At 41.7% G+C, this 135,861-nt stretch overlaps 2 protein-coding genes and 1 pseudogene across 3 annotated transcripts; all 3 read right to left on the bottom strand.

Moving 5' to 3' along the window:
- Positions 1-10,079: 10,079 nt before the first annotated feature.
- On the bottom strand, positions 10,080-18,825 carry POLR2M (RNA polymerase II subunit M). Its single transcript, XM_005559644.4, has 4 exons — positions 18,584-18,825; positions 16,177-16,824; positions 13,368-13,572; positions 10,080-11,355 (listed from the first exon to the last, which is right to left on the bottom strand). Exons 1-4 carry the CDS (start codon positions 18,694-18,696, stop codon positions 11,212-11,214), a joined length of 1,110 nt encoding a protein of 369 aa, XP_005559701.2. The 5' UTR covers positions 18,697-18,825; the 3' UTR covers positions 10,080-11,211.
- Positions 18,826-38,775: 19,950 nt separating this feature from the next.
- On the bottom strand, positions 38,776-132,834 carry MYZAP (myocardial zonula adherens protein). Of its 2 annotated transcripts, XM_005559641.4 has the most exons (13): positions 132,734-132,834; positions 120,295-120,381; positions 106,571-106,726; positions 103,390-103,482; positions 99,054-99,167; positions 95,149-95,301; positions 92,470-92,595; positions 91,224-91,352; positions 86,743-86,822; positions 84,982-85,087; positions 62,556-62,639; positions 49,020-49,120; positions 38,776-39,736 (listed from the first exon to the last, which is right to left on the bottom strand). In XM_005559641.4, the coding sequence occupies exons 1-13, from the start codon at positions 132,806-132,808 to the stop codon at positions 39,640-39,642; spliced, it is 1,401 nt and encodes a 466-aa protein (XP_005559698.2). In that variant the 5' UTR covers positions 132,809-132,834; the 3' UTR covers positions 38,776-39,639. The 2 variants fall into 2 exon arrangements, with proteins under 2 accessions (XP_005559698.2, XP_005559700.2); XM_005559643.5 differs by lacking the exons at positions 38,776-39,736; positions 49,020-49,120; positions 62,556-62,639 and adding an exon at positions 75,926-78,474.
- On the bottom strand, positions 55,535-55,591 carry LOC123574811 (U7 small nuclear RNA; annotated as a pseudogene).
- Positions 132,835-135,861: the final 3,027 nt, after the last annotated feature.

Genomic DNA, 135,861 nt, shown 5'->3' with positions numbered 1-135,861 from the left:
TCCAACTCTCCTCAGAGCACTTTTGTTGCAGTTGAGTTCAGAGACAAGGTCTGAACTAGAGATAAAAGTTTGGGAGTCATTAAATATAAATGGTATTTAAAACCAAGAGGCCAGATGAGGTCACCCAAGGAGTGAGCATGGTAGAGAAGGGCGAGAATCCTGAGGATTTCAATGTTTAGTGATTGTGAAGATGAGAAGGAATCTGCAAAGGTGACTAAGAGGAAGTGGCCATTGAGTACAGGCATGTCTTGGAGATAACATGGATTCAATTCCCGATATAAAGCAAATATCACAATAAGGCAAGTCACACAATTTGTTTCCCAGTGCATATAAAAGTTATCTTTACACTACACTGTAGTCTATTAACTCTGTAATCACATTATGTCTAAAAATGTATATACCTTAATTTTTAAATACTTTATTGCTAAAAAGAACTAGCAAGTATAATTTAGCCTTCAGTGAATTACAATCTTTTTGCTGGTGGAGGGTCTTGCCTCAATGTTGATGGCTGCTGACTCATCAGGGTTATGATCACTGAAGGGTGGGGTGACGGTGACAACTTCTTAAAACAACACAACAATGAAGATCACTACATCAATTGACTCTTCCTTTCACCAAAGATTTCCCTGTAGCATGTGACATTGTTTGACAGTATTTTACCCACAGAACTTCTTTCCAAATTGGGATCAATCTTCTAAAACCCTGCCACCTCTTAATCAACTAAGTTTATGAAATAGTCTAAATCCTGCTGGGCATGGTGGCTCATACCTGTAAACCCAATACTATGAGAGGCCAAGGCCGGTGGATCACTTGAGTCCAGGAGTTCAAGACCAGACTGGGCAACATGGCAAAACCCCATCTCTACTAAATACAAGAAAATTAGCCAGGCATGGTGATGTGCACCTGTAATCCAAGCTACTCAGGGGGTGCTGAGGTGGGAGGATTGCCTGAGCCTGGGAGGTCAAGGCTTCAGTGAGCTATGATCCTGTCACTGCACTCCAGCCTGTGTGACAGAGCGAGACCCCCCCTAAAAAAAATTTCTAAATCCTTTGCTGTCATTTCAACAATATTCACAGCATATGCACCAGGAGTAGATTCTATCTCAAAAAATCACTTTCTTTGTTCTGCCACAGGAAGCAACTCTTCATCATTTCAAGTTCTGAAATAATAGCAAATGAAAACAATTGCTTCATGGTAATTCAGTACCATCTTCAGGCTCCACTTCTAATTCTAGAACTAGAATTACTTCTAATAGAATTAGTTCTTGCAATTTCCATCACATCTGCAGTTTATTCCTCCACTAAAGTCTTGAACCCCTCAAAGTCATGCATGAGAGTTGGAATCAACTTCTTCCAAACTCCCATTATTGTTGATTTTTGACCTCTTCCCATGAATCACAAATATTTTTAATGGCATCTACAATGGTGAGTCCTTTCCAGAAGATTTTCTATTTACTTTGCCTAAATTCATCAGAGGAATTACTACATGTGGCACTATCTATATAGCCTTATGACATGTATTTCTTAAATTGTAAGACTTGAAAGCAGAAATTACACCTTGATCCATGAGCTGCTGAATGAATGTTGTGTTAGCAGGCATGAAAACATTAATCTCTTTATACATCTCCATCAGAGCTCTTGAGTGACTAGGTGCATTGTCACTGAGCAGTAATAGTTTGAAAACAATCTTTTATTCTGAGTAGTGGGTCTTAACAGTATGATTAAAATATTCAGTAAACTATGTTGTAAACAGGTGTGCTATCATCTAGGCTTTTTCCATTTATAGAACACAGGCAAAGTACAATTAGCATAATCCTTCAGAACCCTAGGATTTTCAGAATGGTAAATGAGCAATGGTTTCAACTTAAAGTCACCCTGCATTAACTCCTAGGGGGAACAAAGTCAGCCTGTCCTTTAAAGCTTGGAAGCCAGGCATTGACTTCACCTCTCTTGCTGTGGAAGTCCTAGATGGCATCTTCTTCCAATAGAAGGCTGTTTTGTCTACACTGAAAATCTGTTTAGTGTAGCCACCTTCATCAAAGACCTTAGCTAGATCTTGTGGATAACTAGCTACATCTTCTACACTGGCACTTGCTGCTTCACCTTGCACTTTTATATTAATGGAGATGGCTTCTTTCCTTAAACCTCATGAAGCAACCTCTCCTAGCTTCAAACTTTTCTTCTGCAGCTTCCTCACCTCTCTCAGCTTTCACAGAGTTGAAAAGAATTAGGGCCTTGCTCTGGATTAGGCTTTGGTTTAAGGAAATATTGTGGCTAGTTTGATCTTCTATCCAGACCACTAAAACTTTCTCCATATTAGCGGTAAGACTGTTTCACTTTCTTACCATTTATGTGTACACTAGAGTAGCACTTTTAATTTCCCATCAAGAATTTTTCCTTTGCATTCACACTTTGGCTAACAGTTTTTTGCAAGGGGCCTAGTTTGGGCTTATCTAGCTTTCAACATGTCTTCCTCACTAAACTTAATCATTTCTTTTTTTTTCCTTTTTTCTGAGATGGAGTCTCACTCTGTCATCCAGGCTGGAATGCAGTGATGGGATCTCGGCTCACGGCAACCTTTGCCTCCCAGGTTCAAGTGATTCTCCTGCCTCAGCCTCTCAGGTACCTGGGATTACAGGCACCCAACCACGCCTGGCTAATTTTTGTATTTTTAGTACAGACGGGGTTTCACCATGTTGGCCAAGCCGGTCTCAAACTCCTGACCTCAGGTGATCTGCCCACCTCAGCCTCCCAAAGTGCTGGGATTATAGGTATGAGCCACCGTGCCCGGCCAGCTTAATCACTTCTAGCTTTTGATTTAAAGTGAGAGATGTGCAACTCTTCCCCTCACCTGAACACTTAAGAGGCCATTGTAGGGTTATTAATTGACCTAAATTCAGTATTGTTGTGTCTCAGGGAATAGGAAGACCAATGGAGAGGGAGAGAGTTGGGGGAATGGCCACTGAGCGGGGCAGTCAGAACATACACAAGTATTTATTTCTCAATTAAATTCACCATCTGATAGGGGAATGGTTCATGGCACCTCAAAACAATTACAAAGGTAACATCCAAGATCATGGAGAGACATAATAATAATGAAAACATTTGAAATATTGCAGGAATTACCAAAATGTGACAGTGTGACACAATACATAAAGTGAGCACATATTGTTGGAAGAACTGGTGCCAATATACTTGATTGACCCAGGGTTGCCACAAACCTTCAACTGGTTAAAAAAAAAAAAAAAAATGCCTTATCTGAGAAGCATAATCAAGGGAAATATAAATAAAATGAAGTATGCCTGTACCTCCCAGAAGTGGTTTTCCAGAAACCAGAAAAAAATAAAATAAAATAAAATGTTTCATGAAAGAGGGAGAGATCACCTATGTCAAAAACTGCTGAGGGGTCAAGAAAAAGGACTGGAAATTGATTATTGAACTTAGCAGCATGAAGGTCACTGGTGACCTTGACAAAAGCTTTTTCAGGAGAATGTTTGGAGTAAATACTTAAAATTTAAGTGGATTTGAGAGAAAATGGGAAGGGAGGAGTTGACAGTGTGATAGACAACTCTTCCAAATTATGCTTTCTTGCTACCCTTTGGCTGTTCAGGGCACCTCCAGGCTGCTTCCTATTCCTTGTCCTTCTCCTCTTTCATTTTCCGTTTTCTCTCTTCTCTCCCACCATCCTCCACCCCCCAAAAAACTTGCCTGTTCCATTACCATTGCTTTAAGCCCTATCTTCCTTGATGAAAAAAATCATCTAATAAACTGATATTCACCGAGATATTGATAAGAGTTGATTGATGCCAATTAGTCAGCTATACTGTTCAGACCCCAAGACCGTTGTTACCCTTGGATGCTGATAAAAGACTAAGAGTCTCAGAAGGACGGGTGAGAAGTTTCTGTAGGCTGACGGAAGTGGAACTACTGAAGACGGAAAGGAAGAGGTGTGAAAATGGGCACATTCGAAATAGACCAAGTCAGGAGTGAAAAGGAAAAAGGGGGTCATGCTTATAAATAATGGGCAGCACATTACCCTGGTTCAAGAAAATTATAGTACCGGACCCAGCTGCAATAGTTATGACTATCTTTAAAAACATCCATAATTTTAAAATTAGAAACTAGATTGCTGGCACTGCACTTTTTCAGTAATTTTATAAAAATGTGTTAATTATGAGATGACTCCATATTAATCAAAGAGCATTGGCCTAGGAAAGAAAAAAATTGGCCGTGTCAGAACCAGCTGCCCAACCATAGCAAGTCTCCATGCTTCTCTGTGCCTCAGTTTCTTCATTTATAGGGTTTGGAACAAATAACTAAGCTTCCTTCCTTCCCTAAAAACTGAAGATGTTAATTCAATATAAGATTTGTTTTCTGTTGCCAGTTACGGTGTTTCTAATGGTGCTTTATTTTTACTCCACTAAGAGTAACTAAAGGGGAGAAAAAATCTTCTTTATTGAAAATCTAAATAATTGACAGAAGATATGCTTTCATTTTTATAACACAATCACTAGAAAAGCTATTTAATTCAATACAAATATATGTGGTACTGATTAGGAAAACTGATATATTTACTAGCAATATTTTTGGACAAAATTTATAAGCACTGAGCTGAGTCTCCCTCTTTTAAGGAGTATTTCTGTATGCTCTAAATAAGGACTTGATTTACAACTCTCATTCTTTTGCCTTAATAATGTGAAATTTTTCCATATGAAGTTGGATCTCTCCTTAGCTCAATGTCCTAATTTCCCCTTGTCAAAATAGCTTTTTTAGGGAGTCCCTATTGTTCTCAGTTAATTTTAACACTAAATTAAAAGTTTCATATGGTGGTGATTTTAAAACATTTTACTTCATATGGCCAAAGGTACCCCCTAAACTACTTCAATCATAATTGTTACCATCGTTACAATAAGGTTTTCATATAGAATCTCTTTTAAACCTCAAAATGCTCTATAAAGACCACACTTTGAAATTTTGTTCTCTTAAAACATACCCCATACATTAGATAAGGGGTCACTGACCTCATCTTACAGACTTAATAGTCAAGAGAGTACATAACTTCCCACTGGATTCAAAGGAAATAGTGGTATTTAAATCCTAAATCTAATAATCTAATGCTATTCCAGTGGCTTACCCTCTTTTTTTAATTTTTTTGCCTTTTTTAAATTCCAAGTTTTCTAAAACCATCTGGGAAGTAATAGATCATATTTAATTGTTCAGGCTTTTATGCTGTACTTTCAGAATCGCGTCTGATTTGTGGTCTGGCTCTGGTTCAGTATTATCCAACACTAGGTTTATTTCATCAGCCCAGTATCAAAGCTTCCTCACTTTAGCCAGAAATTAAAATAATAGCTTTAAGAAACTCCTCCACCCCATCCCCCTTTAGCAAGCAGCTAGCCAATAATGTGATTTGCCATATTTTTTAAATGACTATATGCTCCCCATAAAAGCTGGATATATAATCCTTTTATTTATTTGGCACAGGCATTCCCAACTTTTTGTGTGCAAAGACAGAATTATTTTTGTCCTAACAACTTTTAGTGTTACAAACTGTGTCATTAAGCCTGGGAAGGCTAAACTGCCAGATAGACCTGGTCCTCTGAGTAAAGCCTATGACACTTTACTTTACCTTGTATCTCTTCTCCTGAAAAGTTGTATGCAGCAGACCATCAAGGAAGGAGGAGTGAAGATTCCAGCCGTGACTGAAATGATCACACAGCCGTAAGATGATTAAAAACAAAACATTGCAAATAAAAAAAATCAGAAGAAAAAAGCTGTCTTGTAAAATGTCATGGAGACCTGACAAACACCCCAGAGTAATTTGAGCTCTTGTCTGGCGTTAGCACATGTTAAAGCCAGAATGCAGCCTTGATTTGTGGTATTCACCTGCAAGGCCATGCAGTCAAGGGCCTAAAATCTTGAGTGCTGGGTTCTTTTCTTAGCTGGCTCTAAGTGACCTTGAGCAAATCACCTCAACCTCCCAGTTATAGGAAACTGAGAAAATCCCACAAACTACCTTCCGCATTAGCTCACAGCCTGGCTCCCCAGAAAATGCGATGTGGATTACAGACAGGTCCTGTGAAAATGAAGAATTATCACTCCTATAGATGACTATTATATAATGAGATTAATCCTCATAATGTCTTCCACGTCTCAGGTTAAGCCCCAAGCTTTAGCGCTTCCTTCCTTCCCTAGACATAGTCGCTTGAAAATTGAAGGCAAGAGTTCACAACTACTGCATTCATTCCATTTTCCCAGTTTAAACCTAAATGTGACTTTTTAAAAAATTCTTTCTCTTCCGCTTTTCCTCAGTCAAAACTACACAATACATCAGGTATTCACATAAAACAGCATTTTGAATTTTCTATTCAACTCAAAGAAACTAAAAATAGTCATCAGCATAGAGAGTAAGTATACTTTAATCAAGGGCAAAGGTCCAAATCCCCTATCTCCTAAATTTCAATATATAAATTGTTAGAAAAGTTAATGACAGAATATCAAACGTATTTTTGAAAATGAACGAGAAAGAATTTGCACTACCAAGGATTTTGTGTGTATGGAACATGACAAGCTGATTCTAAAATTTATATGAAAAGGCAAAGGGCTAAAAATTCCCAAGGCACTTTGAAGAGTAAGATGGTGGGTCTTGTCCCAGCCTTATCATTAAGCTATCATAAACAAGGCAATGGAATATTAGCACAAATGGGTTAATGGAACTGAAGAGCGAATCCAGAAGGTAACACAGACATATACAGATGCTTGATTCATGGCAGGAGAGCAAGGAGGAGCAGCTGGGAATGACCGTGTTTGCACTCCGTGCTAGCACCAGGGCTGTCCAGAAGGACCCCTCCCTCACACAGTCATGAATATCTTCCAGGTGGAATCAAAGACCTAACATGAAAGGCAACATTATAAACCATCTTTTAACTATAAAGATTTTTAAAGATAAAAGATTATCTTCATGACTTCAGGACAGGAAAAGTCCTTAAAACAAGCCACAAAAGGCACTAAACATAAAAGATAGATTTGCCATTAAAATTAAGAATTTATCAGTCATCAAGAAGAGAATAAGGGCTGGAATGTGGTGGATCACGCCTATAATCCCAGCACTTCAGGAGACTGAGGTGGATCACTTGAGCTCAGGAGTTTAAGACCAGCCTGAGCAATATAGTGAGACCCCATCTCTGGAAAAAAAAAAAAAAAAAAAAGAGAGAGAGAATGAAAAATAATCCCCCAAAAGGAGAAGACATTTCCAACAAAGCCAACCAAATACCAAATTTGATTGAATACCAAGGATTAGTATCCAGAATATATCCTACAAATCAATGAGAAAAAAAAAACAGCTGACACAACACAATGGAAAAACAAAAAACTCGAATGGAGGCCAGTGTGGTGGCTCCTGCCTGTAACGTCAGCTACCCAGGAGGCTGAGGCAGAAGTATCCCTTGAGCCCAGGAGTTAGAGGTTACAGTCAGCTGTGACCATGCCACTGCACCCCAACCCAGCCTGGGCAACAGAACAACTCTCTCTTAAAAAAAAAACAAAAAACAAACAAACAAACAAACAAAAAAAAGACTTGAATGGGCACTTTTCAAAAGAAGAAATCCAGTGCCCAATAAACATAACAAATGCTCATATGCCATTTCTAATCAGGGAAAGGTAAAATAAAACCACAATGAGGTCGGGGGTGGTGGCACACACCTGTAATCTCAGCACTTTGGGAGGCGGAGGCAGGCAGATCATGAGGTCAGGAGATCAAGACCATCCTGGCTAACACAGTGAAACCCCGTCTCTACTAAAAATACAAAAAATTAGCTGGGCGTGGTGGCATGCGCCTATAGTCCCAGCTACTCGGGAGGCTGAAGCAGGAGAATCATTTGAACCCAGGAGGCAGAGGTTGCAGTGAGCCAAGATCACACAACTGAACTCCAGCCTGGGTGACAGAGCGAGACTCCATCTCAGAAGACAGAAACACACACACACAATGAACGCCTACTATATAAACATCATATTGGCTAAAGTTAAAATCTGGCAACACCAAGTGTTGATGAACAAGCACTCACACATCATGGAAGCAGAGGAGGGAATATAAAATTTTAAAGGTATGCATATCTTATAACTGAGCAATTCCACTCCTAGGTACACATTCTATGGAAACATGTTTATGTGCACAAAGATGCTCACTGAAGCATTACTTATAATAGACAAAAACTGAAAATCTCAAAGTACTCATCAAAGTGGAATAATAGTGGTACTAATGAAATGGCACATTACACAGCAATGAAAATGAATGAAACACACCATGTGACATGAATCTTACATGCAATGTTGAAAGACACCAAACACAACATACAATATTCTATTTTTATGTAAGTCAAAAGTGAGCAAAACGTAAACCATATTGTTACACACATAACTGGTAAAATAATTCTTAAAAGGACAAAGGGAGAATTTAAGTCAGAATAGTTACCTCTGGGGGAAAGAGTGAGTGTCAAGAGGGGACAAAAGGAGATTTTGGAGTGCTGGCAGGACCTCCTCTGCATCTGGTTTGTGATTACACAGCTGTTGCTTTACCCATTAAACTCTGTTTTAAGTACTTATTTGTAGGTTATATTTCACAAAATTTAAAAGAACAAGGGAGAACCTGTACTTCCAAATATTAACACCAATTAAAGCGATAATTATTGACAGTGTGGAAAAAACCCAGAAGGCCCAGAAATTGGCCTAAGATACAAAAGACATAAGAATTTAATATTCTATAAAAATAGCATTACGAATCAGAGGGGAAATGGTGGTTTCAGATACTGAACCAATTGGTAAACTCTTTGAAATAAAATCAAATCCCTACCTTATATAATATACCCAAATACATTTGAGATGGATTAAAAATTTCCTTTTCACCCCAAACTTGTACTGATTTAGTTAATGTATATAAACAAAATTTAAATTCCTTTTAAAGACAGGTGTAGAAGTGAAATAAGAAAATACTAGAAGAAGAAAAGGACATTTATCCATTCTTGGATTACAAAAATAGTTTCAAGCACATATACAAAGGTAGACTCCTAAAGAAAACAACTTCTACACTAAAATATCACAAACTATGTTAAATGACAAGGCTAAAAAAAAGTTACAATATATGACAAAGGACGCACATTCTTAAGAACTTACAAGCCAAGAAAAGAGCAAATTCACCAGGTAACAGAAAAAATATGAATGAGCAATTCTCAAAAGAATGAATACAGAATAGCCAATGAACGTGGAAAAAAAACACAACCTTCACTAAGTAATAAAAAAAAAATACAAATTTTAAATGTAGCCCTTTTCTGTAATTATTCAATTTCCAAAGATTTTAAGTAGTAATTTTCAATTCTGAGCGTTGGATATATTGCTAATAGGAATGTAAATGAACATGATCTCTGCAGTGAGTGATATATAAAGATTCTCGAAAACACTTTCACCTAACAATTTCATTTCTAGAGCGGTCTCTTCTGGAAATAAGTCATTTTGTATAGATGTGATTATTTTAAGATGTTAATCACATCACTATTTACAGATTACATTATAATAAATAATCAAATTGCTGAATAGGGAATCAGTCTTAAAGTTATGGTATATCCATGAAATAAAATATCCTACAGCTATCTAAAAAGCAAGATACTTAATATGGGAAAATGTTGACAATACATAGAGCAGACCACAAAGCAATGTACATTATGATTGCATTTTTGAGAAAATAAATGTATAACTATGATTAGAAAAATAAGTAAAACCACAACATCAAAATGTTAACAGAGGTTATCTCCCTAGGTGGCAGGATTACAGGGAACTGTGTGTGCAGGCACATGAACTCTTCCATATCATCCAGCTTTCCACAAATAACATCAAATTTTATGCTGCAAAATCATTTACTATTAGTTTTAAGAACTAAAACTAATGAGACTCTTAGGTCAGTATACTTTTCACATTTGCTTGAGGTGGGTGAGGACTGAAAGCAATAACTACACCTGGAAGCAAATGTGAATAGTCTTTTTCAAAAGTAAAAGTATTTAATTAAGTCCCAGTAAAACATCACCATTAGCATTTGAAGTTGTTCTAATTAATATTTTATTCTTCAACACTTTTAAAGACTCCAATACATTAGACAAAGAATTTTTTGATAATGTAAGTTAATTTCTCTGGAGACAACCATATAATCCTCTAAAATGACATGAACATTTATATATGAGACTGAAGTTTCTGCAGTCTATATCTGCCTCTTTGGGGGGAAAAAAGTAAAGTACTGACAATTGTAACAACAATAACAAAAAAAATGCTTTCCTTACCAAACATTAATGTTCTGTACATGAACCTATCATCTGTGACAGCAAGGAACTCAAGCCAGGTGATGCACAAGCCTTCACCTAGCTCAGTTAGCCTGGACTTTTCCTGTACCAGATTTGCCTGAAGTAACATGAGGTTATTTAAAAAGACCTCCACCTAGATTGCAGTGAGCCAAGATAGTGCCCCATTGCACTCCAGCCTGGGCGACAGAGCAAGACTCTAAAAAAAAAAAAAAACCCAAACCAAACAAACAAACAAAAAAAAAAACTTCCACCTTCCAGCATCTACTCAAAAGGGAATTCCTTCCTAATCAGAAGAGAGAGAACATTCTTCCTAAGGGAAGACAGAAAAAGGAGAAGAGCATTTGTTAAGCATTCTCCATGCATGTCTTCCTAAGTATTTCACATCCAATGTCTCAATAACCCCATGCAAACATGCATACAATTCTTTAGACTGCTCCCTTCATTACCCAAAAGAGAAGGGAACTATGTCTTCCTAATTGATTTTGGGTGCCTGGAACTAAGTATTTCACTGAAAGACATGTAATAAATGCTATTTGATAGTTAAGAATAAGGAAAAAAGCAAAGTTCTCTCTTTTCATTTGGCTTAAAGAAAAAAAGTATGTTCTACTATATACTAAAATATCAGACCAATACACAATATATTGCAAAATTTTAATACCATGTGGTTAAACACAATATTCAAAAATTAAACTTTTCAAGCACATGAAAGTCATCTTCTGAAAGACAAACTGGGATTTTTTTTAATAACTACCTTTGTGTAACTTTATAAAATTACTTCCTCAACAATATCTGACACTGATCTTGATACTAGTTAGAAAGTCTAATGTAAGATGATGACACCTCAACGTCAGTGATTTAGGAGATTATCTTCAGAATTCATCAGAGGACCAATCGTCATCTTCATCCCTTACTTCTCGGTATCTCCCTGAAGACTCCCCTTCTGGATTATAACTCCGCATTTTAATATTCAGTCTTTCAGCTAATTTTTGCGCTGCGAGCTTTGCTTGCATCTCCTTTAAAACAAAGAGCAAAGCAAAAAGTTACACATTCACATCTCTTCAATTTTTCAATGGGAAGTTATCTAGAATCAGCGATATGAGGGGTACTGACACCTCACCGAGTGCTCCCTTGGGCAATACAAGCCTGTTGGCTGTGCCCTATCAGACACAACTGGGTAATGCTTCTGACAGCCACCAGCCTGCTACAGTTGAAGTTACTGACCTCCATTAATATACAACATTGCATTGAAATACATTCCTCTATATAAGAAACTGAGTAATCAGCTTAGCACAACAACAGTTATAAATGCAGATGCATTAAATATGTGGGCACATGTACATGTATACACGCTCACATAACAATGTGACCTATCAAATGTCAAAAATGATTAATATTGTCTAGATTTCTACAACTGACAGAACCTTCTTCCCTAATAAAAATCATGACTTCTGGACTTGGGAATTACATTTCAATGGCAAAATGAAAATTAAGAAATTAATACTAAAAAGCTGACTATTCCTCTCCAAATAAAGTCCTACAGCAACTAATATCTAATAAAAAGTCCAAGTAAATTTCAGACACTGGCAAAGTACTTAAAAACTGCTAAGGACTTCACCACCAACTCATGGTAGGTGGCAATGTCATTCCTAATTCTGTTCTTCCCTTTTCTCATGCTTTCTTGAGTTTCTTGATGTCTTCCTCTTCAAGCCATGAATATGGGTAAGTAAAAGTGGGAGCTATTACCTCTGCCAAGAAAACCAATTTAAAGATAAAGGGTTTAATTCAACCTAAAAATATCTTAGGATGGGCATTTAAGAGCCCAGAGACAATAAATACTTCCTCAATGCTACGGTCATAACTAGGCAGTAATTTTAATGCACTGAGAGAAAGAAATATGGGTTTTTTGAAAAAGAGCACCTTGAAAATGCCAATCCATGCCAAGGCTTTTATGAAAAGCCAAGGCAGATTAACAGCCTGTTTTGCTGGGTTTTTTTTGAGACAGGGTCTCACTCTGTCACCCAGACTATACAGAGTGCAGTGGTGCGACTGCAGCTCACTGCAGCCTCGACCTCCTGGGCTCAAGCAATCCTCCCACCTCAGTCTCACGGGTAGCTGGGACCACAGTTGCATGCCACAATGCCCGGCTAATTTTTTGGTAAAGATGGAGTCTAGCTATGTTTCCCAGGCTGGTCTCGAACTCCTGAACAGCCTGGTGTGATACTGGCTGGTACACTAGTACCTGACTAAAATCTAGCTAAGCAACACCTAGGAAGTGAGACAGGATACTGTTCTCCTGGAGGCTAAAATTGTTACTAAATACTTCTAAACTTTTCTATTCCCCTGTGGTGCTTCACACTTATTTTCTCCCATCCCATTACTCTGTATACAAACTCTCAACATACAAGTTTAAAGTTCAATGCAAAACACATGGAAACAAAGTGCTATGCAAAATTGATTAAGTTGCCAAAAGCAGATTTTTTCTCTTCACATAGGCCTGCGGATTATGCTCTGAAACAGTGTCTCACTGTCTGCTGGCTATACAACATTATCCTCCCACTCCTTCTATGCCCTCCCCTGTACTGCAGGAGATGGAAGCCTGGGAACTACATTTTCCTCATTCTCTAACAAGGGGTCTGGGTTACAGTCCACCACTCAGAAGCTGTCACATGGGTTTTACAAGGTGAAAGGGAGAGATGCGATGCTACTACTATCCTAACAGGAACAGGCAGGTACATGAGCTTCAAGACATGAAATTCTACAAGTCTCCCCACATTTCCTGGCAAATCACCACTTTCATGTTGAAGGTAGCTGTGATCATCTCTAGCCATTTCCTGCAGTTCTAGCAACTTTATGACTCTGAAAACTAATGGCATAGGTCTCTGAAAACTAGTGGCATAGGTCTGAGCTCATGGAAGCACCTAATCCCCTCTATTCCATTCCTTCCTCCTTGAACCTGGAGTAAATTCTGGCTTATGTAAGAGGCACCAAACAAACAGACAAGAAAAAAAAATAATACTCTAAATACCTCATAATTCTGTTTCTGTTGTTTCTGAAGTGCCAAAGATTCTTCTATGGAGAGCAGCTGCGTAGGCATATGGTGAAGCGGTAGAAGCCGAGCTGCTGTGATGTCATCAAGATGCTGCTTATCCCTGCGCCGCCGCTCTTCTGAGGAAATAGGAGACCCGCTTTTCTGACAATGACTAGACGAATCATTTTGTCGAAAAGGTAACCTGATGAAAGGAAAACTTGTGCTATATAATCAGACTATTTTATTTGTAGACACATTTAAAACATTCACACAAATGACCTTTACCTCAGCAATTAACTCTCCTCCAAAGGTAACAGTAAGCAGTTTACCAGTATTTATTGCTCTAACAAACAGGGGTGTGTTTGTGTGCACACAGGCTCTTGCCTTTTCCTTCCTTATTCAAACCTTGTATTTCATCTGGAGCTTTTTTTTTTTTCATGTATCATTCAAAGAACATTTGCAAAAGGGCTTATTGCCCAGTAGAAAGAAAGAAACATGTAAAGTTTCAGTGCAATATAATACCAGAGGTACTATGGCAGATATCTCAACAAGATACACTGGAACATTAGGAAATGGCCAGTTCTAGTGGGAGACAGGGAGGCTGTAAGAAAAGCTTCTAAAAAGCTTTGAAGAGTCTTGGAATAACTGCTTACCATTTAAATAAGGAAAGAAGTGCATCCCAGCAAGGGGAGTGAGAGAAAGTACAGAAGGTAGAGAGACTCAGCTTTTCTGGCTACACAGAAAAGACAGCCAGAAAGAAGGCTGGGAAGTAGGCTGGGCCCAGACTGCAATGAAGAGTTCTCCGTAACAAATTCAGATTTCCACCTTACAAATTTCACTCTGGCAGCAGTGGAGACTGACTGGTAGTTAAGACTAGAGGTAGAAGAGGCCACAATTATAGCCCGAGAGAGATGAGAGTCTTCACTTCGACAGAAGATGAAGAACAATTATAGAGATGAAGATCAAAGAAATAAGTAGGTCTTCATGGCTAGCAGATACGGAGATGAGAAAAATGGAAGATACCTTAGGGGAAGAAAACAAAGAACGTAGTGGTCCTATTAAGAAATATGGAAATTACCTTGGAAAGAAACAGAAGTTCCACTTTGTACATGATTAAGCTGAGGTGCCTAGGAACACCCAAGTGGTCAAGTTTCATGGTTAATTGGCTATGCAAACCTAAAGTTCTGGGAAGATCTGGGATAGAGGTGGACAGGGGTCAGCCTCCAGCATCCAGGTGATACATGAAACCAGAAGAGTATGCAGAAGGAAGAGCAGAAAGGACCCAAGGACACTAAATGACCCCACCTTCCAACCTCCAAGCCACTTCTCACATGGAACCCTCTAAATCCTTGTCTATGGCATAAGGACTCCTCAAAGCCCTGTCTTTCCTGTTCTCCTCTAACTATACAGAAGGCTCCCTGTCTCTTCAACTTCCTGAATTCTTGGTAGCCCTCATCACTATTCCCTTACCTCTCTCCCACTCCCAGCTAAATGACCGTAATACAGAACTGGGATTAATGTATTCTTTGTTGTATTTATTGACTAGATGATGGTTCTAGTTTCCTAAAATGTCATCCTGGAAGTGAAGAAAGACACCTCACTGTACACAAGAGATGACTTGATCACATTAATGCAGTATAATCCTGATTTTCTATACGGCAGAAATAAAATGTTTTGCGGTTAAAATGAATGCTGGGGTAGAGTTAAAGTCTAACAAAAAAGAAGCATGTGTTAGGCACTTTTCACTAGAGATTTTCTGTTTTTCAAAGAAAGGTAGTAGTAATTTAACTTTGTATTTGATGTTACATACTTGTAAATACAGTATAGGAAGGTACCTTTTGAGTTGAATGTTACATTTGCTGCAAGTAAATAGCAATTATTTTCAAAAAGACTTTACTTTTCCTGAAATTTCAGAAACAAATTTATGGCAAGGAACTGATAAGGAGAGTTTTTGCCTATCCTGCCTGAATCTATTTTCAGTTTTTCAAACTCTCCTCAGCTTCCTTCCCCCTGAAACTGTTATTATGTAGCTTAACTCTTTTCCAAGGGTGTAAACCTTGTGTCCTCATCTAGCTCTGAAACTCCTTGAAGAACATGGTGTTGTATTACATTATACATGTATACATTACAGCCATGTTTTTAAACTTGAGGTATAACATCAAAAAGGCAAAGAAGTTTAAGAATCTTGACTTCACTGTGTCCCCACAACACCTGCTGCTTGCTTACATTCAGTGAGCATACAAATAATTTTTGCTGGAAAGCCGATCAGCTCCTGCAATTGCTTTACCCTTAGTTCGCAGACTAATCAAAGAGAGTACACTTTGATAGTACACTAATCAGAGCTGTACACTAAAAAATAGTTCTGAAAAAAAGACGTCATAATAAATTCTCTCCAACTCTGTGTTTATTATGAAATATTGGCTAAGCGTCCTGAAATTTAATATTCCCCCAAGTGCTATTTAAGACCCTGTCAATTACTTAGTTTCAAAACTAAATATTTTTCAGCATGAACCTTCCACTCCAGCCAGGCTGGTCTCAGTGTTTCCACAATATGTTCTTTCCTAACTACAAGTAGTTCTCATACAAAGCCCATGGAACTTAGAGCATTCTCCTTATTTATGAGAAAAGGTCTTATTATAAGTTGCCCAAGCTGGTCTACAACTCCTGGACTCAAGCTGTCTTCCCACCTCAGCCTCCTGAGTAGCCTAGGACTACAGGCAAGCACCACGACACCCAGTTTCTCTTAACTTTTTGAGTTTAACAAATATCATGTTCCTGTTATAGGCCTGTTTCCGATGGTACTTACACATTGGTTTTAAATTTATGCAGCTGGGGCACTGGATTTTTGGCTCGCATTTCTAGCACTTCCATGTAATGAGGCTTCTTCTGAGTCCCACTAGAAAGGTCTGTCAAGTTCTTAGTACTTGCGTTTTCTTCTGACTGTTGTTCACCTTGGTCTGCAATAGTGATCCTCTGTAACCTGTCAATAAACAGGTTGTCAAAGCTGCTGGAAGTATCTTCTGCTTGACTTGAAACACGACGCTGCGGGTGATGCTCACTAGCTTCAGATGAAGACGGTACCCTGTCTCTGTTGCTGGAAGCTGGGCCCTTAATCACTGTGTACTCAACCTCTGGAGTCTCTCCATCACCTTCATGAGTAGGATGTCCAAGTCCCTGGTTTTGTGAGGTTGTTTTAGATGACTTGATATTATCTACAGAGGAACACCCAGGAACTAGTGATGAAGTATCAAGTATCGGGTCAGAATTCTGGGCCTTATCTGTACCCACATCAACTTCTGCAATTGCTTTTTGCCTTAGCTTACAGTCTAAACTAACAGGGTGAAACAGTTCACTTTTTCTTCTAACTTCTTCATGTTCTGCAACAGCAGCTTTCAGTTTGGCAACAGAGTCAAAGATCTTTTTACCTTTGTCGGGCAATTTGCAAATGAATTTTCTGTCAAATGGAAAAGAATACATACACATTACAGCCATGTTTTTAACTTGACATATAACATTAAAAAGGCAAAGCATTATCTTCAAAGAAAGAAAAGCTGATTTTTAAGTCAAATATCTGATTTCTAACTGCCCCAAAACAGGAATAAAACAAATAAAACGGTCATTATCCAAACAGCACAAAAAAACAAGGGAATGCTGGAATAGGGAATATATGCCTCATTTGTCTCAGCAAATTAGAATTTCGGCAAAAGTATTTTAAGCATGTAATAATCACATAAGACATTCTAAGAACCAGCAGTCATTAAAGTGCAATCCCCACAATTTGGGGATGGGGTGGAGTGTGGGGATGGGCCTATTATTTTAAAACTACTTTCATAATAATACTAAGATGTTATTTCCCTCTCATTTTCTCACATGGGTACGGCGGAGTTTTCCAGTGGCTACATGACATATGATGACATCATTGTTCTAGAATAGAATGTGTGCTTGTGTATGCTTATGTTTTAAAGACTTCAGCTGTATTTCTGATAAGTAAATAAACTTCACTAGACAGAACACATAAAATAGTTCTTTGGGATGTCAAAAAATCTTAAAGTATAAAGGAGTCCTGAGACCAAAAAGTTAATTCACTACTACAGATTAAAAACCTATTCTCACAAGGTAAAAACACCTGCCTTGATCCCAATCAATTATTTATTTGTCCCTTTTGCTAGATGACAGAGTTCCTTTTTTGATTCTCTTTTCTTTAATTATACAATAAATGGAGAGAAAAATCTTAGGTCCTTTGTTCTTTTTGACACTACATTCATTCCCACTATTTCAACTATTAACAACACTCTACAGCTGAAATTCCTATGTTTTCTATATTTTTCCAGAGTTCTCTCTTTCTTGAGCCTAATGACAACTTCTCCAGCTTTTAAGTGTTTGGTTTTCAATTAGTCAAATGTCTGTCCCGCTCTCCCCTCAACTCTGAACACCCTACGTAAAATCAACCACGGATCTATTCCTCTCCCTGAATATTCCTATTTTTGCTAGTGGTCTTCCATACAAATTGGAAAACTCAGCCATCTCTGTCAACTACATTTAAATGACTCTATGCCTAAAAGTTCTCCCAATCCCTTCCTAGTTCACTTTCTTACAACTGTCTCGTGGGGAGCCTCTCTGAAAATAGCCATCTACTGTCTCCCGCTTTTTATTCCTTCAAACCATCTTTTGCAACAAGCTGCTAAACAAAGCTGCCTGAAAAACAAAATCACTTTTATCACGTGGCTCCCTTGCTAAAATCCGTTAAATCAACCAGCTGACTGGGGGTTGAACTTTCCCGGCCTAATAAACGCCTCTTCATATCCCACTCTTCCCATTTCCTACGGTTCCTGTAAGCGTAGAATCCAGAGACGAAGCTGACAATTTGTTATGGGTTAGGGGTGCGGGCGACAAAAGGGTTTAGAATGAAGACTCTTGCTTCATGGAACTAACACAGTCCCCGGGCAAATAAAACCAACGAGGGGCTACTAACTGCCTGCAACAATAAGTAGCCGTTCAGTCCGAGCCATCCTCGCAGGCCTACGTGCCTGGCCAGGAAGAGGCACGGCTCTGCGACAGCAAGCCCTCCGTCCACTCGCCCGTAGGACTGAGGCGAATGTGACTGAGGCAAGGTCACCTTCCAGGGAAGGAAACAGAGTGGGGGAGGGGAGGGGAGCGCCCAGGGAGCTCGAGCTGAAGGAGCCTGGCGGAGACTCCGCGGGACCCCAGCTTACTCGTTGCGCAAAAGTCTCTCCTGGCGCTTCAACATTTCCCGCAGCTCCACCAAACTCCGCTGCCCCAAGTCCTCGAGAGCTTGGGGCTCGAAGCCGCGGGGCAGCGAGGACATTCTGCACAGGCTGAGGCTGGCGCGGCGGCGGGCACTCGGCTTCCTCGGCAGGCCCCGCTGCTAGCGCCGGATCCGCGGACTGCAGTGACTCCGGGGCTCGAGCGGGAGTCGCCATTTTCCCGGAAGAACGGGGTCTTCCTCGAGCCGAATCGAGCTTTATTGAAATGCCGGAAACAAACACGGACCGGGAGAAGGGGGCGTCCGGAGGAGCGCTAAAGGACGGAAATTACGTCGGAGGACGCCGGCGCCTGGGTTTGGCGCCCTTTCCCCTCGTGTGAGCGTTCATCCGGTTGTCAGCTGTTCATAGGTTTATACAAAAAGTATTTGGCGCCAGCGTGACCTCACCAAGCACTATGTGTTAGTCAACAAAGAGCCACGTCCTCTGTTATAGTTGGGGTTTACAGAGTTGGCGCGGGGGACGGAGGGACGGAGAATCAAATAATAATATAATAGTGACGTTGGGGTGGGCACCTGGGAAGGTATCTCTGAGAAGTGAAATACAAGTCGAAACCTGAAAGATGAGTTGGCCGTTAATAAGGTAGAGGAGAGTGCGGGACAGGATTTGGGAGACTCCGGCCTGTGTGTGGTGCCTCCTAGCTCAGCTTAGGGACGTCCTGAAATGTTAAAGTTGGAAGGTTCCTTAGAATCAGCAATTCTTTTCGGGGCTCATTGCATTTGGAGCAGGACTTCATTTGTGGCACTGCCTCAGGCATTGTTAAGACATTTGGTGTTTCTGGCTTCTGCCTGCTAGGTGCCATGGCACTCCCAAGTAATTGCAAAAATCCAAAATGTCTCCCCCAACATACATTTCCAAAGGCCCACAAGAGGTGATGAGGGAGTGGGAGCAGCTGTACAAACTGGTTGAGGACCTTTTATAATTTTCTACTTTGCCTGTAGAAAAAGAGTCATGAAAACTGAAATAAATATTCCCAGGGCACAAAACCAGTAAGTGACAGCACCAGATTTCAAACCCAAAAGCCCAGCGGCTTTTCCAACACACCAATTTGAAAATTCCCTTCTTCACTTTAGGCCTATCTCCAAATGTGCAAAATTGTTGAAAAGACTTTTTTTTTTCTTTCCCCCAGCTGTTGAGAAGAAGACAGTTTAGTAAGTATTGGACACAGCTTTTAGTTTCTTGTTATAGTTCACCTACCAGAGATGCATCCCAATGGAAACAGTAGGAAGACATGCAGTCACAGCAGATATCACTTGGGAGGTTTGAACACCCCCATAACCTCCAAAACTACTGCCCTCCCCCGATTTTTTTATATAGGAAATTGAAGTTGTCTCAATCCTATGTAAGATGCTATATTAACACAAGCAGCTCCATCCCAAAGAGACAGAAGATCTAGGTAAACTCCAAAGCTATTCCAGGGAGCACAATTGCAACCATTTTTTTATCCCCCCAATCTAGTCCATTCAGATCAGATTCATTAGTATATCAAAATAAGTTTTCTCTGTATAAGACTTGCTTTCAAGGATGTTAATAACCTGCTCCAGCATTGGCTGAATGAGAAATAGGTAAGCTCCTCGAGTCAGTTGGTTGTCTGTGGTGTCAACAAAAAAAAAAAAAAAAAAAAAAAAAAAAACTCCATAAAATATTGAAGAGATGTATTCTGTGCTAGATATGAGTGACCATGGCCCATCACACAGCCCTCAGGAGATGCTGAGAACACATGCCCAAGGCAGTCGGTGCACAGCTTGGTTTTATACATTTTAGGGAGACATGAGACATCAATCAAATACATTTAAGATAAACATTGGCTTAATCCAGAAGGGTGAGACAACTCAAAGCAGAGCAGGTGTGGGGCAAGATGGGCTTCCAAGTTATAGGTAGATTTAAATTTTTTTCTGATTGGCAGTTGATTTAAAGGAACATCTAGGTTACCATAAGAAGTGGTGGAGACCGAAGTTTTATCATATAGATGAAGCCTCCAGTTAGCAGGCTTCAGAGAAAGTAAGTTGTAAGTGTTTCTTATCAGACTTAAGGTAGATGTTGATATTAAATGCTGTGCAGCTTTTCCTGGATTCTAAAAGAAAGAAGGGCATAATGAGGCATGTCTGACCTCCCCTTCCCATCATGGCCTAAGCCAGTCTTTTAGGTTAAATTTGGAGGACCCTGGACTAGAGGAGGAAGTTCATTCAGACGGTTGAGGGGGGCCTTCAAATTTTATTTTTGGTTTACAGTGGTGAGAGCCCCACAAGCCTCCTTTGCCCCACCCTGGACCCCAGCTGGAGGCCTTTATTTCCCCCACAGTAGTGAACTCCCCAGGCGCTGATTGTGGGCCACAGGTGTCCCCAAAGCAAGGATGCCTTTCTTTCAGGCCTCAGAATTTTGCCCCCTTCTGTTACCCTTTTTTGGAAGGCTGTCTCTCCTCCCCTTGCCAATTATAAGTCTTGGCTCAAGTCTCACCTCCTCCCTGAACTTTCCTAGGTTATTCCAAACTAAATTTCTCTTTCTTTTGAGCACAACTATAGGGCTTAAAGTTGGAACCTCACTGCATGAAACATATTATAGTTCTCTAATTGTGTTATGCATCAAGATTTCTTTTTCCTTGCCTAACAAAAGTAAAGTCCTTTCTGTGAGGGAGCTATAATTGTACTTTTTCTTTCTCCTCTCAGGAACATAGCAGGTACTAATTGACACAATCTCCTTCTCTCATATTTTTTTCTCTACCTTTCCCTCATATTCCTCTTTCTCTTAATGAAATGTTTCTTAAATACAAATCTTAGACTTTTTACATAATTAATCATAATTACTGTGTAGATATTTTCAGTGCTTTGGGATAGAATCTTTTATACAGTATGGCTTAGGGCTTCAAGATACCATAATACAAATCTGAATTCCTACCAGCATCCAAGCACAAACTGTCTAATTTTGTCAGTAACCAAGAGGCATGGCAAGTGGAAAACATCACTCTACAACAGAAGCAGGTTACTTGCAGGCTATTCACACTTCAGAATGAAAATAGGCAAAGTATTCTTTTATAATTTATCAAACAAAAAATAAGTGTCTAGGACACAAATTTTCACAGCAGGGTCTAGAGAAAAAGATATAAATAACAATGGAGAAATGAAGACTAAAGAGAGAAACAACGAATGCTACAGGTTATACCTGTTTGCAGCTGAACCAAACACTTGAAAGGAAATGGAGCCCACAAACCACAGACAGCTGATCTCTGCTAAAGAATTCCAGTTGCCTGTCAAAGAGCCCATCTGTTATAAAAATGAATCTGGGCAAGTGTTTTAGGGTTTTGTTTGTGTTTTTCAGTGCTCATTTAAAAAAAAACTGAATCACTTTTCCAGTGGTACTTGGATTAATCTCCTGAAAGTTGCTCTCAGAGTAAACTAATGAATTTGGCTGCATTTGAAAGGAAGGAAAATTCAAAACAGAATTAAAGGAAATTTTCATTAGTCACACGAGGTGCTGCCAAGATGACCTATAGACATCCCATTACCACGAAGCTACCCAAGGACATTGTTTGAACAAAAACAAGACCTAGGAATGATTTCCACTTGTCCTTACCTAGTTGAAGATAAAAACTGATAAATCAATTGTAAAATTTGATAAACATAAACCTTTAGAATTTACAGGCTGTTCTCCTCTGTTTTCTTGCATTGATTGTCATTGTTGGGGCATGAATGACCACAAAACTGGCCATGATATAGTTGGAGTTGACCAGAATGGCAGCAACAATATTTCCCATCCTAAATATTCTTCTTACTATGTGAGTTTAACACTCCTATCAAGAAATGGGGTTGGTCTTCTCTATCCTTGAATCTGGGAATGCTTATAACTAGAGCAAAAGTGATTTTTCTAGTCTGGATGACAAAAGGTGATGCAACTTCTACCTAGCTTTCTTAAAGTGCTTACTCTTGGAACTCAGTAAGCAAGCCATGAAGAAGCCTGCATTTGTGTAGATATTTTGGCCGTCATCCTAAGCTGAAGGTTCGGCCAACAGGTAGCATCAACCGCCAGACATGTAAGTGAGCAAAACTTTGGATAATTTCAGCCCCATCTGTCCAGTCACTTCCAGCCTTCAAGACTTCCGAATTGAAGCCTTAGACACTGTGGAGCAGGGACATCTTCACTATGCCTTTTCCAAATTTGGGGTGGTTTATTAAACAGCAGTAACAACAGGAATTTTATCCAAGGTTAATCCCTTCAGCTATACTATGGATCCCATCTGTTCTTGCTTCCTTGGAGATCTCATTCATTTGTTCAGTAAGTAAATATTTATTAAGCATCTATCATAAGCGAAATACTATTCTAGGATTTGGTGCTATAACGATGAATAAGGCAAAGAAATTTCCTGTTACATTGAAACTTTTATTCTATCAGCACTACGAGCCACAAAGAGAACTAGTACAGAGTGATGTGATAGGGAGTGACTGGTAGACTACTCTGACTGGGTGACTGAGGTTGGATTTTCTGAGGAGGTCACTTTTAAGCTGGGACTTGAATGACAGATGGTCAACTGTGGGAAAATCTGATGGAAAAACATCCCAAGTAGAGAAGGAAGAGAAAATACTAAGACTGTAAAAGGAGAAGGAGCTCAGTATGTTCAAATAACAAAAAAGGCAATGTGGAAGACTGGGGCTAAATCCAGCAGGGCTTTGTAGACCAGGATATGGAGTTTGGATTTTACCCTAAAAGAAATGGGAAGCCACACGTGGTAGACAGCCTCTAGGATGGCCCCCAGTGTCCCACTCCAATGTAATCCTCTCCCATGGAATGTTGACTGGACTTAACTGATTCACTTCTAAAAAATATGGTAGAAGTGATGGGTACCACTTCCCAGATTAGGGAATAAAAGATTTGAACAGACAATTTACCAGAGAAGATATGTAAGTGAAAAATAAGCACGTGAAAGAGGACCGGTGTTATTAGCCATTAGGAAAATGCAAATTTAAAATACATGGAGAAGCTAGGCATGGTGGTTCATGCCTGTAATCCCAGCCACTCAGGAGGCTGAGGTGGGTGGATTGCTTCAGTTCAGAAGTTCAAGACCAGCCTGGGCAACATAGCAAGACTCCATATCCAAGAAAAAAAGAAATAATAAAATCACAATGAGATATTAGTACATGCCTACCAGAAAGACTGAAAAGGATGTAGTAAAGACTGTAAAGGACGTAGAGCAATTAGAACTTTGATACACTGCTAATGGGAATGCAAAATAGTACAACCACTTTGGAAACCAGTTTGGCAGTTTCTTAAAATATACCATTTGACCCAGCCTTTCTTCTGCTAGGTTTTTACCTAAGAGAAACAGGTAAGTGAAACCATATATTAATACAAAGGCTTGCACGTAAGTGTCATTACAGCTTTATTTGTAATAGCCCAAAACTAGACACGATTCATTAGTAGGTAAGTGGATAAACACGTTGTAGTTTGTCCATATAATCGAATACTCTGGTACATGCAACAACTCTGATGAATCTCAATTATACTGAGAAAGAGGCCAGGAAAAAAGTACACACTGTATGACTCCATTTATATAAAATTGGAAAGTATACGAACTCATCTATAGTGACAGAAAGCAGATCAGTGATTATCTGATGTCGCTGGGTGGCAGGGAGAGGCTGGCAGGAAGGATGACAAAGGGGCATGAGGAAACATTTGGGAGTGACAGGGATGCTCAGTACCTTAATTGTGCTGATGGTTATATGGGTGTATTCATCTGCTAAGTCAAAACTTACTTATTCTAGAGGTAAAAAGAGAAAATTAAAAAAAAAAATCTTACTGCACGGTATACATTAAATATGTCAAGTGTATAGCATGTCAGTTATACTCCAATAAAGCAGTTAAAAGCTCCCCCAGCTTCCACCTGCCTTCTTTTTTCAGAGATACGCTTCCTAAAAGAATTGTCCACATTCTCTGACTCCATTTCTTCACCATCTTGCAAGCACCATGGATCCCTTCATTGCTGTCAGATTCAAGGAATGTGTCTTAGTCTTTCCCCTTCTCACAGCCTCTGACCCTGTTGAGCACTTTCTCCTCCTTAAAACTCTCTCTTACCATAAATTCCAAGGTACCAATCTCTCCAGGCTTTTAAGCACAGAAGTCTTTTGGGGTTTTGCTCTGGGACTAGAATTAGAGTCAGGTAGAGGCCTTACCACCTGAATGTCTCAAAGTTTTCTCAGTCTCAACCTGTCCAAAACTGAATTTGCATTTCCCTCCTTCAACCCACTCTTCCTCTCTTAAATTCTGACTTACTTTTTTTCTCTTTCGAGACGGGTCTTGCTCTGTTGCACAGGCTGGAGTGCAGTGGTATGATGTCAGCACACTGCAACCTCAGCCTTCTCGGCTCAAACAATCCTCCCACCTCAGCCTCCCTCCCAAGTAGCTGGGACTACAGGTGTGTGCCACCACACCCAGCTAAATTTTTTTTAAATTTTTTTGTAAAGACAGGGTTTTGCCATGTTGCTGATGCTAGTCTTGAACTCTTGGGTTCAAGAGATCTGCCCGCCTTGGCCTCGCAAAGTGCTGAGATTGCAGGAATGAGCCACCATGCCCGGCCTTTTTTTCTTTAAGAAATTTAATTTTGCTTCCTTCACTTGGATTACTAATGTGGGAGACATTAGTGTCAATGTAGCAAAGACTGAAAGTGTTCAATTTCACACTTGTTGGGCCTCTCAGCATGAGAGATGGCCCGACCCCCACATGTGGATTGCTGGAGAATGAGGGAGTAGGGGTGTCATGGGGCAATGCAGAAGCATGTCCAGCCTCTATGCCTAGACTTGGCCACAGTGACAATGGGCCTAGTGGCGGGTATGCAGGCAGCGGAGTGATGATTAGTGGGGAGTTACTACCAAAAGGGAATTTAAAGGAGAGGATAGCCAGAGATTTGGACCAGATGAGGTCACTGGGAATAAAGATCACCAACAAGGGAGCATCATTCTTTTAGAAAAATGGAGACTTCATTGATGACCAGACTTTAGGGTTAGAGAGCTGACTGAGGAGGGGGGGAAGCTAGCTTTTGCTTTGCCCCTACTGTGTGCCTGGCCTTTTGATTACATTTTATTAATTTTATATAATTTTTGCAACAAATAGACCAATAGAACAGAATAGAGAACACCAAAATGGACCCATGCATATGTGGAAACTTGATTCAAGATTTAAGATTAGTGACGAACGAGTGAATTCTCATAAATGGTGCTAGAGAGATTGGTTGTATATATGGGAAAAAGTATTAATATTAATAGTTTCCTTCTTCCAATAGACATGAGGATTAATTCCAGAGGAATTAACAAACTACTATTAAAAACTGAAAAATAATGTTTACAGAAAAGTATTTTAATGATCACAAGTTTAGGAAGGATTTCTTAAGACACATTTTACAAACTTTACAGGAAATAATTTGCAAATTAACTATATTAAGGCAAAAACTTTTGTAGTACAAAAGGGTAAAGGCTATTATACATATAAACAGCAAGCTGGCATCCAGAATACAAAAACTCATACTTTACAAAAAACAATTCTTATACATCAATAAGCAAAACAAGTCAGCAGAAAAAAAAAAAGGAAAAATACAAATAGTTCACAGAAGAGGAAACTGGAAAAACTGGAAAACATGCTTTAAAAAAGGATCCTCAACTTCAGGGAAATGCAAAGTCAAAAAAATATTTAAAATTCCAAACTCTTTCTGATTGGAGAAGTAGGAGTGCATGTGTTACAGAGACTGAACTGACAGAAACACTTAGGAAAGATATGCAGTCACATCTAGTAAACTGGAAGACATGCCTACTCTGCAATCCAACACACAGCCTTTATGTACTAGCCTTCCTAAGGCAACTGTGTATGTACAAAAGAAGAGGTGTGTCAGAACATTCAATGCCACATTATTTATAGTGGTAGCAAAAATTGAAAACTACATCAATTAAAATGAAGGAACTAAATCTATAGATATCAACAAGGTTTAATCTCCAAAACTTAAGGTTAAGTGAAAAAAGCAAGTTGCAGAACAATACCATTTATTTTAAGATGAATAACATGCAAATGAATACTGTATATTTCTTTTCTTTGTCAGATTTATTGATATAGTTTACATGTAGTAAAGCCCCCCTTTTTAGTGTACAACTCTGCATTTGACAAATGCATACAGTTCTGCGATGACCACCATAATCATGATATAGAACAGTTCTATCATCCCCCCAAAATGTAGTCAGCCTCTCCACTGAACCCTTACCCCTGGCAACTACTGGTTTGTCTTCTGTCCTAGAGTTTTGCCTTTTCCAGAATGTCATGTAAGTAGAACCATACAGTAGCCTTTTGAATCTGGCTTCTTTCACTTAGCATAATGGTTTTGAGATTCATCTATGCCACTGCAGGTATCTGTAACCCAATCCTTTTTATTGCTAAGTAGTATTGTATTCTATGGGTATAGTATTCCATTGTATAAGTTTGTTTATACATTTAACAATTGAAGGGTATTTTAGTTGCTTTAAGTTATTGCTGATTATAAATCAAGTCACTATAAACCTTGTGTATAGGTTTTTGCATGAACATAAGCTTCCATTTTACTTGGGAGTGGCATAACTAGGTCATTGGTAAATGAATATTTCTAAGAATCTACCAAATTGTTTACAAAGTGTCTGTACCATTTTGCACTCCACCAGCAATGTCTCAGGGTTCCAGTTACTCAACATCTTCATTGACACTTCGTTTTTTTGTTCTTTCCTTTTTTTTTTTTTTTTTTTTTTTTTTTTTTTTTTTGAGGTATAGCCTTGCTCTGTCACTGAGTCTGGAGTGCAGTGGCATGATCCTGGCTCACTGCAACCTCCGCCTCCCAGATTTAAGCAATTCTCCTGCCTCAGCCTTCCGAGTAGCTAGGACTACAGGCATGCACCACCACCCCTGGCTAATTTTTTTGTATTTTTAGTAGAGACAGGGTTTTGCCATGTTGGTCAGGCCGGTCTTGAACTCCTGGCCTCAAGGGATCTGCCCGCCTCAGCCTCCCAAAGTCCTGGGATTACAGGCATGAGCCACTGCGCCCGGCCTGTTTTTGGTTTTGTTATGTTTTGTTTAATTTTAGCCACCAGCCTTCTTGCTCAAGTGCTCAGGCTGGGCTATTTAAGAAAGATTACAGAACTTGCACCAAACATTTTTTATGGTATCAATCATGTTTGTAAAGGAATGTGGAGAACGTTTTCTCCGTGAACAAGTGATATGATCCATGCGAGTTGAGGGGAGTTGGCTGGAAGAGAAGAGAGAGGAACCAAGGGTCATAAATAAGTATGAAGCAAATTCTATTTTCTTTCATGGTTTATCTTGGAATCATGCATTTGAGAATGGAACACACTGATTTTTTTCTCTTTTTTGAGACAGGGTCTCCCTGTCACTCACCCAGGCTGAAGTGCAGTGGCACAATCATAGCTCACTGCAGTCTCAAACTCCTAGGCTCAAAGGTCACTCTTGCTTCAACCTCCCAAGTAGCTGGGACTACTGGTGCACACAACCATACCCAGCTGATTTGTGTGTATGTGTGTGTAGAGAGATGGGGTCTGGCTATATTGCCCAGGGCTTGTCTGGAACTCCTGGGCTCATGTGATCCTCCCATCTTGGCCTCCCAAAGTTCTGTGATTACAGATGTAAGCCTCCATGCCCAGTCACATTCTGAATTTTTAAACAAACCAAAACAATGGTCATAGCTCATGAAAAATTACTTAGGAATGGTACACAGAGGACTTTATTGAACAATAATGACTGACATCTGTGTGTCATTTTACAAAACCATCCCTTCCAGCCAGTCCCCCAGACTGCTTTCTCACACTTTACAGGGCAGGAGACAAGAGCTAGGACTCCTGACTTGTTTGCCTAGGGGCTACATTCACCACACTACCCCGTGTATCCTTCAGTGCAGAGCTTCACAGAGAAATGACGGGAGCCTAGTTGGTGAGGGATGAGGAACCAAGGGAAAGAACAAGGAATTGGAATTGGGTATGAGAAAAACAGTGAAAAAAGGAAAGAGAAAGGAACTGGTAAAGAGGGAGATGAAAAAGTGGAAGGGGCAATAAAAGGAATCACGTTTCTCTGCAAAGAAATCAGAAATATAAAGCTCTAAACATAAGTCCTTAGGAATTCACAGATACATTTTTTGTTTCCCTTCCAGCTCTAAAATTCTATACTTCTACAAAATGCCACATTTCCCCTCTTTATATTTCACTGTGATCCCATGGCAACAAAAGATTTTCCTCCGCTACCCAAGGGTTTAGGCTGTAAAGTGCCTGCACTCCACACTAAAAGTAAATTCTTGCATTAGTTACCCAAGTTGTTTGAAATGACGAACCAAATTTTCAGCTCGTATCTCCCTTTTTATCAGCAAATAGTAATTTAAAGCCATTTGCCTGGGCTATGGTTCCCGGGTGACAGACTACAGCCTATTAAAATTAATCCTGACAGAAGATCCTTGCTGCTTTCTCCAACCCCATTTAGGCCATTGGTTTATGAACAGGATGAACAGACGGCCCATCCCAGAGGGCTTGAGGGAGGAAGCACGTTAAAATGGCTGCCTGCATCTTTGTTTGCTCAGCTGCCTGGAAAAACTAGGACTAAGGGAAATGGGATTAATCAAGGGGGCAGTTGCCCATGGGGGAAAAAAAAAATACAAAGACTGTGGTGAGAAAATCTCAGCCAAGTAAGGTTCAAGTTGGAGGAAAAGAACCCTTTTCTCTTAATACTGTCACATGGCTAAAGTGTTGTTTAGTGACAAATCTTCCATTTCAGGTCACCACTGTGTTTTATGATCTTGGTAGTGTGGGAAGACATAATTTTTAAAATTATTAAAAGTTTGGTACTCTGAAATTTCATGTAAGTTTACTTTTTAATAAGCAAATGTAATGAAGATTGCTGGTTAGATATGTGACCAACTGAATTGTAATTGAATAATAAAACTTTGTAAGATTTTTTAGTATGAAAAAACTCACAAACTGTGAAAACAAAATCCTTGAAGGAGCACATAATCTTTGACACAGACTATATAGACATTGTAGCTAAGCCCCCTCCTCTCAGTTTAAGACATAAAATCTTAAACAAGATTAAAAGTACCTTCCCCTCTCTTTGACTTATTTTCCTTCCCTTTGACACATCAAGTGAAATTCCACCAATAAGAAGATTATATGGTGAACAACTATCTTCCTTTGAGAAGACAAATGATCTATTAGTAATTTACATGTGAGTATTAATTAGTTCTAAAAGGCTTCCTCATAATAGCCTAGTTGAGGTGGTGACCTACACTCAAAGAGTGAAATTGGTTTAGAAGGGAAAGGGAGAAAATGGAGAGAATTTTGAGTAATCTGAGAAGAAGAACACACCAGAGAGACTATTACATCAGTGAGTTTAGGATAATAGGAAGACTCCAGAGTACTCATCTCCAGAATCTGGAGAGTATGTAGGGCAGGAAAGTAGGAGGATATCAAAGCTAAACTTTGCTTAGAATTGGTTCATATTCTATGCTGGAGGGCAGAGTGTCCTACACTTAAATGGGCCTCACTGAAGATTTTTCATAAAACATCCAGTGCATCATATAAGTCTGGCTATAAAAATTATTTAATTCATAAAATATCAGATAAACTATGTTTATACTTCCTTTGTGATTGAGGAAAAATAGTCTGCACATATATTTATGAGAAAACAGAAAAGGAGTGAGGGAGGTAATTTGCAAAGTCACTACAGGATGAGATTTCATAAGATCCTTTCAGGTTTCAACCTGAAAGGAGGTAGTTGTCTTTTTAGTGGATGGAAAGAACCAGTTTCTGCTACAGTGTGAGCATACCATGGCTCTCACTCTTTGAAGTCTGAGGTACATCAGAGGCTATGAAATAAATAAACCAGTGATCAGCAGCAGGCTAGAGTTAGAGAAAACCAGCTAACCCCTCTCCTCTCACTAGACCTGGCCAGAGTCAATGTCTGGTCACCTTTCATTTCCATCTTACCTGAGAAAGAACACAGCTCTGAGAATCATCGGCAGCAGGGAGCTGGAGAGGAGTAAGAGATGCCCATGAAATACATAGAAGAATTATTCAGGAAAAAAAAATCCTCAGCAATTTTCTTCCTGAAAATTGGGAGGAGAGAATAGTCAATCATAGTGTATAGGGCAATAAAGGTAATCCAGATGAGAGAATGAAGGTGGTGGTAGTAAAATTTGTCAACCCTCAACAATGTTTTTATGGGTCAGGGTTTGTGGATCACTAACTTTGTGGCAAGTCAGTTAACTCTTCTGAACCTCAGCTTCCTCCTGCTTAAAACGAGAGTATTGAACCAAAGTCCAAGATGCCTCTGAACACTTAAAAGTATATGATTCTAGTATGATGAATGATATAATACATTCTCTGGCAACATCTGCATCTATTTAAGCTCATAAATGTTGAGAAGAAATATTTGGTATGCAGTCAAACCAGGAGGCAAGTAGCTCCCTTTAAATAAATGCTCACCCAACACTGCTGGAGCTCCAGGCTTATCAGCCTTTGCTGGACTCCCATAGTTGTGCATGTCTTGCAGCCCTGGATAATGTTTCCCATCACCTAGAATTCTTGGACTTCATTTAATTTTTATATCTAATGGATGACAGCTCTGAGTAACTTAAAATTGTTTATAAGGTTAAAAAAGTGAAGTTGTCAAAATAGTAGAAGACGAGCAAACTGTTATGAATGATGTGGAAGGGCATCACCTCAAGCAGACTGAAGAAAGTTAGTATGAAGGAATAAATATCCTCTCCATAATATACAGCAAGAAAAACATTAGATAATGTAAGTCAGGGGTGGCAAATTGTCGGTCTTTGGCCACATTCAAACTACAGATGGGTGTGTTTGGCAGCACGGTGTTTTTCAGACTTAGGAATTTGAGTGACTTTAGGATAGGCATGTTCTTATAGCCCAGGGACGTATCCTCCCCTGCTCCCATCAGTTACTGGCCCCGTTATCCTACCCTTCTCACCTGCAGGCAAACTTCTTGGGTACCAGGGCATTTGAATTTGGGCACGGGAGGCAAGTGTAAATAAAACACTTAACCTGACTCTTTTATTTTCTGAGGCTACAATTAATACCATGGAAACTTCCTAGATTACTGGTAGAAGATATATACTTGTTACAGGAAAGTGTTCTTTACCTCTGAATCTCAAAGTTTTTATAAGGCCTTCTGTGTTTTAAGAATCCTCGCAAAAAATAAGAACTTTTACATTTAAAGCAATTTTAAAAAGAATCCTCAAAAATGGTTCTCAGATAATTCACGGAATTAATGTTCCTCCAGATTATAAACTTCATCAAGATTACAACTCTTTTTTTAGAATCAAGTGTAAAAATTGAATTTTATTTTTATTTCTACCTTAGTACCCTTCAATGAGGACTCAGTCCTTTTGGAGGAAATAATTCCTTTGTTTTATAGTCAGATGAATAGGTACTGTAGTCAAAGGATATAATCCTGTCATTGGGAACAATTCCTAAAGAATTGTTTGCAACCATCTCAAACATATAGGCATAGTTTTCGAAGCTTGATTAAACACTCTTACCTATTTTTAAAAAGCCATTTTAAAAAGATCAAATAAAATTATGAATCTTCATGATTATCAGAAAAATTAGCGTCTTTACAACTACATTTTATGCTCTAAATTTCATATTGGGGATTTTGTAACCAAAAAAAAGGATCAACTTAAGACAGCCCTATTTGCCCTTCCCTTTAACACCCCAAAAATGTTTACATAAATTTGTGGGCACCATAAAGATATTTTATTTTAAGGTTGGGCTACAAAGTGATCAGTTAAGTTTTTTTTTTTTTTTTTTTTTTTCAGTCTGAGTGTGTTTTGTTTAGGAGGTAGCAAGTTAAGAGGAAAGGGGAGAATTAAAATATTTGCAAGATGTCATTAATCTCCAGCAAGAGCCTAGAGTTGTTTTTTTCCCCCCACTTCATTTCAGAACTAATCCAGCTTTCTGTTATTTGGCTCAGAAAAGTCTTAAATCTGTAACAAGAGAGTAACTTCCTGTTCTCAAGAGTATGACTGCCAAAGAAAACATTTACAAGAAAAGTCCCAGGGCCAAAAAATTGCCTACTAATTATTTCTCAACCCCCCTCCTACCCCTAAATCAGGAAGGTGAATCCTGTAAACGCTCTATGTTAAAACTTGAAAAATTAAGAGAAAACCATCAAGAACTGTTTGCCATTTATTTATAATTTATTGCATTCAGATTATATCAAGTTTATGGCCCTTGGGCATAAATGAATGTTTCTTATGATATTTTGTTCGGAATCCCACAAAGCTTATACTATACCTTTTCTAAAATACACTATGGAGGTTTTTCCCAGTACCTTTCCAGCTAAGGAAGAGCAGAGCAGTCACTGACATCCAGGAGCCAGTCTAGTGCTCCCAACTTGGGCTGCAGTGTTGCTAGGAGCTGGCCTGACACAGCAGGGGCTTGATGTTATCCTTGGTGACCTGTCTATTCAATGCAGTCCCAAGGAAAATCCCAATAGCCCTTTTGTAGAACTTGACAGACTGTAAAATTCGTATAGAAATGCAAAGGACCTAGAATAGCCCAATCAACTTAGAAAAACATAATTAGAGAGCCTATGCTACCTGACTTTATGGCAAATGATAAAGCTATAGCAAACAAGACAGCATAGTATTAGTGTCAAGATAAGCAACTAGATCAATGTACCAGTATAGAGAGTATAGAAATAGATTTATGCATATATGACCAGTGGAAAATGGGTAGTCTTTTCAATAAATAGTGCTAAAACAATTAGATATCCTCATGCAAAAAGAAAAAGCAACTATATTTTTCACACCATGTATTAGTTATCTAATCCTGCCTAATGAATTACCCCAAGGTTTAGCAGCACTTGCCTTCTGGTCTCTTTGCTTCTGTTCCCTCTTTTTTAGAAACTCATCTTTAGTCTCCCTTTTAGGCCTTTCCTTCCCTGACGAAGTAAAATAAATTATTCTTAAATTCACATCTAAAGAAAAGGAGATAACAGTTTATTTAACTGCCTGTTTATCCAGTGGCATTTACCCCCTCCTATTTGTCTTCTGCACAATCCCATTCACTAGCATTCATTAAGTCTCTATGTCCAATAAGAAGAAATCTTTGGGTTTGCAAATATTCTTGGTGCCAATACTGGTTTCCCAATAATTATTAGTAATAGTAGCAGGAGTCAATTATTGGCATGTCTCTGATGCACTGCTAGGAAATTTGTCAACGCTATCCCGTGATCTGTGCAGCAAGCCTGGGTGGGCAATGCAGTTCCATTTAATTCATTACAAATCTGCATCCTGGGCACAGAGCCTCAGAGTGCTGCAGTGACCTGACCAAGGAGGTATTGTGATTTAATGGCAGACCTGGGACTGACTCCAGGCCTCCCACCTGTGTTCTGAAATCAGACAGGTCTGGGTGGTTTCAGACAATTTTCACATATTTTTGAGTTTCAATTTCCTTATCCATGAAATGGTGGTAATAACATCTTCCAGGCAGGACTGTTATAAAGACTCTGTGTATGTGTGCTGCATCCAGCTCAGTAACTCCTGGTATCCTTTACTTCCCCCAAGCCGAGGCTTTTTTCTGGAATACTCCTCATTTGTAGATTTCTTCATGCTTATCAAGATTCACAATGGGTTCCCTCCAAATGACTAGTGTACCCTTTATGGGACACTGTCCCTGAGGAGTTTATGTCACTGGAGAGATAATAAATGGACACGAAGACTGGTCATGAGATGTAAGAATAAAGAAGGGGCTGAAAATAAGTTCCTCTGTGATTCAGACATGGGAACGATCAGGAGGGCCTGGACTCACTGGAAAAGATTTTGGAGAGAGCAAGGGTCTCGAGGCGCATGTCTTTGTCTTCCAAGCACCTGGCATGTGCTGGGTGAACTGAACTGGCCCTCTCAGTTTGGCTGTCAACAAGAGCACCGTGGCCCAGTGGGGCCTCAGCCAGGACCCATTCCTGTCACCCCCACTTCTTGCCCTGGTGACCACCCTAGAATTCCTGGAGCAGGCAGATGGCATTCACTGGGGAGAAGGTGGGTGCTCAGAGTGGACACATGGACCAGCTCAGGGTTCAGCCTTGGTTGGTGCACCCTCCAACCACTTCGCAAATGTTGATCCTCTGTCCCAGGCTATCCCTGAAATAGGGGGCATGCCCCACTCAGAGTCACACCACATCTTAGGCATGTGGCCTGAGTGACAGACTCTTGATGCTGGCTCACTAAGCAGCAGGACTTCTCTGATTCCTGGATCCTGAGGGACACTTGCTCCTTCCGAGTTCATCCTGTTTCCTATGGGCTGCCCAGGCACTCTCTGGGCCTTAGGGAACCTCCAGGCCCACAGCTCACACCTGCATGTCCCTGAGTTCTGATATCCACAGGCAATATGCTGAAGGAACTTTGTTCATCGCCTGTTTTGGGGGCAGGTCTCCCTAAAGAAAGCAATGTTATACACTCTGTTTCTCATTCCTCATGTTGGCAAAAGGGTCAGGAAGTCACATTCTCAGCCTGTTAGTGAGAATTTCAATGGATTCAAATTTCCATAGGCCATATCAGGCCATATGCATCAAAAGACTTAAAATGTGCATGCCTTTTGACCAGACAATTCCTCTAGGAATTGATCTGGAGAAAATAATCAGGCAAGTGTGCAAAAACGTGTGCACAAGATGGTTCATCAGAGGACTGCTGAAGAAAAGTAAAGACAACATCCAAAATTCCAACACTAAGGGATAGGTCAAATAAATTATGGCACATCAAAAAATGGAATCCAATTACCTATAAGAAGCAATGGTGTAGATTATATATATAGTATATGTATGCTTTTTGCTTACTTTATGTATATGTGTATATTTCTATATATAATACATATATATACTTTTTGCTTACTTTGTATGTATATATAAAGTAAGCAAACTTACTATATATAAAGTATATATATAAAGTAAGCAAACTTACTATATATATATAAACTATATAAAGTGTGTGTATATATATATATTTATATATATCAAGTAAGCAAAAAGTAACTACAAAAGTATGTAATGATAATAGGTAGCATCTATTAAGTACTTATGTGCCAAGCACTATTCTAAGAACCATGCAGGCATTAACTCATTTACTCTTCACACCAACCCCATTAGGAAAGAACTCTCCCAGTTCCAATTTTACATCCCTCAGACAGGTTTGTGACTTACCCATGTGCACACCAGTGATTCAGCTCAGGTAGTTGACTTGAGTGTTCCCATGTTCTTAAAAATCACACGATTCTGCTTCTCAGTATAGGGTCCTATTTGTTTTAAAAACAAAGTAAGTGGGGTGTGTGTGTGTCTGTTTTAAAAGTCTGGAAGGACTGGAATGAAAATATTAATTGGAAGCATTATTATAGGATGTTGTTTTTATTTTTTTAAAACCCTTTACATACACTGCTGCTTTCCATTTCAGTGAGATAAATTTACTATGAAATGTTAGAGTTCATTCTCCCAATTTTACATAATACCCTGCTCATGAAGAGGTTGATGAATGTCAGTCCTTTAGACGGAAGGTTGAGGGGCACTAGAGTTAATGTTGACAAAGGATCTGGAAGGATTATCTCTTTCAGTTTCTTTCAGTTTCAGTCTGTACAATTTAGGAAATCTCTATAATAGTCTTCTTGAGTAGTTCAAATCATGTTTAGAATTTTCCATATGTTGAAGATATATTTTAAAATACAAAGGCCCAAGCTGTAGAATGGTCCCTGGAATTCTTGGCATCACACTACCTGACTTCAAACTATACTACAAGGCTACAGTAACCAAAACAACATGGTACTGGTACCAAAACAGAGATATAGACCAACGGAACAGAACAGAGCCCTCAAATAATACCACACATCTACAGCCATCTGATCTTTGACAAACCTGACAAAAACAAGAAATGGGGAAAGGATTCCCTATTTAATAAATGGTGCTGGGAAAATTGGTAGCCGTAAGTAGAAAGCTGAAACTGGATCCTTTCCTTACTCCTTATATGAAAATTAATTCAAGATGGATTAGAGACTTAAATGTTAGACCTAAAACCATAAAAACCCTAGAAGAAAACCTAGAAATACCATTCAGGACATAGGCATGGGCAAGGACTTCATGTCTAAAACACCAAAAGCAATGGCAACAAAAGCCAAAATTGACAAATGGGATCTAATTAAACTAAAGAGCTTCTCCACAGCCAAAGAAACTACCATCAGAGTAAATAGACAACCTACAGAATGGGAGAAAATTTTTGCAATCTACTCATCTGACAAAGGGCTAATATCCAGAACCTATAAAGAACTCAATCCAATTTACAAGAAAAAAACAAACAATCCCATCAAAAAGTGGGCAAAGGATATGAACAGATACTTCTCAAAAGAAGACATTCATACAGCCAACAGACACATGAAAAAATGCTCATCATCACTCGCCATCAGAGAAATGCAAATCAAAACTACAATGAGATACCATCTCACACCAATTAGAATGGCAATCATTAAAAAATCAGGAAACAACAGGTGCTGGAGAGGATGTGGAGAAATAGGAACACTTTTACACTGTTGGTGGGACTGTAAACTAGTTCAACCATTGTGGAAAACAGTGTGGAGATTCCTCAAGGATCTAGAACTAGAAATACCATTTGACCCAGTCATCCCATTACTGGGGATATACCCAAAGGATTATAAGTCATGCTGCTATAAAGACACATGCACACGTATGTTTATTGCAGCACTATTCACAATAGCAAAGACTTGAAATCAACCCAAATGTCCATCCCTGACAGACTGGATTAAGAAAATGTGGCACATATACACCATGGAATACTATGCAGCCATAAAAAAGGATGAGTTCGTGTCCTTTGTAGGGACATGGATGTAGCTGGAAACCATCATTCTCAGCAAACTATCTCAAGAACAGAAAGCCAAATATCACATATTCTCACTCATAGGTGGGAATTGAACAATGAGATCACTTGGACACAGGAAGGGGAACATCACACACCGGGTCCTATTGTGGGGAGGGGGTAGTGGGGAGGGATAGCATTAGGTGATATACCTAATGTAAATGACGAGTTAATGGGTACAGCACACCAACATGGCAGGTGTATACATATGTAACAAACCTGCACATTGTGCACATGTACCCTAGAACTTAAAGTATAATAATAAAAAAATAAATAAAATTACATTTTTCTTTTCCTTGCTTGTTGTAAGAGAGAGAGAAAGAAGTGAATGTGGAAGTGTTGGCAGAGTAGTTTTCATTTCTACCTTGGTCTCATTAAAATTGACATTTTTAAGTCACTGCATTTCACTTAGAAACTGCTTCCAGACCAGTTTCTCCAGGGGGATGGGCTTCCAGGACCCTCTGCCTCTCTCTGAGTCCAGCTTCCATATCTCCTGTCCTAAGGACAGCTTTTTCCCTAAGTGCTCCTCTTTGGTGGCTGCCATAGAGCATGGATTTTTGCTGCTAGAATAGCTCCAGTGGTGAGACTCAACCAGCAGTCAGCAGTGCTCTAAAACCTCCAAAATGACAGCAATCACTGCCTACGTGCCTGGCAGTGCCCAGTCCCTATGTGGGAATGACCTCGTGGCACTCATATCAGCCTATCAAGTAGGTGTGATGATCCCAGGTTTTTAAAGGATGAAACGAATATTCAGAGAGCTTTGATGACTCGCCCAAGGTCCCACAGACATTGTTTAAATAGAAATTTGGCTCCCAAATGCACATTTTCCTCTTAGCATGGTTCTGACTCACAGTGATTTATCTGAGTTGCTTTGCTTTCCTACTTTTTTATTTCTTTGGTTTTTTGGAAGTGGAGACAGTAAGGGGTGAGAGATTTGAGGAAAGGTTTAAAAGTAAAATCCATTTGTGTACTTTGTGATCATTAATGTATCTTGCTTTTTCCACATGGTGTATTAACTAAATTTCAGGAATTAAAAAGACAGAGAGGCCCCCTGACTCACAGAGTCAATCTTATGGCTTACAGATGCTTCTGTGGATTGTACTGTCTGGAAGATCATGTGATCTGACTTTGACACTCATTCCAGAGCCTGATCTGCTCTCTGCCCCTTCTACATGGTCATGGATGAAACACAGAGACAACATTAGTAGAAAATATATGGTATTTATTAAACATATGTGACATAGGTTATAATATCAAAGTACAGCATGCATGAACAGATTATTCATTCGTTTAACAAAAACACCAATTGATACTGAAAACGTTTAATGATTAAATTTCCATGACATATAAAATTCTCTTTAAGTTAAAGTGAGAAAGAAAAAAAAAATCACAAGTTGAATAAATACAGTGATTTCAGCTGGTCCAATGAAAGCATAAGGCACAAATTAAACCAAGGGACTAGCGCATTGGCATGAAGCTCGTCTGGCCCACACAAGTCTCTAACTGCGGCTCCCATGACCCTGCACAGATGCTTGGGACCAAGAGGAAAGAGCACCTGCAGCCTGGGAACCCTCCCTTCCAGGTTCAAGTTTGGCTGGGTGCCCATGCTCCTTGTGGACAGGCCTCTCTGTACCAGAGAAACGCTGCCTCTAATACTTTTATGGGTAATCAAGACCTTCATGCTCTATCAAACGATCCTGGCATGAATAACATGAAACTTCAAATTAATGTCCTTTTCCCTCCCAACCGAAGTCTAGCAAATAAAATACATTGTGAGGGAATCCTCCTGATAGGATTTCAGTATCTACAAAGAAAAGAAATGATGGCGCAGTACAGCAGGGTATGCCGGGTGGGTGTCTGAAACGTGACCTTGTATATCCCTCTCTTACCTGCCCACTCCACCTTCACTTTCCTTCCTGTCTTAGAAGTGGATCAGAGCCTCAGCGATTTCCATTTCGGCTTACACTGTGTATAGGGGAAACAAGAGTCACCCTTCCCAAAGGATTTCAAGCCACAGGGTTCCAGAGCCTTTGTCCACCTATAAAAAGTGTGCGCCTCTGAGTGCCTAAGTCAGAGTTTTCTTCATGGTTAACTCCAGGACTCTTGTGTATGGGGTGTAGTTCCTAGAAGGCATCACAATTTCACGAGTCCTGCCTGTTTGACTGAGAAATGAGAAAAGGCAGGTCAGGAAAACGAAACAAACCCCCCTATATGCTTCACATGTTAAGACAACTCTAGAAAATGGTGTTTACGCATATAAAAATAAAAAGACGATAATGCAGCTTAATATTTCATTTAAATATTACAAACGGGCCCTGCAATGGACTTAACGTTTATGTTTTCCCAAATTCATATGTTGAAATCCTAACCCCTAAGGTGATGTATTAGGAGATGGGGTCTTTGAAGGTGATTAGGTCATGAGGGTGGAGCCCTCATGAATGGGATTAGTGGCCTTATAAGAGAGGCCCCAGGACCAGCGTCATGACTCACACCTGTAATCCCAGCACTTTGGAAGGCTGAGGCAGGCAGATCACCTGAAGTTGGGAGTTCGTGACCAGCCTGACCAACATGGAGAAACCCCGTCTCTACTAAAAATACAAAATTAGCCAGGCGTGGTGGCGCATGCCTGTAATCCCAGCTACTCAGGAGGTTGAGCAGGAGAATCGCTTGAACCCAGGAGGCAGAGGTTGTGATGAGCCGAGTTCATGCCATTGCACTCCAGCCTGGGCAACAAAAGCGAAACTCCGTCTCAAAAAAAAAAAAAAAAAAAAAAAGAGGCCCCAGAAATATTCATCATCCCTTCTGCTATGTGAGGACATAGCAAGAAGACACTATCCATGAACCAGAAAGCAAGCCCTCGCCAGAAACTGGATCTGCTGGCACCTTGGTCTTAGATATCCCAGCCTTCAGAACTGTGAGAAATACATTTCTATTGCTTATAAGCTAACTAGTTTCTGGTACTTTCTTATGGCAGCCTGAACAGACTATGACAGGTTAAAAATAAAAAAGTTATTTTTAGCAACCTGTAAAGGTTGTACTAGGCATCCATGGTTCAGAAAAATATGAAACATGCATTCAAGGGACTTGTCACCTGGTGGGAAAGATATAACATAAAAAATTTTCATGTACTGTGTTAGGAACTATAACAGAGATGTAACAGCTGTGCTGGGCATTCTTCTTTTGCCATCCAGCCCTACTCTCCCCCTTCTCCACCCTACTCTGTGGCCTGGAAAGGTGAGCATCAAGGGGTTCCCTTGCCCTTCAAATTCAGTTCCTTTTGGCCTACTGCAAGGTGGTAGCAGGGGATCAGGGAATGAGAGGACAAAGAGGTCAGGACATTTGTCCCTTCCCAGCCAGGCTGCAGGTTGGTAGTTGGCAGCATCCCTCTACCAGGGTCCCTAGCTATAGCTCCCCAACTTGTTCTCGTCCCCTGCCTTTCTCCCCTGCCTCCCCAGGCAAAGGTGGTAACAGCTTCCACTGTCGCTAGCTCCAAAGCTTGCCACTGTCCCTTGTTTATTTCCCTTAATGTTGCCCAAACATCCACAACAGTCCCTTCATTTAACTCTCAAGCCTCCCTTCCCGCCATGACCTGAACAAAATAAGCATGAAGACATGATGGGAAAATTGAGGGCAGAACAATTTAGAACCACCAGGAAATTCACATCTGGAAATTCACACAAAGAAGGTGAATCTTGAAGGATGCCTAGCATTCACCAAGTGGGCAAAGCAGGGATGGGAACTCCAGGAAGAAGGGGCAGTATGTGCAAGGCAGAGATGGGTGAGCACACAGTTTGCGGATGCGGAACTGCAAACCATGTGCTCCTTTGGAACGACTGGAACAAAGAGTTCACAATGCGGGAGAGTGGCAGAAGATGAGGCCTGCTGGAGAAGGGTCCCATGTCCCTGGCTAAGAGTTCAGAAGGGGCCAGGGAACTACAGCACGTTTTTAAGGAGGGCCATGGTCTGCTCATATTTTTATTCTAGCAAGATTCCTCTGGTACTATTGAGGGTTGACTAGGGAAGGATTATTCTGAAGGCAGGTCAGTTAGAAAATTCTTGTTCAGGAGGTGAAAGAGAGATCACGACAGCTTGAATTCTGACAGAAGCACTGGATGGGAAGTGGCAGGGAGATTTTAGGGAGATATTTGGGAGTTACAGTTAACAGGATTGGGTGACTAAGACATCCCATTTCTTTTTAATCCTGGACACGTAACTACATTTCCCAGCTTCTCTTGCCATTAGGTGGGCCTTGTGACTAAACAGGCAGAAATGACTTCTACTACTTCCATGTTTAACCCATAAAAATCTTCTACGTAAATCCCCCACGCTCTCTCTCTTCCCTTTTATATACAGCATACAGTTGGAGAATCCAGGAGGACTCCTAAGTGCAGGCAGGGTCGCTAGATGGAGGAATTCCTGCGTTCCTGAAAGACTGTGTGGAGTGAAACCTATACCAAACTGCCTTAAATTGTGACATAGGAAATTAATCTTTACCGTGCTAAGCCACCGAGACCTATGGGTTCTTTCACACAGCTACGTTCTTTATCCCAACCAACGCAATGACAAAATGTGTACATGAAGCCTAGGAGTCGAATCCCTTTCCCCTAACTTCCCACATCCAGTCATTCACCCGGTGATAGAGGATGTATTAAAAGCATGGCAGGGGGTGTATTTTAAACTTTGCATGTCTCCCCCAAAGAGATTCTCCGTGTTCTCCACCCAATCCCCATACACACCTATTATGGAGGCCTCTGACACCTCCATAGCTTTTTTTTTTTTTTTTTTTTGGAGACCAAATCTCTCTCTCTTGCCCAGGCTGGAGTGCAGTGGCATGATCTCAGCTCATTGCAACCTCTGCCTCCCAGGCTCAAGCAATTATCCTGCCTCAGCCTCCCATGTAGCTGGGATGACAGGCGCGTGCCACCACCACCTGGATAATTTTTGTATTTTTAGTAGAGACGGAGTTTCACCATGTTGGCCAGGCTGGTCTTGAACTCCTGACCTCAAATGATCCACCCAACTCAGCCTCCCAAAGTGCTGGGATTACAGGCATGGGCCAGCGCGCCAAGCCTCTATAGCATCTTCCTGCACTTGTTGGTCTACACATTTGTGTCCACGGCTAGGTATAATTTCTGTAAGGGTGAAAGCCACATCTCCATGAATCCAGCAGCTCACAGAAGCCAGCCACAGAGCTATTACCCCACATATGAATTACAAAGGAAACCAAAGGTTGGAGGAGTTTCAAGAAGTAAGGGGTCCCAGTGTCACCTGCCACAGAGAGCAATCCCTGGGACGTGGTGATCCAGGAGGCCCCAGGGACCTGACCAGGCAGTTTAGTGGAGTGCCAGGAGCAGAAGCCAGATGGCTATTTGTGCCAACTCCTGTGAAAATTCCACATAACAGAAACAGTCTCCAGTGACAATATCCTGAAAGCCCATAAAATGCAGAAATATTTATAAAAGTGAACCTTCTAGGGTTCAAAAACAGGCTCTCATATCCCAATCTTTTAAAAAAGAAGTGGGGTATTTTATTTTGTTGATCACTAGGAAACAACAGGATTTCAAGAACAGAAATAATCTCAAGCACAAAACTGAAACCCAACCATTTGCCTTAACACATTTAGGCTATTGTTAACCTTTTATTAATCAATAAAGGGGCAGTTCCCCCGGGGAAAACAATAGCAGAATCAGCAAATAAAGCTTTAACAAAAAGCTACTTTGTGTTCTGGTCTTTGCAACAGAAATACGAAAATATAAGCATTTTAAAGCACTCACTACGTGCTGAGCACTTATAACGATGGGGGATATTTTTCATCAAATTGCACCTATTATGACATAATTGATGAGTTTGCTGGAAACCAAGTTTCACTATAGGGCAGGAGAAAGAAAAGTCACTTTTCTTTTGGTTTTCGTTTTTTTCATTTTTCTTTGTAAATGAAAGCTAGATGGCCGGGACTTGTTCTCAATGGCTTTCATTAACATATATCAAAGTTTTCAAACCAAACTTCTGAGTCTTTAAATACACACATACACATGTGTGTGTGTGCGCGCGCGTGTGAAAACTCCTGAACCCACAGTGAGTCTCCTCTCACCCTTTCCCTTTCCCTCTCTCTTTATGAAGAGATCCTTTGTCACTAGAAATTTATGGAAAACAAAGATTAGATGAAGGAGGGGAAGCTTTTGAGGAGGAGAAAGTGAGGCAGAGAGATGGTACTGAGTAGATTAGACAGTCTCGGGCAGACTGGCAGCAGGAGGAACAGGAAAGAAAGAGGCAAGTCATGAAGGAAAGAACAGCACAGTATAAGTGAGTGAGTCAAGGAGCAAAATAATTCTCTGACTCAGAAGTGACTGCAATATACTGAGTTTAGGTGTCTGGGAAAGCAGTGGCTGCAGCCACAGAAATACGAAAATGCGGGGCACTTCCACTGGACTTTCTATGCCTGTTACTTCACTTAATCATCTCAACAAGCTTCCAAAGGGATTGCCACCGAAATCATCCTTTTCAAGATAAGAATCAAGGAGGGCAGGAATTTGCCAAAGCTGCAGATACAGCAGGAGGCAGACTCAGAACTCAAACCCAGGTCTAACTTCCAAGCCAGTATTCTTACTCACTCCTAAAAGGAGTGACTTTGAAGAAAGAGATGGCACACTCAGCCATGCAACGGCAAGTATGAAGACCAAGTGGACACCAGCTGGGAGTGCCCAGAAGGCTGCGGGGAACAAGGACTTGTATTCAAGAGAAGGGTGCACACTTCCTGTGGCTCAGCCACAGAGAGGAGAGGTGAAGCTGTGAGACTGGATGCAATCTTTGCAGGAAGTACTGGAACCAAGATAGAGCCATGTGGACTACCACAGCGAGGGTATTGGAGGAGGAAAAGAAGCCATCAAAGAAGCTGGAGAAGGACAGACCACCGAGATAGCTGGAGAACCAGGAGAGAAAACTCCCGCAAGGGTAAGAAACAGGCTGAGGAATCCTTCCTTTCTTCTTAGCAAGGACTGTCGAATGCTACAGGGAGATGGCTCCATTCAACAAATATTAAGTGCCTAGTATGTGCCAAGCATTGCTCTAAGGAGGTCCCAGGGAGAATGCAATTAGTGAAATAGATGAAAATCCCTGCCTCATGGAGCTCATATTCTAGTGAGGAGAGAGAGAGAGAAAAAAAAAAAAAAGAGGTAAAATATAAGCAGGAATCACTTCATCCAAGGCCTTTATTAAATAAATAAATGATGCGATAATACTGATCCCCTGCCTACATTCCTCACTTGGTATGTATCTTTCACTTATTCACCCAACAAATGTTTTTAAGTATCAACTAAATGCAATTTTTTTTTTTTTTTTTTGAGACAGAGTTTCACTCTTGTTGCCCATGATGGAATACAATGGTGCGATCTCAGCTCACCACAACCCCCATTTCTTGGGTTCAAGCGATTCTGCTGCCTTAGCTTCCTGAGTAGCTGGGATTACAGGCATGTGTCACCACACCTGGCTAATTTTTTATTTTTAGTAGAGACGGGGTTTCTCCATGTTGGTCAGGCTGGTCTCAAACTCCTGACCTCAGGTGATCTGCCCGCCTCGGCCTCCCAAAGTGCTGGGATTACAGACGTGAGCCACCGCACCTGGCAATTAAATGCAATTTTTTTTTTTTCACACAAGACAAAAAAAAAAGTAGAGCAGCTCTAAAAATGCTACTAGCAGTAGCACAGCATGTAACACTTGCAGTTGTACAGATGACTGGGTAGGAGAGGCCATGCTATTCTATAATGAGACAAGTACCCCATGCCTGCAGCATGCAGGGCCACTCTCAGGTCTTAGCTGACAGAGACCTTATCAATCACTGGGCCTTCCAGAGTTTTACACAGTGTCTAGAGGGGGTGTCTAGAGAGTTTAACTGAAAAGTCCAGTGCATACCGAAGCACTATATACTTGATCAGGCTATCGATCCGTTTCATAAAATCAATAATTACCACCAATAAAAAGTTAATGAAATCATTTTAGGACACTCAAATTTATTTATATTTTATACAATGTTCTACATAGAAAATCAGAGTTTGGGTTTAGTTAACATTAATAGTAATCGCTATTAAGTGCTGAAGTCTGGTCCAGTTACTATGCTAAAATGCTTTCATTTTTATTTTTATTTATTTATTTGAGACAGGGTCTCATTCTGTCATCCAGGCCCAGGCTGGAATGCAGTGGCGTGATCTCGGCTCACTGCAACCTCCACCTCCCGGGTTCAAACTATTTTCCTGTCTCAGCCTCCCTAGTAGCTTGGATTACAGGTGCACGCCACCACACCTGGCTAATTTTTTGTATTGTAGTAGAGACAGGGTTTCACCGAGTTGCCCAGGCTGATCTTGAACTCCAGAGATCAGGCAAGCCACTGCCTCGGCCTCCCAAAGTGCTAGGATTACAGGTGTGAGCCACCATGCCCGGCCTATTTATTTATTTATTTATTTATTTATTTATTTATTTATTTGTAGAGATAAGGTCTTGCTATGTGGCTTAGGCTGGTCTTGAACTCCTAGCTTCAAGGGATCCTCCCGCCTTGGCCTCCCCAAGTGCTGGGAACACAGGTGTGACCCACCATGCCCCGTCTCTAAATGCTTTATGTACACGTTTTTATTTAATCTTCAAAGCAACCCAATGAGGTTTGATATTATCCTCTTCATTCTTATTTTAAAGATGAAAGAGTTGAGGCTTTAGAGAGCTAAAGTAACTTGCCCAAGGCTGAGCTCAGCTAGCAGCTGGCTGGGCAGGGAACTGGACAGCCTGAGCCTCCCTGACTGTCCCACACTGATGAATTCCTTGTAGGAGAAGAACAGGGAGTAAGAACAAAACACTTCTGCATAACTCAGGCTTAATTCAATGCTTGTACTGGTCTAAAATATTCTAGAGAAAAAAACCTAAAAAATATTCTGGACAATACCATGGAGTATTTTATTAGTTAGATGCAAATCTGAAGTCCAAGTATGAGCCAGGAATTTTCTTAGAACATACACACCACCATTTAGTAGCTCTCTGTTTATTACATATTTTCAAACTACTCATGTACTGCACCAAGACTCAAGAAGGCCTGGTTCTAATTCCGGCTATGTGGCTTCCAGTGAATCACTTGATCTCTCTGAGCCTCGATTCTGGTATCCATAAAACACGGGGATTAACTAGACCGGGAGTTCCAATTTGTTTCTGCCCATAGAGCTATTTATTCAAACAGAATCTTACTTGGAATCCAACAGACAAAACAGACTAAAAGCTGACTTTCTCAGGTTGTTTTGGAGAGGAAGGAGGGTCCCACGGGCCAGCCCCTCACTAACCCTCCTCATCCCCCCAGGCATCCTGAGGCCTCTCCAGGAGCCCCAGCTCAGAGTAAGGCAGTTCCAAGAAGTACAGGTGGAAGGCCGCTGCCCTGCCCTGAGTTACCTAAAGATCCCAGGCTCCTCCCCACCCAGACTTGCCTGGCGCCTTTCACATAGTAGGCACTTAATAAATATTTGCGAGGAAACGAATGAAATATTATTCTGCCTTTTCGGAAACACGGATATGTAGTTTTCATTTCCTCTGCTGATTGACCTAGGTAGTTAAACTGCTAAGATGGATCCTGGGGGAAACCAAATGTTACATTTATGGAAAAGCTGCTTTTAGATACTGAAGTGGCTTCCAAGTTCACCATGGCCATAAGTTAAGGGTCTGTCAGCACTTCCATTATGAAAACCGCTTTGTGGTTTCATAACTTAGCCATAAAAGTTTGCTTCAGGCTATACTTGGGCGTACAAATTGAAAAGCTTGTTTTAAGCCAAAATGTGGGAATTAGAAAACAAACAATTTATTGGTTTCAGACATAGTTTTGTACCCGTCTTAGCCAAACAAGATTTATTATGTGGGCAATTAGAGTGGACTAGGCCACTTGGCTTTTGAAAAATACAAAAAGTGGGGAAATGGCCAAATTATTTATATTTCAAAAAGGTCTCTGAACACAATTGATCATTCTTTTTGGTTATATTTTCACCATGTACTTTGTACCACACGATGATGAGATCGAGAGTCTAATATAGATAGATAGATAGATAGATAGATAGATAGATAGATAGATAGATAGATGTTTATAGATATAGATATAGATATTCAACATTTTCTGTTAATTATATCAGAATGATAAAAAATGCCTTTTTACTAGAAGGCAAGCAATGTAATTGAGGACATTGTCAAAGAAAGAACCTAATTCTGCTTTTGGTAAATTCTTTTAGAATGGCAAGTGATTCATTTTAATTAACAAAAATGATAATACCAGTAATAAATACAAATTAATAAAGTAAGGAAAGGAGGCCTTATTATGCAATGTTAGAGCTTCTGGAGATCTGAGAAATTACCTAGTCAAATCACTGACTTTACAAGTCGAGAAACTGAGGCCCCAGGGAAGAACCTGTGTGAAGGCATCCTGCTGCTGGCTGCTAGGACAAGAACCAGGTATTCCACACCCCAGCTTGGTGATCGGCTTGTCACTATTTTCCACCAGCTATAACCACTCAAGATTCCAGGATTCGACATTTTTCTAGACTATTATGTTCAGTAAAGCACACACAAGTGTCCCAGTCCACACAAGAATCCACCCTCCTGCACACAAGATACCAGGCATTTTGTGACCTTGATTACCTAAATCACAAGTCACATGTCATTAGCATCTTTGCTGTAAACTTGTTTTATGTCCTTTTTAGGCCGGGCACAGTTGTGAGCACCTAGAAATGGCGAGTTAGTTATCAGAGGCAGGTTACTGTGTTACAGGCTCTAATGTCACCAGGAAGAGACACAAGCGTGGAAGCAGCTTAACAATGAACAGGTCAGTCTTCTAGCTCAGGAATGTAACTGAACAAACCAGGTTATAGTTATCACGTATCTGCTGATGACTCAACCAGAGCAGGTATTTATGAACTGGATCCAGTGCTTGACAATACCCTGTTACAGTACTGAGGAATAGATGAATTTTGTTCAAGGTTTAGATCCTCCCTCTTGTATATCACTAAAGCACCTTCGATGCCCCTCTCACACTGTTATATATGTCTACCTACATACCTGTCTCTCCCTCCAGACTGTACTCTGAGGCAGGAACCAAATCTCGTTCCTCTCTGTGTCAAACTGTCTGACATAGGGAAGATACTAACAGCATTAGCTGAATGAATGAAGGAAGGAAGAAATGCATGCATTCACTGACAGGGCCCATGTCTCTCTAAATGGCTTCCCCAGGTCTCTCCTTTGCCTTCCCCTCCACCCTGCACAATGCCCCTGTTCCTACAGAAACCAGTCAAGCCCCTCAGCAGCCACCACTTGGCTTTGCAGAAATATTTTTGATAGGAAGAATGCAATTCTGCTAAGAACGGCCCAGTAAAGTATTTTCTTCAGCCAAAGAGGAATCTGAATTTAAAAAAAAAAAATCAGGAAATTCCTAAATACCTGGGTAGAAGATCACAGCCCACTCCAATCTCTCTGGTTTCCACTTCGGTCTTGGCCTGGGTTTCTAGTAAATAGTCCAACCTGCTTTGTAGTTCGTTATTCTGGAGACGAGAAAAAAGATATTTTCAGTAAGTCAAATATGTTCCCCCCCAAATATGTATAATACAATTTATATGTATTATCTGACTTTGCCCCATAACATGGGCAACTATCACAATGTATTTACAGAGCATCACTTACACAATAGGTGTTGAAGAAATTGATTGATTGAATCCATACAAATGTCTTTCTATGCATGTACAGACATCTGCATCCAATTTTACACAAATGAAAACAAAATATTGTAATCTATGTTATAATCTGCTTTTTCAGCCACCAATTTGTTGCAGCTATCTTTCTATCTTTATTAGTTTTCTTTTTGTGTCAACAAACTATTTTAATTCATTAATAGTATTCCATTGTATGGATACATTATTTATTTAACTAGTCCCTTATTGATGGGCATTTAGATATTTATCACGTTTTTGCCATTATAAATAAGGTGCAGCCCAACTTTTAACACCTCCTCATTAAACTATAAAATGAGCAAGTCTGTTAATTTAACAGTAGGAAATACCTCTATGACTTAATTAGTATTTCATAGGTGTGGAAAATTCAGAATCTCACACATATAAAGTAGAACAAGCTCCTTGGGATTAAAATGCACATTCTGAAAACTTTTTTTCTTTCAGGCCAGAGCCAAACATTACATAAGTTAAAGATTAGATGCTCAGCAATTGGAAATTTGCCTCATGGGGGAAATGAAGGACAAAGAAGCAAGAGATACAGAAATGAAAATAGACAAAGAAGTTGAAGATACTGAAATGAAAATAGATGAAGTGCTGGTGCCTGAAATCTAAAGGGCAAAAACACCAAAAGAAAAAAAAAAGTTCAGAAAGAAGTGAACAGTGGTTATCTCTGCGTATGAGATTTGGGGATGCTTTTTAAAAAGTCCTTCTATATATTTTTCATTAACGCTAGACTAAATGTTCAGGAAGCAGTGATCATATCTATCTTCCTGGTTGTATTCTCAAAGCATGGCATGCAGCAGATGCAAGATAAATATTTGCTGAATAAATAAATTTATAATTGATTTTACAATGAACATTTTATTTGCATAACTAGAAATGAAATCGTTTGCTCTTTTCTTAAGTTGGAGCTGAAGCTGAGGCACTATACTAAGACATTAGATAACACAACGAAGTTTAAAAGTTCTATGGAGACAGAAGCTCATTTGTTTTGAAAGAAAGAATGTGGGTTATTCAGTAGCTCCTGCTCTGAAAGGTCGATACCAAGGAGCAAAGTATCAGTTCTTGTGAAAATCCATGTTCTGTACAGTGTAAAGGTCAATGAATCCCTTCTGATAAATAAGAAATGGTGGAAAGGAAGAGAATGCTCTCCAGATTCCTTAGCAGATGACATGCTATGACAGATCAATAGGCTCTGAATCTATCACCTCATCCCCAGTATGGAAGAATGGTGCTGGCTTATTCCCAGAGAGTCATCGGCATTCATACACACACACACACACACACACACACACACACACACACACACACACACGCCCACGCAGAGAGAGAGCGAGAGAGAGAGCGCTTCCCCAACAATGTCTAAACTCTCTAATTTATAAGGAAAGAGAAAGGCAGAAGAGACCTGCCTTTGCTGGATGCTCCAGTAACCCCATAGCCTTATCCCTTCTTAGTGTAAAGACTTTAATCGTGAGGATTTCACAGCATGCTGGGTCTAATACCTATAGGTAGGGGGCCTAAAAGACAAGGTTAGCAAATATGCCGCAACTGATACACAGTGAATAGTGGACAAGTGACCCCAAATCCTTTGTTCTATTTCATGGGAACTCTGTGTGTGCATGACAGATACCCACAGAAATCGAAATAAAAAATGTATACCCATGAGTATATAATGCAATCAGTAGAAAAATTATTGTATATCTACTATATATCAGGCAGTGAAATTAGCTGAGGGAAGAGTTAGAAGTTAAAGAAATATGGCATGATTTGCAACCCTTGAGGAGCTTGGTCTTGCGGGGATACAGATAACTCAGCAGCAAATAAGAGAACAATGTGCTAAGTAACATTATAGGGGGACCCAAAGAATATTAAGAGGGAACTCAGAGGGGACATCTGACTCAAAATGGGGACAAGGGTGGAGTTTCTGGAGTTAGGCAAGAGAAAGAGAGTAAGAAAAAGCAAAGGAGATGAGTATTCCAGAACTGTGGAAACACACAGGGTTGACAAAAGACACCTTATTGCATTACACAGGTGTGCAGAAGTTAGTTACGAAAGGCTACGTATGCCATTACAAGAAGTTAGAAACCAATCTTACAATCGCAAAGTCAGCACCAGAATTTCTTTTAATCACCTGGCTCCCAAGCGAAAGTTGGATTGGAGGAAAATAAGACTAAAGGCAGCAGAAAGGCCACTGCAACTATTCAGCTAAAGAGTGGGGGTTGCATTTGCAGTAGAAAGGAGTATGCACTCAACAAACTGATCCTGCTGCAAGTCACAGCTATACATTCTGAATAACAGATTAAAAACAACTAATGAGGTCTCTAGAGAAGTCAACAAAGACCGGCAAGTTTTGGAGATGAGGTGAAACTTGAAGCACGTGGCAAGTAGTCCTCCGTATTCTCTGTGTTTTATTATTTTTCTTTTTGCTGGCAGCTTTGCCCTGAGAGCAGCATAGTCATGGTGGTGGCAGTACAGATATAGTAAAATATTAACAGAAAGATCATCTTTCTGGTGGAAGAAACCAGGAGAAGGATGCCAGGGCTACTAACAGTAGGGGAGAAGGCAAAAGAGAAGAGTCAGAGTAGGGGGAAAACACTAAACTCTTGTATATAGACTCAGCTCAAGTCACTGGTAGACGACTGAACCATGCATGTCTGGAGAAAACTGAAAGAAGTCTGCAGCTAATGTTTAAAGAACTGAACTGAGATCTGCCATCACCATCACAGACAAGCAGGATGTAGTTGGGTCTGGCTAAATTCATTGCCTTTTACAACAAAAACCCAACAAAGCACTCACAATGTCCAGCTTATGATCCAAAATTATGTGACATATAAAGAGTCAGGAAAATATTACCCATTCCTAAGGGAAAAGAGAATCAACAGACACCAATCCTGATATAACTCTGATGTTGGAATTTTCAGACAAAGACTTTAATGCAGCCATCATAACAATGATCAGCGAGACAAAGAAAAATATGCTAACGATTAATGAAGTAGTAAAAAAAATCAATAGAAAATATAAAAAAAAGAACTAAATGAAAATTTTAGAACAGGAAAGTATAATACCTGAATTTTTTTTTTAAGTCACCAGATTGACTTAAGACTGAAGATGATAAAGGAAAAAGTCAGTAAACTTCAAGATACATTAATAGAAATTACCCAATGGAAAGTAGATAAATAAAAGACTGAAAACAATAAATGGAGCACTGTGGAACTGTGAAGCAATTTGAAAAGCCTAACGTATGGATTTTTTAATCAAAGAAAAAGAGAGGAAAATTAAAGCAGAAAAATCACTGTACAACATAATAGCTGAAAACTCCCCACATTCAGTGAAAGACAGAAATTTACAAATTCAAGAAGCTCAGTAAACCCCCAAACAGGATAAATTCAAAGAGAAACACATCACAGTCAAACTTCTGAAAACCACAAATGAAGAAAAATCTTGAAAGCAACCTGTTACATACAGGGGCATCATCATTTGAATTACTACAGATATCTCATTAAAAACCATGGAAACCAGAAACAATGAGTACCAAGAGAAATAAACTGGCAACTTAGAGCTCTATATCTCTCAATAATGAAGGCAAAATAAAGACCTGCCTTTCAGAGAAGAAAAACTCAGAGAATGTTTTACCACCTGGCCTGCACTACACAAAATTCTAAATAAAAGGTCTTCAGGCTGAAGAGAGATGACGTCAGAGAGAAAAATCAGACCTTCAGAAATAGAGTATATATGAAAGAATCTAGTTTCTCTTAATTTCTTTAAAGTGCATATGATCGTTAAAGCAAAAATAATAATGTATCATGGTTTTATAATGTATGTAGATACAATACATATAAAAATTATAGCCACAGGCACAGCAGTAAATGAACCTATATCATTGCAAGATTTCTACATTTTACAAGAAATGGTACAATATTATCTCTAGGTGGACAGTGAACAGCTAATGATGTATACTGCAATACCCAGAGTAACCACCAACATATTAGAGAAAAGAGATATAGCAAAAATGCCAATGGATAAATTAAAATGTTATTTTTAAAAAACTGAAATAATCCAAAAGGCAAAAAGGAAGAACAAAACAAACAAGCAAGCAAAATAAGCAAAACAAACCAGAAGCAACAAACAGAAAACAAATAATGAAATGTAGATCTAAATCCAATCATATCAATATAATTAAATATTAGTAAACTACATACTCCAATTAAACGGCAAAGACTATAAAATGTATTAAAAAGCAAGTCCCAACTATTGTGTATAAGAGATGTACTTTAAATACAGAGATACAAATCAGTTGAAAATAAATGACTGGAATAATATATATCATGTAAACAGTAAATATAACAGGGTAAAAACTTGATATCAGTTAAAATAGATATCAAGACAAAGAGTATTAACAAAGGTAGGGACCAACATTTCATATTGTAAAGATCAATTCATCATCAAGACATAACAAAAATGTATATCTACCTAGTAACAGAGTTTCAAAATACATAAAGTAAAAACTAACAAAGAAAGAAAGAGAGTGTAAAAAACCATGGTAAGGGATTATAACACCTTTCTCTCGGCAATTATCCAAAATCCAAGAAAAATGTCAGTTATCTAAACAATATTATCAACCACCTAAACCCGGTTGATATTTGTAGAACATACACAACAGCAAAATATATATTTTTTCACAAAAATTTAATTGAAAATATATGCTGGGACATAAAATAAGTCCCAATAAATTAAAAGTTAAAACCATACAAGCTGTGTTCTCTGACTATAACAGTATTCAATTAGAAATAAAAATAAGATATCAACAAAAATTTCAACTATTTGGAAATCAAATAACCTGCTTCTAAATAATCCATAAATCAAAGAAAAATCTCAAGGGAAATTAGGAAATACTTCGAACTGAATGATAATAAAATTACAGTATATCAAAGCTCATGGGATGCAGGTGAAGCAGAGATTAGAAGAACATTTATAGCTTTAAAGGTTTATATTAAAAAAGAAAAAAGGTCTAAAATCAATGACCTAAGTTCTACCTCAAGAAGCTAGAAAAAGAAAAGCAAAGTAATCCCAAAATAATTAGAAGGAAGTAAGTAATGAACATCAGGGCAAAAGTCAATAAAATAGAAAGCAGACACGCAATGGAGAAAATCACCAAAGCCAAAAGCTATTTTAATTATTTTTAAAAATCAACAAAAATTGATAACCCACTATTTGGTCAAAGAAGAGAAGGAGAAAGAGAGACAGAGACATAGAGTGCGTAAGATAGGGAGATCAAGAGGGTACAAATAATCAATATCAGAAATTAAAGAGACATTAAAAGTAAAGAACTGGGCATCTGTGTAGAAAAAAAAAAAAGGAGTATTAATACCTTTACTTCACACAAAACCCAAAGATCAACTTAAAATGGATCATCTAAATAAAAAAGTAAAAACTATAAAATTCTTAGGGGGAACCACAGGAGAAAATATTTGTGACCTTGTAGTAGGAGAATATTTCTTAGGACAGAAAACACACAAATCATAACAGAAATAAATGGTTAATTTAAAACCAAAAATAAAAAATCTCTTCAACAGGGCTTGGCATGGTGCCTCATGCCTATAATCCCAGCACTTTGGGAGCCCGAGGTGGGCAGATCACTTGAGCTCAGGAATTTGAGACCAGCCCAGGCAACGTGGTGAAACCCATCTCTATTATAAGTACAAAAATTAGCCAAGCATCGTGGTGGCATGCACTTGTAGTCTCAGCTACTCAGGAAGCTGAGAGGTAGGAGGATAGCTTAAGCCCAGGAGGTCGAGGCTGCATTGAGCCAAGACTGCACCACTGTACTCCAGCTTGGGTGACTGCACAAGACCCCATTGCAAAAAATATGTATATATGTATCTTCAGCTATCATTAAGAAAACAAAAAAGCAAGTCACGGGATGGGAAAAAATGTTCATAGTACATATATCTGACAAAGGACTCGAATCCAGAATATATAAAGAACTCTTCCAACTCAATAGTAAAAAAACTAAAAGCTCAATAAAATAATGAACTAAAGATTGGAACAAACACTTCGAAAGATGAAACTTACAAATGGCAAAAAGCATACGAAAAGATTCTCAAAAAGAAGAAAAGAGGCTCAGCATCACCAGTTGACAAGGAACTGCACATTAAAACCACAATGAGACAGCACTCTATATCCCCTAGCACGGCTCAGTTTATTTTCTTTTGTTTTTATTTTTGTTTTGGGGGCTTTCAAAGCCAGAAAACCTGCTAGACAAATTCTAAAAAAGCTACAAAACTGAATGGCTACATTTAAAAGGTTGGCAATACTAGGTCTGGGTTAGGATATGGAGACACTGGTACACTCAAACTGTAGGAAATTAAACTACTACAACCCGTTTGAAAAACTGACGGTCTCTCAGAAAGTTAAACTTATGCCTCCTCTTACAACCCAGCTATTCCACTACCAGGAATTTACCCAAGAGGAATTGAAACTATGTTCACATAATGAGTTGTACTGTAATGCTCACTTCTGCTTTAGTCACAATAGCCCTGAGCTAGAAACAACTCAAAAGTATTTTGTCAGGTGAATGAATAAACTGTGATATATTCATACAACGGAATACCACTCTGCAACAAAAGGGAATGCATACAACTTAGATGCGTCTCAAATCATTATGCTGAGTGAAAGAAGCTCGACACTGAAGAGTGCATGCTATAGGATTCCATTTCTAGAAATGGAAATCATACAGTGGATTCCCACTAAGTGGGAATCTATAGTGACCAAAAGTAATAAAAAGTGACTCGCCACCTCCAAAAAAACAAACAAACAAAAAAAGATCAGGAATTGCCTAGGGATGAATGGAAAGCTGGGTTGCAAAGTGAAAGAGAGAATCTTTGGTGGGGTGATAGAAATGCTCTATATCTTGATGGCAGTGGTTATTTCACGGGTATACACACTGTCAAAACTCAGTGAATTATACGCTTAAACAGAAACAATTATTTATGTAAGTTAATAAATAACGGAAACTTATTTATGTAAGTTAATAAATAACTAAGTTGACAAGGTAAAAATAAAAGATGATGAAAGCCTGAACATGGGCAATAAGAGGAGAGTTAGAGAGTGTGGGGCAGATTTAAGAAATACTTTTAAAAATTAAATTAACGGACTTGATACAATAAAACAAGACTATCTGCTTCTTAGTCTTGCAGAATATGACTACAGTGGAACGACAAAGAATAGCCTCAGACTGTTGCCTGGACTGTGCTACAGAAAAGATTGCTTCTGGGACTGAGAAGCAAATTGCATGGTTTTCCTGCTTTCAAACACTACCCCCTTGTGTTTGTATGTGTAACGAATACCAGCCCGATGGCTTGGGAGGCGCATGTGCCCTCCGCGAAGGGAGAAAATGTGTAGCACTTCTGAACATTTTTTGGAAATTATGTTACGAATGTTTGGCAGTCACCTCCCCCACCATTTCCCTCAGGCCCAGGGGTGTGGGCAGCTGGGGGGCTGTAGCACATACACAGAATGTGTGTTCCATAAGATGCATGTGGGGAGCCCGGTGCCTGGTGCTGCCACTCCAACATTACACACAAAAATTAATAATAGTTCCAAGAATGCACAACAGACACACTGAGAGGCTCAGGTGTTACACAGCACACATTAAATGCAGGATAGACAAAACCAAGACATTTGACTCCTTTCCTCTGACTTTTGAATTGAGCTGTAAGTGTAGGATTTCCAACAGAGAAAAGTGTAACGAAATCTGTTCAGAGTTTCAAAAAGCTTATGAAGATAAATGCTTGCAATGTTATTTTAAGAACATTTTCTCTATTGGAAATGGAGAATATTTCTTCTTCTCTAGAAGTTGAGCTAATAAAAAAATTGTTTGGAAAAAAAGAGAAAGAAAAAAGAATGGGCATATTTTTGTTATCAGGAAGATTTTCTTTTTCACCTTTAGTTTAGAATCAGAGGGCGCATGTGCAGGTTGGTGACAAAGGTATATTGCGGGATGCTGAGGTTTGGGGTATGACCGAGCCCATCACCCAGGTAATAAGCATGGCACCTGGTAAGTAGTTTTTCAGACCGTTTCCCCCTCCCTCTCTCCCGCTTCTAGTAATCCCCAGTGTTTATTGTTCCCATGTTTATGTCTACCAAACACCGCATGTTCTCACTTATCAGCGGGATCAAGAAGATTTTAAATTGGTTGATGAAAATGTAGTCTGACAGGGCCAGGCTAGAGCAAGCTTTTAGGAGCCTGCTGTGTCATTTGGGTTTGGGGCAGAGGGAGGAGGGAGTTCCAAATCTAATGAGTTTAAACACAGGTAAGCACAAATGATGAATCCAGGGACTAAAATGATCCATATTCTCTGTTTTAAAAGAAAAGAAGAAAGGTTCTAGAGTGTCAGCCGTGACCTAGGAAAGGGCCTGTCCTTTTCTCTGAGACCAAGATGAGGTAGAGGGTCCTCCCTTCACTGTTTGTCCAAGAGCCTAATGTGATTTCAACATTTCAACAAAGTTTTCAAACACTAAAAATGGTAATAATCTCAGAGTTGATCTTAGCCTTTTCCCTTTTTTAAAGATGAAGTACCTGAGCCCAAACTGTTGGTGGCATGATTTGCCCAAGGTCATGCACAGATAATGGCAGAATGTGAGTCAGAACCAAAGTCTCCAAAAGGCTGAGTAATTAAGAAAGAATTAACATTTGTACTGTGCCAAGCACAATTCTAAGTGTTTTGTATACATTATTTAATCATAAAAAATTTCTTTCAAGTGGGAGTGATTATCCCCATTTCACAAACGCTGAAACTGATGCTCAGAGGGGTAGAATTACCCGCCCAGAGTCACTCTGCTTGTAAGCAGAGGTGTCAGGGTAAAAACACAAAGCCCTTAGATATAACTGCAGAGTTATGTAATACTAATGGTGCACTAGTAAATTTTTGAAAATAAAATCCCTAGGTTAAAAAGCTCTGATTGTGACATATGTCAATTTCTGTGATGTAAAGACCTCCTCCATAGCTAATTTCAAGTGACCAACATGACATCCCCGAATGGAGACCTGAGAAGCGATGCATGCCTTCCACTTTCATTAACCGGTATGAAGCAGCTCCAGCACAGCGCTGGATATGCCGTGCAGTCCTGAACCCATAGCTCAAGAAGGAGAACAGCTAAAATATTCTTGGGGAACAGCTAGGAACTGGACTGAGGACATGTGTAAAAACTAAGGCTCTTCAGTCTGAAACTAAGGGTTGCTTCTTTAAAACCAACAGCATTGTGGCTAAGAGAAGCACAGGCATGATCAATAAATCCCCAAATACTGCCGGGGCATGGAGCCAGAACAAGTAATAGGAGCAATGACATCATACAAGACCATCAGCTTATGACACTCAAACTCTAAGACTTGATATGAATCCCAAACACCTATGAATTCAACAAATACTGGGGCCAACTGCTAAAAGAAGCTGCAATATTGCCAGCCTATAAGACTCACGTCCAGCCTCACCTTCCCGGGATGCACCTTTCAGGTTGCTGCAGACAAAGGACTTCTGGGCCCTATGGCCTGCTAGTAGGACCTGGCCTGTCCAAGCCCTGCTCTTCTTCACCTAAAGGTGAAATTCTCTTTTTTAAATTATCACACAGCTGAGTTTGATGCCAGTCTCCAACTTTGAGGATGAGCAAAAGAGAAAGAGTGATTCATTATGGGACATAGCTATCAATCTAAAATATTTATCAATGATAATGAAAGAGTCCCTGGGACCCAGGCAATTAAAGAAACAGTAACACATACAGCATTTGCCATGAGCCAGGTACTTTTCTAATCACTTAAGTATTAACACATTTAATCGTCATAACAACTCTATGGAGAGGAAGCCATTTCACAGAGAGTTCCTATTTATCAATAAGCCAACTGAGGCATAGGACAGTTAATTAACTTGCTCAATACCACATCACTACTAAGTGGCAGAGCTGAGATTCGTACTCAGGTAGTATGAGTATGGAGTCTGCAATTGTGCCCTTAACAAACGTAGCTACTTATTAATAAGAAGGGGAGTTACCAGATTTATCTACCAAAACTTTTGTGGTTTCTTTTAGGAGGTATTAATCAGATATCTATTTAAAAGTTTTCTGTGTTATGTTAGAAAGAATAACAAAAGAACATGTAAGTTAGGTCACCCCAGGACTTCAGGGCCTGGAGAAGGACTGCTCAGCATCCGTACCATAGAGCAATCAGGTGGAGAGTTGAGCAGCAACGTGTCAGCATTAGCGATCACTCACAATTAGCAAGGAACAGCGTCAGCAGAGTGTGTGTAAATTATCAACTAGTCTGAGAGTCAAAGAGGAAAATCAAGTATTTGAATGTCACCTCTGATCTCCTAGGAGAGGAGATCTCTACATGGCCCAGCTGTGTATGATGCAATATTGATAAAGAATACATGTATTTTTAATAGTGCTAAAGACAGTGATAAGGAGTCCTGAGTTTGAGTCACGTTGGAAGAAGCCACTGAGAGTCCTGTGACCCAACCAAGAATCTATGTAACCCACATCCTCTAATCTTAGCAATTTGGAGAAGGCATCCTTTCTCTTTTGGATCTCAAAGATGATGGCACCTGTCTGGAAGGTGTCAAAATGATGTTACCCTCAGAAAATATTGAAAGAAGTAAAACAATGGCCTCAGGAAACTTTAAAAAAAAAAAAAAACAAGAACAGAAACAATGACAAAATAAATTAAAACCCATGATATTTAGTATTCTAGAATAGGTTTAAGTCTAAATGTATTATTAAATCCTGTCATTATGTAACGTATTTTGTATATATTGTCTGCTGTAAAGGTGGATGTCTGAAGTGGCCAAAAGCAATTAGCCATACTGAATTTGCATTAGAATTTAAATAGTTTCAGGGAATTTAATCAATCAAATTGATAATCATTATTGATATGCTCAAAAAAACTGGTTTTCAAAGTCTTGCTTATCAGATAGACATAGCTGACACTGCCACCCACCCCCCCCAACATCCTCTGGGCATTCCTGTTTCCTAACAGGCCACTGGTGATTCTTCATGTGGGGGCTTCCTTTGACCACCAGAGTCCAACTGGCTCTGCCGAGGGCAGGCCGGAACTGCCACAACCCTCTGGAGTGGGCCTCAGCCAATGACTGATGGGAGTTAGTGGATAAATGCCCCAGCTTTCTGGTCTTCTAGTAAGGAAAGCTCAGGGTCACTTCCACACCATCTCCCAGAGATCCCCAGCAGGAATGAGCCTCAGCTGTCCCTAGGGAGACCTCCTTAATATGGCACCGCTATTGGCTCTCTTCCCTTCCCTGTCTCATTTCCCCATTCCCCTAGTGGGGCTTCCTGAGATCACCTCCCAGATAAACTATCTGGACTCCACATTTCAAGGTCTGGAGCAACCCAAACTAAGGTAAGAGATGAGTTTAATACACTGAGCATGAACAAACATAGCGATTTCTAAGACTACTCCCCATGTGCAATATTCCCTTGGATATTTAAGAATCTACCAGTAGGAGAGCTTGCTTTAGCAGCACAGCCAGAGGTGGGCGTGGGGGACAGTCTTGGGGGACCTTCTGCCTCTCCTGTCACTACGTCTTTCCTCTCTCCTGTGACTGCTCCCTCTTTGGACACATGGGCTTACATGGGCTTCCACTAGGGCACTCATTTTCTGACTCTTACTGGGGAAGGTGTGCTTCCTCCCACAGGGAGCTGCAATTTCAGGAAGGAATCTCAGAAACAGAAATGTTCATTCACAAGGCTGGCGCTGAGCCAATGACTGTGGAGGGGAAGACAGGAGTGGAAATGGGGAAAACACCCATTTACTCAGCTTCAAAAGACAGAGATTCTTGGGCTTTGAATCTGGTACCAGGCCCCTGTGGGCCACGAGGGACTTCTGGTTATGACTGCTGTAAGGCAACCCTTCAAAAACAGAGTAAATGAAGGCCCAGCTCACTACCCACTCAAACATGGTGGTTCAGAGCTCAGGCTCTGGATCCGGGCTTACCCATCTCTATTGTAACTTTGGGCAGACTTCCTAATGTCCCCAAACCTCAGTTTCACTATCTATAAAAGGGGGAAAATATCATCTAACTCAGAGGGCATCCCTTTTAATAAAGAGAGAACAACAATAATGCTTTTAAAATTATTGAGTGCTTAGTACATGCCAGGCACCTTCTATACATTCTCATTTCACCGTCACCCACACGTAGCACAGTTATGATCCCTCCTTTATAATGATAAGAAACTTCCCCCAAATCACCCAGCTGATAAGAAGCAGATCCAGGGTTCACACTTGGGTAAGCTGGATTCCACTCTTAACTTCTGTGTTATACAGAACATATCCAAAGTAACTAACAGTGTCCAACACACACCCAGGCTTAATCGAAGTTCTCTCTTCTCTTTTTTCTTACTTCATCATTGTCTGCCGGGCTCTCTCACTGGGGAAGGACTATAACAAGGAACACAGACAAGGACAGGTGCTTGGCAAACCAGCTTTTCACGAAGTCTCAAAAGGCAAAGGCTCAATGCCAAGCTCTTAATAAAGAACCTTTAGAGCAAATAGATTTTGACTTCTCCTTCTATTAATACCTAACCTTGTAAGGTTCTTCCAACCCCATAATTTTCTTCTCTGGAACCTTTACAAAATCCCCAAATGACTTTCAAAAAGCCAGAAAGTCAAGAATACTAAGCATCTGAAAGTTTCAGGTAAAATTAAGTCCCCTCTAAAACATCTTCACTCGATGTGATAGGAGAGCACTGCATTTAGGAGTCTTTTAGCCTGGCTCTGACATTTATTAAGCTGGGCAACCTTCAGCAAAACCACCTGTCATCTCTGTACCTCTGTTTTCTCATTTATCAATACAGAGATAATAATCTTAGTCTTGCCTTTCTGAAAGTTGCAGAGAGAATCATGTGAGGAATGTACATGAACATATCTCACAAATTATAAAGCACTGGACAAATGTAGGGAATTATCAGTGCTAATCAACAGCTTATCAGGCTCGCTAGGATGATTCTTTAATAAGAAAAAGTAGAACTAAAAAGCAGAAGTGAGCAGCAACTGGAATGAGGAGAGTCTGACGGTAAAGGAAAAACAGCTGTCAGAACCTCATTTTCGAGGCTGGCACTTAACCCTCAATCAATTTTACAAGGCCGGGAAATAGCCATATTTTTAATTAAGTGTTGGTGGTAGGCTTAGCAACATAAAATTTAATGGTAGGGAAGACATCAACTTGCAAGAAACACAGATTCTTACCTCTCCTTCTAAGAAAGATATCTTTTCTAAAAGCTGCAGTATTAAGAGCTGTTTCTGTTGCAACTTTTTCTTTAATGATTCAATCTAGAAAGAAAGGGATGGAAAATTGTTAACCAAAAATATATAATTGTACAGGTACAAGTTTATCAACTGGAATAGATGCCTTTAGTTTTCATTTATTCTTATTTTTATTTCTATTTTTCCTCATTTCCAGTGGGGCTGGATGGTTTTCATTGAAACAGCCTCCGTGCTGATTCTCTGTGTTTCACGGAACAGTATTAACACGAGACGTTCCATGACAGGGGGATTTTGTGAACAGGCGAAGTTGGGGCAGCAGACATGATTCTGGAGTCACAGCTAATTAGCTTTGATTAATCCAACATCTCCACACTGATTTTACTGTGTAACCCTTTAAAACATCCAGTCGATCTTCCAGAGAATATGCTTTGGGAAATATAGACACAACTCTCCAAAAAATGATTATTCAGCTTGAATTTATAGGGCAGCCTGCATTTCAAACATTTGGCTTTGTTATTCAATACATTCATATTTGTTCAACCAAGTGTCAAAAGTTGGTTTGAAAAAAGGATCATTAGAAGTCTCATTAAAAGTGTTGAAATTCAGAGGACCGAAGACTCATGTGGCCTGGAGTAAGCAAGAAAGGCTTCCTAAGAAGACCCATCTTTGTTTTTATAATATATTGTATCTTAGATCACTCTTTGCTTTCCAATCATGTCTCCCTAGAAAAACCGTAGCTTCCCTGAAGGCAGGAACCAGAGTACTCTGTACCAGGCCATGTTATGCATAATAATGGGAACAGTATGTAGGGTCATTAATAACACATTAACTTTCCAAAACTCTTGTATATTAAATTTTTGTGCTCACAGAATAATTTTTAAAAAGCACTCTCAGGCCAAGCATAGTAGTTCATTCCTATGATCCCAGCACTTTGGGAGGCCAAGAGAGGAGGATTGATTGAGCCTAGGCATTTGAGACCAGCCTGGGCAACATAGTAAGACCCTGTCTCTACAAAATATCAAAAAATTAGCTGGGTGTGGTGGTGTGTCCCTGTAGTCCCAGCTGCTTGGGAGGCTGAGGTGGGAGGATTGCTTGAGCCCAAGAGGTCAAGGTGGAAGTCAGCTATGATGGTGCCACTGTACCCTAGCCTGGGTGACAAAGTGAGACCCTGTATCAAAACAAAACAAATTTTAAAATCCTTCTCAGTGCAAAATGACAACATTCCTATGGAAGTGAATCTAGCAGTATCTAGAAAAAGTACATATGCATTAACCCTTTGACTCAGTAATTCCATTTTTAGGAATAGATCCCAAAGATACACCAGCCAAAATATGAAATGATATGAACAAAGGATTTTTGTTATTTTAGGAAACACAAAACAGAACTCCATCAATAAGTGACTGGTTATATAAACCACGGTATGATGGAGGTCTATGTAACCTTCCAAAAAATGCAGATCTCGGAAACACTGAAGAAGTGTATTTCAAGGTAGACAGTATACTCGCTTTGATGTAAAACAGGCGGGGACACATGAATGCATATTTATTTGCAAAAGAAACACGGCAAAAACAAAATAAACCCTAATTATTAATAAACAGTGACCAATAGGGAAAGGGAAGAACTTAGGTGAAGGAGAAAGAATAAGTTATTACATAGGTTTATGTAATAAACATAAGCCTAGTTACATAGGTTTAACTTTGAAAGCATTATTTTATAGATTCAAAAAATACAATGAAGCCAAAAAGAAAAAAGTGAACCCTAAAATCTGAGAACAAACTGAATTGAAGAAACGATGTGTATCACAAATTGGTAAGAAGTATTAATTCAAGTGTTGTTAGAATACAGTAATTTGACTCAATATTCTTAGTGGATTATCAAAGATAAATAGAGCTGCAAATTAATCTCTCATTCACTGGAAGACTGTTAGTAGTAACACTGAAGTTATTTTGAAACCATTTGATATATATTGTAGTATCATCATGTTTGGAACCAAGATTTTTACTGTAAGAGAAAGCAATACAAGTATGAAATCAAAGAAGTAAACAAAGTTTTGTTCAACTTAAAATGACAATATCAGTACAAATTCATTTTTTATTTTCTTTTGTAAAATACGTATCCCTACTCTATCTACTGAGAAAATTTGGAAACAATAAGAACATAACATGTCCAGATTGTGGTCTCTAAATAGCATTCGCCACTGAAAAAACACAGGACATCTTGGTGGAATGGCTCATTTCAGGGGACAAAAAATAAACTAGATGAACCTGAGATACCCTGTTACGCCTGAAAACAAGGACATGAGGTGTCTCCCGTTGGGCCAAGGATGGAACATTCTGAACATCAAAAATAATAATGAGTGTAATTGAGTAAAACACATGAAATATACAGATATCAAAGAACATAAGTATTATATTTCTTTAAAAAAAAAAACAGTAACAGCTCACTGAACTCCAATGGATGTAAAAAAGGCATCAACTCCTTACTTGGAAAGCAGTTTGGAGGAAAAAATAAAGCATCTATCTTGCCTTCTTTGTTTAAAATGCATTTTGAGATTCTAAAAAGCCCTAGTTTATGAGGAAAAGTTTTACTTGACAGAATAATTCCAGTTAATCAATGGCCAAGGAACGACAGAATTAGAAAATCACAATTTTGCAATTTCTATGAAATAATGGCTTTAAGCATTCATCATCAGTAGATTAAACAGTGATGGTGAAAGCTGATGAAGAAACATTCAACCATGTTTTGGGTTGTCACCTCTTGGCTCCATTATCAGCCTTGGCATCACCCGAGGTGGAACCACCAGACATTCTACACCCCAGAAGTGATATACGATGAAACACACACATCACCCATGAAGTGTTCGTGCCTTTCCGAAAAGTTGAAACTTGATCTAATCAAGCTTCTAGAGCTAATAAGAACACAAAAAGTTGTATCCAGAATGTGAACATTTTTACAAGACAACTGACTCAGTCCTTGGGTAGGAATAAAACTAGTTGGGAGAGATGGGGGCAGCAATGCTCTAGCTTAAGAGACTTTAGAAACATAACTAAATATAAACACAATGTATGCTGATTGGAACAAAGCATCAGAAAAAAAGACACTTCGGAAAATGTTATTGCAGGTTGGTATTAAATAACAGCAAGGAATTATTAATTTCGTTAGGTGTGATGATGGTGTTATAATTATGTAAGAAAAAGTCCATATGTTCAGAGATGCATGGTGAAGTGTATAGGAAACATATGCAGAATGTCTGGGATTTGCTTTAAAATACTGCACAAGAGGGGAAAAAAGAGGAAGGAGTAGATAAAGCAAGTATGGCCAAATCTTGCTATTTGCTGAACCTGGGTAACGTAGAGGGCTCCATCAATTATTCTCTCTGTTCTGCGTGCATTTGGCATTTTCATTATCAAATATTTTAAATTTCACATGGTGTCAAAAAAATGTAATCCTCTGACACGAAAAGTAAACCATACAAAGTAGAATAGAAACACTCATAAGAAAAAATGTCCAATGTTAATAATAATTAAAGACATTACCAATTAAAAACAGTAATGGGTTACCCTTGACTACCTATTAAATTTGCCCAAAACTATTGACTGAAGAAATGAGTGTTGGCAGGGCTGGGAGGGGCAGCTCCTCTCCTGTGTTGCAGGTGGCTTTGTGAATTAGTATGACCCTTCAGGCAATTTAGCAATAAATATTAAGAGCCATAAAGCTGTTCATACCCTTTGATCCACTAATCCCACTCCTGGGAATTTATCCTAAGGATATAATTCAAACATAGGAAAAAGCTCTATATATAAAGATGTTCTTGCTCCCATTATTTATAATAGAGAGAAAATGGAAATAACCTTAATGTCTAGCACTAAAGGAATGGGTAATAAATTACAAAATATCAATTTGATGGAGTATATTACACAAACACTAAAAACAAATACACTGCAAAATGGAAAGTTTACAAAAAGCCTCAAGGGATAGAAAAGCAAAAGTTTACAATGATGAAAGTAAAAGCTGGAACAGAAGTTGGATAAATGAAATACTTCTGGGGTTGTGGTTGGGTTAAAGTTTGTTTTGTGTAAACTTCCTTCCATTTTTGTAGAAATAATTTCCAAAAAATACTCTCATAGTGTGCCTTTTTCTTTCCTTTTTATAGTATTAAGATTGTTAATGTTGACTTTTAAAATCTTTAAATGAAAGGAACTAAAAAGTTCCAAGAAAGTCAGGGGTAATATTTAATCAAATGATGTAAAAAGTGATGTTAAATACACTCATTTCACTGTCTCTGAAGAAATCAGAGTGGCTTGTGAGGCAAGGAAAGCAAGAAAGGTGGTTTTAAAACATCTTAATGAGCAGCTCATAGGAAGATATTGAGAGGATTCTACTGGTCACTGTCCCCTAGATTGTAGTTTAAAAAATAAATCAATGGCAAATACATCACCTAGAGAGAATGCTGTAGGGAGAAGGTCTCTGGAATTCTCATGAGAGAGCAGAGGGCTGATGCTAGCCTGGAGAGACACCTGGTTCTGGGGAGAAGGAGCCGGACAGCAGTAGGATTTGAGGGTGCTGTAGCTTCTAACAAGGCTCATGGTTTTCGGCAATGGTGCTCCAAGAAGCAATTATGCTATTGTGCTAAACGAATGCTGTCTGTGCAGATTAGCTTTTATCCTGGAACATTTCTTACAGAAACATCTTTTCTAGTATATTCTGTGATCTGAATTGACTTGTTCAGATAAGAGCATAAAGGATGCTACGGCTGGCAGAGTCAGTGCACTGCTGGCCCCAAGGGGTGCCAACCTTGAATCCTAACTTAGTCTCCCCAGTGGTCTGCCCTGAAGAACCTCCCATGCCTTTCCCAAGTGATGCACTCAGTTTCTAAAATAAGTAGACTCACATGCTCCTGGGTTTGATTGCCTCCTAGGAACATCTGACTCTCAAGCCTTTGGTTGTTTTTTTCACAATCTTTAAGTCACACACTTGTGTGGCTGGTATTATTTCTGACTACTAACTTCAAAGAACCTTGAAATATTGTCTTTTGTAGCACCTAGCATATGAAAAACACTCAAAGGTAGCTACTATTATGTGATTACTGATGTTTCTCCTTCCCTAGACTGTGAGCTTCCCAAGAGTAAAGACCTTGATCATCTTTATATTCTCAGATAACAAATGAATGAATCAATGAATCCATCCAGCTACTCCTAAACAATCCATCCCATAGACTTCAGGACAAAAACTGTCTGGAACAGACACGTGGAGTCCCAGTTGGACCAAGATGATCTTGCTAAACACATGTCCCCAGAGCAACCCCCAAATCAGGAGTTACTCCAAAATCCAGGGTACCATATAGCTGGTATGCAAGAAATCCATTAGGCACCTTTGCTCTCACTTCTTGATGTATTACATGTTTAAGTTTGACCTTCAATTTACCCTTCACAAAGCTGCATTTAGTTCTAGCTGTCACCAGGTGGTGGTAAATGACGCAACGCACCAAGCTCCAATCAGGGCATTAAGAACTGAGACATTAGAAGCACTGATTTTCTGGACCTCACCTATTTGATTTATGCAAGAACAGAATCTTGCAACAGCTAAATTTAAACATGAAATAGTAGGCCCCCTTACAGAACAACGGGAAAAACACATTTTCACAAAATCTGGGACCTTTTAACTGATATTAATATAATTTTTTCTAATTTTTGTTTTGATGAGTATGTTTCTTTGTAACTCAGACTGAATATGTGAATATGTGCCTTGCAGCCCGATCAATCATGCAGGATGTTAGTCTCTAAGAATACAGGCCAGTTTGATATTTAAGGAGGGAGGGGAAACAAAAGTTCTTTTAATTTCTTAAAACAGATCATGGCTTTCCCCCGCCCCATTAGCTACAATCGAGTTACCTGCATAGGTAGTTTGAGCTAAGTAATCATCCTTAACCATGGTCACATGCTGGAATCTCATGGCGGGAGCTTTTACAATATACAGATGCTCTGGCACCAGAAATGCAGAATATCTCACTCTCTCAATTAAAAACCCCCTACATTTTTAATGTTCAGACTCACTAGCATGGCACGGGAGGCCCTTCCGCTGTGCTCCCTATTTTCCCACTTTCATTTCATGCCCGTACTGTCCCTACAATGAACCCTATATTTAGGACACTCCATCGTCTCAGCCCTGCATGAACACACTATGGTCCTGCCTCCAGGACTTTGCACACACAGGCTGGTGTCTCCATTAGGAATGCCTCCCCACCCTCCATCCCCTTTTCCACCGGAAAAACTGCTGCTGTCACAATCCACCCACAGCCACCTTCCAGGCCGGTGCTTTCCAAGTCCTCCAGGCTGGCTTCATGTCCCCCTCCTCTGTGATGGCTCAGCCTTTGAACCTACCCCTGTTAGGACACATCACAGTTACTGCCATCCTCGGTTGACTTCTTTCCCTTGTACTAGACCCCAAACCCACAGGGAACAAGTGTTTAGTGCACCAAATATCTCATATAAAAGATAACTTCTGTCAGGAGCTGAAATCACCCTTGCCAATCCACACATTTAAAGAAAAACTGCTTTAGAAACAGACTGCTATCTTAAAAAAAAAAAAAAAGTTCCCCCAATATGTTTTAAAAGAGCTTATATGTCAACCAGTCCAAAGTGAAATTGTACAAAAATGTAGTATGGTTCTGGTATGGATTCAGTGAGGAATCCACAGCTGGAAGTTGTGAGGCTTCTCAACTTCCTGGAATTTCTTTCCATTAGTAACATGGAGGACACAGTCCATTTCACATCAGAGGACAGAAATGAGATGGCTCTCGCATTGCAGTTATGTGAGTAGCACTAAATTGTGCAAGACTCATGAAACATAACTCAGTATTGAACTTGGGGACTGTGGAGAGAAATGAATGAAGAAAACACAGCAGCAAATAAGTGTTAAATACCGGACAGCACTTGACATGGGCTGTTAATAAATTGTGCTTCAGGGTATTTTCTTTCGCCAGCTGGCAAAGGATAACAAACACGAAAAATGCCTTATGTAAAACAGGACACACTCCAAACCAGAGCATATAAAAGGTGCACATCACTTTTATTATGTACTGGGAGTGTCATGTGTACAATCAACTCCCCTCCTGTCCGCTCTTACTGATAATAGGAGGAGGTTAAAACTGACGGCATACTTAAGAGTCTCCCGCTGAGACAAAGAAAACCCAGCCACGATGGTAACAGAAAATGTCACACCAAAACTTGATCAATCTCTCACAAATGAAAGGCTAGCCAAAAGAGGGGAACCATTAACATAATTAATTGGGAGTCCATTAGGCTGAGGTGGCTCCAGTGCCTTGGGTTCTAACCTAAGCAAACTGAAACCCAGCTCAGAGTGAATGATCATGGCTTAGGAAGATGAAATTTAAAATTTAACCAATCAGGAAATACCAACTAACCTTTAAATAGGGATTTTTTTTTTTAATTTTTATTTTTTTTTTTTAACACCGCATCTCCCTCTGTAACCTAGGCTGTAGCATAGTGGTACAATCACAGCTCAATGCAACCTCAAACTCCTGGGCTCAACAGGTCCTCCCACCTCAGCCTCCCAAGTAGCTAGGATTACAGGCGTGATCAACTGTGTCTGACTAATTTTTTAATTTCTTGTAGAGACAGGGTCTCGCTATGTTACTTAGGCTGTTCTGAAATCCCCAGCCTCAAGCAATCAATCCTCTTGCCTCAGCCTCCCGAAGTGCTGGGATTACAGGTGTGGCCTAAGTAGGGACTTTCTGCTTTAACCAATCAAATATTTTCCTTATCTTGTTTCCATAAACACCTATAAAAGCTTTTCCCTCAAGTGCCCTAGGTGAAGCCCTCAATTGCTTGTGGCCTGGTGCTGCCTGCTCAAATAAACTCTTTAAAAACAGAAAATGAAAAACAAAACTGAAACGGTCACATTTAATCAAACTGCTTAAATCTTATAAGGAAAATGGAATTCAATATTTTAAATCCACATTGTTTATTATATTTGAACATGTATTTGACATTATTGTTTATTTTAAATTTGTTTTATTTTGTTTTCATTTTAAATGAATGAAGTCTGAGTGAGCTCTAGAAAATTCCATCCCTGACCCAGTCAGTTCACCATTTCCCTGGATTTCTATGGAGAACTTCAAGCTATTTCCTTGTGAAATTTTCAAATTTTCAAATAATGTAATGGCATAAATTTCCCCTGAAATAAACATTTTAAATTATTTTATTTGAAATTTGTTTATAATGTTTTCATTTCATTTTCATTTCATTGTTTTCAAAATCAGAGTGTCGGGGCTGTGTGTACTTGCACACATCGCAAAACTCAACCACAGGTTCATAAATACTCCAAAGCTCCCCAACCACCATCCCCAACACCCCTGCTTTGTTATTCCTTCTCACGGGCCCTCATTCATAGACATTCTGCTTAAAACAGCTTTTACAAAAGAATAATTCATTTTCACACTGAAAACTTTATCGAAGATGTATAACTGCCAATCAAAGCATCTAATCAAAATGAGATTACTAGGGCTGTGAATTCTAGGTCAAAATAGAGCAATATGATACTTTATTGTGAGTTCTTACAGCCTTTTCAAGGGAAATTTATGCCAATACATTATTTGAAAATTTGAAAATTTTACAAAGAAATACCTTGAAGATCCCCGTTATTGTTTTCGAAACCCCTAGAAATCCAGGGAAATGGTGAACTGACTGGGTCAGGGACAGAACCTTCTAGAGCTCACTCAGGCTTCAGCCGTTGTCTCCCTCTGCCTGCTCTTTTCCTGACAGTGCCGTGTCTTTAACCCAACTCTTGATCCCTCTATGATCTGGCAAACCATTGTTTCCATTTCCCTTAACAAAAGAGGAATTGTGTTTGATCTCCACACACCCGCTGTGAATATGAGAATAATTGATATTTTACATTCTTCCTCTGAAAAAAGTGTTTTAGTTTTGCTCTAGCATTCCTTAATTCTATTTTGGAAGTCCTGTAACATTGTAATTTCATAGTTATTGTATTTTTAAAAGTGCATTCTCTTTGATAAAAGCCACCACAAAATGTAAGAATAAAAAGAATAAAGCTCAGCCTCTTTTTAACAAAAAAAAAATGCATAGAGAAATATGACAAGATCAGAATCTGCCCTGCACTAATGCAGCATGAAAGAAGAGTTTAATAAGGATGAAGAAAATGGTACATTATCTCATTTGGGGGGGAGTAAAGGAAATGAATTAAGGCCACAACAAAACGAAACTGAAAAATTGCTAAATGAAGCACTGAGTGGGGAAAATGAAAAATCAATGAAAGAATGGAGGGGAAAAGGTACATTTTTCATCTTCATGATGCTTGATTGGGTTTGTGGAAATTCATTTTCAATTAATGTGTCTTGTGGCATTCAGCCAGGCTAGATATGAACATGGCACATATTTTAATCAATTTTTTCCTATTAAGTTTGAAGTAATATATAATAATAGAACTATACCATTCAAAAGGATCGGTTGCAACTGGCTTCTGAGGTAAAATAATGTAATTTGGTTTGATTTCTATCTTATATTAAAGATGACCCAACTTCTCCTGAAGGAGAGGAGGAGCACTCTGGCTCCCCCTGATACCTAAATATGACTTGGCTATACAAATGTCAGGGAAGGACGGTTAAACTGCTTCCCAATCTGGGCACATTCTCTGAGAAGGAAGAAAGAAGGAGCGTGCAAGCTACAGGAACTTTGCTGGGTTAGCTCATGATTCTCAGAAACAACCCTATGTGGTTATCACCTTCAGACCAGGAAACGGAGGTTCCAAGACTTTCAACATTCATTCATTCCCTTCACAATCATCCAGATGCTGATAGGGCTGAGATTAAGACCCAAGTAAGTGTCTGTGAGGGCAAGGCCCAGGCTGTCCTATTCACACCACACCCTGTTCAGAGGTTTGCTTGCTTCCATCCTCCCTGTGATGACAACCTATGGCTGCCAAGCTGTCCTGGAGAATTGGCAGGGCTGGGAAGAAGGCTGATATGTGACATGTCTGTCACAAAGGATCTGCTGGGGCCCTAATTCTTTAGGCTGTTCTTTTTTTCCCTCTATGATTCAAGAGGAGACTGGTGGAATGGAGATAGGGAAGAAGCTTATTTACCTCTGTGCTTTCCTTGATGAATTCAGTTTCAGAGACAAAACACCAAATCCTGAACAGGAGTGTCCAGGGAGAGAACTGTTTTAAAATCATGTAATACATATATACGGAAGCCCCTAGCTCCACATCTGTCACAAAGATGATGCTAAAAAATTGCATTTTGAAAGCTCTTCCTAAAGTTCAAGTGCATGGAAAGTGAACACTCTCCGGCACTAGCCAGGGCTCTCCTTGGAGCCTTCTCGCTGTCCTCCCTGCTCCTCTCCCCTGCTATTCACCCAGCACTCACTGGCCAGAGGCACCACTCTGGAGCTCAGATCTGATCAGGCAATGGGGAGCCATTGAGGAATTATGAGCAGAGTGATGAAGGACATCCTTCTTGGCTTGGTGCTAATAAACCATCACAATTGGTGTCGACCTTTATTTCTAGCCTCTTCATTTCTCACTCCTTCATACCATCCAAACTAGATGAATGCTCTATGAACTCACCCTATACTTTCTGGTCTGCATGTTTTTGCTTTTATTTATTCTATATCTTGTCTGACATGTCCACCCATTCAATCCCTGCCTAGAAAAATCCAACCCATCCTACAAGGCCTGGTCAAACACTACCTCCTCCCTAAAGACTCCACCCACATCAGAATTAGTTTGTACTGGCAGGAACTGTGCTAAGCATTTAGCACACATCATATCAGTCAATCGTTATAACTACCTCTGGAGGAGGCAATGTTATGACCGTTCCCATATTATTGGTAAGGAAACTGAACCTTGGAGAGGATAATTTGCTCAAGATACAAAGCCTAGTCAGTAGCAGAGGCAGGATGCAAAAGCAGACTGAATTTACTCAAAGCCCATGAACTTAACCACTAAGTTTCCCAGCTTCTGTGTTCCCAGCACCTATGACATACTGCCTCAAGTTCTAATGAGTTTAAATGTCAGCCAGAAGGTTCTCTGAGAGCAGGAACTCATGTCCATTTTTGCACTCATGCTCATAAGAGGCTCTTCTTAAATGTGTACCAACTGTCCCATAAGCTCCCCATAAATTGTACCTGGCTTCTCCTCATCCTTATTCCCACTCTTAAGCCCAAGGAATGGGTTTCCTTCAGTCTTGAGCAGATGGGCAGGAAAACAGGATTGTTCAAAGACAATGGCACAGGGGAAACAACTCCAGCTTGATGAAAGTGACATGAAAAAAATCAGTATGGCAATGCTATTAGAGAAACAAGCTTTCTGTGAGCCAAAAATAAAAGGAGTCCTATTCATATGATACACAAAAATAAATTCTACATGGATCATTATTTATTTGTCCAACAAGTATTTATTGAGCAGCTATCATTTGTCAGTGACTATCCCAGGTGTTAGAGATACAGCCACAAACAAAATAGATGCAAGTCCCTGCCCTCATGGGACTTACATTCTAGTGGAAAGAAACAGGCAACAGACAAAATACACATGCAAAACAGATAAATAAACTGCATGACATATTATTGGATGATAAGTGCTATGGAGAAAAACAGAGTAAGAAAGAAGATAGAGAGGATGGATGTGCAGGTGGTAACTGAAGACCTAAAGATGAACAATCAAACTTCAAAACTATTACAGAAACTATCTTTACATCAAACAAGACACACAACACAGCCAAAAAGATTAACTTTACTTCTGCCAACATTAAAAACTTATGTATTATAAAAGATACCACAAACAAAAAACGTTGACTAGGAGAAGATAATGGCACCCAAATAATTTTTGATAAATGATGAATGTTGATAAGAGGTAGAGTTCCTACAAGTCAGCCGGAAAAAAGAAAAACAACCTAACATAAAAATGAGCAAATGATATGAACAACCATTTCATAAAAGAGGAAACTTGAATGGCCAATAAGCTTAAGAAAAGTTTCCCAACCTCACAAGTTTCAATGAGTAGCAATCAGGCTGGCGCAAATTAAGATGAAAACAATGAGATGCCATTTCCTAGCTGGCCAAAATTATAGTCCACACAGTGCCAAGTGGTGGTGAGCAGTTGGAACATCTGCCCTCTCACATGTGACTGGTGGAAATGTATGGGCACTGTGGGCAGCGATTGGGCAATATCAAGAAAAGGTGAAATTGTGCCAATCCCACGCCCTAGCAATGCCTCCTCTAAGTATATTTCCTAATTAGAGAAGCCTGGAGACATGTTGGTATTGTTTGTAAAAGAATAAAAATGTCTATCAATAGCATAAATAAGTTACAATATATTCAAACAAAAGGATATTAGCCATTGAAATGAATAATCTAGATCTATATGGAATAACAGCAAAAACAAAATGGAGAAATAAGTCACAAAATATGTACAATAAAATTTATTGTTAATATATAAATTAAAATGTATATAAAATTTAAAACACAAACTAAGCCATATACTAATTTTATATATACATACACACAGTAAGATCATCAAGGCATGGCCCAGCTAGAGACCAAATTGCCTCTGAAATAGAAGAGAGGGTGAAAGAAGGAAAAGGAATAGAATCGGGGAGGGGTAAAAAGAGAACCTCTTCTTTATCTGTGATGTGTTCTTTTATTTAAAAACAAAAATCGGCCGGGCGCGGTGGCTAAAGCCTGTAATCCCAGCACTTTGGGAGGCCGAGGCAGGCGGATCACGAAGTCAGGAGATCAAGACCATCCTGGCTAACACAGTGAAACCCCATCTCTACTAAAAATACAAAAAGAAATTATCCGGGCGTGGTGGCGGGCGCCTGTAGTCCCAGCTACTCCGGAGGCTGAGGCAGGAGAATGGCATGAACCAGGGAAGCCGAGCTTGCAGTGAGCTGAGATCCGGCCACTGCACTCCAGCCTGGGGGACAGAGTGAGACTCCGTCTCAAAAAAAAAAAAAAAAAAAAAATCACACTTTGGGAGGCCGAGACGGGCGGATCACGAGGTCAGGAGATTGAGACCATCCTGGCTAACCCGGTGAAACCCCGTCTCTACTAAAAAATACAAAAACCTAGCCGGGCGAGGTGGTGGGTGCCTGTAGTCCCAGCTACTAGGGAGGTTGAGGCAGGAGAATGGCATAAACCCGGGAGGCAGAGCTTGCAGTGAGCCGAGATCTTGCCACTGTACTCCAGCCTGGGTGACAGAGCGAGACTCCGTCTCAAAAAAAAAAAAAAAATCAGGAACAAATGTGCCAAAATGGCAACATTTGTTAATCCTAGAAGAGGGTACATGGGTTTTTGTTTTTTATCATTCTCTACAACTTTTTGCAATTTAAAATTTTTTCCAATTAAAAAGTAACAAGAAAAAAAGAACAAAGGCTAGTTTTGGAGTCACAAATCTGGGTGTGAAGTGCAGCACCGTCATTATTTGCTGAGAGACTGCCAGCTACTTATTTTTTAAGACTCTAAGCCTCAGTTTCCCATGCTTAAAAAACTGGGCAAATAATGCCTTCCAGAGATGACTGGCATGGGAGTGTGACATCCATATGCATAGCCTTGGAATGAGAGAAGCATTCGTGACTAGTAGTGACCTGAAACATGAATTACTTAGCCTCACATAGTGTCTATGGCCAGAAACTGGGCACCAGGTGTCTGAGAAACAGTTCAAGGTCAATTAGAACAATTTCAATAAAGAGAACATAGGTTCAACAACATTTCCAAAGAAAATATCTTTTCCCTTGAAAAGACAATTTATACTGTGAATACAGTAACCAACACCTGTCATAAAGTAAACCTGTTTTTTTAATACATACAATACATACAGAAAAAAGGCTGCCACAATTGTGCTCTGATACCTTCTAAAAATTGACATTTTAGATAAAGTGTCTAAGGTTTTAAAATAAATAAGTGAATAATACCATGTTCAACACTAGAATTAGAAACTATAACATTGTCATTTACGATAAATCATTCCTGCCTCAAACTTTTGAGTAGCACCTCCTTTGGGTGGGGTGTGAGTAGCCATGAGACAGAGCTGCAGCCTTGGAGTCCAAGGCTAAGGATCCAGTTAAGGGAGGAAAGCGGTGGCGGGGCAGGATTTGAGCATATGACTCAGGTTTGACAAGCAGTAAGTCAAGCTCACCCATATCACAGTACAGGCAGGAAAGAGGTGAATTGAGGGTCACACAGCAAAGGCAGACAAGAGCAGGTTGAGGTAGGTCCTGCAATGCAAGGAACCCAGATCTAAGAAGATCAACAATGAGCCTAGGACCCAGTGCCAGGGCCAAGTGTAGGAGGCGTGGAGGGCATCCACTTAGGAGGCACTCTCAGGCTATGCAGTACTCCAGGAACCTCACTCACTATCTGCTCCAGAATAAGGCCTGCCTGGCCTCCAGGTACTGTTCATAGCCCAAAAGCGAAAAGAAACTCTAAAAGCAGAAGAAAGCACACCACCCTGAAAGCGGGACTCACATGGGTGACCCATTTTCTCTAAAGGTCATTGCATTTTCTTAATTATTTCCTTTTTAAAAACTTGGTAATGAATCAATGCTGCTAGAACAAATGCCAGTGACTTAGAAAAACATTACAGCAATAAAGGTATCCCCCAAAAGCAGTGTAGGTAACAACACTAAGCTAACATCCAGATGAGATTCTCAAATCTGCCTCTGTCTCTCTAGTGGAAGTCTGAATACCCAGCATCGTATCTGGGGATCTGTGGCTAAACACAGCACCGTGCACAGGTGAACAATATTAACAGTTAATTACTAATGTGGAGAAGTGTTCATCTGCTTCTTTCCCATCCCCTCCCTCCTTGCTTACACTGGGCAGAAGCATCTAAATGAAAGCAAAGGCAAATATTAGCAAGAAAGCATCTTTGTGCCTGCTTTGCCATGAAGGAGTGGTACAGTGGAGAACTAGCCAACATCTGAGGGACAATGGGCCTCTGAACGCACTCACTCCACCAGCCCAGTCTCCCAGCTTATGTAGACTCATGCCACCCATTGCTATGACTGCAGCTACTACTGCTAGTTCTCAGCAAAACTGTCATGTTCTGATAAAACACCAATGCCTGCAGCAATCTCAAGAAAGACCTCTGTAAAAATAAAGCATACATGAAGGATGTTTCAGTTCAACATATTTCAGTCAAATAGATTTCTCTTTATCAGATACACTCATTTTCGTGAAGTTGGTTGCACCAATTCAGGCAAAATGCTGATGGTGATAGAAGCAAGCTAAACTCCTCTTAGAAGAGTCCTAAGATGAGTATTGATATCCATTCAGAAAGGACACCTTCAGGGCCACCTCCTATATACAAATAGAACCAAACCACATGGACACCTGGCTGCTTCTGTACTTTCTGGGGGGTGATCTGGTGGGAGCACTTCCTTCCCAGAGCACTAACATTCTTCAAGCTCTCTTCCCATCTCCTTAGCAGATGTCTTTGGCAGCTTTTCCGTAAGTAAAGATTCATCTTCCAAGCCTCCACCTGGAACTTTCTGAAAGGTTTTACAGTAGTCTTTTCCATTGCAGTTCCTTCTTCGATGTCTACTCAAGTTCCTAAAAATATTCTGTGGATCTGGGAGTTCTCTTGACTCTGCAGCTTGAGGCTGTACAAGTCAGGGTGACGGTATGTGGGTGTTTTCACAAACAAGAGCCCCACATGGTCAAATTTTCCTTTCAATAATACGTCCTTCCTGTTTTGTTCATTGGCTCATCATAGATAAATACCACCTCTTCCCAGCAGAGAGTGTACAAGTGTTCTTCTAATCACGAACAATAAAGGAATCGCCTCCAACCCAGAGCAGGCTACCAATTTATCATCTTCCAAAGAGCCGGAGACTAAATCTGGAGAAGAGTTCGTGCGACATGATCTGGAGACAGTTCAATTGAGTGGATTAGGTTTGTGGGCTCGGTGCTATGGCTCCTTTCCCCTACCCCCATATGGCTAATTACAAATTATGAGAAGTACTTGAAATTCTCTAAACACACGGCATTCAGTAAGAGTGTGCTTTCATGTGTGGCACATTTCAGTATGCCACACAACAGTTTTAAATTAAATTGTGTGCCAGCAAATGACTGAACCATGTAAAAATGGAAGATATTTGCGATGAAGAAAATTTACATTTTAAAAATTGCTTTTTGTATAAATAATTCTTGCCAAGAGACTGATGGCTAAGCTAGAAAACAGCACAGAGCACAAAAGAGCACAGAGAAATATACCCAAAGATTGAATGTGGCCAACAAAACTCCCAAAGGGAAAGATGAAAGGCAGCCCTGTGCATTGGTCAGGAAATCAACATAGCTACTTTTGCTTTTAACTCACTTAACTTTAGGTATACACAGCAGGAACCCATTTACTGGTGGTAATAATAACAGCCACTAATATTTATTATTTCTTATGATCCAATTAACATGCTGTGCATTTTATACATGTCATCTCATTGAACTCTTACAAAAAATTGGGTAGATACTATTATTAACCCTATTTTATAGACAAGGAAACTAATAACTTTATTAGTTATAAATAAATCAGGTTTGTCTGATGCTAAAGTCCATGCTCGTTGCTATTTTTCTAGGCCATCTTTCGTTATATACACATAAAGGTCTCTAATTGCAGGTGCATGTGGATTTAGGGACTAGTAACGTAAAGCCTTGTTTGGCCAACTGGCTAGACAGCCAGATACTCAAAGCCTCAACTCTCTGAATTACTCATCTATTCTCCCTGATCCAGTTTGTTTCCCCCAAGGAACTGCTGCATTATGACTATAGCATCACTCTTTAAAAAAATCTAAGAGATGACCATTAAATACTTTCGAAATCATTCCTTAGGAACACAATAATATTCTGCTTTGCCTTAAACTTGAGAAGTGGTCATTGTTAATATAATTATTTTACCAAGATTTTTTTTCTTCTCTTTCTAAAGGGATACCCTGTGGCCAAGTGTAATGTCTTCTGTATAGACAGAAGTGAATAATTTAAACCAGGGCAAGGCAGACATGTGCATACATGCACAGTTGGAACAGGATCCATGAGAATCACTCGTAGTCTCTGTTCGTGGTAGTCCAGCTTTCAAGGACTTAAGTGGATTGGATTCTGTCCCTTTCAGTTTCTATTATCTGTTTAACAAGTGTACCTCATCCCACCTTAGAAACATCTCTCTAGATGGGTCTAAATAGCCTTTGGGAAGTTTGTATTATCTGGATACCACCAGGCCAGTACAGCTATTAAGATTAGGCTACCAGGCCAGGTGTAGTGGCTCACGCCTGTAATCCCAACACTTTGAGAAGCCAAGATAGAAAGATTGCCAGACACCGGGAGTTGGAAGACCAGCTGAACAACATAGCAAAACCCAGTCTCTATATGAAAAATAATAATAATAATACAAAAATTAGCTGGGCGTGGGTGCACGTGCCTATAGTCCCACCTACTTGGGAGGTTGAGTGGGGAGGGTCACTTGAGCCCAGGTGTTGGAGGCTGCAGAAAGGTATGACTACACCACTGCACTCCAGCCTGAGCAATAGGGCAAGACTTTGTCTCTAAAACAAAATTAAAAATAAAAAAAGAGTGAGCTGTCACAGAATCCTCCCAGGACCAGGGGATGGCAAGAAGTGAAGGTCCCCTGACAGTGCCCAGAGAGTCACAGACTTGGACCAGCTTTCTCACTTCTGTGCTCCTGGTCCCTGCTGACTGTCTCCCAGGCTTGCTTTCTGTTGAGCCCTTCCTATGCTGAGTTCACCAGCAGCTTCCCACCTCAGGCATAGGAGCTTCTGAGGGATGCTGGCCAAATGCACGAACATGAAACCCAGCAAGGAGAGCCAGGCCACTGCTCTGAGAATCCAGGACAGCAATTCTCAATCCTGGCTACATATTAGAATCACGTGTAGAGTTTTTAAAACGAAACAAAACCCAGTGCTCAGTCTGCCTCCATCCCATCTGCCAGGTTCAGGCATGTCTTAAAGCTCCCCAGGTGATTCCAGTGTGCAGCTTGGGTGGAGAAGCACTGAGAAAATCAATTCCTTGCACCTTTGCACTTATTAAACATCTCAATTATAGCAAAGTGGGGTAGAGTGCGATTGCTTTCAGCAAAAGACGTCTAAAGAAAATGCCTCCTCTGCAAATGAAAAGAAACTCCCTTCAGACCCTGTTGGAAGAAACATTTCCTATATCACAAGTGGCAATGGGAAATCAAAAGAAAGACATGATAAAATGAAAGGATGCCTAATGGCTGTACTGGGAAATAGCTAAAAACAAAATCTCTTAAGAAATTACTGTTCATTCAGCTGAATAATATCCCTGCCCATTGGCAAAAATGTAAATCCACCCTCTTGGAAGGCAAATAATTTATTTTTTCCTCCAGATCACTTTCCCCTTGGCAGGAGAGTTGCTTTGGTCGGCAGCAGGTGAGCCATGGTGAAAGCAGGTAAAGAGGGTGTGAATGACTCTGTGGACTGAAGAAGTCACACTCAAAGTTGTGTGAGCAGAGGGGCATTGTGGGGGCCTCAGGATGCTCTCTCACTTTTTACTCCTCTCAGCTCTCCCGGTGCCTTTCCTGGCAATCTAAAGAATGCAGCTTGATTCGAGACCAAAGACCAATCCCAACAAGGCTTTTCAACAGGATAATAAAGCCCAAAGACAAGACTACCCTGGAACTCGGGTGATACCAGTGGGTAAGATCCGTGCCAGCAGGGCCCATGCCTGCATGACTCCCCACTGTGTACCCAGCCCCAGCACGAAGCCGGGGCTAGTGGGTATCTGCTGAATGGATGACTGAATTAATTTCCCCTTGAGGGCTTTTTCGTTCCAATCCCTCGGCATTTCTCTGTATTTTCTGACTATAAGAGGCACACGTGGGGCTTTTTTGGCTTTGTTTTTTCATTTTTATCAAAGTCAGAATCAGCTGGAAGAACTAGTAATCGGGGAGATCCCCAACCCCCTGACATCCATGACAGAAGGAGACTTAATTCAGTAGAAAGACCTAGCCTAGTGAGAGGTACTTGGCCCCACATTTTACAGAAGACGCTTTGCGTTGTCTTTTCTCAATGAACTTGACCCTGTAAGATATGTACTAATCCTTCATTTCAAAAGGGCTCACCCCCACCATGAGCCCTTCCTACATAGTACGAGTCCTACTGTCTCCCATCATAGAAATCAAGTCATTATTGAGCTAAGGATAACAAAACCTGGGCCAGCTACTTTTTATTATTTGTTATCTTATTATTTATTATTACTATGATACAAACATGCTCCACTGAGGTGAGAAGAAACATGTTGCTTAACATTTAAGGATTCCCAAGGATCTCAGTAGTAATACCTGGACATTTTGAGCTAAACAATAGAAGCCCATCATCTAAAAAAACTAAGTTTCCTCATGGACATTATGGTGAAAATGATACCAACAACGGATGAAAGCGAGACTCCCATCCGTGGGGAAAGTGAGGCTATGATGAAGACGAGCTTCCAGACCCATGGGAGGGAAGAAAAAGGGTCGCTAACATCCACTACACTTAAAGGCTGCCTATATGCCTGGGGAGCCAGAGTTCACAGATGAAAACACAGTTCTCTTCTAGAGTCAGATTTCAAGATTAATTTCACAAGTGACCAATTCAGTAGTCTGGATTTTTCAAAATTTGCTCCAAGTGAGCTGAAGTGATTTAGTTACGACTTTGCTGATTTTGCTCATCATGCAACATAATGATAAGGCTGAGCTCATAAAAACAGGCACAGCATAGTAAACAGTAGAGAATTCTTTGTATGATGAACACTTAACTGAAGTTACCAGACTTCCTCCACACAGTATTTAAGGTTATATAGAACACAGAATTTGTGGAAGAACACTAGAGAACTTCTAAATCAGCTTCTTACTTTGTAAGGAATGTATTCATGATAAAGGGCTAAATGCCTTACCAGTGCAGCCAGGACTAGAAATATTTTCTTTGCTTTGAATGAAGAGCTGCATTTTGCCTCTTTGAAAGCGTCACCCAGTGGTTCTGGCCTGGCCTTCTTTCACAATACAAAACAAAAACATATTCCCTTATGTTTTCTAAGATGTGAATTCAGCTCTCATCCCACCTTGGGCATGTCTTTCCCAGTTCCCTGAATTACTCAGGTTCTCAACTCTTTTCCAACCTGGTCTTGCTCTTCTGAGTGTGCTCATCTGTCCATCCCCCTTGACCATGTTTCTAACTTTTTAAAAAATGTATTCACATAAACGGCTATAGCAATTGAGATTTTTTTAAGCTATCCGTTTCTTATATAAGTTAATGTAGTATGCTGGGCAAACACAAACTTTCTAAATCAGGCAGTAAAAATTATTAGGAATAAAAAGTGTCTCTCTCTTTTTTTGTTCATGTTGTTGGTGGTGGCTAAACAGCCCCTAGGGGGTGCTAACTCTGATGGCATCCTAAATTTTAGCTGGTGATTTCATTCCAATGACTGGGCCTTCCAGACCACAGACCACATCAAAGCTTACAGAAGCTTATCTGGAAGATATGAAATCACAGGTAGAAAAAAGCAAAGCATGGACAGTGATCTTTATATGCATCCCTATACACACACACTTGGTATGTGTATGTACATCTCTATGTGTGTGTGTCCTCCTTCACTCCCTTCAAATTGGTATGTTTGTTATATTCTGGAAGTAGGTTAGGAAATGGAGAATTCTAAACTTCTTTGAAAGTGTCTTTTAAAAAAACAGGTGCCTCTGATTCGGTACAGCCTTAACCTCTTACAGGTAAGGGTTTAAATGAATCAGAAGCCAACCAGTATGAGGTTTTATTCAATAGTTCGCTAATGATTAGATACAAGAATGACACAGACACGCCCCTGTGGTGAGGTGGGAGAAATGTAGTACCCACAGTTAGAGACTCACATGGGGGAAAATAAGGGATGCCCTTGCCCCAGGCTTTGTGGGTGTGAAATTCGAAAGCAGAAAAACTATGCGCCAACAGCCAAGGCTCACTGAGATGCTAATTGTGGCAAAGTGATGCTTTTCCTTGGAAAACACACTTCTGACATCTACCTAATGTTGACCATAGGGCAGGATCTCCCTCCCCCTTACTGTCATGGGCAGTGCTCCTGCCTGGATGCACAAAACGATTGCAAAGGTGCGTGCATGGCTTCCTCTGCTATTCCACTGCTCCCCAAAAACTTGTGTGTGAACCAATATAAGATGTACATGATTCAACACAGTATAACTGCACTTCTCATTTACGGACAAACTTTTATCTAATGTGTATGTCTATCCTACACACAATAAAAAAAGATGTCCCTTCCCATCCTCACGATTCTCTGACCTTAACCCCACAACATTAATATCTCCAATATATTAGAGATTAATCAAATACATATATTTTTAATCTTCCATTTATCTGTCATGTACATGATTTATTAGAAGTAGATATGCTTTTAATTTTAATAATTCATTAATAAAACATAACTTTTTAAAGTAGTGCTTAATATAAGGAAAATGTTTTTTCATTTTTCTACTGCCAGCCAAATATTTAATTAAATTGAAACCTTTTCTTTGCAAGTTAGAAAATTAGACTCAAGGGAATTCTTATAACCCTATTAGTACTAACTGCTCTTTTTCTATCAGATTTTTCCATCGGATTTTTCAGTTGAGCAAGAAGAAAACTACAATAATATGTGATTAGCTTTACGCAGCACGGACTTTCTTCTTTGGAACATCACCACGAGAGAGGCAGATTACATTGACACAAGTTAAAAAAAAATTGTTCCTCTTAGAGAAATACAAATGTTCAACTTACCCATTTTTTTCTATTTAGAAAAAAGAGAATAGTGAACTATGTCCATACAGTAAATGTATAGCTCGGTTTCCTGTTACAGAGACAGGAGAGAAAGGATGGTGGTAAAGGAAAAGGAAGAAGAAACAGGAGTGGGAGAAGAGAATGAGAAAGGAGGGAGAAAAAAGAGAGAAACAGACAAGGAAAGGGAATGCAAGACACACCCAGAAAAGGATAAAGGACAAGAATGGCAGCCGAGAGAGAGAGACGGATGGCTATGGAGGCAGTGCAGGGACCTGGGCTAAACTGACCCTTCCCATCACCCCCTTGGGTCCCCTGAGCTGTGGGTACTCACGCAGGCTATCACTGTCCTTTGACAGTGGGTGAGTTTAGGAACTGCACTTTCCAGTTTTCTTAACTGTAACCCTTTGACCTGAGGAGACCCCTCTTTTAGGGGCATCATCACCAGTCCATGGGGGACATGTGGGGAAATCCCACTCCGGGCCTAGATGGCAGTGGCCCGAGCACCTCGGCTTGTGAGCCACAGGAAACGGAACGGCAAGGCAGACTTGTTCTGGGGATGCTTCCCCACCACAGGAAGCAATCCCAGGCCTGTGACCTTTTACAGATGCTTACCTCCTCGACCATCTGCTTGACTTTCTTCTGCTGGCAATGCACCATGTCATCTAGGTGTCTGATCCGCTCACGGAGGCTGGCTGATGCCTCCTCCAACTGCTGATACCTAACACAAATAGGAGAAAAAAGCAAATGAGTCCTAAACCAAAGCGGCAACAGCAGTAGCAACAGTCACAGCTTTAAAGAATATTGCCAAGAGGGCCAGGCATGGCGGCTCATGCCTGTAATCCCAACACTTCAAGAGGCCAAGGCAGGAGGATTGCTTGCGGCCAGGAGTTTGAGACCAGCCTGGGCAACATGCCAAGACCCTCATCTCCACACAAAAATAAAAATAAAAATAGAAAACATGTATCTTTTGAGGAAGGTTAGGTTAAAAAAAAAATGTAAACTTAAAAAAATTTAAAAATACTGCCAAGAACAAGAAATCAAACCCTAAGATCCATTCTTCTTACTTCGTGTGACGGCCACACAAAGTAGTGTGATTACCAACAAACTACCACACCCGAGGGGCACAGAATTATTTTTCAAGCTCCCATTTGCAAGTGTTATCCCATAAAAGGACGATTATTTTCCAGGGACTGAGAGATAATTTTTTTTGCACCGTTTACAGATATGAGAAGCTATCTGTTTTGGGGTTAATAAAATATTGGAACATCCAGTAAATTACTTTGATGGGGGGACAGGGAAGAAGGGGTCCAGTAACACAATAAAATATCTGAAATCAATGGCAGAGTACCGAAAGTCTGGAATCACAGTTGCTCTACATATCCTTTATTTTTGGCAAATGGGGGACAAGTTGAAAGACCTTCTCTACATCAAAACAGAGCAAGCCACATCACAAGACATTTCATACTTTTGTTTTACAACAGCACAAGTTATTCTCCAACATTGCTTGGACTCTTCATTTCTCTGGGGCCGCTGGGGCTAAGCACTGGAGGAATGGTCTGGTGGTCTATTTCCCGTGCCCCATCTCTGCCTCAGCACTATGTTAAAGACTAGCAAGCCTCATATAACTTTGAAAACTCTGAAATTGCAACTGAGGAAGGAAAAATGGGTATTTTTTCAGCACATACCATTTGGCAGGCAGCAAGTCCAACAATTCTCTTAACAACAGTAACCTAGTGAGATGGGCACCGTTAGCACCATCATACCCATCTCCCCCCTTTAAAGATGAATTTCCATGCTGCACAAGCAAGACTCAGGGAGGTTAAGTCACTTGCCCGAAACACTCAAATCATCTCAACCTTGTTTTCCTTCACTAGAGACTCCTGAATGGCCTGTCTTTTGATTTCTAGAAGACACAGTGTACTATACCATGCTTTTCATGCAGAGCTTTATATACTCACAGCCAGAGGACAATGCAAGGTTTTACTAAGCAAAGTTTGGAAACAAAGGAAGATGTTTTAAAATTAGTTTCCAAAGCAAATGGTATTAGTCACAGTTGATGAGTTTTCTCATGAACAAGGTGTATCCTGTGGAGTTCAAGGCGATGGAGAACATTAATAGACTGAACTTCTGCACTTGTGAAAGTATTTGACATGTTCTACTACACTAACAACCAGCCATGGTCTGCAAGATGTGGCTGGAGGCTTCCAAAGAAACTTGCTCCATATTGGAAGCTATCAGCCCAATGTCACATATGCTTAAGTCTGTAACAAGAGACAACCACACAAATGAAAATGCAAGGGTCAAATGAGGCCATAAAAACACAGCATGTCCACAACCTAAATCCATTACAAGATGAAAGGCATTACGTCTTACCTTTCCTTGTCAGAATCAGTTAATTCCCCAGACATTTCTGTTTCATGTTCTAGGAGTTGAAGTTGCAGTTGATGACGTTCCTAAAACAAACAGAAACTGATATTTTAATCAATGGATCCCAAGTTCGACAGAGAATGTCTATTTAGCAATTCTAGCACTAGGGAGTCCAAGTTTATACGACACCCCCTGGGTTTCACACACCTGCTCAGCAAAGCCCAAACAAGGCTCAAAACTGCCAAGTCAGTTATTGTGTATGTATAGATATATTTATGGGTCAGAGACAAACATCCCAAATAAAACCATTCACGATTTATTTTCTAAAAGTATTCCATCAGCCCAGGCTCAGTGAAAATTTATAGCTCCAAATAACGATAATCAATACTTCAAATTGGTGGCTTGTTGTACTGTAAAATTCTTTATTATTTTCTGAATCGTCAAGAAAAGAGGCTCTGGAATTCTGGCAATATCCTATATTCTAACCTGTGGTGTTTACACAGGTGTATTCACTTGTAAAAATGTGTTGTGGTCAGAATAATGGCCCTCCAAAGATGTCCATGTCCTAATTCCTGAATCCTATGTGTTATCTGACATGGAGAAAGGAACTCTGCAGATGTCATTAAGTTAAGGATCTTAAAATGGGGAGATCCTGAGTTATCCAGTTGGGCTCTTCTAAGAAGGAGACAGCAGGGTTGGAATCAGAGGGAAGGAGCCTGGAAGATGCTCTGCTACTGCCTCTGAAGCTGCAGGAGGGGGCCACAAGCTGAGGAGTACAGGTGGCCTCCAGAAGTTAGAGAAGGCAGGGAAGTGCACTCCCTTCTAGAGCTTCCAAAAGGAATCCAGCTCTGCCAACACCTGGATTTTAGGACTTCTGACCTCTAGGAATGTAACATAATACATTTGTGTCGTTTTAAGCCACTAACCTTGTGGAAATTTGCTATGGTAGCAACAGGAAACATACATGCACCATGCTGTGCACTTTGTACACTTTGCTATATCTATGTATATTTAGGAGTTTGTCCAAAAAAGGAGTCTGGAGTCATTTCTTTGGACAAAGCTGAAAAATGTTCATAAAGACATGGTGCCCTTCATAACTGAAATTGCACTAACAATACATTACAGATGTTAGTGTAACAAATGTCCTTAAAATGGAAGTTTATCAAATCCCACTCACTAACTGGGAGATTATTTTACTTTAGGTCCTTCTCTGAGAACTAATGGTCCTCATCTTGATGTTCAGAAATTCTACCCTGCAAATTCTTACTAGTTACATAAATTCCAAACCTCTTTTCTACCAAATTATTAAACGCAAATCTTTGAAAATTTAACTGCCACAACTTTGAAGCTAAGCAGTGGTATACAAAGAGGTAGGCCAAAGGGGTGGGGAAACAGTCCACCTCAAGCAGGAAGAGTATATCACTGAAATATTTAAAATAACAAAGGTAGATCAACTTTGACTGGGGTTTTGTTACTGTTTTTAAATCTCTACAGCAAATGCACATTCTTATGGCCTGACCTGAGCAGAACGTTCCTCCTGCCCCCATGTGGCTGGAAGTTTTACATTAGCCCTGAAATAACAGTGATAAAAGCTTTCACAAGTGAATGTCTTCCTCCAAAAAAAAAAAAAAAAAAAAAAGCTGTCGTAAAGTAGAGCAAGGTCTAACTTACAGCGCACTTACAACATTCAGTTTTTTTTTTTTAATTGAGGCACAACTAATCTTAAGTGTACACTGCACAATTATTTCTTACATTTGTAAACATCTGTGAAACCACTGCCCAGATTATCTGTTCTCCAGAAGGGTCCCTGGTAGAGAACACTCCTTAAAGGATTTTTACTGATCAGGAAAAAAAGGTGTTTGAAATACAATGCTCAACAAGAGAAACAGTACACTAAGGTATATGGCAGAGAAGCCATTCAAAAGCACATGGTTTGTCCTTGAGCAAAATCCAAAACTGAGAGCAGGATATGTACACTGCCATAGCCCTGCCTAGGGACATGCCGTTCACGTAGTGTGAGACAGGGATTTGGCCAGATTCCTGCTCTCAAAGATTTATTCCTGGAAAGGAAACAGCATAAATTGGCCTATCTAATCTCAGCTCAATAAATACAGCATTTCTCTAGCCTAAATGGAAAGGAAGATTTAGAGAAAGGACAATAAATTTCCAATCACTAAAGAAGCAGCCAACACCACTTGAGGAAGGTTTTGTGTTTCCTAAATGCTGGCAAGGAGGGCTGGCCTGACCAGCTTCCTGGCTCTACCCATTCACCCCACATGAGGGCTCCATGCGAAAATCAGTGGGGAAAGGCAAGAAACTTGCAGAACCTCAAGAGTACGATGAAGATAAGCATGAAATGGGTGGAGCTAAAAACAACCTGACTCTGAGGGTAGACACTGAGGCAACCTTGTAACAAAGTAAAAATCACAGCCACAAATGACTGAACCCTTACTATATACAAGGAACCACACTTAGCACTTGGAGTGGATTTTTCTCATGCGTTGCTCACAAAAGCCCTAAGAATAAGAAGTACCATTATCAGCATTTTACAGAAATGGAGACTGAGTTTGGAAAAATCAAGTAACTGCAAACAACTAGAAAGAAAGAAACTAGAAAGATTCAAACCCCCAGGCTGTCTGATTCTAAAGCCTATGTTCATAACCACTACCTGTGGTCTGTCTGTATGACAGCTTCTCCCCAGACTACCCCGCTATGCTGCCTGCTCACCTTGCTTCTTTATGCTGCAGAAAAACCTGCCACCCAGAGAGTGAGAATCTGAGTTAACTGACATCTTCTGCTGTTGTAAGAGGACAGTAATGTGGGAGAAAGCTCACCCAAGTTCTAGAAAGCCCCCTTGTTGCCCAATCTTCACCACTACCCACTCTGGTCAATACTAATGTTAGTCCTCACTAAGCCAATCATCTACTCTTCAATAAAAGATGGGATTCTGTTTTCCCAGGGGGTAAAAGTAAGCTTGTAATTGACTCTTTAGTTTGCCCGTCTCTCCCAAGTAAAAAGCTAAAGAGCTAAAAAGAAGCACCCAGTGAGCTCTGAAGCTCCAAAGTACTGAACTTAATGCAGTTCCCATACTGGCGACACCTCGCCTTGTTAGAGAACAGTAGAGGGGCTTATGCTGCAAACACCATGAGGTCAGGCGACCTCTTCTCAGAATCACATGAAGCCTGACAGTGACCTTGCTCTTGCTGCCCCTCCTCTGCCTCCATCATCAGACTGGAGACTCTCCGCATCCCGAATGAGTCACAGGGTGCTGATAATGTCAGGGTCTTGGCAGGTCACTGCTCTCTGCAAGCTCTGGGAAGGGCCAGGGAGCCATTTTCCATGCGCTTTTCCATGCGCTCAATCAGCCTGTCCAGCTCCCCAATCCTCTGGTCTTTCTCCTCTAGGCTGATCTCTGCCGCTTGCATCTTTTTATTGGCTTCTTCAATCGCTTTCAGAAAACTATCGGTTTCTTCCTGCAATGGCCAGGAAGCCATTGCCAGAAACCAGCCACAACCTCAGCCCTGAACTCCTGGGTCCAGAAGTCAGTCATCACCTGCTAAAGGTCACCCATCCTTTCTCTTCCTTCTCTTCCTTCCTTTTCTCTTTCCTTTCTCCCACCACTTCCTCCTTTTCCTCCACTTCCTGCTTAATTCCTGGCCTCCTCCCTTTCTCTAGGCAGGCCTCATTATCCCAGCTGAACTCCCGCCTTCCTGAAGTCCCCCCAGCCCACTCATCAGCCTGCTGACCATGCCTAGAGAAATGGGGCCTCCCCACTCCCTCAAGTCCCCAGCGTGTCAAGGAAAAGCCAACTCTTCAGACACATGCCCCAGAAACAACAGGGTTGCTGTGTTGATGTAACACCTAAATAGGGCTTGATAATTCAATGGATAAACTAAGTTCACGCCTGGGGCAACAGAAAAATGAGGCTGCTAAAATATTAATTTTTCTAAAGAATTTCACAAGTAAAATTTTTAAAAAGCATCAAAATAGTTACCATGGGAAAAATTAGAACTTTTTTTTTTTTTTGAGACGGAGTCTCACTCTGTCACCCAGGCTGGAGTGCAATGGTGCGATCTCGGCTCACTGCAACCTCCGCCCCTCCAGGTTTAAGCAATTCTCTGCCTCAGCCTCCAGAGCATCTGGGATTACAGGTGCCTGCTGCCATGCCCAGCTAAATTTTTTGTATTTTTTTAGTAGAGACGGGGTTTCACCATCTTGGCCAGGCTGGTCTTGAACTCCTGACCTCATGATCCACCTACCTCGGCCTCCCAAAGTGCTGTGATTACAGGTGTGAGCCACGGCGCCTGGCCGAAAAATTAGAACTTTGTTGGACTTTCTTATACTTTATTTTATAGCTTTGTCTTTTTTTTTTTTTAAATCTAAATTTGGGAGGTGAGAGGAATTCGTATCCAGGGCTTCTCATATCTCAGACAGACCTGTAGGGAAAAGTTTGGCAAGTGGGGAATAGGCCCAATGCTGTGTCCTACCTTTTCCATGCGCTCAATCAGCCTGTCCAGCTCCCCAATCCTCTGGTCTTTCTCCTCTAGGCTGATCTCTGCCGCTTGCATCTTTTTATTGGCTTCTTCAATTGCTTTCAGAAAACTATTGGTTTCTTCCTGCAAAAGAAATATACTCTCCTAAGTACAGGCATGGAGTATCGAGGCTACTCATCAGAATCCAAGCAGCTCTGGCCTTCTAGATCATGATTTCTCTTTAAAACATGACCTTGGAACCTGAAAGTGTCTCACAGATCATGAACTCAACCTCCTGGTTCTGGTTCTTACCTATGAATAAAGATATATCGTGTGGCTGGTTAATGGGCCTCACTACTTTTTTCCCCCTTTTTTTACTTGAGTTTTTATGTCCAACAGGTGTGAAAAAGGCCTATAAATGTTTAATAACATTGAGTAGGTACTCAGAATGTCATTGTATTTGCCAGAAGTGTAAAGGGAATTAGAACCAGATCTGGAATCGAATGCAGAATTCCCAGATCCTTCTCCCACAATGCAATGCATCAGCTCATTACTAACAAGAAAACCCAGTCAATCATCAGAACATGTATTAAGCCTCTAAGGACACAGATGAGCCAGACATGAGGTCCCTGCCTTCAGGAACTTATAATCTCCTGGAAAAGCCAAGATGTGAGATAAGCAGCCCCACTCTAATGGCAGGTATAAAAGAATTCCACAGTAAAGGCAGAGAGAGAGAGAGAGTGAGCTTCCTAAGGGCAGATAACACTTCTGGCTCTGTGACTGGGAGACTCCATGCATGGAGAGGGTGGCATTTAAGGCTTTTAGGGAGCTTAGGCAAGATCAAGGACAGGGAAGGAGGAAATTTCAGGTAGAGAGAAGCAAATGGAGGGATGGAGGGAGGGATGGAGGGAGGGAGGGAGGGAGGGAGGGAGGGAGGGAGGGAGGGCACAACTGCAGGCAAGCCCAGGATCTGCTTAGATGCTAGCAAATTGTCAGATGAGCTAGAAAAAGGTGTGTATTTAGAGACAGAGACAAGGGGCTATTCTGAGCAGGGATGGGGATGAATAAAGGCAGAGGGGAAGAGGGGAAGACGGGAAGAGGGGAGGGGAGTGAATGAGCCAATGAATAATTCCTTGATCCCTAACCCATGGCCGAGCCCACTAACCCACCTCTAAGAATAAACACTACTAAGTAAACGTCACCACCAATAATGAACCAACAATTCCTGGTTAGTTTACATCAGCAGCGACAACACACGCACCAGAAGAGCCTCCTTCTCGGCACTGTGCTTCCTCTGTTCTTCCTGCAGCTTCTCTTCATACCGGCTGTACAGCTTCTTGGTCATCTCTCGCATCACCTCGGCATTGGCTTCTTGGGACGATTCCACCTACAAAGACACTCATTTCAGAATGATGGCTTTGGCAGGGCCCAGGGGAGTTGGCGGCTTCCACTCTGTGCATTTCGTGTGGGGACTCACAGAGGCAGTGAGCCCATCCACTGAGTTCGACGGCAGAGACGCAGCAAGACCTAACAGGGAAAGGGAGGAAGAGGGGTGAGCAGAGCCACAGAAAAATAAAAAGTGGCATTTCACATGAATTTTGGGGGCAGGCTCAGGACAAAGGTATCCTCCACATGAGTGACTCTTTCAAAAGGTAGAAACTCCAAGCAATCTCATTAGTTGCATTGGCCAAGCCAGTTTCTAGGTAAGACCAGCTAAGCTCAAAGGAGAAATCTGGACTCACCCTTTCCACACCTTTGTGCTTTCCTAAATGTTGCTTTTGGAAACATTCCAGCCTAGCGTGGGGAACACTAAGCTGGCACCCCTGGTGCTAAAGCAGGCCTGGCTTAGGAGGTAAGAAAAAGTCAGTGGAGTTGCAGGTGGGCAGGGCTTAGGTTGGTAGTGGCTGGTGCCTCCCGTTTGCCAGGCCACGTCCTCACACACAGACTTCCCGCCATTGATTTTATGCTGCAGAAGGTTTGCTCTCATTCCCTCCTTCCAGGTTATTGCCTACTGCAGACAGCTGAGTTTGCTGCATACCTAAACTCTGGAAAAGGGAGGCATTCTACAACCTCAATAGGTGACATGATGTTTGTTTCCAAGATGTGACAAGTCTCTCTTGATGCCCTTGACTTCTCCCTTCTCATCACTGGGCAAGTGTTGGCACCACAAAGTCCCAAAGTGGAAAATCCTGAACAGAGCTTATCACCAGCTGAGAGAGACCCTGTGTGCTGTGTGCTCCATTTGCAGTGCACACACAGCTCGCTGGAAGGGCTCTGTCCCTGGAGGCCCATTCACTCTGCCTCCAGGTCATGTAACATACCCTGAGTTCCTGAAGCTTTTTTTTTTTTTTTTTCAATTTGGGGAGTAAAATAGGAGGAGTGGGAAAAACCTTTTTAACTCCACTGTCAGGATGAAAACAAGCATCAGTCTCTACAACAGGCAACTGTGGGCTGGAGTGAAAGGCCTGGACTCCAGGGAAGCAGCCAGATTGCCAAGCAGCCTAATGATGTCCCCAGATGCCTGGTGACAGGCCACCTCTGGAACCAACAGGACTGAACAGGACACACACATAGAGTAGACACTCGATAAATATTTGTAGAATGAATGATTGAATAAATCCCCTCAGCTGAAAAAAAATACTTAAATCAGTAATTTCAGGCTTTTTTAGCAATATAAGCTCCCCCCCACCCCCCACCCCCGCAAACTAACTCTTACTGAGAAAGGCAATATATGGAAAAGAAGAGCTGCCCTGTTAGAAGTGAACATAGAGAGGAGATGATCTGCCCCATGGCTGTGGCAGGCCAGGGGAACTGGCAGCAGATCCCGAGGGTGGCAATACAGAGACCGGGCGGCGCACCGGCAGCCCCTCCTCCCCACCCAGCCCACCCCTGTGAAGTGAACCAAATTACCAATAGTACCACCTTTCACTCCCTCACATATTCTACTTTGAGCAACAAACGATGTGGATACACTACCCATACTATAGCCTGAGTCTGCGCTGAGCAAAATTTTAAAGCCACAGACTTACATACAAAGGAATTCATCCAAGACATAATTTATTAAGTGCCCTCCAGGAGCCATTCACGGATCTGCTCCTGTCACTGGGTAGGAAGTCTATCCACGGTTTAAATTTGGGAGGGGCACTAATGCCTCTAGGGCACTAGAAGTCCAGCTAAGGAACGCTCCCAGCCCAGGGGGCCAAATGGGACACTCCCCCAGTGTCCCTAGTCACCCACCAGCTTTCTTCTTGAGAAGGGGTCACAGCCCAAGTACCAGATAATTGTGTGTCCCTCAGCTCTTTATTGTCAAGCCAAACAGAAAGGCCTTGGGACCTCAAAGAAAATCTAAACAGTGAAGGGAGAGATCTCCAAGGCTTCTGACGTCCCAGATCTGTGGGCATCCCAAGCGTGTTCTCAGTAACGTAACAGCAGTACCATGGTGAGTGTCTAAATAGCCCTTGAGGCCACTGGAGGCCAAGAAAGGCATGCCCAGTGGGGGCATTTATGAAGCACCCCCAATCTGGGCCAAGCACGGTGGCTCACGCCTGTAATCCCAGCACTCTGGGAGGCCAAAGCAGGCAGATCACCCGAGGTCAGGAGTTTGAGACCAGCCTGGCCAACATGGTGAAACCCCATCTCTACTAAAAATACAAAAATTAGCTGGGTGTGGTGGCACACACCTGTAATTCCAGCTACTTGGGAGGCTGAGGCACGAGAATTGCTTGAACCCGGGAGGTGGAGGTTGCAGTGAGCCATGATTGTGCCACTGCACTCCAGCCTGGGTGACAGAGCAAGACTCTGTTTCAAAAAAAAAAAAAAAAAAATCCAGTGAAGAAGAGAATGGAAAAAGGAAATGGAAAAGCTGAAGATGGGAAGAGAAAAGGGAGAAGGAAAGAGGAGAAAAGTTCATAGAAAATAAATCTAGGCTTTTATACTCCACCTTCATTTTCAGCAGCTGGTTTTCAACTTGCGCTACCTCCAACTGCCTCTGCTTTTCCCTCAGCTTATCCATGGATGCTTCATACGTCTGCTGCAGATTTCTGATTTGATCCTTAATGTTGCTGTTTTCCAAAGTCACATCCACGAGGGTTTTCTGTGAGGATGAAAACAAAAACAAAACCAGATCCGGTGGCGTGAAAACACATGGGCTGCACCACGCACTGGGAAATCCCCTTATCATTAACCACTGGGGTAGCTGTGCTAGGCTCCAGCAGCTGCCAGTCTGGGACCCTGTGCTGTGAGGGACTGCGGGTCTCCCATGGTGGCCAAGAGGTCTGCCCCTGTAGCTTGGTGGGACTGAAAGCCTCTCCCATACCATCCCATAGCTGCTGCCAACACCACTTGTCACTGCTTAGGATGGATGGAAATGGATTAAAATGGAGCCCTTCCAAGGAAAAGTGTTATAATACATCATTTCACATGGGAAAATAAAAACCAGCTTTTGAAAACAGTATAGTACAATCCCATTTTGAAAACTATGTATAAGCATTGGTTCAAATACATGTTTATGCACTGGGGGGAAAAAGACTAGGAGGAAATCTGAATGATAGTTTTCACTATGTGATAGGGCTATGGATATCTATTTTCTTATTTATTTTTTCTGTATTTCCCAAATTGCCACAATGAAATCAGAAAACAAAATATGAGCTTTATAGAATAAAGATATTCCTCTTTTTTTTTCTTTCTTTTTTTTTTTTTTTTTTTTTTGTTTGTTTTTGAGACAGAGTCTCACTCTGTCACCCAGACTGGACTGCAGTGGCATGATCTCGGCTCACTGCAACCTCCGCCTCCTAGGTTCAAGCGATTCTCCTGCCTCAGCCTCCTGAATAGCTGGGACTACAGGTGCCTGCCACCACACCTGGCTAATTTTTGTATTTTTAGTAGAGATGGGGTTTCACCATATTGGCCAGGCTGGTCTCGAACTCCTGACCTTGTGATCCACCTGACTCGGCCTCCCAAAGTGCTGGGATTACAGGCGTGAGCCACCACGCCCAGCCTCCTCTTTTTCTTAAAAGAGCTATCCCTTCTGTGCTTCTAGACTGCCTGCCAGGATAGTGACAACATGACTGAGAATACTCGCATACCTGCAAATGTTTCACCTTCCTCCCTTAGGCAGAGAGGGGTAGCAATAAAGAAGTACTAAGGAACAGAATTTGGTAATGCAGACAAGTGATTTTTGCTCCAGGCTACACTGAAGGGAGGATGTTTAAATCAATAGTGTTGGCCATGCGTGATGGCTTATGACTGTAATCCCAGCACTTCGGGAAGCCGAGGTGGGAGTTCAAGACTGGGCAACTACAAAAAAAAATTTTAAACCAGCTAGACATGGTTGTGTGTACCTGTAGCCTCAGCTACCCAGGAGGCTGAGGCATGAGGATCACTTGAGCCTAGGAGGTAGGGGCTGCAGTGAACTATGATCACACCACTGCACTCCAGCCTGGGCAACAGAGCAACACCCCATCTCTAAAAAAATAATAAAAAAAGAAAAAGAAAAAAAATCGTGTTGCTATTTACTGCTTTGGTTTCTACTTGGTTAACTCTCCTTAGAGATAAATGGCCTTCATAGAATCCCTGCCATTGGAAAGGCATCTTGTACTATGTCCCCAGTCATCTACAACTTTGCATTAGAAGATGTGAAAACCCTGGTGTTGGGCACTATTTCTAACACCTCTGTGCTCTTGTCTAGATGATCAGTCTCTGAAGCTTCCTCAATTCCTCAGCCTCTACTTTGGGCAATATAAGCCTTTTGCTCCTAAACCTACTTGAATCGAGAAAAAGAATTTCTGAAGGAGGTGATTAGATACTAAAGGAAATACTGAAGCCATTTGGAAGCATGGAGTCACAGAACATTTGAGCTTCAAGGGGCTTTAGAAACCACCTAGGCCAGCTACCCACTCCCCCAGCCCCACTGGCTTCACAGATGCTACTCTTGTATCCATAAAAAAACCTACACTCTGGCCCAAGAGACCAGGATTCTTCTAATCCTGGCTCTGTCACCAGGTAGGCATCTTGCTCGTGTCATTTCTCTCTGTTGGCCTCAGTTTGTTTACTCATAAAACAAAGGGATTAGAGATCCTCTCAGTTCTTTCTAGCTCTGACATTCTATGGAATCAAACCAAGGGTCTGGCCTCCCTGTCAATAATAATGAAAGTGGGTAGAGTGGGCCAGTGGGAGAGGCTGGGATCTTGCATAAGGAAGAAACCAGCTACCTTCAGACTTGGTTCACCAGGTACTTGAGTGGTCCTCAGCATCAGTGGGAGTACACCGTACATCAGCCCTCTTCCTCCAGCAGGTTGAGTTTCCTGCTGTGAGATGGCACCTCTTTCTCCTTCTCCTTCTCCTTCTCTTTCTCTCTCTCTGTCTGTCTGTCTCTCTGTCTCTTTGTCACTTTCTCTCAGCGGTTTTAGCTATAAGGCTCCTTTGGCTGTCCAGGACTAAGAGCCTGCACGATAACTAGGAATCAGTCAACGTGCCTGGGTCAGAGTCAAACAGCTGGCCTCTGGAGTAAATGCCAGAGTGTTGGCCAGATGGCAAAGCAGAAGAATTGCCAGAAAAGACTAGCAAATATATATATATATATTTTTTTTCTGGGAAGAAAAACCAGAGATGTAGTAAAAATACCAACTAAGTCTGAACTCAGGTGAGATAAAGCCCTTGCTGGTGGGCTGGGAATAAGATGGCATCCGACAGGGAAGGAAAGGGAGCCTTGGCAAGCCCCCTGACCACAGGAGGAAGGGAAAACAAAGGCTACTGAGCAAACCAGAACCAGTGGGGCTTGGCCTGAGGCCAGGGGAAAGCTGGCATACACTCAAGAGAGCCAGGAAAAGGGTGGGACTCAGAGGCCCCACCAGAAATGGGCATCCCAGACGAACCCAAACACGAGGCCACCCAGACCCACTCCAGGACAGTGGCCGAGCCTTGCTGTTGTCACTGCTGCCCATACCAACTGTTACCAGAGAATTAGGGGAAGTGGAGAATCCCAACATGAAAATTTGTTTATCTGATAAATTACTTATGTAGAACCAGAAAGGATTTGAAATAGCTTTTGGAACTTCTGAGAGGAGGGTAAAAAGAAAAAAGCCAAATAAAATTGGAGGAGAGGTAAAAACTATTGTTCACATATTTGGAAATGAAGACCAAGGGAAGCTATTTCAAACACATATAATGCTTTGTTTTGAACATTTTCAAGTTAATTTGCATGTTAGGGGACTTGTCAGAGTAAGAATGGGAAGCACTTGAATGGCTCCTAGTAAACCAAATCAACCAAGAAAACAATCCCTCAAAGTGAGATAACAACATGCATTTTCACAAATATAAGATACTGGGTCTTTCTGGTTCCCTGTCTGCTACAACAAGACATGGAATACCCATGATTCTTTCTGATACAAAATAATTTCTAATTATAAAAAAGTGTTTACAAGCCTTTTTTCTATTGCTTGCCATGAAAGAGTACAGATTGTCTTTGGTGAAGTCTGTGTTATTCTGTGATTAGGTGGTGCTTCTTGTGGCACTGGGGCTGGAGGAAGAGCGCTGATGTGCGGGGTTAGCTACTGATGCTAAGGACCACTCAGGTATCTGGTGGAGCAAGCGACATCTCTCACACTAAACTCAGGGTCTAAATTCCCTTTTCAGTGAGAGCAAAACCAAAGCCTTAAAGTCTCAGATTGGAAATGCTTCGTTCAATTTCCTTCACTGTCTTCTGGACATAAGTCTTCACAGTGGTTCTGCTTAAAGAATTCTGAATGATGAGCTGAGGATGTTCTGTGACTTGTTTTTCTACAAAGGCACAGGCCCCACTCTTGATTCAGCTGGGTTGCCCTGTCATAGCAGTAACCAGACGAGTACCTGCAGGCCAATGGAATCCGACGCCAAGGCTGAGTTCATGGCATTAAAACTATCCAGGGCAGACGACTGGGTTTGGATGTGATTCTCCAGATACTCCTGCTGGGCGTGGGAAACCTGGACAGATCAAGGAGACAGTCACACAAAATCAATCCCTACACGTTCATGACAATCTTCAGTTAGGCTGGAACTTTCTTCAGTTAGAAGCCACATCTACTTCAACAATATCTAAAGTAAAGCTTTAAATTAAAAGTCAACGTCTGCATGACCCAGAGAGTAGAAGGGTAAGAATCCTCTTCCTTTGGTGAGTGTTTACTCACAGACCCTCGCTGAGCCCTCTCAACAACACTGTGCAGGAGTCAGAACGCTGTCTTTTGCAAGGAAGAAAATAATCAGAGAGGTTATGTGATTTGCTCATTGTCAAAAAGCTCAGAAGCGGCACTCCTAGAACTAGAACCCAGTTGAAATAACTTCTGCAGCCACCTTGCTGTTTGTAGTCACCATGGAGAGAATATGCTTTGGTCTCACTCAATTCTCAAGAGTTGTTTTTGTAATCCCAGCACTTTGGGAGGCCGAGGCAGTCGGATCACCTAAGGTCAAGAGTTCGAGACCAGCCTGGCCAATGTGGTGAAACTCCATCTCTACTAAAAATACAAAAATTAGAAAGGCGTGGTGGCGCACACTTGTAATCCCAGCTACGTGGAAGGCTGAGGCAGGAGAATCGCTTGAACCCTGGAGGCTGAGGTTGCAGTGAGCCAAGGTTGCAGTGAGCCAAGATGGCACCAGTGCACTCCAGCCTGGGTGACAACAGCAAAACTCCATCTCATTTAAAAAACAAAACAAAACAAAAGAGTTGTTTTGTTGCTGCTGTTGTTGCTGCTGTCTTTGTTGGGTGTGCGTGTTTAACATGTCTGAGTCAGAGGCCAGTCTTGACCTAGATATTGGCAAGAGGCTAGATATAGTTAGGACTGAGGGTAGAAGTCTCCAGGAAGGCCCCCCATGTGTCCTCTGGGAGCAGCAGGAAGCAGCCCTGGCCCAGCAGAGCAGGAGGTGCACCCTGGAGAGTGGAGACAGAATTGAAGCAGCAGACCAGGCCCAGGAGCACGTGGCAGCTTTGTGTTCAGCAGTGTGTTTCAACAGCAATCATTTAGCAACCTTAATCTGGCTGCAATATGTAGGATGGCTTGGAGAAGGAGGAGACCTGCAGGCAGAGAGACAGGGTTTCGGGGACAATTCTAGCATGAGAAAATGAGGGTGTGTAGGAGACGGTGATGGAAAGCGAGGAGCAGAGTCTTGTTTATGCATATATTGCAAATCCAATTCTTTGGCTTTGATGACAGTCATTGGTGTCCGACAGTCATGGCAGAATGACTTTCCATAAGCAGGTGAGAATTTCATAAATGTCCTCCCACATGCCAGTGGGAATGAGCTGGGTGGATAAATTTACATAGCCCCACTCCTATCATCAAGGTAGTAGGTGTTACTTAAGCACTTAATCTCACAGCCCAGCCATAAATTGAACTCTAATGCATGACTGTTGTAACTGCCCTTCTTCCCCACAGATACTCTTATGGAAGGTATGTCGTATAGACAGGGACTTTTATCTCTGAGATTATCAATAACCAATTTTTTTAAATGTCCACAAGCATTAGCTTGGCTAAACTAGAGGAAGGTTATTTTTCTTAAATTTTTGAGTAGGTAATACACTCACACGGTGCAAACATTTAAAAAGTATAAAGTTACTTTTATATTTTTATAAAAAATTACCACCCTGCTCAGTTACCACCTGCCCATTCCTGCCTCCCAATTAGAAACAGTAGTTCATTACTTTCTGGATTATCCTTTTAGTAACTTTTTGTGCACACACAGAACAATCCTGATATGTTTATCTTCTCTTCCTGTTTTATACAAATGGTAGCAAAATTTTCCTACATATTTTCTTGCATCTTGCTTTTATTCACCGTCTACATCTCTCTCTGTGTCTCCCCTTCAAGGGCTTACTTGCATTTTTTCTTTTTTCTTTTACAACTGCATATATTCTATTGTAGAGATACCTAATTTATCTTACTTTCCCTTTTTTTTTTTTTTTTTTGAAACAAGGTCTTACTCTGTCACCCAGACTGGAGTGCAGTGGCACAATCTTGGCTCACTGCAAACTCCGCCTCCCAGGCTCAAGCGATTCTCCTGCCTCAGCCTACCGAGGAGATAGGATTACTACCTGCACCACCATGCCCGGCTAATTTTTGCATTTTTGGTAGAGACAGGGTTTCACCATGTTGGCCAGGCTGGTCTCGAACTCCTGACCTCAAATGATCCACCTGCCTCGGCCTCCCAAAGTGCTGGGATCATAAGCATGAGCCACCGTGCCTGGCCACTTTCCCCTTCTTGATAGACATTTAGGTTTCCAATGATTTTACTATTACAAACAATGCTGTAATAAATAAGTCTATCCTTATGTCTTTCTTCATATGTGAGAGGAATAGAATTGCTGGGTCAAAGGATCTAAGCATCTGTAATTTTGATCGATAATGCTGAATTGTTCTCTATAAGAGTAATAGCGAATTGCATTTTCATCAGCAACCCGCTTGTTTGCCCATAGGCCTGTGAACAATGTCCTGCCCGCCTCTTGCACTTTGGCGGGTCTAATAGATAAAAATTATATCATGGGATGGTTTTAACCTGCATTAAATGACAGGGGAGGCAGAGCATCCTGTCATACACGTAAGAGCTCTCCATCTTTCCTTTAGTATAAGTACCTGTTACAAATCTTTCGTCTATTTTTATGAGTTGTAGCCTTTTTCTTCTTGATTCGTGGGGGATCTTTAAATATTCAGAAAATGAGCCTATTATCTATGACATGAAGGACAAATAATTTTTCCCGGTCATTTGACTTTGACATTTTTACCATCAGGAGTTTCTCATTTTAAAGTTGTCAAAGTTATCAGCCTTTCTTTTCATAGTTTTGGGATTTTATGTCATAATAAGAAAAGGCATTCCCTTACCCCAAGGGTATAAATGAATTCACACATATTTTTCTTCTAGCACTTTTGGGTTTTATTTTTCACATTTAAATCTTCGGTACATTTGGAATTTATCCAGGTATAAGACTTCCAGCAGCACGTAAGTTTTCCTAATAGCGCACATTGACTAGTCCATTTTCCTTCCTTTTTTGAGATGCTACATTTATCACATATTGGGGTACATTTCTGGAGTATTTTTAACTGATGTTTGTCTATTTATGTGCCACTACGATACTGTTTCACTCTCTGAGGCTTTTTCACTTTCTTTTAACATTTAATAAGGCTACTCCCTCTCATTGCTCTTTTTTCTTATTTTTGCAACTCTTTTTATTTATTTTCTATATAAACCTTAGAATCGCCTACTCCACTTATAAAAAAACAAAACCTGTTGGTCTTAGGCTGGAGTGCAGTGGCCGGATCTCAGCTCACTGCAAGCTCCGCCTCCCGGGTTCACACCATTCTCCTGCCTCAGCCTCCCAAGTAGCTGGGACTACAGGCGCCCACCACCTCATCCAGCTAGTTTTTTTGTATTTTTTAGTAGAGACGCGGTTTCACCATGTTAGCCAGGATGGTCTCAATCTCCTGACCTCGTGATCCGCCTGTCTCGGCCTCCCAAAGTGCTGTGGTCTTTTTATTGGGTCACATCAAATTGGTACAGTAACGTGGATCTTATGATGCTGAGTCTTCCTTTCAAAGCACATGGTGTTTCTTTCCACTTATTATAGTTGACTCCTAGGTATGTAGTATTTTTCTGTTGATGATATTTTGGAAATTTTTTGTACATTGAAACCTGTTTGTATATATTAATTCTATATCCTCTGTGTGTGTGTGTGTGTGTGTGTGTGTGTGTATAAAATTTTATACCCTGCTACAAATAACGAATTCCTTATTTGTTCATAGTAGTTTTTCTTTCATCAGCTCATGCTCACTTGGGCTTTCCAGGTATACAATCATATGGTTTGTAAACAGTGATAGTTTTCCATCTATCTGTGCCATTTTTAAACCTATATGTTTATTTCTCTTGTTTGGCTAGTATGTCAAGAACAATGTTAAATAATAATAGTGATAGCTGGCTTCCTTGTTTTGCTCCTGACTTTGGTGGGAATGCTTTGAACATGAAGATTATTCTTGCCACAAAAAATGTCCCTTTAGGTAACACATTTCATTCTGTGATAAAAACTTCCTCAGTTTATTTAAAATATAATTCTATTGATAAACAAGACTAGATACTCTAATAATCTTTAGACACTAGCAACTGAGAGACCACTCTGAGCTCTGCCATGCCTCCCTATCTCCAAGCAACTGAGATAATGACTTACTGAAAGTTCCTGGGTGAGCTGTCGAATCTTCTGCCTCATCTCACCATAGTCTCCATACATTCGCTTTCTCACTTTTTCCAAAGTGGCTCTCACCTGTAGCCCACAGAGATACTAGTTAGAGATCAAGCTATAACATTTTCATACAAGCTTTCCAAAACTTTTAAGAAACTCTAAAGAAAGAAGGAACCCACATAAAAATACTCTTAAGAACAAGACAGTCAGGAAATTAAGGGAGGTCACCCCCAACAATTAGTTAGAAACTAGATTACTTGGAATTATCCAAGTAATTTATATGTATAATTTTATATGTATATTTATATACATAATAAAATATATAGGCATGTATTAATATAGAATATATTAAAATATATGTTAATATGATATATTAATTACATATAATTCTAGATAATTACACATAAATATAATAATAAATATTAATTAGCCAAATGAACTCTGAAGAAAAAATAGTTTGTTGAAATTCACCTATCACCCTCAAATTACATTTGGGCTAGGTTTTGCCCTTTTCCCATCACGTATTTTTACAAGTAGAATGTGTTTTAACAGACTCATGGCTAAGAGGAGCAAAGAAACCAAAAAGCAACCTCTAATTTTCCCTCTCTCTGCTCTGACTGCCAAAGAGCAATTAAATATCTGGAATGGAAGGAAGTAAAATATGAACCCTGGAGAGCCCATAAATTGGAAAGTCAGTTCCTCAATAATCACCAATAACACACAAGGCAGTAAACATAACAAAAGTTCAAGTGATCCCCCAAACACTTGTTTACACAAACACTGTTCAAGTTTCTCTACAGTACTACTTTCAGAGGCCTAGCAGGACCTCAAAAACTTCAAAAACACAACAAAAGACCTTACAAACAGTCCCTGTCTCCTCTCTTCTTCTGGTGTCCCTAGGATGGGGGAAATACTCAGGAATCCTCAAAAAGGGCAGGAAGTCTCAAGGGAGTTTTCTCCAGCACACTCCAGAATTTCTCTTTTAGGAAGGGCCTAAAGGCAGCAGTTTGGTTAGAATGGAAGTGTTTAGGACATAGTATTGGAAGGTTTAATTTTGAAGCACATTGTTTTAAATTAGACAGCATGTTTATTAGGGGTTACTGGATATTGGTGGAGATTTGGGGGAAAGGAGAGTCAAGACTCCAAGACTTCCTGATATGAATTCTAAAAATAGAGTCTACTTTCTTGCCATTAACTACAAACATTTTGGGAAAATGAGGTTAAAAGTACAACTTTTCATTCTAGGCAGGCAGAACGGCTTTCACGTGTGGCCCTGAGCTGGCTCTTGCGCTGCTCCCAGTGCTGAGTGGGTGGAATCTTGAGCTAAAGGCAAATACTGCAACGACCAGGCCAGGGATGATACCGAAGCCACCTGTGGCAGGAGGGACCTGAAAGTTAGTTTTAAGTTGCAGATCACAGTGGAGGGTAGTAATTCCAGGTCATGTGACTTTGGCACAAGTCATCCACGACTCAGGATTAGCCAACATCTCCTCCTGTCTTTGTCTTGGGCAATCTGGGACTCAGGACTCTGTTTAGAAGGTTATTAAGAGAGGAGCCATGTCTCTGGAGCATTTAAATGAGGAAGGTCTATATATTTCCTTGAGAAAAAAATACAAGAAAGTTAAAATGTCTGAGCTATTCTTAACAGGAAATTCAAGAATTGAATATTCTGAAAGGTTAAACATTATGTCTGGAGGCCAGGCACAGTGGCTTACACCTGTAATCCCAGCATTTTGGGAAGCTGAGGTGGGAGGTTCACTGGAGTCCAGGAGTTTGAGACCAGCCTGGGCATCATGGCAAAATCCCGACTCTACAAAAAATTATCTACAGGTAGTGGCACGCACCTGCAGTCCCAGCTGCTTGGGAAGCTGAGGCAAGAGGATCACTTGAGGCTGGGGAGGTAGAAGCTGCAGTAAGCTGTGATTGTGCCACTGCACTCCAGCCTGGATGACAGAGTGAGACCTTGTCTCAAAAATATATAATAAAATAAAGTTTTAAAATTATGTTTGAAAGCTGGGATAACTAGGAGTTTGAGGTTGGTGGCTGTCATACACATTATGTATATGCATGTTAATTTTTCTGGCTTTTCCTCATACTTTCTGCTAAGCATTTATTATTTTTTAAATTCAACAAATGTTCCTTTTAAAAACTCACACAAAAGCTAAGACATCGTGAGTCTGCATCTTATCTGAAAACCCACAAAATAAAATGGGGCTCACAGAGCTGTGTTTTTAACCTTAGGTATTAAAGCCCAGCCAACCCCCACAATCTCAGCCTGAGGACTGAAGTATGCACCGAGTAAAAGTGACTTGCTGGGCCAGACACAGAGCTGGAGCTCAAAGCAAGGACTGTGAGCTCACAGGCCTGGGTGACTCCCTGGCCCCACACTGCCTCTTACAAGCACTTTCTAAGCCACTGGTCTATAATGTGAGCCCATCAGTGTCAGAGCAGCCCATCTCCTCTTCCATACAAGCTGGGTGGTTTGGTCAAGAGGGGAATCAGTCAATCTAGGGGAACACAGGATGGAATGAAAAGAAATGGAGAGAGAAAAAGAGAGAGAGAGAGAAGAAAATACTCCAAAATGTTAAAGTTGCTCTGGTTGAATGGTGAGATTATGAGTGATTTTATTTTCTTCTTCATACATATTTGTATTTCCCAAATTTTCTCAAAAGAACATGTAATTTAAAAGATAGGAAATAAACTATTAAATACAAGGAAGTGAATGGCATTGATTGGCTTGGTTGGACAAAGTCTATTGTGGTTGACTTCCTAGCATTTGTTTCAACCCAACTGATTGGTCCGAATCAGCCACATTTCTTCCTATTCCTTTTGCCAGGGATGGATTTGGGACTGGTAAGTGTGATAAAGAAAAACCACTCAAGAGCCTCCAAACCCTACATGGAAGGAGGAAGCCATCTGCTCTCCTAAGTATACTTACCTAGTAACATCCATCCAGCAGAAGTTCAACCTTTCCTTCCTTGCAGATTTACATCTGTACTTTAACATTACCATTTCCAGAAACCAAACACAGAAACATTTCCAGCCAAAATGATAACATTAAGAATTCTTTCAAAATACCTTATTACATTCACTTCAATGCTTCCAACTCCATCCTCTTGCATGCTACAAAAAGAAAACAGATGGGGGCAAAAACTCTTAAATGGCTCACATCTTTGATGTAGTTCATCTCTTCCTTCAGTTGACTCATGGACCACCCATACACCACCATTTCTTTCTGCTGATTTTGATCTGATCTTCGCACCACACCATAAACAACACCCTGAGGAAGTTTCCTGGTAGGTTCTCCATTGCTCAGGTCAAGATGCTAAAAGAAAGTAGGAAAAGAGAAAAAGAATAATGACTCTTTAAGCCTCATGCAAACAGTTGTAATAATGGGCCCACTGTGTATGATTATGCAAATTGTGCCCAGCACTCATTGCCTGGCAGTGGAGATGGAGGGAGCAAAAATCCCACCTGGTCTCTGTTCACCAAGTTGATTTGGCATAGGCTTGGGCTGCATGTATCCCGGAGGAAGAGCACCCTTTGCTAATGTCTATAAGGGCCCGTCCACTCACCTAGGAGTAACTCCCACAAAGATACCAGATGGACTTGTGTTGTCCTAGTAACAAGAGCAAGCATTTGAAACCTCATGTTCTTAATAATGCTATCTTTCCCCTTATCCCAGCTTCTCCATATGACTCCAACCTCATCACTAAATACATGGCCTACAATGCACAAGGTTGAGGCTGGCGGTCATCTAGCAGCCAAACTGTCCTCTGAGGGTAGGGCTGGTCCTGGGGCCAAGTTCTGAGAAAAGGGGGTAGTGTTAGTACGTAACCTGTTGTGATCATTCATGAAATATTTCTGAAAAGCCAGGAAGAGGTGGTGCGACTGCAGCCCAAAAGGATCCTCCCAGTCCTGTTGGCTGGTTCTTAATTCCTTCAGTTAAAGTTTTGGTCATTGTTGAAATGCAAATACCCTTGAGAAACAGTAACATGTCCAAGTCTTAACACGCTTTTATAGAATGAAGGCTTAGCAAGCAGGAAAGGGGTATATTAAGATTTGTTGAGCGCCTACTATAAGCTAGAAATATTCCTAAGCACATTTAATGTTCGCAACCACTCTGTGACACAGTAATTGTCCTTTCTGTACTTTCCACTTCATAGCTGGGAAAACTGAAGTTCAAAGAGGTTAGACAACTTGCTTATAGACAGACATCTACATTCAAGCCTGGCTCTGTGATTCTGTCTGACATTAAGCACCTCCCCATACCACAGGTTATGTTTAGATGCAGGGGACAGAGTAGGGGCCTTCACAACACAGAAGGGACAGAAGTAAGAAAAAATCCAAGATCAAGGACTGAGACTCCAGACAAACTGGTCTTCTCTCAATTTTCCCTGGGGCGGACCCAGGTACCTCGACAATCCCACAGCACAGAAACCCAAATTCCATAAGGGTAATTCTGCTCTCCTGCTAACTTTTCAACTGCCTTTACACAGAGATTCTTGCCATGTACTTGAAAAAAAAACAAAAACAAACAAAAAAAAACGCTTTTTTTTTTTTGAGACGGAGTCTCACTCTGTCACCCAGGCTGGAGTGTAGTGGCGTGATCTTGGCTCACTGCAACCTCCACCTCCCAGGTTCAAGTGATTCTCCTGCCGCAGTCTTTCAAGTAGCTGGAATTACAAGTGTGTACCACCACACTAGCTAATTTTTGTATTTTGTTTGTTTGCTTTTGAGACAGAGTTTTACTCTGTTGCCACGCTGGAGTGCAGTGGCGCAATCTCGGCTCACTGCAGCTTCCGCCTCCTGGGTTCAACCAATTCTCCTGCCTCAGCCTCCTGCGCAGCTGGGACTACAGGCGTGTGCCACCATGCCCAACTAATTTTTGTATTTTCAGTAGAGACGGGGTTTCACCGTGTTGCCCAGGATGGTCTTGATCTCTTGACCTTGTGATCCGCCCACCTCAGCCCCACAAAGTGCTGGGATTACAGGCGTAAGCCACTGCACCCGTCCAATTTTTATATTTTTAGTAGAGACAAGGTTTCACCATCTTGACCAGATTGGTCTCAAATTCCTGATCTCAAGTGATCTGCCTGCTTTGGCCTCCCAAAGTGCTGGGATTACAAGCATGAGCCACCACACCTGGCCCACAAAATATTTTTTAACACACAAAACTTTAGTCTGCATTTGGAAATCATTCACTGTGGCAGAACAGTAAGTACTTTATGATCCCATTCATTCAAAGTTTGCAAAATCAAAGAAAGGTCTAGAAAGCTACGTGATGATGATGAATCTTACAGGTCTCTAAGGAGGGAACCTCGGGTAGGGTGGGGGCGCTAGAGATCAGGATGGACTTTTGTCATTTTATTTATACCTTTCTATCTTGCTTGTTCTTTGTTTTGTTTTGCTTCGTTTCAATGTAAGCTTTTTTAAAAGTAAGACAATACAACAACCATTGCTTCTCGCCCTTCTTCCCACACTTGGAAAGAGATGGATGCAAGGGGCTGTGATTCCTTGTACTTGCTTCTGGTAAACGCTTCCTCCTGAGTCCCTTACAGCTGGGTCCCAAAAGCACTGATGCTACCCTGACATTTGTGCTTAAGTTTGGGTAACTGAGCTGTTAAATAGTTTGCAGCAGAGTCACAAACTGGCATTGAGTTATCCCCAGTTTACCGGACATATAACCAGGAAGAGGAAAAGCTCTAATGAAACTCCCCAAATACCAGGAAACAAAAGCAAGATCTTTCAGTCACAGACTCCACGCAGTTCCTCAAAAACAAGCCAATTACGACACAGAGCTTTGGTGAAACGCATTTCTGCAAAGCAAAGGCTTTCAGAGGTGAACTGGCTTGCAGGAAAACTCAGGTGGCTGGACACAGAGGATCCTGCCCCTGGCCTGGGCAGGGAGATGAGGCCGCCACGGAGCGGGGAAAACACAAGCAATGCCAGGAACACTGAGGTCTGTAGAACACTCCTGAGCGGCCCAGGTCTCAAAGTTGTACACACAGAAAGAGATCAAGATACACTGAGTGAAAAATCATAAATTTCAAATTTTTGTTTTTTAAGACTGTGTGTTTGTGTATGTAAAACTTCTAGAAAGATGGAATCCAGATCTCTAATGACAGTTTCCTCAGGAAAATGAGATTTCACTTTTTCCTTCATGTTCTTTTGTGGACTTTGAATGTTTTTTGGCAAAAAGAAAAAAGCATTATGTTTGAATTGATCATTTGTGTAAAAGTCAGGGTCTAAATAAAAGGGCCCCGGGAAGGGCACGGCCCCAGGACTCTACCCGCAGTGGAGATGGAGTCCTCTCCACGCCAGGGGAGGGGACTCCTGAGGCAGCCCAAGGAGCTGATGGGCCTTGACAGGAAAAGTGAAGAAGAACGTTACTGAAGAAAGAGGAGGGGGAAGACATTTGTTGTCAGGTGATTTTATTATATATAACATATAACATACATTGTAACATATATGTTATATAACATATTGTATATAACATATATTACATTATATACAATATATAATATTTCCTTTAATCCTCACAGTGACCCTACTGTGTAACTAGTATGACTTCTCTTCTTCCAGGGTAACAGCCTGCGAGTGCCTGCCTATGTCTTTCCAAATTGGAGCTCTTTTTTCACCACAGTGCTACAGTCAGGAGAGCAACTGGAACTCACGTCTCCATGTGGTATCCCAGGGTCTCCAGTCACAGGGAAGCCAAGAGCCTGCCTTCAGGTCTCAGGGCCATTTGGAAGAGGCAGGCCCAGGGTGGGGGGCTCTTTCCACTTCCCCCACCCATCCCCAACCCCACACCTGCCTCACTGTCTCCCTTCCGTTCCTTTAGGAGCCAACCTCCTTCTTGTTTCAAGGTAATCACACGTGCTCTTCCCTCGATCTGCACTGCCGGGCTGAAATGTCGCTTCCTCAAGAATCAAGAATGCCTTCCCTGACCCTTCGGACCCCTGAGGTCTTCTCGGTCCACTCTCACAGCACTTCCCCACGACACTCACCACAGCTGCAGCCCAGCGACTGTTGGGATATGTCAGTATCCTTGTGTGGGGAAGGCCTGCTTCCCTATCAACTGAAATTCCAGCAAGTCCAGGGCCCAGTTTGTCTTCTTTTCCACCGTAATTCCCAGATCTAACAGTGACTGACATGCAATGGTCTCTCAATAACTATTTGCTGAATGAATAGGGAACTTTAGAAGTTGAGAGAGGTCTAAGAATTACTCAGGGTACATAAATATGGTCCAAATGAAGCGAATACCTGTTATTCTTCTTAGATGGAGGAATAGACAGTTGATGTTTACCCCAGTCACAACATGTACACCCAGAAAAGCTGCTAGGAGCAGTGATGTCTATCATTTTTATAAAATGTCAGCATGCTTTTGGTCAAAAACTGAACATAGGAAAAAAAGAAAAAAGCTGATATGCTGCGCAAGATGTTTGGGGCTAAATTTATCTCCTCTTGTATCCTTTAAAATACCTCCCAATAAGAAAAGTATTACGTTTTAGGCAGAAGAGCATTATGATGATATTAAGAAACAGTCTCTTTTAGAGAAACATGCTGAGATACAGATGATGTATATTTATTTCCTTATATAGCATGGATGTAGATGAGGCAGGATTGGCCATGTATTGAGGTAGGTGGTGCTGGGGAAAGGGCCAGTGACTCATTACACGATCCAGTCTCATTTTGTATGTTTGAAACTCTCCAAAATTAAGTTTTTTAAAACCTCCTTATAGCCGGGCACGGTGGCTCATACTTATAATCCCAGCACTTTGGGAAGCCAAGGCAGACAGATTGCTTGAGCCCAAGCATTTTGAGACCAGCCTAGGCAACATGGTAAAAATCCATCTCTGCAAAAAATGCAAAAATTAGCTGGATGTGGTGGTGTGTGCCTGTAGTCCCAGCTACTTGGGAGGCTAAGGTGGGAAGATTGCTTGAGCCCAGGAGGTTGAGGCTACAGTAAGCCATGATCACACCACTACACTCCAGCCTGGGCGAGAGAGCAAGACCCTATCTCAAGAAAATTTAATTTAATTTAATTTAATTTAATTTAAAAATCAAAAGCCTCCTTATAATTCTACTTGGTATTAAAAAATCAAATTTTTAAAAATGTACTCTAGACCTATTAAAAGCCTCCTGGGCATGAAACAATACTAGATAAAATCTGCTTGAAAATAAAAGGCCTGGACGGGCACGGTGGCTCATGCCTATAATCCCAGCACTTTGGGAGGCCGAGGTGGGTGGATCACGAAATTAGGAGATCAAGACCATCCTGGCTAACACAGTGAAACCCCATCTCTACTAAAAATACAAAAAATTAGCCAGGCGTGGTGGCGGGCGTCTGTAGTCCCAGCTACTCTGGAGGCTGAGGCAGGAGAATGGCGTGAACCCGGGAGGCGGAGTTTGCAGTGAGCTGAGATCACACCACTGCACTCCAGCCTGGGCAACAGAGCGAGACTCTGTCTCAAAAAACAAAAGAAAATAAAAGGCCAAATAAATGTGTAGAATAAAAAGAAAGTTATTACAAAGAAGGAAAATTGACTAAAAGGGCATTCCATACTCTCAACACATACACAAAATCTCTGGATTAAGCTGTTCCCCGTGAGTGTTCACAGCTTAAAATCTACCCACACTATGGCTGACCTCCCTAAAGATACATCTGGCAGCCAGTGCCTTAGAAAGAAAGAGTAGCCACAGAAAACTAACTCAGCCTAAATTCCTCTCGTAAGGGATTTACTGGCCATCAAAGAGTCTGGGTTAACAAGGCCAACGATATTGTCCAAATCTTAAATGAGAATATAGGATCCTACAATGCAACAAGCTCCACAAAGTCAGGGACTACATCTGCCCTTTTCACTGCTCTATCTCTGGTACCCAGCATAAACAGATGCTTCATAAGTACATTTTGAAGGGAAAAAGAAAGATGGAATATTTGGAGTATACTCATCCTTGACACTGAGGATTAATCTGTGCAAAACAAGAAAATCCCTTGGTCAATCAGGGTTCTTAGGGGAAATAAGAGCGGAAACACCACTGAACGTACATCAAACTGACAATAGCAGACTAACACAGCCAGTCCCCCGCCCCGCCCCACCGGCCAGGATGGGCAGCTGGTCACACATCCTGGCTGCCAGTATGATTGAGAAGGTCCATAACGTGACTCGCGTGACTTCCAGACTGGAAGCCAAGTTATTTCCAAAACTTCTGACTTCAGACCTCTTTTCTCCAGCCAGAGGGCAGCAGCTAACCCAGGACTGCTGAGCACAGAGCCACTGGGTTCCCTGCCCATCTTGCAGGCAGAGGCTGGCACTTCAGGAATGTGCTCTGGCTTGTCCAACCTGTGTATCTATCTCAGCAAATTATTTGGCCCAGGTCATTACTCATACTTGACACTGTTCTGCTTTCTTGGACAAAAATAAACATCACCTCTGAGCCTGAAGGGCCTTTCCAGAGCCTGGGAAAGAAACAGGGAGAAATGGGCAGGCCCGTATTCTCAGAAAAACTGAAACCTTTGGCTTATCAAACACTTGGCCAGGCACAGTGGTGTATGCTCGTAGTCCCAGCTACTTGAGAGGCTGAGACAGGAGGAATACTCGAGCCCAGGTGTTCAAGGCAACCGTGTGCTATGATTGCACCTGGGAACAGCCACTGTGCTCCAACCTGGATGACATAGTGAGACCCTGTTTCTAAAAAATAAAACTAACTTAGTTAATTCTGACAATCTCAAAGACTGAATAGTGCTCCCTTCCTAAGTAAACTCAGGAGAAAAGATCACTTTCCAAGCTTAAGATGAGAAGGAAAAGGAAAGCTTCTAGCCAAGCAGAAGTCCCAAAGAGAGTGGCATTTGTAATGACAGCACTCTGACAGGAGTGCTAGTGTACAGCTAGTGTACAGCTTCGATGCAGACTAGTGTACAGCTAGTGTCCAGCTTCGATGCAGACAGTAGTTGCTTAGGCCTAATAACCCCAGCGGAAAAGGGAAGAATACATGGGAGAAAAAAAAAATCAGGAACTGCTTTTCTGGAACCCATGGGTATAGTACACACCTTAGGTAACCTTGACTGATACAATGTAAATATCCTAAACAGAGTTTCTCTGATAGGAGAAAGCATGCAAGTCAATATTCCCATGGCAACATGGCCCGTCACAGACCTGAGCGGGAATTGCCAATCCACTGTCTACTAGCTGTGTGCCCCAAGAAAGTTATTTTCTGTACTTTAAAGAGCTTCAGGGTCCTTAACAGTAAAATGGGGATCATACCACCAATTTCAGTGGGCAGTCTAAGGAATATACAGAATAAAATACACAAAACACCTAGTGGGCTGATAGCATACTAGTAGATACCGGGAGTTTCTAGTATCAGTGGTGTGAGTTTTTAGTATCTGGGTTCCTACTCAACTCTACATGTCTATCTGAATGAGTCTGTCTGTCTGTCCACCCCCTTCTTAGTCTTTTTGCTATTCTCATCACAGTTGTCAAATTGGCTTTGACAGCGCAATAGTCACCCCCAAACTGTCCTTGGTTTCTCTTCATGGGGAGTGAATCACAAAGTCTCAGAAGGTTAGAAAAAATGGAAAAGAGTTGTGTAGTCCAGTGGGTTTTCAGACCCTATTCCCAGCTCCTCCTCCGTGTCTGTCAAGGTTGTCAGGTGAAGAGTTGGGGGCCTGCTGGAGGCAGCCAACATAGCCCTGATCTTATTTCAGCTCCACCTGCTGCACCCTGACCACTTTACCAAGAGCACTTCCACATTTACCAACGTGAATAAAGGAATGTGTGGAAAAACACTGGCTCTAGACTAACACTTCTATTTGCTAGAAGAAGCAATGAAGACCCCTAGAGATAACCTGACTGGCCCAACCACCACAGGGGTTCATGAGGAAGCCGGGACTCAAACCCTAGGTCTCTCCCCATCCTCCAGGGGCTGTTATCTCTGAGGGGCACGCAGAGTCCCTGGTGTGCTGTCACAAAGGGCAGCCCGGCCCCCACCTGAAGCTCTGAATCATGGCAGCACACTCGCTCACTTGGCAACAACCCGCGAGGTTGTATAAACAGTCACACCAAGGACGAAAACTCAGCAGGCTTATTCATCCAAGGCTTTTAAAGGAAAGAAGACTATAAAACCTACTGGCAAAGACTTCCTCCTTTTCAACATTTTATTGGGTTATGAAAATTCCCAACTCTACATCCATACCCTTGCCTCTGCTCTCTCTCACTCAGCATTCTCAAAGGTCTAGAGAGAAAACAGCTTCTTTAAAAACAACAGGTCACTGAAGGACACCTCCAAAGTGGGGATGTCAATAGCTATTTAAAACAGTATCTGCCTCAAGCTATTTTATCTATTCGCACAGGACTTTACCATCATAAAGACTCAGAAGCAACTCAAATCAGATTCCCTAAAATTCAACTCTGCAGTGAGGCCCTGATTCAATATGCTAAGTCTGCAATAGCTGGTGTGGGTTCTGTCTCTGTGTGTACGTGTGTGTGTCCCTGCATATACACATAGGAATCTGTTGCGCATGACTATGGAGAAGAATATGGATACATAAATTCAGAGTTTTTTGAAAACAATAGGTACTTAATTTCAAAACTATTTATTACCAATTTTAATTTCAATGTTCGGCATGTTTATAAACATTATGTTCTACATTTATCAATTTCTTAACATGTAATTTGTGCCCATAAACTAATCAGCACCCTCCCATATTATTAATGATTTTTAATGTTCAATATTCGAATAAAAGCCCATGGCTAATTCATGTGAGTTGTTAATATCATTCAAGGTGATTTCCTCAAAGAACCTAGTTATGGGTTGAATAGCATCCCCCAAAAAGATATGCTGGAGTCCTAACCCCCAGTACCCAGGAATTTGACCTTATATGGAGAGCAGGGCAAGTTAAGATAAAGCCATTAGACTGGGCCCTATTGATGTCCCTATAAAAAGGGGAAAATCTGGACACAGAAACATGAAAATGTCATGTGAAGATTGGAGTGATAATGCCACAAGGCAAGGATCACCAAGAGCTACCAGCAACTGGAAGAGGCAAAGAAGAACTCTCCCCCTAGAGCCTTCAGAGGGGGCACCACCAGCACCCTGATCCCAGACGTCCGAACTCCAGAACTGTGACAGAATACATTCGGTTACTGAAGCCATCTCGTTTTTCATGCTTTGTTGTGGCAGCCCTAGGAAGCTAATATAAAACTCAACCATCATAACCAACAAGCATTCATTAAGCACCGACTATGTGCAAGGCAGAGACCTAGGTTTTGGGAAGAGAGAATAAAAAGACTCAACCTAATTTCTCTGTGTGTATGTGCCTACATATACGTTATACACAAATTTTGCAAAAAATATATATGTATGCCTACATGGAGTTCTTGGCAGTACATGGCTAGCTGCCAAATGAAAGGGGCAGCCTGGGTGTCCTGTAGGTTAAGGGAAGAGTGACCACAGCACATGGAAGTCAGGGAAGTTACCAGAAGGGAAGTGGGCCTTTAGCTGAGCCTTGAAGGACAGGGAAGACTTGGATAAACTGAGACATGGCAGGGAAGGGACTCCAAGCATGGCTAGGGCCTCAGCAAGGGTTAAGAGGAGGGAAGAGATGCTATGTGTATAGAAAATAAAGTCAGGAAGGAGGAGAGGCAGGACAGGCAGCTTCAGGCAGGAGAATAACTCCAGAAGGTCTAAGGGGGTAAAAACAAAGACCCAGGGCCACTGGGTTTGGCATTCAAAGGGAAGAGATTCAGCGTTTAGTCATTATCTCTTTAATCCATATGACAAACCAGACACTGTGGTGGGTATTTTGCATATATTAGCTCATTTACTCTTTGAAACCAGGCATCGTTGTGTCTACCTTAAGGATGAGGAAGCTGTGCATTTGGGAGCTCATCTGTGGTCAGCAGAAAGCAGTCTCGGGGCAGGTGATGTCTCCTGAAGGACTAAAAGGAACAGGCAGCCAGGGGATCTGCCTTAGGGTTAGGAAACCTCCAAATACACCCACACAAACCCTTGACTCCATCAGAAGGTGCTGACCCTGTTGTAATTGCATCCAACAGCCTCCAAACACACCTTTGTGGAAATGGGCAAAATACGCCATCCACAACACATCTACATGGGGAGTAATTCCTCTCTCCAATGACTGGAGAACAGCAGATGGAAGAATGGCCCAAATGGCAGCAGCCTCTATGCATGGCCAGCTGTCCCATGACACTGTGGCATCCCTGCAATATTAAACACCTCCCACAACAGTGTGAAAGTCTGAGGAAGGCCCAGGCTGCCCTCGTCATTTGCAGCTCTAACAGGACCCTGGAAATCCTTGAGAAGTCTCACTTCAACAGAAGTCAATCGGGCCACTTACAACTTTCTATTCACATATCTGAGCCAGCTCCAATCCCCTGGCCTTTGCACACAGACGATCCCTCTTCAAAGGAACCAAAGTCATGTGACCACGTAGGGTCATCTAGAGTTGTGGCATCTTGCAATTCCATGGGTTCCAAGGAGGGGAAGCCATGTTGAAACCACATCCAAGGAAGTGGCCCCTACAGAGTCTCCTCGCCGGTGCATGGCCCTGGCCCTCAGTGACTCATGCCAGGAACCTGGCCAGGACATGGTAATGAAATCACTCAGAGCAACCTCCCAGTTACCCCTAGAAACTTCAAGGGCAGACACCACCCAAGGACTTCATCCCTAGGGAAACAACAGCCCCACCCTCCTCCCCTCTACCCCAGTTCTTCTGCAATGAGTCACCAATGTGTCACACACAGGCACTTAGACTGCACGCCTGGTCCACCTGGTGTAAGAAGTATCCTGGTGCATACGCTATCCCAGCAGTGCCTGTCCTGTGCTCCTCAGGGCCTTGGAGTTCTCAAGCATCCACAGGAGGGTTTCTGGGGGCTGAGGGGTAAAGGGAGACTGGGAGGACTTGGGCCCCCATTAGCACCACTTTTGCTTGGTTTGCATATAAGGGTTCAGTAAAACATTTTGATTTTTTTTCAAAGAGGGTCCTATTGACAAGTTTGAAAAGCACTATTCAAGACAAACAGGCAAACTGGCACACAATTTGTTGACTCCACTCAACACCGCTAAACACACAAGGCTCCTTCCGTGGCATTACTTGATTCTTCTTCAGTGGTTACAGACCCTCCAGGGTCCTCCAGCACCTAATACCCCAGTTTTGGCACCCAGAAAACTTTCTCAAACATCTCCCAAGGCACGAAGCTTGGGTCTAACTCCAAAAGACTATATTCCCCAGTTCCTCTACCATCTGTACCAACAGGCACAGCCACCAGGCCCTTGTCCTGTCCCTCACTCCAACTTAGGCCACTTCTTCAAAAAGTGTTCTAAGCAGCTCTGAGCACCTGGACACAGCCCAGGCCCATGTCTTGGACCAAATCATCAGCTCTAAAAGGGACAGGCAGGGAGAGGAGCAGTGAGGACAGAAGAGGACACTGCCTAGTGACAGATGGCCCCACTCAGTCCTGTTCATCAGCAGGTGTGCAGTGGCTGAAGCCTGACCACTTCCACTCTCTGCTTAGGACTTTTACTCCCAAACTTTGTCTTTGGAGAATGTTTGAAGCTACACAGAAGCTGAAAGAGCCACTCAGCTACATAACCATAGTACCATTATCACAAGAAAATTAACATTTATTTAATAATACGTAATATATAGTGCATATACAAAATTGTATAGCCATCCCAGCATATCTTCTATAGGATTTTTTTTTTTTTGCCAAGATCTAATCCAGATTCACTCATTACATTTAATGTTAAGTCTCTTTAGTCTGCTATCTGCAACAAATTCTCATCTTTTTTAAAAATAACATTGAATTTATTGAGGGATTCAGGCCAATTGTTTAGTAGAATGTCCCACATTCTGGTTTTCTGTTTCCTTATTATTAGTTAAACAAGTTTGGCATGAATATTACGTATGTGATGTTGTGCACCTCTTAGCTGAATCACCTCAGAAGTCATGTAACATCAGCTCATCCCACTATTGGTGAAGTTAGGTTGAATCACTCAGTTGAAATGCTGGTTGCCTGCCTACTCCACTGTGAAGGTACTGTCCCTTTAGAATCAGTAATCCATTGGGGTGATACTTTGAGAGTAACCTACAATAATCTTTCACCAACTTATTTTTGCATCTATTGATGAGTATACCTGGAGGTTACAAAACAGAGATTTTCTAAACTGATTAGCTAGTGTTCTATTTTAAAAAGGAGGCTTCCCTTTTTTATCCTCTCATCTTGCGCCTCTACTCCTCTTCTCCAATTATTACTATAAACATAAGGATTTTTAAAAATATCCATTGTGTTATAACCCACGACTGTCATCATTCTGTTTGATGCTCCAGTTGTTCCCATTTTTGGCCAGTAAAAGCCCGTTCAAACTGGCTGCTCGTCCTTTACTAGGATACTAGGACCCCATTTGTCTCTGAGTGGCACTTTATTTTCCAGAGGTCCCATATCCCCCTCATCTTTTCCCTGCTGCAACCCAGAACTAGCTGTTTTTCTAGATCTTTTTAGTGGAACTCATCCACTCTTTGTAGGCAGATCAGCAATTTTACTTCTTCTCACTTTCTGTAGTCAGAACTTCATTTTCCTTTCTCCCTACTTCCTTTCCCTGGCATTCATCAGTTGCATCAGCACAGGCAGCTCTCTGTCCTTGGTAGAAAGTGGGGAGGAGACGACAAGGACAGACAGAGGCCTACGGTAAACTTAGGGACAGTATCAAACATTTCGCCATCAATGAGAAGCTTTCTTTTTTATAGTTGACCACATTCATGATTAACCCCAAAGCAAGGCTTGTATTTCAAGAGGTCACTATGTCGTGACTCCATTTATGACATTTATATCATATCATTTTATTTTATTTTATAATCATATAAAATACACGCACAAGAAAAAGTACTGCCTACTTCCTAGCACCCCATCCTCTTCTTTTACTTTGTCTCCATCAGCACTTACCAGCTCCTAACCTCTATAAAGTGTACTTCATTATTTTGTTTACTTTCATTCTTGTCCCACTAGAATGTAAGTTCCATGGATGACAGATTTGGTTGACTGCTTTGTTCACTACTATACTCCTACTGTCTAGAACAGTGCCTGGAATGCAGTAGGTGCCCCATAATTATGAATGAGTAAAATGGGTTGGCCAGGACCACAGGCCTAGAGGTCAGCAGGACCTCCTCTTTATCCTTCAAGCCTCCTACTTCACGGTCACCTCCTAAGCAGTCAGTTATTTCCTTCTCTGTGTTCCCAGATTCCGTCTTACAGGGATGGATCCTAACACCTGAAATATCGCATCATCCTTGTCTCACCCAGAAAACGGCAAATTCCTCCAAGGCAAGGACATACTTATCTTCTTGGCCTCAGGACTTAGCACAGGAGCTGGCACAAAAATGTTTGCGGAATGCCTCCTACCCCCAGCCAAGAAAGTGCCCTTTCCCCGCACCATGCTGCCTGCCAGGCCTTCCTCTCTTCTGCGGGAGCAGGGCCCCCGGCTGCTGCTCCAAGCTGCTGAGAAAGGCTCCAGCCCCGCCAGCTGCTCACAATAGGCCCTTTGATGCAACTGGATTGGGCTGTTTCAGAAAAACCCACATTCCCTGCCATAGCACCTGTCACTAAGGCCAGTGTCCCTGCAGCTTCAAGGCAACACAGAGCCACAGTGTTCACCAAGAAACAAGAGCAGGGCACGTCGCTGGCAGAGCCAGCTGGGGAGAGCTCTCTGTCTTCTGGGAAGACGGGAGATGAGGTGGGAAGGTTGAGGGGGTCTTCTCCTCAACAGGGGCGCAAACACTCAGCCTCTGGAAATGGCCTGGTTAGGAGATGGGAGAGTGGGTTAAGGGTAGAGACTGGAACTTTTCGGGGCTTTGCCTCAGAGACACCTTACCTGCTCCTTTCTCTCAATCTTCTTTTCACTTTGCTCAGGAACTGGACTCTCAGGAGGTACGGTCAGCCGTAGTCTACAAACATTTGCCTAGAAGAGAGGGAAAGGAGAGGCCAGTTAGGAGTCAGCATTTGGGGCAGAAAGAGCCAGATGACCTTGGGCTTCTCACAGCCTGTTTCCCCTACTTCCAATGGGGATCACTGCCCTGATCATACAGGAGCCATACAGGAGATAAGGCCAGCCTTATCTTCACAGTACCAGGCCAGCTTGGTACAGCACAGGGAACCACCACCCTGGGGCTCAAAGAAGGAAACTACCACATCACTTGATCCATTTCAAACATTTCTTTACCAATGGCTCAGGTTCCATAACAATATGTATAGAATGATCTCATTTCACAAGTATAGGCAAAAATATAGCTAGAGGGACAGAAGCCAAAATATGTACAGTGGATATCTCTATTGGGATGGGAGGGTGCTTTCTACTTGCCTATATACTTAATTTTTCTATAATATACATGTACATGTTTAATCACAACTTTTTTTCAAAAAAGTCCACATACCCATGTTCATAGCAGCATTATTCACAATAGCCAAAAGGTGGGAGCAACCCAAATGTCTGTTGACAGATGAATGGATAAACAAAATATGATTTATACATACAATGGAATATTACCCAATATTAAAAAGGAAGGAAATTCTGACACATGCTACAACATGGATAAACCTTGAAGACATTTTGCTAAGTGAGATAAGCCAGTGGCAAAAAGACAAATACTGTATGATTCTACTTAGATGAGATACCAGGAGTAATCAAAATCATACAGACAGAAAGTGGAACCGTGGTGGCCAGCAGGTAAAAATACAGGGAAAGTTAGTATTTAAAGGGCATGGAATCCCAGTTTGGGAAGATGAAAAAAATCCTAGAGATAGATGGTGGTGCCATTTGCACAACAGTGTGGATGCACTTAATGCTACTGAACCATACACTTAAAAAGGGTCAAAATGGTAAATTTCACAAGTACGTTGCTACAATTAAAAATTTTAAAAAAGCTGTCCCTGTTTGCTTAATACAGACTAAAAATAAGACAGTTAGCTGGAAAGGCATAGGAGAAGAAAATGTAATGCTTACGAGTTGGTAAGACATCTGACTCCTTAATTAGCTATACCAGCATGAACATTTGTCACTAGTCACTGAGATCCTCATGTCAGTTTATTAAAGGTTGCCAACAAAGTTCACAGAAATATTGCATAAAGGTTCCTAAATGATTTTTTAAAGTCTAAGTTGTACCATTTCTGTTAAAAATAAAAAAGCAATTACACCATTCAGTGAGAGAAGCTACAACTTGTGTGATTTATCATATTCTGTTGACAAAGGGTGACTAGGAGCAAAGTCATATTCCTACTCAACAGCGCGAAAAATGGACTACTATAATCTGTAGTACAAGGGGACAATAACAGTAATAATAGTAATAGCTAACCATGTATAGGAACCTTCTAAGTGCTTTACAGGTATTTATTCATTTAACCCTCACCACAAACCTATGGTAATAGATTCTATTACCTGCCCCATTTTGCAGATAAGTAAGCTAAGCCTCTGAAGGGTTACATGGCTGGGAAATGGCAGAACTGAGATTTGAACCCAGGCAGTCTCTGGGTTCAAATTAGTTCATTCTTAGCTCTTATACTCATGGCCCCCATCACATGCCTGAAATGCCATATGGGCTCGATTCATGGGAGTGCTGTTTGCGCCCTAGTATGGATTGAATTGCATCCCCCTAAAATTCATCCATTAAAGTTCTAACTTTCCTGGCATCTCAGAATGTGACCTTATTTGGAGACAGGGTCTTTATAGAGGTAATCAAGTAAAAATGAGATCATAAGCATGGCCCTAAATCAAAATGACTGGTGTCCTTATAAGAGTGCAAAATCTGGGGACAGATACACATACAGGGTGAATGTCATATAAACATTAAGACGACCTGTCAACAGCCAAGGAGAAGGGCCTGGAATAGATAGTTCCTTCGTAGACCTCAGAAGAAACCAACCTTGCCAATACCTTAATTTTGGGCCACTAACCTCCAGAACCGTGAGACAAGAAATTTCTGTTGTTTAAGCCACTGGCGTTGTGGTAGTTTTCACGGCAGCCCTAGCAAACAAACCCTTTCCACCCCCGCCCCAGTCTGGTTGGCAGGGTGACAGATCTGCACTGGTCCACAGGGTGGCCTCTGAGCAAAACTAACCTGCAGCCTAGAAGCCCAGAGCTGCAGGGAACGTCAAACACCTCTTGAGTTCAACCTGCCCACCTGTGAAGAAACCCAGCACCCAAAAATGTACCTGACAGGTGGCACCAGCCTGTTCATATTCCATGAACAGGTTAGGGATCCCAGGTTTGGGACCCATGTTAGCACTTCCACTTATACTACTGCTGCCCTCCAAGGCATTGCACTTTGCTACCAGGCACCTCTAACTTCCTGATCTGAGCTTACACCAGAATTTCTACCTAATGGACCCAGGGTTGTCCTTGGACTGCAAAATAATTCCCCTTTCTCTAGACAGTCCTCCTGTCCCTTGAACCTCCTTTCTTCTGGACGAAACAACCCCAGTTCTTTAAATCACATGACTTGGTTTCAAGATCCCTGTCCATCCTCATCCTCCTCTTGGCAAGCATCATCCCCCAGGGGACCCTGGAATCAGATGTGGCCTGACCCCCACGGTTATCATTGCCTCTTGTGTGGCCAACTTTGCAAGCAACCTTCAAAGCTCACCGTCAGTCATGTTGGCCAAAAAGAAACCAAGCCATACTACCAGGTAGCTCTCTTTCCTGATGGGCAACAACACTGATGGGAATCTTTAATCTCTCCATAGAAAGGCAACCCTCTGGCTCCAGGCCCCTCAGACTGGTTTCAACCATTTGCACAAGCATCAAAGTGTAACTCAGACCATATAGACAGTCCAAACCTGTGGTGCTCAACAATCTCCTGTTAGGCTGGGTCTAGTCCATGCATAATTCTGCAAGGAAAAGGAAGTCCTTTTCTCCTGCACCACATCCCATACACACACACACACACACACGAGTGTGCACACATGTACATATATCCTATGCGCGCACACACACACACAGGCACCAACATCTACTATCTGTGTGTCTATGGGAAAGTTACTTAATCTCTCTGAATCTCAAGAGTAAAATGGGATAAAAGGAGAGTGTCACATAGTAAGCCTCTATGAATATTAGATATTTTTATTTTGATTTGGTTATTTATTTATTCTGAGACTGGGCCTTGCTCTGTTGCCCAGGCTGGAGTGCAGTGGTGCAGTCATAGCACTGCAGCCTCAGTTTCCTGGGCTCAAGTGATTCTCCAACCTCAGCCCCACAAATAGCTGGGACCACAGGCAAGCATCACCATGCCTGGCTAATTTTTTATTTTGGTAGACAAAGAGTCTTACTATGTTGCCCACGTGGGTCTCAGACTCCTGGGCTCAAGCAATCCTCCTGTCTCGGCCTCCAAATGTGTTGGGATTACAGGCATGAGCCACTGCACACAGCCAGATATTTTTACTATTATCTAGATGTTATCATCACACTATATGCTTCAAAATGAAACAGACCTGCTTAGCCTCACAGCCCTGTTTCCATGAAAATAACAATTTGGTCAATGAATCAGAGACATTAACACTGTAAGTGATGACTTTCGGTTGGTTGATTATTTTAGAGGGGTAGTCCTTAATGGTCATAATTTTCAGAAAGGGGACCCCACGGGTCCAATCACTCCAAAGTGAGATGGTCCCTCCCCTGGCTTGAGCCCATTCTTCATCTGCCCATCTATATTCCTCAACATGCTTCCTATGATGGGCTGGGCAACCCTTATATGAAGCTCTCACACTGAGCAATACCCCGAGGTATACAAAGCCACAAGGTAAACAGAATGCATAAAATAAAATGAACTTGTAAAATAAAACACACAACTTCAAAGACACTTGGCAGTTGCAGCAGGTGCTTGAGGATACTGCAGCACCCTGTTTAAAGTTTACTCTTGTCAACAGAGGTGCTTTATCAAAATATTAAGGAGTACAGCGGGTTTTTCTTTAATAAATACTGACCCACTGACGGACTGGCTGTTCAGGAGCAATTTAAACCCAGCTTAGAATAGGATCACACATATTCCTTACAAGACAGCCAAATGTATGGTCATGGGGAAAAAAGAAAGTTGCAGAACAAAACATTAAGAATAATCCTATTTTTATTTTTTAAATATTCCCTGATAACTTGTGTAGATGTAGGGGGAAAATATTCTTAAGGAAACACATTTCTGTGTTGGTGGCAACAATGTTAAGTATATGTAAGTTTTTAATTAAAATATTAATAGTAATAGTAATAATAAAGACTGGGAGAAAATATGTCAGAAAGAGACAGATCCAGAAAGAGACTAATCCTTCCACAGGACTGCTTCACGAGCGGCAAGAGGCACATTCTAAAGGTCTAAAAGGTAGGCTGAATCCCTAACAGAAGCACTAAGGACAGTAACCCCTGAACCACCCATAAAGTTGACTGAGTACAATCTACCTCCCTCCATTCATTCACTTTCAGCAATCTCCCCATGGGAAAATCTTCCCCTGAGTAACATCAAGGCAACATTTCTTACCTCCGAGCATTTTACGAGGCTGATCTCCATGGTCTCCTGAAACTCATATACACAATCTCCAGAGCTGCCCCAGGCTTGGCAGTGCCTGAAGGGCAGGTAGGGCACTTTATTCCCAGGGGTTCCCAAAGCAGCTGGTTCAGGGCTTGTGTTATGAACAATGTAAAGAACTGCATCCTACCCTGAACACCACTGCTACCTGACCAGCTGTCCCTGGGGGCAAGGGTCTCTTCCAGGGAATCAAAGCAGGAAGCTGGACTCAGCATACTCTATTACTCAGTTAATGAGCACCCACTACTTGCAAAATACTTTTTAGGGACTATGAGGGTACCACGATGGCAAAAAAAATAGCTGTGCCCCCAAGGAGTACATAATCTAGAAATATACCCCAACAAGGCAATCAAGAACACTTGGAATAACCAATATAAGGTGTATGGAGACAGGATAGCTTTGTGGTTAAAGCACAGTGAAAATGCACTTCCTGGCTTCCAATATTGGTTCTGACACCTACTAGCTTTGAGACCTTTGGAAAGCCACTTAGTCTTCAGTACTTCCATTACCCTAGTTGTAAAACAGAGCTAAGAATATTGCACCTTCTTAGGAAAGCTGTGAGGATTAAATTAGCTAATGTGTGTAAAGAGCTTAGGACAATTTCTGGCACGCATTAAGCACTCTGTCAGCATTGTTTATCACAGGAATATAGGAAAAAGAACACTAATCTTAACGGGAGGTGGGAGTACATGGGAAAGTCCCTCGGGATACCATTTGAGCTGGGTATAGAAGGACAGGAAGAACTTCTCAGGTCAGTGAGGTTTGGAGAACCCACCATCATAACAACAACAGCTATCAGGCAAAGCGTTCCAGTCTGTGCCAAGGGCACAGAAGCTGGCAAGTTCCAAGAATAAGAACCTAAGCCTGGGTAGGACAGGAAAATGAACAAATAGGTAGGGGCTGAGCTATCAATCTACAAATGCATGATAGAGAAGCACTGGCTCTAGTCAGAAGACAATAAGGAGCCATTCAAATCTTTGGAGGAAGAGATTAACATTCAAATCTGAGTTCATTCAATAATCCAACTGGTCATTTTCAGTGCCTCCTGTGTTCCATGCACTACAACATGGACGGAAGGGAAAACACAGGGGGAGTGATCAAGCAAGCTTTGTATCATCACTACTTTTATAGCCCCTACCGTGCTTAGCATAGTATCAACACATGATGGCCACTCGCTCAGCATTGGGTTTTGTAATTTTTTTAGTTTGAACAAAAACAAAGTAAGAATATAGCTGAAACTCCCTGGAGTGCCTTGTACTTTCTTGAAACCAACCCCCCTGGGAGGGATAGCAAGGGAGGGACAGGTAGCATTCAGGTTTCCTCCACAAGAAAAAGCACAACAAAACCCTTTTTGGCAACTCAGGGCCTCTGGGGGCGCTCCATCAGTGCCCCAGAGACATGGGTCCCCTTGGGCCTTGTTTCTGACCCTTTTGTGGAGAACGGATGGCCTGGGTCTTACTTAGGGGGTACTCTGCAGATCCAGTATCATCATGCTCTCAACTTCGGGCACCTGGGTTCACCGAGGGGAAAAATATCCATCTCAAATAAAAAGGGGGTGGAGAAGATGACTCAGGGAGGTGACAGGGGTTTGCTAAACAGTTTACAGAGATGGATTTCCCTGAGGAAATTAGCCGAGTGTATTTACATTTCTCTCAGGCCTGTTCCACTTTGTGACTGTGGGTCCCTGCCCAGCTCCCCTTAATGACAAAAGGTGGGGCCCTTGTAAGTGTGGCTGCGGGGAACAGACCCCAGACTCTCTGCTCAGCACAAGTAGCAAATCCCAGGAGCCTGCAGCAGGCTGCATGCAGAACGGAACATGCTCCATCTAGATTAGACCTCTTGGCTCTGCTGTGGCCCTGAACTTGCAGCCCAGTTATCTACATCAGGGTGGGGCGAACTTTTTCTGTAGAGAGCCAGACAGTAAATATTTAGGTTTTGCAGGCCCCTGTAAAAACCATTCTTAGCTCAGAGGCATACAAAACATTCCTGCTCTCTGTGGCTGCGTTCTGTATCAGGCACACAATGTGCCCCAAACGCCAAGATCTAGAGAGAAAACACAGGTGGATGAAGGCACACAAAGATACCAGTGTGACTTGGGAGTGTGAGGACTCCCCCGCCCTGCCCCACCACCACCCTGCCCTTCATCCCACAAGGCCCAAGGGTCCTTTCTGCAACACTGTCCCAGGAGTGTCTGCATTTCCAAGAAAGCTATAGAAGAGAGTAATGCTTAAAGAAATATTCTTAGCTTGCTGCATATTAGAATCGCCTGGGAAGCTTCCTAGCTTTTCCGTACTTCCAGAGGTTCCCAGTTAATTGGTTTGGGATGAGGCCTTGACATGGTTATTTTAAGCCTGCCAGTGATTCTGTGTATAACCGGTTGAGAACCACTGACTGAATCAAAGGGATGAAGCTCCAACTGTGCAGCAGGATGAGGCAACTCGAATATTTGGAGGACTTCCCAGAACTGTCAAACTCCTCACCTGGGCCAGTATTCCCACGTATTTGTCACCCGTTTCCTGCCCAGGTGGGTCAGAGGTGATGGGATGGCTTTAACCCAAAGCTTCTCTTCCTGTTTTTCCATTTGCCCATTCAATGTTAACCGTGGCTCCTGCAGGACCTGGTGAGATTTCTGTTTTTAAGTGCCTATTCCACCAGGTCTGGGGAGGGGTGGTTCCTAAGCCCTGTCTTCCAGTAGGCAATCATAGGTGACACAAGTAATGGTGGCATGCACAGGCCTCTAGAGGAACACGAGAAGGAGGGTTCAGGGTTCAGGGCAGGCTTCCTGGAGGAGACAACCCTTATCAGAGGAGAAACATGAAGAAAAGCAAAGAGGCAAGGAACAGCATCGAAAGCTCAGGCGAATGGCAAACGATTCGGAATATCTGAGAAGAGTACATATAGGGAGGGGAAACAGGACAGGCATGGGCCAAGCCAGAGGGCCTGGATGCTACCCTAAGGAGTGTGAACTTTTTCCTTGCAGTACCGAGGAGGCTCTTGAAGCAGAGGAGTCAGGAGACTAGATTTAGCATTTTAGAAAGATCACCCTGGCCCTTAAGAGTGAAAAAGAGCCAGGAGTGTGGCTGACACTTAGAAACTATCACTCACCAAAGAGGGAAAGAGGTAAACACCACTGTATTGCTCTTTTGTGTGCTGGAGAAGTACTGGAACTCCATAAGACCATAAGGCATGATGAGTGCTGAGAAGTATCTTGGGTTGAAAGATTTAACATGGTCTCTAGTTAGTCAGCCCTGCACCCACAGCTCCTTGAACTCAATTAGACAAGAACATTTGAGGCTAATTGACTTGAAAGCTTCCCCAGTGACCAGGGCTTGGTGACACCAGCCTCCAGGTCTCTTGTTCACATACGGATGCACGGCATAGGTGAACTACAACAGGGACCTCATCCACAGCACTCCATCAGTGCCCCAGAGACAAATGGGTCAAAATTACATCCCACATCTTTTGTGGAAAAGCCATGGGATCTCCATAAATGTCTAGGAGAAATCAAGTTTCCTTACGAGTCTCCAGAATTCACGTCTGTTCATCCTATATCAAACAAGGCAAGGTGAAAGAAAAAAAGCATAGAGCTGAGCACCTTTTTTTCTGAGCCTACAACTGTCATTTTTGACCAGCAGTGGTTTAAGCCCTGCCCTTAGCCCAGAGGACGCCACGGTTCCAAACCCTCACAACTTAGCCCATCAGGGCTGGCTCAGGAGGGCCCTGTGTGCAGGCAGTCTGTTTTCTGGGTGCAGCAGGATCCACCTCCCCTTCCCCAATGAATGCTGCAGCCAGCTTCCTTCCACCAGATGCCAAGGGTCCCACAACATCTGGGTCCCTTCCTCAGAACCTGTGGGATGATAGAGAGCTTATGTGCACAGACGTTCCTGTCTCCTGAGAAAGGGGAGTGCGGTAAACACCTGTCTGATCATTCAGAAGTCAGCTAAAGAGAATTCTTTACTTTCAGCCAGTCAGGCAGCAATGGGACATAGGAGAGGGGCACATTAGCCAAGGAACAATGACTAGCAGGCCCATTCCAGTGTTTAACAGAGGAAGCCTTTGCCAAATAGAAAGAAGTATCAGCAAGGGCAGGCTAGGAGATAGTCCTATCCTGTGACCTTGTTGGGTTTTGTTTTTTTTTCTGTGCCAGTGAGGGGTCATGATACCAGCAACACCAGTCAACAGTCTCTTATTATCAAGAGAGCAAGGTGCTGGAGAAGATCCTTGACAGGTCTATCATTCCACAGCCCGGGAGCAGAACAGCTTAGCCAAAAATACTCGGCACTAAGTATCATGCCGAAAGGTCGGTTGTGTGGCTGGGTTGTGTGCTTTGCGGGGAAGCCACAAAGCAACACATGCCTTCCCCACAAAGCACACAACCTAGCCACACAACGAACCTTCCATTTCAAAGGCCCATTTAGCAAGACTAACTGGCATTTATAAAATTCCTTTCAAAAGCATGAAGCAAAGTCAATATTTTTAAAATTGTTTCCCCCCATTCCCCAAGGTCATCTTCTGGCTGTGGTTATTCTCCAGTCAATTTGTCTTCCTGCTGTTGCCATAGATAAAACTATTTTTAGTGCACAACTGGTTTGAAGGGAGTTTTTTTAATTTCACAACTTCTGCTGGTTGGCATCCATAAATGCCTTTCAGAGCTTTGTTTATCAGCTGACAGAAATTACTCTCTCCACCTGTTTGTTTTTTTTTCCTTGAGAGATGATTTCAGATAAGAAGGAAATACAAATTGCAGGTGGCAGCCATTGAACAAAGGCTAGCTGGTGACAGTCCAGTCAGCCACATAACCCTTGGCAGCTGGCTCGCAGGAGTCCCTGCTCAGTGTCAGCTGTCACCACCACTTCTGGTTGGCTTGAATATCTGGACGCACATAGGCTGGTTTCCCCTGCAGTCCCAAACTTGGTGAGCTCTTTGGATGAACCAGAAACACAATTTTAATGGCTAACATGTTCAAGACCATCACTTGTCCACCATCAGAGAGGAATAACAGAACAATACAGTATTTACTGAACAACTTTCAACTTCAGGTACACTTCCAATGATTATTTGGTCTACAATTTTTTTTCAGGACATCCTGTTCCTGCTTTTCTAAACAACAGGCATTTTGTGCCAAAGCAGGTCCAATTTGCCATCATCATAAAGTAGTCATGTGTCATTTAACCGTGGAGATGCATTCTGAGAAATGCATCATGTGTGATTTTTGTCATTGCATAAACATCATAGAGTGCACTTATACAAACCTAGATGGTATAGCCTACTACACACCTAGGAGATATGATATAGCCTACCATTCTAACACCATCATATATGCTGACTGTTGTTGACCGAAATGTGGTTATACAGTACATTACTATATATGCCAAGTATTCCAGTATTCCTCCTTTCAGTATCCCAATAACGTCAATTCCCCTACAAATTCTACTCATCCTGCAAGATTAAACTCAAACATCACCTGTAGGTGGGGTGGGGTGGCTCATGCCTGTAATCCCAGCACTTTGGGAGGCTGAGGCAGCTGGATCACTTGAGGTCAGGAGTTCAAGACCAGGCTGGCCAACATGACGAAACCCCGTCTCCACTAAAAATACAAAAATTAGCTGAGCATGGTGGTGTGCACCTGTAGTCCCAGCTACTCAGGAAGCTGAGGCAAGAGGACTGCTTGAACCTGGGAGGTAGAGGCTGCAGTGAGCCGAGATCACACCACTGCACTCCAGCCTGGGTGACAGAGTGACACTCCATCTCAAAAAAACATACCTGTAGTGAGAGCCTTCCCCTGATGTCTCAGGAAGAACGTTTATTTTAGCTTCTACAGAACTTTGTAAACTCTTCACCTCACTATAACCATCACCACTTTGTTTGATGTTAGTTTGGGACAATGTCTGCCTCTACAGGTAGAGTGGACCCCAATGCCAGCCCTTTACCACACAGAAAAAGGTTTATGAATGTTCAATAAATCAATTAATCAACATCTCACAGCTTCCCATCACACACACAATCCCCAGCACACACAGAGATAGTACCTGTAACATCTGCAAATCATGAGCAGAACTAGAAACCACAAAGTTGGGGGGAACCCAACACCCTTTAGATAGCTTCTTTCCAGAAACAAGTACCAGTGTACTCAGGACAGCCCTGCATGGCCTGAACCTGAGCCCTGAGTTCTCCAGTCCAAAATATGTCTGCCATCTATTCAAAAGGCAAAGTCTTTTCAAGAGTGTCACAATGTGCCTGACACCAAAGCACCTACAATTAAAGAAATACTCCGAAGGAAATGTGTGAGCAAAAATCTTCAGAAATGTGATCTGGTATACTAGTCACTTTTGCATCAATCCACCATATTAGGTTAGGTACCCCAACTAATCCCCAGCTCTGGAAGGGAAGTTACAGAGAATTTCACGCAATTCATGCAGTCTGGTTACACATATGATCCTCTCAGGGCTCAGGATTAGCTTTTCAGTGACTTCATTCTTTCTCAATTGCAATTGTGTTCAAATTGAGAAAGATTTCCATAGAAAAATACAAACACCCAACTTAGAGCAAGGCCAGGACTGTGGTTGGAAACCCCCTTGGACCCAGTGTGGATCTTATTCTATGATGCTAATGATTGGACAACTGGAGTTCTGTCTTGGGCGTGAGCCAACTGATGGATTTTGAGGTGTGTGTGTGCGCGTGCATGTGTGTACACAACCTAAGTGTCTGGCGAGTGCACACACACGCACACCTCAGAATCCATCAGTTGGCCTATGCCCAAGAGTAACACATCTTTCTTCTAGAGCTAAAGAAAGACAGCTTATAAGGTGACCACCATCACTCGCTTAAGACATGTAAAAGCAAATAAGCAGGTCCAAGACCTGCACGCAGACAGGAGGACCAGTGGGGGTTTTGCTTTGGACTTAACTACCTGTTTAAATCCTGAGGAAACACGATTACAGAAGTCTCAGAGTAAAGAGGTACCAAATGATAAGTACTGAAGATCATGATAAATGGAAGAACTAAAAAGCCACCAGCCAAGCCCCTGGCAGTTGCTCGAAGGCGTTGACCCTGTTAGAAAGATGGAGTATTTATTTTATAGAGCATCTGGAGAGATGGGAAAAGATGGCACAAAGATAAAAAAGAAACAGCACTTCCAAAGGGAAACCTTCCCTGGAGATGCTGTCCCGGGCTTTCAGTGCTGCCACTGTTGTCACTGTGCTAATATTTAAATCAGAAAGAAGTGGTTTACATAAACCAGAGTCCCACACAGTTGGGCTCCTGGGCGGCCGGCTGCTGTTCTGGTTTGCACAGTGGTGCCCGGCTTGGCTAATCCCACTCCAGAATTACCCTATCACTAGTGGACACAAGTGACGCCGTCTTTCTTTTAATTAATGGAAGAAGGAAAGTTTGAGTTTTAAATACATTCTTTATTTTCGGTCTCAAGGTAGGGACACTGCACAAATGCCTTCCTTGATTTTTAAACTGGTGCCACCAATAAACTCGGCTTGACAGAGAGGCAGGAAGGAGAGGAAATCTCTGGGAATTCCATAAAGTCCCCTAAGCCGTCTCCTGCCAGCTGGTGGGCCCTCTGAAACCTCAAGAGGGAGGGTCACTGCCAGAGCCGGCACAGGACCGGGGAGTTGAGCCCAGGGTGGGGCGTCGGGGCCAGGTGCTGGTTCCCGAGTTTTCCCATCCCTAGTCCCCTCTAGAGAGGGCGGCCGGGATGGGGGAACTGGACGGCGGCGGGTCCCGCCCCCAGCTACTCACCCTCCTGCTGGGCGCCCCGGGCGTCCTGGCGGCGCCGCCCGAGAGCAGGGTGACCGTGGACGTGGAGCGCAGCATCCCGCAGCGGCGGTCTGTAGCGGGCTGGACGCCGGCGTTCCTCCCGGGCCGAATAAGCGTGCGGGGCCCGCCCTGCGCGTGGGCGACGCGGGACGGCGCCGGATACTTGCAGCTCCAGCTGCACCGGGAAGACCTGGGGGTGGGGCCGGGGGCGGGGCCGGGCCGGGGCGGGGCGGGGCCGAGCCTGCTCACCCGACCAGTCAGGCTGCATTTTCTCCCGAGGGCGCCGACCCGGTTAAAGTTGAGCACCATCCTCTCCCAGGGTGCTGAGCCCTCCCAGGGTCAGTCCCAGGGCAAGAGGGAGCCCTGGACAGCCTGGACCCCTACACTCTCTCTGTCCCCCGCAGAGTTGAGGTCCGCCTGCCCATTCGGTCTCATGACCTTCCCCCACCCCGAACTGCCCCCTACAGCCTCTGCACGCCCTCGGATCACTGGGACCCTCACCCCGCGTTATTCAGTATTTCCTGAATGCCTATTATGCGTCCGCACCAGCAGCCAACCCAGTCGACAGGCTCTTGGCCTCTGAGAGTTTGCAGTCTGGTGGGGATGACAGGTGCCGGGCTATGGTAGAAGAGGAGATCCGTGTATTACGGGAGCACACAGCCTACCTCAGAGGAGGTGATGACTAAGCTAGGACCTGAAATGCAAGTAGGAGTGGGCCACACTGTCCATATTTATTCAGTGAGTACTGTGGGCCTGCCTGGCGAGCACTTTGCGTATGTTACCGCATTTAATCCTCACCAGTGCCCTTTGAGGGAGTCACTGTTGTTACCCAGTATCCCCGTTTTGGAGATGAAGACATTGACTCACCTAGGGATTGAGGAACACAGCAGGTGCCCCACTGGCCTCTCAGTGGCAAAGGTAGGATATGAATCCCCCAGTCCGTCCCCAGTGCCTTGCTTGTCCCCTCTGCTGTCTCCTAACAGAGGGAGGAGGGAGTCCCCGGTCAAAAGAACTAGCATGCACAAAGATGGAAGGAAAGCATGGGAAGGTATAAAATATGTTTCAAGAATTGCAAGTATCACAGTGCACAGAAAGAACAGTGGAGAAGCAGCAGAAGGGAGCTGAGGAGATCATGAGGAACCTGTGTGCTTAGTTGGAAATTTGGTCTTTGTCTTGAGGACAAAGTGGTTTTCAGCAAGGAAAGACACAATCTCTGTTTACTGGTCCTTCAAAGCCCAGGCCAAGCACTGCCTCCCCACTGAACTCTCCAGAAACCCCTTCCCCAAACACTCATGCTCAGGAACTCAGCAGCTCCGTGGGACCGTGTCTTCTGTTAGAGTTATCCATGTGCGTGCCTGTCCCCTCTCCTTCTGGAGGGCAGAGGCCAGGCCTTGACCCTCTCTGAATGCCCAATGGCACCAACAGGCAAGATGCTGAAAAAAAAAGTTGCTAAACAGAATTACAGATGATCCTGTGGAACTCACTCCATTTGCAGATGAGGAAACTGAGGCAAGTGTATACAAGTGACTTTCCCAAAGTTGCACAGCCTGTCCTTTGCCATCCTCATCATCATCCTCACAGCAGCTGTGCCTGTGTCCTAAGTGCTTTGTATGCATTTTCTCAATGAATTCTCACAATGCCCCACAAGGTGGGCTACCGTTATTGCCCCTGTTTTGCAAATGAGGAAACTGAGGCCTGAGACATTAGGTTAATTGGTGAACAGCTGAGACTACACATCTAGTCTACTAACCCAAGTCTTTCTGCTTTTCTGCTACACTTCTGTCTGCATCCTCCCATCCACCTACCCCTTCCAAAAAGAAAATTGTTCATGAGAGGTTCCTTCCCATTCCACTTCCACGAAACCCTCTAATCCACCCAAGTCTTCTCCATATTGTTAACATCCTATTCACACTGTGTTATAGTTCTTTACAAAAGCAGCAGATGGCTCACTAGCTTGTAAGCTCTGTGTAGGAGCTGGATCTTGTTTACATCTCTGCCTGTCCAATATCTAGAGCAGGTAATTGACGTGTGGCAGTGCAGAGTAAATGTGGAAAGAATGAAGAAATGATATTACAGAGTAAGATTTCAACTCACTCATAGTCACACAAAACAGAAACTAAGATCCTTGCCAACCCAGCTCCTAGGGTGGGCCAGGGACTCCAAGCAATTTGGCAGCTGAAGCAACAAGAGCCCCAGGGTTGTCCCAGCCAGGTCATTTCCCCAAAGCTGGCTGACAGTCACCAAGGGCTGTGGGTGGTGTGTCCAGGCAGATGCCAGGCCCTGGCTTATGCCACAGCTCCTCCCTAACAGGCCAGCACTGGGAATCTGGGGTCATAAGGAACTGCAAGAGAGAGAAGAGTGGGGAGCCCAAAAAGTGGGAAAGAAGGAAAATGGAAAGACAAGTAGGACTGAAATCAATGGAAAAGTGGATCTAGAGTGGAGAGGAAAAAGTGAAAAATGAAGTCACAGTCACTGGTTTCTATTAATAGCTCTGAAAGAAGATGATTTTTTAAAAAGATCAACTCTTTTCAAAAGAGGAATCAAAAGCTGAGAACTTCTGCCCAGTCAGAAGTCCTCTGGAGTCTACAGAACAGAGAGCGGGGAAAAGGGCCAGTGGGAGGGAAACAGAGATAAGGGTCTGGTGTGGAAGGTCTCCACATGCCCTTGCAACATGACTCATCTACTCCAGACCCTCTGAGCATTGGTGATGAAGGGGTTGCTAGTGTTTGGGCTAGAGAGAACAGGAGCTATGACAAAACTGTCTTCGCTGCCATCCTTTTCTATCCACAGAAATAGCCACATATGCCTAAAAGCAGCCCTAAATTTCTCCGCTAAAGCACAGGTGTGTAGAAATTCCAGATGTCTGTGTAAGCACCCTTCATTTTCTTGTAATCAGTTACTGAATTTTATCTCCTTCTCCCATCCCAGTTCCTAGAATTATCTTTCATATCCTCTAGGCCTCTGCTTCTGAATTGTCTTTATTGCTTTCTGCTAAACCCTTTCCAAATTCCATTGGCATCTTTAGTTGAGAGACTTAAGATAGAACCCTTTTCTCCAGCAAAGTCCTGAGCAGCAATGACTCATTATTTCTTGCACAAATGATCAAGAGT

Source organism: Macaca fascicularis, chromosome 7 (assembly GCF_037993035.2).
Source record: "Macaca fascicularis isolate 582-1 chromosome 7, T2T-MFA8v1.1".
In the NCBI taxonomy this organism is placed as follows: domain Eukaryota; kingdom Metazoa; phylum Chordata; class Mammalia; order Primates; family Cercopithecidae; genus Macaca; species Macaca fascicularis.
This window is presented reverse-complemented; position numbering and strand designations above follow the sequence as displayed.

Excerpts from the sequence above, each read along its gene's own strand:
- MYZAP (XM_005559641.4), bottom strand. The coding sequence starts at position 132,808 with ATGCTGCGCTCCACGTCCACGGTCACCCTGCTCTCGGGCGGCGCCGCC. Across the intron at positions 91,353-92,469 it reads CCGAGAAGGAGGCTCTTCTG|GAAGAAACCAATAGTTTTCT; the intron begins GTGCGTGTGTTG and ends TTTCTTTTGCAG. Across the intron at positions 49,121-62,555 it reads TATCTTTCTTAGAAGGAGAG|AATAACGAACTACAAAGCAG; the intron begins GTAAGAATCTGT and ends TCTCGTCTCCAG.
- POLR2M (XM_005559644.4), bottom strand. The coding sequence starts at position 18,696 with ATGTCCTCGCTGCCCCGCGGCTTCGAGCCCCAAGCTCTCGAGGACTTG. Across the intron at positions 13,573-16,176 it reads CATAAATTTAAAACCAATGT|GTTACCTTTTCGACAAAATG; the intron begins GTAAGTACCATC and ends TCCTTTCATCAG. Across the intron at positions 11,356-13,367 it reads AACAGAAACAGAATTATGAG|GAGATGCAAGCAAAGCTCGC; the intron begins GTATTTAGAGTA and ends TTTGTTTTAAAG.